This window comes from Pongo pygmaeus, chromosome 3 (genome assembly GCF_028885625.2).
Source record: "Pongo pygmaeus isolate AG05252 chromosome 3, NHGRI_mPonPyg2-v2.0_pri, whole genome shotgun sequence".
Taxonomy (NCBI): Eukaryota; Metazoa; Chordata; class Mammalia; order Primates; family Hominidae; genus Pongo; species Pongo pygmaeus.
In genome coordinates, this window is record NC_072376.2 from 167,748,245 (window position 1) to 167,892,423 (window position 144,179).

The window sequence follows — 144,179 nt, forward strand, 5'->3', positions numbered from 1 at the left end:
GAGTGTTGACCAGGAAAGTCTAGGCTCTTTCTAAATCTCGCCGCCAGACCTGGTGACCCATTCGCATGTATTTAAGGCGTTTGCACGCAGAACGTTATCACAGAATGTAGCCACCTTTCTTACGATCCGGGAAACCGGAGGTCTCTCCAGCTACTCAGGGTAGAGGAATTTCTCCTATCTCCATGTGACATCTTTTGATTTAGAAGAACTAATGTTAGATTTCTCTTGGGCCTTTCCACCTACAGCTATAGTCTTCCCTTTGTTTAGCTAAAATTGAGGCAGGTAGGAAAATATTATTGGGGGCATAAGCCTATTAGTGTGTAAACGTATTTTTATGAAGTGTGCCTCCAGGGAGCCATTAAAAACTGACCTCTCAACCACAGAAATAAATGAGATTTTGAGAACATTGAGAAGCTGCCTTTTGCAAAGTAAATTTGCAATGGTCCTTGACGAAGGGGGGTCGGGGGCGGGGAGAAGTCCAGCCGAGAGAGGAGCTCATTCCACGCTATATTTTTGCAGTTGAAAAGCTGCCTAATCATCGCTAACCGCTTCCCGCATAAGAGTTCTGGAAAGACTTCAGAAACAAGGCAAATGAAGACTTTTCACTGCCTCCTTCGGGCTGCCGCTTCCGGAAGCCGAAGTCCTAGCACGCAGAGCAGCAAGAGAGGGTTGCTTTCAGGCAATTCCACTGAGCAAAATAAATCATTTAATGGCATAACGTTCTGGCTTAAAAAATTGGAATTTAACAGAAGCAAAAATATCCTTCAAGAAACTATGGACACTCCGCGCCCTCATTCATTTCCATGGCAGCAGAGTATCTGCATCTTGAGCCACCTATACAGATTCATGCCTCGTATCGCTCTCACCTCCTTTCTTTTTGAAGTAAAGCCCTTTCCAAAGAAGGTGGCCAGAAAGTGGACCCCACCGGGGGAAAAATAAAAATGAAACGCAAATCACCTTGGCACTGCTTGCGTCATCCAAAACGCGGTGGGGACAAGGCTATTGAGTCTATAGCTAATTCTTTTATGTATATAAAATGTATACATATGTATACATTTTATATACATAAAAGAATTCATATATATGTATATAGCTATGTGGAGCCCTGAAGCAATTCTCCATGCTTTTGTCTCCCTCAAGTTCCCCAGGTGGAGGCAGTCATAAGCATTATAAGCCGCCTTAGTGACCAGCAGGGACGGAAACCGTTAATTATCACGTTTCCTTTCATCTCCAGGGGCCCTTTGGCCCGTGACACAAGAGGCTTCGGTATTGGCGCTTTCCCAGAACTGGCCCAGAGGAGCCATTTCAGAGTCTGACGTCGGGTCTGCATTGAACGTACACACCTAGGTCTATTAGACTCCCCCGATTTTAGCGAAGGGTGCTGACTGCTGTGCTGCTAGAGGCTAGCAAGCTCCCTGTGCGCAGCTGATTAGTTTCAGCAACTCTCCACCTGGGCACTTTTCTTTAAATTTTGGGAGTAAACTGGGAAAATAAAAAAATCTCCACGTCCACTGGCTCTCTCCCCTTCTCCAACTTCCTCTTTCGACTCGTTTGTGGGAGTTTTCTCCTCTTTGCTGGGACTATAATGTGATGCGCAATCGTTTGTGAATGAACAAAAGTCACCGGCAAGCAGGGAGACGGGGACAGATCGCTGACGGCAGATTGAGGGTGGCAGCAAAGGCCCGGCCTCCAAGGATAATGGGGAGCCGTTTTCCCTCATGCCTGGTCTCTATGGCCCCCTTCGTCTTCCAGGTAAGATGAATGTTCCTTCATCCATCATCCGCAGAGTACCCTCAGGCGTGCGTAGAATCTGCTGATGAAACCTATTAGCCCGGACTGGGCAGCTTTGTGGAGCCAACCGAGGCTCTCCATTGTGGCCTTTGTCTGCAGAATTTAAGCATTTACATAATGCATTAGCACGGAACTCAGCACCGGGTGGGGACATCGCGTGCCGAGCCTGGCGCGGCCAACGCTTCAGCGGCTCCCTCAGCCGGCAGCTCCCTAGGACCACCCTCGAAGATGCACTGGAGTCGGGCTGCAGGCGCACGGGCTAAGAACTTAGTTAGCATCTCATCCAAGTACTTCGCCTTCCTTGGCCGTCTCCGGGAGGTTATGCTTAAAAAAATAAAAATAAAAATAAAAATAAAGGGAGGCGGACAAAGTTTCGGTGGGTGAACTGAAGCCGCGTCCATGTGACCCTGAAGCCGTAGAAATAAACTTAACATGAATCTTGCTTTCCTGGCGGACGTTGGGACCTCGCCGTTTTTCATGCCAACCGTTGGAAGCTTCGTACTCAACGGCCACAGGTGCCTAGGAGCGCAGAGAGGCCTCGGGTTCAAATCACCGGCGCGCAGGGCCTGGAATCGCGGGTAGCGACCCCCCCCAACACCCCCCCCCCAAACACACACACACACCCGCGCGCCGGCTGAAAGCATGGGGGATTCAGGGCATTTGAAAAAGAGGGGCTGGGCGCGGTGGCTCACGCCTGTAATCCCAGCACTTTGGGAGGTCAAGACGGGCGGATCACTTGAGGTCAGGAGTTCGAGACCAGCCTGGCCAACACCAGCCTGGCCAATATGGTGAAACCCCGTGTCTACTAAAAATACAAAAATTAGCCAGGCGTGGTGCCTGTAATATCAGCTACTTGGGAGGCTGAGGCACGAGAATCGCTTGAACCTGGGAGGCGGAGGTTGCAGTGAGCCCAGATCGCGCCACCGCCCTCCTGCTCTGGGTGATAGAGCAAGGCATTGTCTCAAAACAAAACAAAACGAAGGATTCGGTCAGGAAAGAATCTGCAGGCATTCGAGGCGCTCGCACTTTGCAAAGTAAATGCAATCTGTTTATTAAGCCGAAGTCCCTTATATCTATCCTTTTAGAGGAAGGTGGTCCAGCTCAGAAATCTCGCCCAAGAGGGCTTTCCACTGAAGACGACCCCGAAGTGCCAGGAACTCGCCCCAGTCCCGACAGGTGCAGGACCTTTCATGCCGCCACACCTTGGGACTCTACCTCCCTAAATAGGCCACTTAAAAGCCAGTAGTGCAACCGGGATCCCGCGGCGGGAAAGAATCACTGTGCAGAACCCTGGAGCTGGGAGTCGGCCCGCCCCCCTCCCAAAGAAACCGGGATCCCGCGTACTTCCCGCCGCGAGCGCAGCGGGCCGGCGGCGCCCAATCAGTGAGCTTTCCGGGTCTGTGACGGCCTTCGGCTCCGCCCCCTCGACGGCCATAAAAAGTCGCAGCGAAACTTGCACCTCCGAGCAGCGCGCGCGGCCCTGCCCCCGGCGCGGCCTCCAGGTGTGCTCCTTCTGCGGCTGCTTGTAGCACTGGTCTCACTGTCCCCGCCGTCAGCCACCGGTTCCTTATCCGTCTCATTCCCCCTTGTGGCTTGGCTGAGCCCGTCGCCAGGCCTCGCTGTCCTCCTCCTTTGCCTTCCTCTCTCCTCAGCGGCCGTACTTTGCGCCGTACCTCACCTGGCCTGCAGGTGAGCAGCAGCGCAGCGCCCCTGTCCGGCGAGCTTAACTTGCCCAGCCCGACCCCTGCCGGAGTGGCACCGGCACATCTCCAAGACGCCCTCTTCCCTGCAGGATGAAGAACCCCATGCTGGAGGTTGTGTCTTTACTACTGGAGAAGGTGCTCCTCATCTCCAACTTCACGCTCTTTAGTTCGGGCGCCGCGGGCGAAGACAAAGGGAGGAACAGTTTTTATGAAACCAGCTCTTTCCACCGAGGCGACGTGCTGGAGGTGCCCCGGACCCACCTGACCCACTATGGCATCTACCTAGGAGACAACCGTGTTGCCCACATGATGCCCGACATCCTGTTGGCCCTGACAGACGACGTGGGGCGCACGCAGAAGGTGGTCTCCAACAAGCGTCTCATCCTGGGCGTCATTGTCAAAGTGGCCAGCATCCGCGTGGACACAGTGGAGGACTTCGCCTACGGAGCTAACATCCTGGTCAATCACCTGGACGAGTCCCTCCAGAAGAAGGCACTGCTCAACGAGGAGGTGGCGCGGAGGGCTGAGAAGCTGCTGGGCTTTACCCCCTACAGCCTGCTGTGGAACAACTGCGAGCACTTCGTGACCTACTGCAGATATGGCACCCCTATCAGTCCCCAGTCCGACAAGGTATGATGTGTGACTCCCAGGGGAAGTGGGTTCCGCGGAGATGCCCCCTCCCATCCCTGACCTTTTCTCTTCCTCGCGAGTAGGGATCTAATTCCTGGACACCTCCCCCACCACTTCCATACCATTTTTTTTTTTTTTTTTTTTTTTGAGACGGAGTCTCCCGCTGTCGCCCAGGCTGGAGTGCAGTGGCGCGATCTCCACTCACTGCAAGCTCCGCCTCCCGAGTTCACACCATTCTCCTGCCTCAGCCTCCTGAATAGCTGGGACTACAGGCACCCGCCACCACGCCCGGCTAATTTATTTTTGTATTTTTAGTAGAGATGGGGTTTCACCGTGTTAGCAAGGATGGTCTCGATCTCCTGACCTCGTGATCCTCCCGCCTCGGCATCCCAAAGTGCTGGGATTACAGGCGTGAGCCACCGTGCCCAGCCTTCCATAACATTCTTAAAGTTCTAGATTAAGTAAGGAAAGTTCTGGTGTTCCTAAGGTAGGCTAAGTAAATAAGCAAATGGCAACGTGCATTGCAGGATATCTCGAAATGCATAGAGAAAGGGTGTGGCAATGCAGGACCGCTTCCAGAGATTCCAGAGCTGCCCAGTATTGCTGCAGAAGTCATCAGGTGTCCACCCACAATGTAGTTCAAACGACAAAGGGCAAGTGACTGGGGGTGGGGGATACAAGGAATCAGTCACTGCTGCTTGCAACTTTAACCAAGAATTTCACTTGAAGGGAAGAGGTCCAGAGTTTATATTTAATCCATAACACTACGAAACAAAGTGTGTGCCTTTAAAATAAGGAACCATGCAGTTTTCTCCCTTTGAAAGCTGCATAGAGGGATTTTTCATTGCTTGCTATAAGCTATCAAAATTCCCAGTAAGAGGGCCCCCCTAGCAGGTCCCTTATTCTTGTGTTGGTGCTTCAGAGTTGTATTTTCCTTGGTATTCTGAATTCTTTCTGGGTTGGCTTTAATCCCCATCTAGAATTCCTCATTGTTAAGCATCCTTTACCCATTAGCCCTAAAGGTAGATTACATTGTTTATGGGTTCCTCAGAGATCAATGCAATTAGTTTTCAAGAAGAGATGTTAAACATTGGAAGGTAATTTTTATGAGTATTTTGAAAAATACTCATGATTATTAAATTAGCCACAAATCCAAAGGGAAAAATGGATTTTTATTTCCTTTTAAAACCTCTTAACTTTTAAAAATAGTTAAGATTTTAAGCCTGAAACTTCATTTACAATTGGAAACTTTCTCAGCCTTCATTGCACTTGTTAAAGAAGTCATTGTTAATGTTCAGTCTTTATAATGGAAACCTGGGCAATAACATAATGAGCTTTAGTGTTACTCTTCATGTTTAGATATTTTTGGGACCAGAAAAAGCTAAATCAGTTTTTTTCATGTAACCAGTTTTTAATTGCTCCACATCTTGGTTAATTTTTTTGACCCATTTGGGAACATCTTTCTCTATCCTCTGTGGGAGAGCATGGAAGTATTTTGCTTTTATAGATCGGTGTATGAAACTCCTTGTAGATTTTATAGAGCCACAAAAGACTCAATCTAGGAATTCTTTTCCAAGTAAAATAAAAATACAGTTAGAGCACTGTGCAGCGATTCAAGAATCACAGCTCTAGTCCAGGCCTGTTTAGAAATGAACTCCACCACATTTACAAACACTGGCTCCCAAAGTGTACAAAAGGAAACATGTCAGATTTACTTGGGAACCAAGCAAATCATTTCTCTAAGGAAAAACAGTATTTCTATCAGGTAATTACGAGTTACCCTTTCATGGAACACATATAGCGCTGCATTATATATTTCTACAGAAAAACAGTAACTAGTGCTTTTGTAAGGTAGTAAAATATTTAATCTGCATAAATAACTAGTTGGAGTAGTTTTTCATCTTTGGAAACTTTGTCAGGGTCTACAGAAGTAGAGAAGTGTTTTAATTGCTGTTGCTGCATAGCACCTCTTGTGAAACTGAGTTTTGTCTTCACTTTGAATGGTCTAACAAACAATTTGGCCACAGAGTAGATTTCCCGGGGGAAAAAAAAGTTTTCATCCCAAATTTCCTAATTCTACAAACTGTTTTTGAACATGCACTGAGAGAAGTAGGTCATTAATACTGAAGGAAGGACTGGTTTCTACTTTTTAGAAACATAAGAAATTATTTGATTCTGGGTCTGATTGTTGAGTTCTCCATGTATGCAACTAATATTAACATGAGAGTTTCAAAGTTGCCTCTTACTTAAATTTGAGTTAATAAAAACTCTCAAGAACACACTACCCCTAAGGAAAACACTGCAATTAGTTTGCAAATGAATGAACTGGAAAAGAACATTTACTCCTTTGTGGTAATACTCTTTTTTACAAGTTTAGAAGTCATAAAATTATGGGATTTTTATAATACTGTTGACAATCAGTATTTTGTAAACTAAAAATTCCTTTGGTTAATAACTATTACTATTCCTTATGCTTTTTCTACTATGATTTTTTTTACTTTGTTAATACTGCTCTTTCATTGCCAAAAATGATTGCAAATGCCCCTTTTAATTTGTGTGGATTGAGTTCTCACAAAAGTGTTCCTACGGACTTATTGACCCCTTCTAGAAATTTCCTGCTGTTGAGCACCACTAAAGATGCCTGCTGGTCTGCTGACCAAGTGAACAGGAACAGGGCACTAGACATGAGTTGCTTTTTGAGAAAAATCTGCTTTTGTGGGGAATACAGTCAAAAATGATTTTGATTGACTTAATTATAAATTATCAAGGAAAAAAATAAGGATAACTGTATTTACAACTTAGTCATTTACCAAAGTATATGTCTTCCATCAACCTCCTTTTCTCCCTTTCCTGAAAACTTCAATTTGATCTTTACCATCTTAAAATAGTATACTTCTCAATGCCTTGCTAGTTTATTAAAAAAGGACAAATAGTATGTCTGATAGAAAAATAGGCCAACATCTAGATAAGAGTTTCACACTTGTTTAGGTAATTGTGTAAAAGTATGGATAGAGATAACCATACTGTCAAAATGGTGTATTAAAACATATTGAACTTGTTCATTCTATCCCTTAAGAATTTGGAAACCTAGCTGCCCAGTACCATGCAAGCCACTGTAGAAAACCCTAAAAGAACATAAAATGCCATATCTAGAAACAGCTTAAAATTAATATGAATAGCAAAATCCATATAGAAATGACAATCACTGCATTCTGGCATCGACGGCAATATGGTAGAGATAATTGTCAACAAATAGAGTAGTAATAATAATCATTGTAATACCTTATGTTTATACAGCACGTAGAAGAATACAGAGGACTTGTGCATCAAACATCTCAGTTAATCCTCAGAGCAATTTGAGTGTTCCCATTTGACTACTTGAGGTGACACAGCCAATAAGAGCTGGAGCCAGGACTCAGACATAGGCCATCATTTCTAAGTAAAATTATTTTTCTAAGGAAAACATTACACATATTAGAAGGATGCATTCCTCAGGGGTAGGGACAATATTTGTCTTTTTTTCCAGCAGCCAGTTATGTGTCACATAATTGATCCTGAATTTAGCATATTTAGTCAGGAAATGGGATTTGACAATAAAATTAGACTTTCTATGCCTGTAGATTTTGAGACTTAAAAAAAGTTATCATTGGTATCATTAGATTTTAGAATGGAAGATTGGAAGAATTGAATCTACTTTTAATTGGCCAAATTCTATTATTTTTTCTCAAGATTAGAGACACCTCTTTGCTCATCTAATTTTAAAATATGCTATTGTTATTGATAAGCAGTTTGATGTTTTAAACCTTTAGTCCTGAATAACTATGTGATTATACTTTCTATAGTTTTCTATAAATCTGTATTTACATAGGCAACTGCCATCATTAACTGAGTTGCCTAATGGATCATTTCTGCTACTATACGGTACAGAATCAGAACTGGACTCTTAATATTGTAAATTCTTTTGTAAGTCATAAGAGAAAGTCTGGTTCTTCTGGTAGACAGAAAATAGCTGGGAAAACTGATTTACTGTTTGATATATGTGATTCTTCTTGGGTTTAGCCACCTTTCCTAATTTTCCAAAATTTTATTTTCCAGTTTTGTGAGACTGTGAAGATAATTATTCGTGATCAGAGAAGTGTTCTTGCTTCAGCAGTCTTGGGATTGGCGTCTATAGTCTGTACGGGCTTGATATCATACACTACCCTTCCTGCAATTTTTATTCCATTCTTCCTATGGATGGCTGGCTAACTTCATACCCCCATGTCAGTGTGTGTATTCTGTATGTAAATATGTTTATATTTATAGAGCATCAATCAGTATAAGCATTATTGAGAAAAATGTGACCTGTAACACTGTGTTCTGGATAAAAATGTGATTAGGAATCACGCAAAGTGCTTACTGTGTAAGCCCAAGAACAAAGGCTTTCTGAATCTTCTCAGGCAGTTCAGATTTAAAGCACCATCCAAACCTTGGAAATATGACAGGTTGTGGTAGAATTCAGCAATATGAGAAAACCAGCCCCTAAAATGATAGCCACAAGAGATTAATTGTGTTATTTTTTTTCTCCTGTAATCCTTGTACTGTTAGGCTGAATTTGAAGATTGGAAGACTTATATTGAGACCAGTAACTTTACTGTAAATTTACTTTGTTTCATTGAAAAAACAAATTGATAAACATATTAAACTGGAAGAATTTTGTTTATTCAAATGAAAACATGTTTGATGACTGGTCAAAAAATAAGCTCATAATCTATTTTTTTCATGTAGTATATAAGTCAAGAATGTTTAATTGTCATTACGTGAAACCAATATTGGCAAATAGTACTTTAATGATAAAGTAAATGACCAGAAATTATACAAATCTGTGTTTTCCTGTAAAAATAGCACTATAGTATCACTTGAACAATTCGATTTGGCTTTACTTACTAGGAAGCCCGGAATTCATTATTTTTTTCCTTTTATGTGCCACTGTAGCTACTTTAAATCACTCTGAGAGGTAAATGGATATAGGATTGAAGTTATGTGGGTATTTGGCATGTGTGTGTAAAATAAATATGTAGATAGTCACATACACACAGACTGAGAGACAAATTGTTCTTGATTGCTTTATTATCATCATACTAGTGTGTTCATTATAGAGTATCTGTAGAGGTGAATGTAAAAGTAAGTCCAATCTATTTTCTTATGTCATTGAATTTGTAGTGTTAACTTGCATATATGTTATTGGATGGGTTGTCTTTTAAAGCATTTACTAATGTACTCTGAAATTTTTAAAAGCCTTCAGATTTGTTTTCTAGTCACTTTTTTCCATATCATTTCTAATTATAGTTTATATCCTTAAAAGAAGGATGCCACAGTAGTATGTAAAACCCAAACAAGTAGAACCCAAGCAAATAAAATTATTTAAAATAATTTTAAAGAGGCTTAGTGCTGCCAGTCATGTAAACTGATTCTGCTAAGGGTCTTATAAGAATTGAGATATAACAATGGTAAAACAAGCATTCAAGTACTTTTACAAAATTACCAAATTCTTAAAATGAAGCCACAGCTAGACTTGCATTTCGGGTATTAAAATTGCTTTCTTAACTGTCAAGAATCACAAAATAACAAATCATATTATGAGTGAATATGGGGAGGGTGGGGCCAATCAGTCAATGATAATCTGAACAAATTTTAAGAGCAGATTTTAGATTAATAATGTTTTATCACCACTAATTTGCCCACAACAAACTTAGTATTTAATTTTTCAAATTAAATATTATTTAAGTATTTTAAATAATTAAAACATTAAATGGCAACACCATAGAATATAGGTGTTCTCTGGACCTATTCCAACCACTTAAAATTATCTTAAGTATGCATACATAAAAGCAACCACTATGAGAACTACCGTGTTAGTGGTTTTTCACTTACTGTATATTACCCTTGTAGGAATAGTTTAAGGTAATTCATTTCTTAAAAATATAGTGTCCTGAAATAATTAATTTTTTTGCAAACTTTAGTTATTACAGGCAGCAAAAACCACTGTCTGAAACTAAATCTGTGTTCAAAGATAAAGACCCCTCATTAAAAGCCAAGGACATTCTTAAGATTGGAACTGACATAATTAGTCTTGACTTACTTCATTAAAGCAAGATTCAATTCCTTGTTCATTTGAGTGTTCATTATATGCCAGGCATTGACCAGTTGCAATTTTATGGTCTGGAATTAATATTATTATTTGTAAACTAGCTATAATAGAGTATATACAGTGCTGTGAGAATACAGGGGAAGAAGCAATTAAATCTGCTAGAAGGGTAGGAGAAATCTATATGCAGGAGGCAATGCTAGCATTAAGCCAAGAAATAGTGTGAGGTGACCTTATCACACTGATGTGTTCAACTGTTTATGGGAAAAGGAAATTAGGATGGTTTTATTTGTGAAATGTTCTACAACGCTAGAACTGTTGAACTTCTTGGGAGAAAAGGAGAGTCTTTGTTTTGTTGTGCTGAGTTTGATTAGTTGCTTAACAAAGTAGAAAGAAAAGCACATCTTCCTGATCACAGTTATAAAAGAAACCCTGAGGCCAGGCACGGTGGCTCAAGCCTGTAATCCCAGCACTTTGGGAGGCCGAGGAGGGAGGATCACGAGGTCAGGAGGTCGAGACCGTCCTGGCTAACACAGTGAAACCCTGTCTCTACTAAAAATACAAAATTAGCAGGGTGTGGTGGCCAGCACCTGTAGTCCCAGCTACTCATGAGGTTGAGGCAGGAGAACGGCGTGAACCGAGGAGGCGGAGCTTGCAGTGAGTGGAGATTGCACCACTGCACTCCAGCCTGGGCAACAGTGAGACTCCATCTCAAAAAAAAAAAAAAAAAAAAAAAAAAAAAAGAAGAAACACCGAGCCATTAATGTGTCTCGTAACAGTTCACGAATTTCTCTGGGCTTCATCCATTAAGATTCATCCTTATGCTCCTGCAAGTCTCTTATATTTATGTATTTCTATTCTGATTTCTGAAATGATAACCTAGTAGTATCTGATGAAGTTTTTTCATGCTTATTGTATTTTTGTCATAGATGAAGGAAGAATAGAACTAACTAGGGCTAAGATGAATTAATGTAAGTGTCAGATACTAGGCAGGCATTAGGAATGAAATGATGAATGAGGCATGGACCTGTTCCTCAAGAGTTTATGGCCCAGTAGACATAATTGTATTAGGACTTTCTGCAGTTGACATTTGCATAAAGCTGACTGACTGAAGGAACAGAAAGTGAGACGGTTGATTTTAACAGATATGACCAAATTTATACAAACCATGTACCAACACTTAAAAGATGGGTGGATATATTCCAGGAAACAGATTTTGGGCAGGACATTCCATGCACTGGAAACAGCATGAGCAAATGCATGAAAATTGCCTACAACATGCCTGGCACATAGCTGTGAGGTACCCTATTAGTTGTTGACTTGAAAACATGGAACTACATAGGGCATTCAGGCAAGTGCAAGTGTTTCAGGGGCCAGGGCAGAGCAAGAGTGCTGAGTAAAGATGTCAGAAAAGGAAAGCAATGGTCTGGTACAAGTCTTGTGTAGAACAAGAAGTTAAGACTTGAACAGGCAATCGAGATTTGGGGTTCAGAAAGATAAATCTCAAAAGTATGGAGGACAAAGGGACTCATTTTAAAGGACTAGCTAAGATGCTCAATCTCTAAAAAAAAAGGTCTGTATTCGTGAGAGTAGAGAGAAAGGGTGTTAAGGAAGAGTCAACAGACTTTAGCAAAATCCTTTTATTTGATTCATGCATAACTCCTGATGGAGTGTCAAGGAAGACTCATTCACTTTTCTTTCCTGCCAGAAAGTTGGTTCTTGCAAAATAGATTAACTTGATGACTATGTGTATATTGGATACTCCTAATTTTAGCTCTGTTAGATATGTTTCTTTCTAAGGACAAGCAACTATGTATAGATTTGTTGTTTAAATTTTTTTTTCAGTATATATACGTTTCTTGTTTTTCTATTTTTCTACTTCATACTGTTAATGTCAAATATCAAAAATGTTTTCCAGCAATATCAAGTTATGGCAATGGCAAAAGTCCTTGTTGTAGATGAGAAGCATATAAGAAATGGTTGCCAATCTTTGTTTTGTATGATCTATTTAGAGTTTTAACCAACCTAGATCTGTCAGCTAAGCTAATTTTATATTTGGTATACATGCATGTCAAATAAAGTTAATTTTACATACTATTCTCTCTTGTCTTTGAATTTCAAATACATAAATGTAGATCACAAACTTTTTTTTTCAGCATGGTAGCCTGAAGAATTTTGCCTCTCCAAGCTTCCTTTACAGATTACCAAACATAGTTTTATGCATTTGAAGTTAAAACTTTACGTGGATCTGTCTTCAGACTGATAATATCTATGTTATCCATATCTTGAAGCCTACCTTGATTTTGTAGGAATACGTTCTGTGTAATGTTAAATAACATATCCCTTCTCCATTGCACAAAATTAAGTAACAATGACAACAAATAATTACTCATAACATGAACTCTATACAGTTGACCCTTGGGCAAAACAAGTTTTGTTTGTTTTTGTTTTTGAGACATGGTCTCTCTTTGTCTTACAGGCTGCAGTATAGGGACACAATCCTAGCTCACTGTAATCTCAAACTCCTGGTCTCAAGCGTTCCTCCTGCCTCAGCCTCCTAAGTAGCTGGGACTACAGATGCATGCCACAATGCCCAGCTAATTTTAAATTTTTTCACAGAGATGGAGTCTTGCTATGTTGCCTGGGCTGGTCTTGAACTCCTGGCTTTAATTGACCCTCCCACCTAAGCCTCCAAAAGCACTAGGATTATAGGTGTGAGCCACCAGGCCCAGTGACAACACGGGTTTTAACTGGGTGGGTCCATTTACGTGCAAAATTTTTCAACCAAATGTGGACAGAAAATAAAGTATTCCTAGGATCTGAAACCTGCTTATATAGGGAGGGCCAACTTCTGTATATGTGGGTTCCATTTCCTGCAGGGCTGACTGCCAGACTTGACTATGTGTGGATTTGGGTGTACATGGGGGTCCTGGGCCAATCCTCTGAAGATATCGAGGGAACACTGTAACCAGATTTATAGGTGAGGAGGGAATGGGATGTAAGTAGAAGCAAATTCCAGGGCCAGTCTTGAAATGCATTCATAGCAGTGCCAAAGACCATAGAGATTACTGAGCTTAATGCTTAGCCATCCAACGACATTTAAAGATGTGGAAAATCAGGCTCCTAGGGGTTGAGGTGCTTCAGAGAAAGACCCAGAACTTTGCTCCAGATTTCATTCCATTATACCTCCCTGAGGTATAATGGCTCCCTGAGATCTCCCAGGGATTAGAAAAACTTTTCTCCAATGAATGTATTTCTTGCACACCTTCTATGTACTTTAAGCAGGATCACACAAGAATAAACTGGTTAGAATCTTAGTCCTGGAATTGCTCAGACTAATGTAAAAGAATGGCAAGATTTCAAAATAATGGTAGGCTTGTACAAGTGTCAGAAGAGCAGACATGAAAACTTTACCTGTCTGATGGGGACCAATAAAGGAGAGGGGTGTCACGTCACAGAAGTCTTCATTAATACCTTAACTGACCTGTAAATAATATGAACACTTAAGGTGAAAAAGACCTCCTTTTTCCAGGCCTTTCAGGCACAGGGAGGAGCAACTATTACACAAAGGGGTGGAGTCAGGAGAACCCATATCACAGTTGGGTTACAACAGGGCGTTAAGAACAATCACTTGAGATTATATTGTTGCTGTGAGAGAAAGGTGCCAGTCCTGCCACAAAGAACTCACCATTCCTTTGGAGAAGAACAAGTCTGACTCAGATGATGCTGCAGACAGGAGGCAAGTTCCCGGAAGACTTTGCATTGTGAAAGTTTGGAGAGGAAAGAAAGCATTTCCCAAACTTTTCAACTGGCTCCGGTGAGTATTAGGAGCATGTGATTTTCTGAAACACATGAAGAAGAGGTGTGTAGTTAGTCTGTGAGGAAAAGAAACACTTTTTTTTTTTTGGATGGGGTTTCATTTAAGGTTACATGGAGAAGTGGAAAGTACAGAAATCACTTCAGCGCTCAGCAGATGAATAGTCACTGCTCCCTGCTCAGCTCACAACTGTTCCTGCATCCTCAAACAACTCTAGTGATATCTTCTTCTCAAGTCTGGATTCTGGTGCTGCTATTTGCTCCCATTTAGCTTATGATGGCTACTTGCGTGGTGGCCCACGTACTGCCACTAACTCACACTGCACCATTGTTTCTGCTGCCTTGTGGTTTTCATTACACTTCTACACTGTTACTTTTAGCTTCTGCTCCACTGTGCCTGGTTGCTGTCTTCATTTAAAATTGCAAAGGGATCTAACCAAGCTGACCATTTACTATGCAATATTTGTGGTCACAGTAAACAGTTCTCTAGCCAGGCTACTGCATGGACCATTGATTCCCCTGATGGCCTTTAGGTCTGGTACCTTCAGATCAGGTGACATCCTTAGGCTAATCACTTGTTGCCAAATTGCACGACCATGAGTTCCCAGGCATGGAGATCTACTCTCATTCTTAAGGAGCTACTCATAACTGATGTTGCTTGGAGGATGGCTGTCTGCTTTAGTTTAAATGGGAGAGCTATATCTAATGATCACTTTAAAGAGCTTATTCTGTAGCAATATAGAGAATGGATTGGACGAGGAGATGTAAATTAAAGAATATGAAGTCTATTACCAAGATGCAGAAGAGAACTGATGAAGACTAGATGAAGTCAGTGTCAGTGGAGATGGAGGGGACAGAATGGATTGATTTGAGGGGTGTGAAAAATGGAGAGTGTTTCATATAGGGTTCAACCAAGGAAACAAAAACCATTCTAGGAACTGTCTGGTGGTGTGCGTGCATAAGATATACCATGGCTTCTCCTTTCCTTTCCTCTCACCCTCCAATCTCCTGTAAGGACTTCACATTGGGCAGCTAATGCAGAAACCAGCTAACAGGAGAGCCTGGAAAACAGCCTGCTGAGCAAGCCAAAAAATGTATCTGAGGGACAACAGGCCGAGGCAGGACCAGATTAGTGTGACTGATTGTACTGTGGCATCATTGCTAATTTAGGGGAATTTTTAAAAAATGAGGCTTGGGAGAAGTATGAATCTGGATTTGGATCTATGAAGTCTGAGTAGCCCAGGGTCTCACAGTTCTCACAGGTAGGCAATAGGAACTCTGTCTCATAAGACAGAGTTCAGGGATAGGAATGTATTTGGGAGTTATTATAACAGTGGTGGTTCAGGCCAAGGATGTGAGTGAGCTAGACCATCCTGGGGAAGTTTATGAAGAACTTTTTTTTGTTTTTTAAGATAAGGATGGAAGACTAGGGTCACAAACAAGGGGAAGGAAGAACGATCCAGAATAGTTCCAGGAGGAGACTGCAAAATAATGGTACAAAAAGTTAGAGCAGACCTCATACAGGAGAGATTGTATGAGGAAGCCAAGGGGGAGTGAGCTTTTGAAGGTATGGGTGTGAACAGCATCAAGATACAGAAATGAGATAAGAACTGATTAGTGCCTACACTGGATTTGGCAAAAAGGAGACTGTGAGTGACCTTGACTGTGAGTGATAGGCATTCCACTAACTTCAAGTATGGGGGTGTTAGGGATGTTGTGGTTGCGGGGAGAAGGCAGATTGTGGGTTGAGATTTAAATGGAAAATGACTATGAGCTTCTCTTTGTAGCAGTTTGGTGGGAGAAGAAAGAAACAGATAAAGCCCAAAGACTCAGAAAGCAGTATAACGTGATATCTCTTACTACTGCCGCATGCTTTAGAACAAAATGTACCATGACCTGTCGCGTTAATATTTGTAATTATTTTCTGAGGGACAAACACTCTTTTTTGTGACATTATCACAATTGTACTTTTTTTCCAAGACTGATTACTATCAGAGGTTCAGTCTAATCAATGAGCATTCTCATTTCTACTGGCTTCTTTGAAAAGAACACATATTCAGATTCAGAGTCTAACAGGCTCAGAGGATTGGGAAAGGGTAGAAATTAAAACCGCACTGCATGGGACTCTCAATTCTTGGGCTCTCATTCAAACATTGAGGAAAGTCCATTACCATTCCTTCCCTTTCACAGAATGATAGAACAGAGAGATCAAGACACAGTGCAAGACTCAAACTTTCGGAAACTTTTTGACCAGCATGACCTCATAAATACTTCAGATTCTTTATAATTAAATTATTCATTGAAAAATAGAATTGAAGGTTAAATAAATCCAGGTGGCTAACAGAGCCAATGACAATCGGACAAAGTAATGGTTTCTTATCCCTTTGTCCTTGTTTATGATGAGCCAAACGATTCCAAATTCAAAAATTTATCAGATAAACAACACTTGTCTGCTAAGCCTGGCTCAGCAGCAGCTGCCCCCAAGAATCTGTTCAGGCAGAAGAATCAGCTTTTTAAGCTTTATGTTGGTCCAGACACCTGATCTGACCAGGTGTCTCACTGCTGGGTAGAAACCTAAAAGGTAGCAATTGCTACATGCTTGATGAACATCAAGATTTATTTCTTCTTCAATCCCCCCATGCCCCCAATTCTCTGCTTTACACATCACATCTCCACACACATCTTTCTCTACTTTACCTCTGACAAGTCACAGACAAATGACTGCCAGGGAATTTAACCACGGTAAATTATTTCACACTACATGCAATTTTTCTGGATTGGAAGTTGAGGTGACAATAAACTTTACATTTAAAAATATAAAGGCACTTAAGGAATAATTCAAGATGGGAGAAAATCTGAAAATGAGATTGAAGGAAGTGGATTTGCACCACCTCAGTATGTTTGCGGGACAACTCCTCTGTGAAGTGAAGCAGCAGGCAACCATCAGGGTTCATCTCACTGCTGCAGCAGCAGCTGGTGCATTGCCACAGCTCGGCCGGATTTCTTCACTTTGCTAGTGATCCTCCTGACCACCCTGCGAGCCAGTGCAATGGGGATTCTCCCTCATCAGATATTTTTGAGGCAACGTTCTTTTTGCATTTATTCTCGATACACCTCAGCTATAGGATTTCTGGTCTCAAAATATGGTTCTTTGCTTGGTTTTCAAACTCAAACTTATCCCCGCAAAAGGAAGTCCATTCTTCAATTTGTACTAGAAAGTGGGAATGAATGGCGTAGATTAGTTGCAGTCTTTTTCTTCTTCTAATAGGGCAGAAATACAAGTTTCAGTCACTATTTTGGGGTACTGTGTGGTTTAAATTTGCATCACTGAAATAATTGTCATCATGGCTTTACCTGAGAGTTTGGACGTTTACCCTCTTACAGTGTAATTAATTACATAAAATTTGTCATCTTGCCGGTTTCCCCTTTATGTTTTATTATTATTTTATTTTTATTTTCTTACTTAGAGAAAAATGAATCAACTTTCATTCTCAGAACTTGGTCTTTATTTTTTTCCAATGTAAAAGAAAACTTTGTGCTCATGTTCCTATCATGTCTAGGCTCAGGTGCCTTAGCTCTCAAGGACTTCACCTGCTCTTCTGGACTTTTCCATGCAAGGTGAACAGATGCAACGTGCAGAGTGAGCACTCTGCAAGAGACCAGAGCGTGAAAGCTTTATTAACAAACTGAAACTATGGAATGTCACCACAACCTTGCCAAGCTGATTTATGATCAAAGTGCAGTGAAATGGCAATGCTATCTTGTAGTTATGTGACCAACGCTGAATATCATTCATAATAGCACAGAATGGGATCACAAGTTTCTTGAGGAGCCATGGATGCCCAAGTGTAGGGGAGAATCTTTAGATCATGAGCACTCCTGAACTCCAGTAATTATCAGTCAGAAGTGGACAGTCATGGCAACTCTTGGTGTGATCATCTACTGAATCAGAGATGACAACACATTCAGAGCTCCTGGATGATAGAGAGGCTTAGGCCAGAGCCAATCTAATCCCTTATCTTTATATGCAAGTTAGAGACCTATAATAACATAGGAAACTCCAGGAATTTTTGTAATAGAACCAGAGCAAAAATCTGACTTTCCTGACACTTATTCCCTGTTCTGCTCTGGGGATTCTATATTGATGTATTGTTTGCAAGCTCGCCAGCAGATATGATTCTTATTCCACACTGGTATCATTGGTAGCTTATTTGGAGAGAAAAACTTCGATCCCAAAGTTATCGTCCCACCTAGACAGCAGGACAGACTCTTAGAAAAGTAGAAAAGATCAATTTTTATCCCTTCTGCCCTCTTTTTTGGATTGCTTGATTCTTTTCCTTGCCAGGCTCAAATAACTGGTACAAATTTTGCCTGGCATGGAAGATACCTGGTAGAATCAAGGAGTTCTTCCAAGAACCCAGAGGATCTGTAGGGTTCCACATTTGTAGCCTTAAAGCATTAACTTTTTCCTGGAAGGGCAAGGCAGCCAGCTTATTCCCATGACAGAGAATTCAGTTCCTTCACTCCTTTCATTCAGTTCACATGTATTCACTGTCCACAATATGCTAGGCATTGAACTTAGCAGTGGGGCTACAGAGGTAAAGGACAAAAGTTTCCATTCTCATGGAAAAGGTATGTTGTGACCACAGAGTTACAATTATCTGAGTTGAAAACAGCTTCAGAAAATATATAGCATTTTAGGATTTATTATTTCATAACATACTTTTACATGTTTGCTCATTTAATAACTGTCACCCCCCATAAGGCAAAGAAGAAACTGAGCCTATAAATATCAAATGACTTAGCTTATCATATAGCCATTTTAACCAACAAGGTAACTGTGATTCTCATTTTACAAACAAGAAGACTGAGGCTAAACACACTAAATGTTTTATTCAAGATCCTATAGTCAGTGATGTTATATTAAGACTCATACCTCAGTATTTTCACTCAAAATTCTGCAATGTATCACATGCCCTATTTGTAGGGAAACCAAGTAAATATAGTCATTACTTTCTTTCCAAGATCACAGTGCTACAGTTAGCCAGTGGCCACTTGACATGATGAGAAGGCAACACATTTATTTCTAATAAATAAATGTGCTTTTTGACTCACCTGTGCTTTTTGACTATAAAGTTCAATATGATATAACACTTCTAACTTCTTAAAATCCTCACCTAGGGAAGTAGTATGGAAAGATATGGCAATGCCTGCCCCTGGAGCCTGAAATTTAAGCTGAGACAATTAATGCCTAGTTTTAGTTTTGTTAATGTATCTGTTATGGGCTATTTGTGTATCCGCTAAATTCATATACTGAAATCCTAACCCCCAGTGTGATGGTATTTGGAGGTGGGACCTTTGGGAGGTGATTAGAGTTAGATGACATCATAGGGTGGTGTCCCATGATGGTATTAGTGTCCTTAGAAGGAGAGACCAGAGATCTCTCTCTCTGTCTCTCTCCCTGCCATGTGAGGACACAGTGAGAAGGTGGCCATCTGCAAGCCAGGAAAATGACCTCCACCAGGAATGGAATCTGCCAACACCTTGGTCTTGGACTTCTCAGACTCCAGAACAATGAGAAATAAATGTCTGTTAAGTCACCCAGTCTATGGTATTTTCTTATAGCAGCTTGAGCTAAGACAGTAGCCATGCAAGTTGCACCCAGTTACACCACATACTTTTCATGTTCAGCAATCCCCAACGAGGACAGTATGGGGTTTATGAGCTGACACCATTATAAACAGTCTATACGCCACAGTGAACTGTTGGCAAAGCAACTTCCTTTTGTGAAGCAATGTCACAACAGGTATTAAGATAAAACAAAAGCCTGTAATAGTAAGAGATGTGTCCCTGTGTCTTGTTCATTGGTATACATACAGATGCACACATAGGTTCCTAAACTGAGCATCTTGGTAATTGGGATTTACTCTCTAGGTGTATGAGGAAAAGTTATTTCTGGGCAACAAAATGTGCATTCCAAATTATAGTGCTGAAACTCACCTGGTCCAATGCTGAGAAGCTGGGATGCAGTGATGGCAAATGGACCACCCTGGCTCTCCACTAGTGGGGAATGGTGCAATCCTTCTCAAGGCCTCCAGGCCTATTGCAATGACAGACCTGGTTACAAATCAAAGGATATCATTTACATGTGTGATGTATGTAATGTTGATTCAGCAGAAATCTGTCTTGGCCATTTTCTAAGAGTGGACAGGCCTTAATCCTCCTATAGTTCTCCCTCAGAGTCTTTAGCACTTATAAACCAAGCCCTAGAATCTTTGCTGATGTTGTTGAGAAGCCAAGAGCGAGGCCACTGTCAGGTCAGAATGGTGAGGTCCTGAAGAAGAAATCAGCCTAGGAGATGGGAAATATGTTGGAAGGCAAAGTGGAAGACAGGCAGGGCAAGTGGTTCATGACAGTGCCTGTTGGAAGGCCATGTGGTCCAGTCTTATAAAGACAGTCCTTCCAGCTTCATATGGCCCCTCTAGGTACTTACTAAGTGCTAACCTGAACGTTTGCAGCGGTGTGGGAAAACAAAGACCACACCAAGTGCCCTCTGCAGATGGGGGCTCAATTGGTGGATGCAGGTCCAGCACCCTTCTTTTACCAGGGATTCTAAAATGGGAGATGGGAGGCTGAGCACAAAGGCTGGCTCTTGTAATCTCAGCTACTTGGCAGGCTGAGGCAGGAGGATGACTTGAGCCCAGGAGTTTGAAACCAGCCTGGGCAACATAGCAAGACATGGTCTCTAAAAAAATTAAAAAGTTAGCCAGGTGTGGTGGTGCACCCCTGTAATCCCAGTTACTCAGGAGGCTGAGGCGGGAGGATCACTTCAGCCTGGGAAGTCAAGGCTGCAGTAAGCTGTGATTGTGCCACTGCACTCCAGCCTGGATGACACAATGAAACCCCGTCTTATAGATGATAGATAAAATGGGCAGTGGAGGGAGGCAGAGCTCAAGAGGCTAAGCCACTCCAAAACACCTCTGTGCTGAAAGTTTGAAATTGATGAGTTTGCCTTGTTTACAGTTTGTCTTACTCCTTAACAAAATTATACACTTTCCAAAGGAGTTTTTTAGTGTCTGGTAGTCACAGTGTACATAGCACTCATAAATTATAAAGCATGAATACAATTTCATGGTCCCCCAGAGTTATTCTATTTTTTATAAAGTTCTATAGACAGGCAATCAAGGTAAGGAAGATCTTTCATTTCTAGCTGCTCAGGAGACTTACGTTCAAACATCTAACCAACGATTCTTTTTCTTTTTTCTTTCTACCTTCCTCCCTGCAACAAGTTTATACTGAGTACCTGAGCACAAAGCGGGTGCTGTGCCTGTTTCTGCTCTGGTTTGGAAGAAGAAACACCAAGTCTTCCTCACAATCAGAATGCAGAGGGTAGGTCTGTGTGGTCTCTCAATCTTATGCCTGACAGTATTAGTGGTGATATTATTCAGGCTGCAGCTTACATGCGTGCATAAACCTCGCACTTATCTCCATGCATTGTAAATTTCCTATTTAATCCTTTGCTTATCTTATCCCAGAGTTTGAAGTCCCTATTCTTAAGACTGGATCTGGGTTTAAGGTACAAAAGATTTTTCCTTTCTGTCTTCTTAAATTTCTTCTGTTGCCCAGATGACTATCATATAAAAAACCATTTTGACATGCACCGATATGAAGTGGATTTGACTGGCTCTGAGAGCACCACAGTTTTCTGGGGTGTTTGCCCCACTGTCCACCGTGGGAACCCCATCAATTCAGCATGTGAGCTTTTAGGTTGGCTACATTACCCATTTCCATCATTACTCTCGTCATTAAAAATATATATAAATAAAATAAAATAAACAAAAAAAACACTACTTCTCTATTGGATGTTCTTCTGTTTTAATGGGAGACTGTCAGAATAATTTTCTTATTTCTAGATTTAATGGGAATATAACTAGTCAAACTGGAAGTTTTGTTATTCAGTTCTCTAATTTTTCTGTGTTGTTTCACAAATGTGATCACATTTATTTGCAGTTCCTCACCACAATTTCATTTTTCTCTGATGAGTCTATTCAGTCTTCATGGAGAAATCTCTGTGATAAAACAAAAAGGCCTGACATTTTTGTCTTGCTCCATTAAAATGATCCCCATTGAAAGTTATTACATCCACTGAAAATTATCTGTTTTAATTTTCTCTAGTATAAATGGGGGTATTACTACTTACCTCTCAGGATTACTGTGAAGGTTAAAGTATGTTGAGCCCTTCAGTGGGCTTGGCACATAGATGTTCTTAATAAATGTTAACCAAGAGGCTGTAGGTAGTATCACCCCCTTCATATTCTGAACAGTATTTCTAGGCTTACAGTTCCTCCTAGTACCTACATATCAATTCTTTCTGCTAACGTTTATTAAAGAGATCCTTGTGTCTTCTAGCTTCTGCACCACAACTGAGCTCTCAGAATCAAAGCAGCTGCTTGGCCCTCCTGCTGCCAAACTTTGGGGAGCATGTTCAGGCCCTGTGGTTTTTGGGTGGCACCATGAGCCCTGGGGTGGCTGTCAGTCCCTCTAGCCACTCCATTAGACTGATCTGACCCAGCTGCTGAACTTTTGGAACTTTTGGAAATTCCAGTAATGGCCAGACTGGCTTGGCTTACAGCAAATGGATGTGATGGCTCTTTTAAAGCAATCAGTTTATGAAAAGAAAGGATATGGGCTGTAAAGTGCTTTTTTTTTTTTTTTTTGTCAAAGCTGCCGAACAAGAAAGTTTGTTTGTCAGGGAAAGGAGGAGGGAGGGAAAAGGGAAGTGTAGCCTAAATAATAGAAGCCAGGAATACAAACCAAAGCATGTTTTATAAACAAACACCTCTTTTTCTGAAATCAGAACTTAGAAAAGTAAAATAACTGTTCAGTTATAATTAGCAATCATACTGATAATTCTGAGGTTTTACATCATTCAAGATTCCACCTGAAAGATTCACTTGTCTTTCCACCTGAAAGATTCGCACAGATCAATCTGTGTGTGTGTACATGTGTGTGCTCAGTGTTTCTTCTAAATATTTGGAAATAATAACACACATATAATAAGGCAATACTTAGTTAAATTAAAATTTTTAATTAACATTGATACCCAATTTTCCAATAGTCATTATAAAGGAGAGTACATTTTCCTTGGGCTTACTGCCTCCATCAAATAGACTTTAAAAAACCGCCATAACATCAGCCAATTTCCCCCTTATTCTGATTTCGTATGATACTGTTACTTAACGTGCATTCCATGAGCCACTTGCATCAACATTTTTCAGGAAACTTGTTAAAATTTCAGGTTCCTGGGGCAACATTCTACATCTACTGGAGCTTACTAGTTGCCTACCCCAACATCATAGTGCCTTTCCTCTTTAATAAGATGATCTTGACTTAAGTAGAATTAGCCATATACTTGAGCTTCTTTTCCATGTGACAAAGTTTTGACCAATCAAATAAAAGGAGATATGCTATGCAGGATTTCCAGGAAGCCTCCTTCAATGGGAAAGAATACAAAGTTTTCTTCTCCCGTTTCTCTTGCTGCTAGCCTGGAAGTGGACAGCATGGCTAGAGACAAGAAGCCATTCCAGATCATGAGGTGACTCTGTGGATGTAAGCCAGGCACATACGGTGGTAAAACAGAAAGAACCTTGGGTCCCTATGGTGCCAGCAGATCGGGCTTGGACTGTCTTCCTCCAGAGGAAATAAGCTGCTAACTTATTCAAGCAGTTGAAGTTATTTTAGATTGTTCTCTTATATGCAGCTGACTTAATGCCACTTGCTAATTCTCCTGATTTAAAATATATGAGGGTTGTGAAATCTGCATTTTTGATAAACACCTAGGACAATTCTTGGACACAATCAAATTTTGAAAAAGCTGCCATGAGATACAAGATCTATAAATAATTTTATAATTATTTCTTAGAGATAGACCAGAGACAGGGACTGTATACATTATACCTTTACTTGTATTCTGCAGGATTTAGTACCATAACAAATAGTGAGGGATGGTCCATCAAAGTCTGCAGAATAAATAAATTGTTAAGAGAAGTCTTCTTTTCCACCCCTAATTTTCTTCTGTAAGCTACCAGAGAAAATGTTTCTTAATTGTGGACAGCCTGGAGGAACACCTGGCAGATCATTTTTCTATTACTTTGAAAGGTCTAGGTATATGACTGAACCACAAAACAATGAGCAGCAGCTTTGCAGTGACAATATGGTTTCTCAAATATGGTGGCTCTTTTGCCTCTGATGTCTCTTCCAGAGCTTGCTACCAGGATAGTGTGAGTCCAGTAGGCGTACTAAGTCCTTCAATACTACTAGTCTCATGGGGAGGAAAACAAAAACCAGTCCTACACACCAAGCAATTAAGTGCTCACTGTGTTGTTTTTATGGTATCTTATTTTATATATATATATATATACACATATATATACATATATACATATATATATACATATATATATACACACACATGTATATACCTATGGACAAACATATATGTATGTATGTATGTATGTATGTGTATACCTGCACACACAAGACATCACTTTATAAATAAACTTCCAACTTCTCAGATATGTTTTCCAACATTATGGCAATTCATTACCGTGATAATTATGCTAATCAAATACCAGTTACTTGAATGAGAAGTTGTTTGTGGTGTTCAGAAGTAAAGGATGATGCCTGTTGGTGATCTATGGGATTCTCACTATAAATTCTGGAAATAGTCACCTGCATCCTTCAGCACATTCATTATCCAACATTTCTAAAATAGGATTAGTCAATTTGGCTATTTGCCTGGGTTTCCAGATTCCTTATAGAGTCTGTCAACTTACCCAAGTTGACAGACTCTATAAGTCAATAAACTGATTGCTGAAACAAAACAAAACAAAGAAACCTAAACTCTCTAAGCTTTAGCTTCCTTCTAGGTAAAATAGAGATAATAATAGCACTTTTCATAGAATTGCAGTGAAGAATAAATGAGATAAGGTATTTAAAGTTCTGGTACAGTGTCTAACACAGTAAGTGCTCAATAAATGATAGTTATGATTTGTATTTTCTCCTTTTTGCTTTTTTAAGATGGAGTTTCACTCTTGTTGCCCAGGCTGGAGTACAATGGTGTGATCTTGGCTCACTGCCACCTCTACCTCCCAGGTTCAGGTGATTCTCCTGCCTCAGCCTTCCAAGTAGCTGGGATTACAGGCATGAACTACCACGTTTGGCTAATATTGTATTTTTTTTTTTTTTTTTTTTTTTTTTTTTTAGTAGAGACAGCGTTTCACCACATTGGTCAGTCTTGAACTCCTCACCTGAGGTGATCCACCTACCTTGGCCTCCCAAAGTGCTAGGATTACAGGTGTGAGCCACCGCACCTGGCCTGTATTTTCTCCTTTTATTAAATGTTTCATCTTCCTTGTGTGTTTCTGTCCAGAAGATAAGAGCTTCTGCACAGCAAAAGAAACTACCATCAGAGTGAACAGGCAACCTACAGAATGGGAGAAAATTTTCGCAACCTACTCATCTGACAAAGGGCTAATATCCAGAATCTACAATGAACTCAAACAAATTTGCAAGAAAAAAACAAACAACCCCATCAAAAAGTGGGCCAAGGACATGAACAGACACTTCTCAAAAGAAGACATTTATGCAGCCAAAAAACACATGAAAAAATGCTCACCATCACTGGCCATGAGAGAAATGAAAATCAAAACCACAATGAGATACCATCTCACACCAGTTAGAATGGCAATCTTTAAAAAGTCAGGAAACAACAGGTGCTGGAGAGGATGTGGAGAAATAGGAACACTTTTACACTGTTGGTGGGACTGTAAACTAGTTCAACCATTGTGGAAGTCAATGTGGCGATTCCTCACGGATCTAGAACTAGAAATACCATTCGACCCAGCCATCCCATTACTGGGTATATACCCAAAGGACTATAAATCATGCTGCTATAAAGACACAGGCACACGTATGTTTATTGTGGCACTATTCACAATAGCAAAGACTTGGAACCAACCCAAAGGTCCAACAATGACAGACTGGATTAAGAAAATGTGGCACATATACACCACGGAATACTATGCAGCCATAAAAAATGATGAGTTCATGTCCTTTGTAGGGACATGGATGAAACTGGAAATCATCATTCTCAGTAAACTATCGCAAGGACAAAAAACCAAACACCGCATGTTCTCACTCATATGTGGGAATTGAACAATGAGAACACATGGACACAGGAAGGGGAACATCACACTCTGGGGACTGTTGTGGGGTGGGGGGATGGGGGAGGGATAGCATTAGGAGATATGCCTAATGCTAAATGACGAGTTAATGGGTGCAGCACACCAGCATGGCACATGTATACATATGTAACTAACCTGCACATTGTGCACATGTACCCTAAAACTTAAAGTATAATAATAATAAAATAAAAAAAAGTGGATAAAAAAAATCTGTTAAACTTTATAAAATACATTATTTTAAACCTATTCTTTTAGGATTTTAATAAATGGGAAAATAGGATCACTTTTCTGAAAATTAGCCATTTTTCAATTACTTCTTCAAACATCATCAAAATTAACAACAGAATGAAAACCCAGTGCTGCCACATTTGTCCAATGTTCACCAGGTCAGTTTGTTGGGGCCAGGATTACAAGCCCAAATCCATAACCAGCTTTTCATACCCTGCACCCCACCATGCCCACTTTCTGGTATTCCAGGTCACCCTAATTGCATGATGGGAAAAGAGAAAGAAAGAATAGCAGAAGATGGTTACAGAAGCCAAGTTCCATTTATAGTCTATTTATACTTCCTCCATTAAACTTCCTCTAAGGAGATGGAGTGATGAAAAAAGAGGGAAGCCTTGGAGTCCGTCCGTACAGGTTTGTATGTACCATTAGCAAGAAATGACAAAATAAGCTTATCAATTGAGTACCGTTGAGGGATAATCTTCATTTACACTATGAATTGTTTATTTGTATTATATCAAAAACATTATCTTCCCACTTCTATATTTAGTTAACGACTGAGTTCAGGGTTTCTGGTTCCTCATTAGATGGCTACTTTGCATTGGCAGCAAGCAGTTACTCAGGACCAAACCCTGGAGATGTCACAATTTCAAGACAGACCTCAAAGGATCTAAAAACCTATCGTTAAAAATGTGAGAAACCCTGAGAAGACTAAAAATGTTTTGGCAAAAAACAGCAATCAAGATGTAGCAGGGTGGACATCATCATGGGAGAAATTTTGGGAAGAGCTTGTGTGATATAATTTCATTCCCTCAAATTCTACTGGGTGGAATACAACTTTGACAGAGAAGCAGGAAAATGTCAGCACTAGCTAGGGCACCTAGTGGGAGAGTTACATCAGGGTTGTGTTGGTTGTGGTGAAGAGTAGATAAAAATGGAGGCAGGTCCTGGAGTTGTCCCTTCTTCTCTATTCATTCCACGAGCACTGGGTACTATGACTAAAACATAGGAAGACCCTACTGGCTGATGGCTAGCTGCTGACTCCTTAAATAACCAAGAAGGGTACACTGTCCTTTGCTGCCAATTCACATTACTAATGAAGACTGCAGATGTGACTACAAACTCACAAAGAATATTAGATAACCAAATAGGGCAACACCTACACAATAAACAAGCTATAGTAGATTAAGTTAATATCTTCCAAATGAAAATAAACTAACATATATTCTCCAAGAAATAAAGGAGGCTAACAGTAACACGAAGCAAGAACTAGTAGTTATTAAAAAAAACAGGTGGAAACAGTTGTGTATTAAAAATATGATTTAAAATAAAATCTCAACAGGAAAGATAAATAGCAGAACAGATACAATCAATAAGTTAATTAGGAGCTGAAAGCTACAAAGTCAAAGAACTTTACCAATAGCATCACAGATAAATAAAAGGCCACATGGTGTAGTGGTTAAAAGTGTGCAACCCTGGATCCTGAAGCCTGGGTTCAAATCTCGACTCTGGCAAATATTAGCTGAAACACTCTGAGCAATTCACTTAACTAATATGTAATGACTTTTTTTCATCTATAAAATGGGTAGATAACAATAGTACCTACACTATATGATTGTAATGAGGATTAAATGAGTTAATATATGCACAGTACACATAAGAGTCTCTGGCAAATAACTAATCCCGCATAAATATCAGCTATTACTATTTTAAGGAGTAGGAAATACAAAAGAGCTATTTGTGGGAGATGTAGGAGAGACACAAACATGTCACGTAACTCACAGCAAACCTTGATGAGAAAAACAACTAGGTATAAAGAAGGAAATATTAAAAGACGGACAATATTCTAGAATCAAAGAAAGATAAAAATCTCTGATCCTTCAGATTTCAATCTTCTGATGGATTATCATAGAGAACTCAACAAAATAGATGAAAAAACCCTACACCTTGACACATTGTCATAAAATTTAAGATCAAAGAGACAGAAATAATAAGTGATTACATAAAGGAAGAACATAAAATCTTCAAAAGAACAAGATTAGGTTGACATCAGACTCATCCATAATAACAGTGGAGGCAAAAAGATAATGGAGTACTATTTCAAGGTACTGAGGTAAAAAGAATTTATACCCAGAAAAACTAATATCTGAAAATGATGGAGCAAGAAATATGATGTCAGACATTCAAGGCTCAGAAAGTTTGTATTCAAAGCCCAATTTTGAAAAGACTATTGGAAAAAATAACCTAAGAGAAATAAATCTAGGCAGTCATATAGGAATAAGGGTTGAGTAAATAACTAATTTAAATAATTTTTAAGAAAAAAATGTGTGTGTGTGTGTGTGTGTGTGTGTGTGTGTGATGATCCAAAACTAAAATTCCATGTAACAGCAACAAAGCAGGTGTGCGTAGTTTGGCTGGGGAAGTGGGGAAGAAAAGAGGGAGCTGAGAGAGTTCTGAAGTCCCTGTTTTAATCAGAAAGAAAACACAAATGTTGATAGGTATAGGTGGTAGTGGGTTAGTCAAATAGAATATATAATTTTCATATCAGCAGAAAAATAATAAATCTATCATAGGAGGTGGGAAAGGGAAAAAATAAAAGAACTCATTCAGTATCTTCTCCCATTGTGTTAAATTCCTACTTCCTTTATTCTTAAGTTCTTAATGCGTAAATTGGCAACCTCAGTATGAATTAACAATTGGTAACACATTCAATTTACTTATTCCCTTGTCACTACTAAGACCGGTAACATAGTGGCTTTAAATTATGTACTGATATACCTAAAGTCTCATTAATTCAGATCTCAACAATTTGTATTTTGTGACATTCCTTACAGGGATGGGCTAAGGTTTAATTCTGCAAGAGTTTAAAAAAATTAGTAGCATGGCCAAGGGTACAAGACAGAATACTTAAATTACTTTAGACAATCATTTAAGGATCCCAAACACTTCTGAAGAAGTCATTTATTTATACCCATTTACTTGCAAGTACACTAACTATAAATCACTCTTATGTATTCAATAAATCTGTTCTCAAAAGAAGTCATTTGGTCAGAATTTATTTTTCAAATTTCTGTATAAAACGGTAAATGCTTATTGTTAGTCTGGACATACAAAATATTTTAATTTTTTCTCAAGACAAAATCCCTTTTCCTCCTTTTAATCTGAATTAGTGAGGTAAGTTTCTACTGTAAAGAGAAATCTAGTGTTAAATCTTTACTGAGTGACTTCTTATTAACTTTACCCGACAGGGTCCACCCCATAGATGAGAAGCTGACCACCCCTGTGGTCATTCTAGTTCTCAGCCTAAACAGTATCTAGGTTTTGTGTTTTTGTTAACCTTGTGCATACATATCATAGGAGGTTGTGTTCAGACATGACAACAAATGGTACATAATCAACTCACACATGCTTTATTAAAACAAAATCCAACACATATATTTATTCGGCTAATTACAATGTTATCTTTTTTCTTATGGCAGATGAAGGCTTGTTTTACCGAGTGACTGATAGATATAATTAGCCCATTTTCACATTGCTATAAAGATACTACCTGAGACTGGGTAATTTAAAAAAAAAAAAAAAGATGTTTAATTGACTTGCAGTTCCCTATAGCTGGGGACGCCTCAGAAAACTTACAATTATGGCAGAAGATGAAGGGGAAGAAAGCACCTTCTTCGCAAGGCAGCAGGAGAAAGAGAGAGTCCAGGGAAAACTGCCACTTTTAAACCATCAGATCTTGTGAGAACTCCCTATCATGAGAACAGCATGGGAGAAACTGCCCCCATGACCCAGTCACCTGCCACCAGGACCCTCCCTGGACTCACAGGGATTACAACTTGAAATGAGATTTGGGTGGGGACACAGAGCCAAATCATATCAACCACTATGCTTACATAAGAGAGGGGGGCCTTCAAGTCTTCATCTCTTACTGCTTGGACAGATTCTTGGTTACCTCCTTCTTGGCCTGAAGTGGCTCCTTGGGGAACTCCTGTACTTCCTTGATCTTAACCTTGGGGGCCTATCTGGTTAGCCAGGGGCTTCTTGCAGGCCTTCTCTGCCTTCAGCTTGTGGATGTGTCCAGGAGAATCTGCTTGATTCTCATTCACCTAAAAGATAATGTAATTTTTAAGAGAAAAAAAGTCAGATATGTTATTTTTCTTTGAGTACCGTGGCCACAGCCATGCATCTTGCTCAGGCAACCGAAGAGGCATGCCTCCAGCATCCTCTGCCATGACAAAAAGGCCTCATAAGATCCCAGTGAAACCAACCAAACAGTCAATGCCAACTCTAGCCAGCAGATCTGGAAGTTGATCAAAGATGGGCTGATCCCACCAGACTATGACGGTCCATTCTCAGGTTCCATGCCAGAAAGGGGCAGGCACATGGGTACATGTAAGCCTGATGGCCCTGCAGATGCTGGAATGTCCCAGAAGGTAACCTGCATGAGGAAGAGGAGGACTCTGCACCAGCTTCTTAGAAGATACAGTGAATCTGAAATTGATCACCACCTCTATCACAGCCTGTATCTGAAAAAGACTTGCCATTTTAGAATGTAGCCCTGACTTGCCCATGCAGGATCCTGCAGAGTCTCCTTTCTCTCTGCCATGGCAAACTGCAATGTAACAACCAGTGAGCTCTATCAGTCTTGACTCCTGAGTAAAGAGCTGAAGGATGACTGCTTAGGATCAGAGCTAGAGACACCACAGCTCCAGAGAGAAATACACTTGGTTGTTTTAAGCTGGAATTTGTGGGACTGTTTATTATTGCGGCATAACCCACCCCATCATAACTGACACAGCATCTTACTTATTCCAGACAACAGTCAGACAAGGTAGACAATATTGCTAAAAAAAAAAAAGGTAACTTATGTAAAAGTGGAGACTTGGGAAACTAAATAATTCATGTCCGAAGTTATACTGCCAGCATTTGACCTGTCTCATTCCAAAGCCCACTCTATTTCCACCTTATCACTTTGACTTAAAAAATGTTTTGAAGTACAACTCATTCGACTTGCTATTATGACTAGAAATCAGAAAGTTCCAGACAAATATTTGTTGAGCAATGTTGAACATGCCCTTGAAACACTCTTCCAGTGATGAAGAGGATGAAGTCCTCTGTGCCAGCTAAGAATGCTTCCAGAGGCTAAAGAGAAGGCTGCTGGCTGAAAAATTTCCTTTAGGATCTGCAGGAATTTAAGCATCACCATAATTTCCATCAAGTGATAAATGAATAAGAGCCACATAGATTGTCTAAAACCTAATTTTAGAGTCACATGCCCATCAATTTCAACATACTTTAGCCAAGACTTCTCTAAACTCTAGACATTACAAATGTCATTCCACTCCTATTTTTTTAAAGGAACACTTTTATTTTTATTTATTTATTTACTTATTTATTTTTATACTTTAAGTTCTAGGGTGCATAAGCACAACGTGCAGGTTTGTTACATATGTATACATGTGCCACGTTGGTGTGCTGCACACATTAACTCGTCATTTGAATTAGGTATATCTCCTAATGCTATCCCTCCCTCCTCCCCCTACCCCATGACAGGCCCCGGTGTATGATGGTCCCCTTCCTATGTCCACGTGTTCTCATTGTTCAATTCCCACCTATGAGTGAGAACATGCGGTGTTTGGTTTTTCGTCCTTGCAATAGTTTGCTGAGAATGATGGTTTCCAGCTTCATCCATGTCCCTACAAAGGACATGAACTCACTCTTTTTATGGTTGCATAGTATTCCATGGTGTATATGTGCCACATTTTCTTAATCCAGTCTATCATTGATGGACATTTGGGTTGGTTCAAACTCTTTGCTACTGTGAATAGCGCCGCAGTAAACATATGTGTGCATGTGTCTTTATAGCAGCATGGTTTATAATCCTTTGGGTATAGACCCAGTAATGGGATGGCTGGGTCAAATGGTATTTCTAGTTCTAGATCCCTGAAGAATTGCCATACTGACTTCCACAATGGTTGAACTAGTTTACAGTCCCACCAACAGTGTAAAAGTGTTCCTATTTCTCTACATCCTCTCCAGCACCTGTTGTTTCCTGACTTTTTAATTCTAACTGGTGTGAGATGGTATCTCATTGTGGTTTTGATTTGCATTTCTCTGATGGCCAATGATGATTAGCATTTTTTCATGTGTCTGTTGGCTGCATAAATGTCTTCTTTTGAGAAGTGTCTGTTCATATCGTTTGCCCACTTGTTGACGGGGTCGTTTGTTTTTGTCTTGTAAGTTTGTTTGAGTTCTTTGTAGATTATGGATATTAGCCCTTTGTCAGATGAGTAGATTGCAAAAATTTTCTCCCATTCTGTAGGTTGCCTGTTCACTCTGATGGTAGTTTCTTTTGCTGTGCAGAAGCTCTTTAGTTTAATGAGATCTCATTTGTCAATTTTGGCTTTTGTTGCCATTGCTTTTGGTGTTTTAGACATGAAGTCCTTGCCCATGCCTACGTCCTGAATGGTACTTCCTAGGTCTAACATTTAAGTCTTTAATCCATCTTGAATTAATTTCATATAAGGTGTAAGGAAGGGATCCAGTTTCAGCTTTCTACATATGGCTAGCCAGTTTTCCCAGCACCATTTATTAAATAGGGAATCCTTTCCCCATTGCTTGTTTTTGTCAGGTTTGTCAAAGATCAGATGGTTGTAGATGTGTGGTATTATTTCTGAGGGCTCTGTTCTGTTCCATTGGTCTATATCTCTGTTTTGGTACCAGTACCATGCTGTTTTGGTTACTGTAGCCTTGTAGTATAGTTTGAAGTCAGGTAGCGTGATGCCTCCAGCTTTGTTCTTTTTGCTTAGGATTGTCTTGGCAATGCAGGCTCTTTTTTGGTTCCATATGAATTTTAAAGTAGATTTTTCTAATTCTGTGAAGAAAGTCATTGGTAGCTTGATGGGGATGGCATTGAATCTATAAATTACCTTTGGCAGTATGGACATTTTCATGATACTGATTCTTCCTATCCATGAGCATGGTATGTTCTTCCATTTGTTTGTGTCCTCTTTTATTTTGTTGAGCAGTGGTTTGTAGTTCTCCTTGAAGAGGCCCTTCACATCCCTTGTAAGTTGGATTCCTAGGTATTTTATTCTCTTTGAAGCAATTGTGTATGGGAGTTCACTCATGATTTGGCTGTTTGTCTGTTATTGGTGTATAAGAATGCTTGTGATTTTTGCACATTCATTTTATATCCTGAGACTTTGCTGAAGTTGCCTATCAGCTTAAGGAAATTTTGGGCTGCGATGATGGGGTTTTCTAAATATACAATTATGTCATCTGCAAACAGGGACAATTTGACTTCCTCTTTTCCTAATTGAATACCCTTTATTTCTTTCTCCTGCCTGATAGCCCTGGACAGAACTTCCAACACTATGTTGACTGGAGTGGTGAGAGAGGGCATCCCTGTCTTGTGCCAGCTTTCAAAGGGAATGCTTCCAGTTTTTGCCCACTCAGTATGATATTGGCCGTGGGTTTGTCATAAATAGCTCTTATTATTTTGAGATACGACCCATCAATACCTAATTTATTGAGAGTTTTTAACATGGAGGGCTGTTGAATTTTGTCAAAGGCCTTTTCTGCATCTATTGAGATAATCATGTGGTTTTTGTCTTTGGTTCTGTTTATAGGATGGATTGCATTTATTGATTTGCATATGTTGAACCAGCCTTGCATCCCAGGGTTGAAATCCACTTGATCATGGTGGATAAGCTTTTTGATGTGCTGCTGGATTCGGTTTGCAGTATTTTATTGAGGATTTTTGCATTAATGTTCATCAGGGATATTGGTCTAAAATTCTCTTTTTTTGTTGTGTCTCCACCCAGCTTTGGTATCAGGATGATGCTGGCCTCATAAAATGAGTTAGGGAGGATTCCCTCTTTTTCTATTGATTGGAATAGTTTCAGAAGGAATGGTACCAGCTCCTCCTTATACCTCTGGTAGAATTTGGCTGTGAATCTGTCTGGTCCCAGACTTTTTTTGGTTGGTAGGCTATTAATTATTGCCTCAATCTCAGAGCCTGTTATTGGTCTATTGAGAGATTCAACTTCTTCCTGGTTTAGTCTTGGGAGGGTGTATGTGTCCAGGAATTTATCCATTTCTTCTAGATTTTCTAGTTTATCCGTGTAGAGGTGTTTATAGTATTCTCTGATGGTAGTTTGTATTTCTGTGGGATCGATGGTGATATCCCTTTTATCATTTATTATTGCGTCTATGTGATTCTTCTATCTTTCCTTCTTTATTAGTCTTGCTAGTGGTCTATCAATTTTGTTGATCTTTTCAAAAAATGAGCTCCTGGATTCACTGATTTTTTGAAGATTTTTTTGTGTCTCTATCTCCTTCAATTCTGCTCTGATCTTAGTTATTTCTTGCCTTCCACTAGCTTTTGAATGTGTTTGCTCTTGCTTCTCTAGTTCTTTTAATTGTGATGTTAAGGTGTCAATTTTAGATCTTTCCTGCTTTCTCTTGTGGGCATTTAGTGCTATAAATTTCCCTCTACCCATGCTTTAAATGTGTCCCAGAGATTCTGGTATGTTGTGTCTTCATTTGCACTGGTTTCAAAGAACATCTTTATTTCTGCCTTCATTTCGTTATGTACCCAGTAGTCATTCAGGAGCAGGTTGTTCAGTTTCCACGTAATTGAGTGGTTTTGAGTGAGTTTCTTAATCCTGAGTTCTAGTTTGATTGCACTATGGTCTGAGAGACAGTTTGTTATAATTTCTGTTCTTTTACATTTGCTGAGGAGTGCTTTACTTCCAACGATGTGGTCAATTTTGGAATAAGTGCAATGTGGTGTTGAGAAGAATGTATATTCTATTAATTTGGGGTGGAGAGTTCTGTAGATGTCTATTAGGTCTGCTTGGTGCAAAGCTGAATTTAATTCCTGGATATCCTTTTTCACTTTCTGTCTCGTAGATCTGTCTAATGTTGACAGTGGGGTGTTAAAGTCTCCCATTATTGCTGTGTGGGAGTCTAAGTCTCTTTGTAGGTGTCTAAGGATTTGCTTTATGAATCTGGGTGCTCCTGTATTGGGTGCATATCTATTTAGGATAGTTAGCTCTTCTTGTTGAATGGATCCCTTTACCATTATGTAATGGTCTTGTCTCTTTTGATCTTTGTTGGTTTAAAGTCTGTTTAATCAGAGACTAGGATTGCAACCCCTGCCTTTTTTTGGTTTTCCATTTGCTTGGTAGATCTTCCTCCATCCCTTTATTGTGTGCTTATGTGTGTCTCTGCATGTGAGATGGGTCTCCTGAATACAGCACACTGATGGGTCTTGACTCTTTATCCAATTTGCCAGTCTGTGTCTTTTAATTGGAGCATTTAGCCCATTTACATTTAAGGTTAATATTGTTATGTGTGAATTTGACCCTGTCATTATGATGTTAACTGGTTATTTTTCTCGTTAGTTGATGCAGTTTCTTCCTAGCCTTGATGGTCTTTACAATTTGGCATGTTTTTGCAGTGGCTGGTACCGGTTGTTCCTTTCCATGTTTAGTGCTTCCTTCAGGAGCTCTTGTAGGCAGGCCTAGTGGTGACAAAATCTCTCAGCATTTGCTTATCTGTAAAGATTTTATTTCTCCTTCACTTATGAAGCTTAGTTTGGCTGGATGTGAAATTCTGGGTTGAAAATTCTTTTCTTTAAGAATGTTGAATATTGGCCCCCACTCTCTTCTGGCTGGTAGTTTCTGCCAAGAGATCTGCTGTTAGTCTAAAGGGCTTCCCTTTGTGGGTAACCCGACCTTTCTCTCTGGCTGCCCTTAACATTTTTTCCTTCATTTCAACTTTGGTGAATCTGACAATTATGTGTTTTGGAGTTGCTCTTCTCGAGAAGTATCTTTGTGGCGTTCTCTGTATTTCCTGAATTTGAATGTTGGCCTGCCTTGCTAGGTTGGGGAAGTTCTCCTGGATAATATCCTGCAGAGTGTTTTCCAACTTGGTTCCATTCTCCCCGTCTCTTTCAGGTACACCAATCAGACGTAGATTTGGTCTTTTCATACAATCCATATTTCTTAGAGGCTTTGTTTGTTTCTTTTTATGCTTTTTTCTCTAAACTTCTTGCTTCATTTCAATCATTTGATCTTCATTTGATCTTCTGAATCAATCTTCTGAACAATCATTCTGAATTTACATCTTAGTCATTCCAATGATCACTCCCCTTCTTACCCCTTGAACCTCCAACTAATTGACCTATAAACTACTCACCCAATCTTTACCCCACTAAACACATACTACAGAGTTATTCTATCTCATAGAATAACATTTATTAATAGAACTAAAGACCTCTATTTGGGTTACATAGAGCTACTGGACTGCACCAGAGAGGAAGTTCTAACTCAGTCTGGTTAGCCTGCCCCACATACATAGGGCCACAGGACTCAGTCTTAATGAAAACCAGAATTACAGATTGTAGGTGTTTCGAAAGTTTACATTTGAATTAATTATTCTGACAGCAGAACAAGACTGCTTTTTGGCCTTTTTTCTTTTTTTTCGTCAGAAGGGTTTGGTAATTCAGTGTTGTTAAGACACAGGTTGAGAGAAATGTATCTAATTTATTAAGAATCAGAATTGGAGTGGAATAAGTAAAAGGTGGTAAAACATAAAAAGCCCATGATTTCAGGGATGCCCTAGCGACTGTGCATACAAGGTGATCAATGCAAATTAAGAGAGATACAGTGACTCATTAGAAAGATCTGATGCTTAGTTTAGAACCCAGACTGCATTATGGGTCATAATGGCATTCCTCTTTCCCCTTCGAGTTCCATGGACTCTCCTTATTTCCTGCATTTGAGAAATGCAAGCAAAGTGCCCTCTTGGGCACCAAGCAGGAGTCTCTCTCTGCTTCCTCTGCAGTGACAAATGACAGAGTTGGACTGTCACAGCTGGAATCATCTACGGAAGATGCCATCCATGGAATGCTAAGAGAGAAATGTCATGCCTAAGAAAGTGCTTTGCCTCTCACATCCTTCATGGCCCGGTGTACTGAAGTGCCTGAACCAATGCTGGCCCTGTTGTCCTCAACCAAAATAATTTTCTTCATGGAATATATTTATGATGGCTTTAAAAAACTTAAAATGCAATTTAAAAGTTTCTGGGAGAACCAGAGCATCAGAATGAAAGTTAGAAGAGAGGAGTTGGAGATCCAGTATTGCTGCTAACGGGCTCTTTGATTTGGGGCAAGTTAATTTCAGCTTTCCCGGCCAAATGGTGCCTAAGGTGTCTTACAGCTCTGGTTTTCACTGTAACTTGTTACCCAGGGAAGCACACTACCAAACGTATGCAGTGAGACAAGACAGGAAATATTTAATCACATTCTCTCTCAACCAAAGTTAATCAGTCTTCACTATCAGAAACTTATTTTTTTATTACATATATTAGTTTCTTATGTTGTGAGTTAATCCTAGATCTCTCAGAGAAAAGTAAGCATATTTCCTCTGGCATCACCTATTTCTATTATTGTGGTTTATTTATGTATTTATTTTTAATAATTAGATAAGTGGATCCTGATGTTAACTAACAACTAATAACAATCTGAAAAGGGTTAGCTTTATGAGTACTTCCTTTAGTTTGCCTCTACGTCAACTGAGGCCTTGGTCATGGGTTTGGTCCATATGTAGGCCATTAGCTACATGTGAAGAAGATCTCAAGTTCTGATTTGCTGCCTTGAGAGGTGAGGTTGTTAATCATAGGAGGTACACTGACAGGATGTAAATATGGCTCATCATCATAACTGGAAAAAAGCAATGTTAACGCGCCTCTCCCGCCACATATAGTCATCTTGGTGCTGATGCTCACCTTCCAGTATAATGAAAAGTTCAAATTCATCTGTCAGGCAGAATGAATTAAACCAGGATAAGAAAGTAAGTGTCAGTGAATTAGAATAAACATACTTACTACACACATAAAATAAAACAAAACCCAAAATCCACATTTCCAAAACAGGTTTGAGATGACATTTCAATTGAAGATTCACCACATTAAAGAGCTCCTTGCTCCTGAGCGATGTGCTGTAGATCATTAATTCTATAAACATGCAAGTAGCTGCCAGATTTTTGGTGGATCTGTGTCATATTACTGCCACAGTAAAGGAAGCTGAAGAAGCTCCAACACATGGAAAATAAACCAGACCACTGCACAGGCTCATTTATACGGAACAGAGGACTAAGTTGGATTTTAAACATTTTAAAGATTTCCCATTGCTTCTCTTTCCTTTGTGGGAGGGTGTATTTTGCAGAATGTATATGAAAATAACTTCTAAGTGACATAAAAGCTTGCATTTTATATGAGGAAAATACATGTATTCAGACTATTTTTAACCACTTGAATTTTGCATCTCTTCCTTTTTTTTTTTTTTTTAAGACAGGGTTTCGCTCTATCATCCAGGCTGGAGTGCTGTGGCGCGGTCATAGCTCACTGCAGCCTCAAACTCCCAGGCTTAAGCAATCCTCTTGTCTCAGCCTAACTCAGAGTAGTTAGGACTACAAGTGTGTGCCACCACACCCGGCTCCTTCCAATTTTTTATTGATAACTTTTACTTCCCATGTCACACAGTCACTATTATTTCTCTTTCTGGTGTTTGCAGAGATCCCCTTCTATTTTCTCCCTTGTTTGCCAAGTATCTTTCAACACTTCTTTTTAGTCACAAACACCTTTACATTGCTTATCATCTTCCTTCTTACTCATTTGGGTCACCTTTTCCCATAAGCTCAAATAAATCTTAAAACAAATCCAATTTGGAATCTGTTACTGAAGAATTCTAGCTGATAAAAGTGTTTTGGATCTCTTTCTCTGGGAGCCTTGAGAAATAAAGTTAAAGGTAATTTCTTTAATTGTACATGCAGAAAATAGTCTTTATAGCATTTGAAAAGTATACCTATTAATAAACTTTTGGATAATAAAAACTTGGACAAAATCTAACCAAAATGACATACAATGTTAAGTATGGGAAAGGTCTTTAAATAACACTGTCTCATCTATGGCAAGGTTCTATGGTCTGACTGTAATGCCTGTTGAGAAGCCCTTGTCTATTTGGTTTTCTTTATACTTGGGGAGAAAAAAGACAAAAAGGGAAACAAGAAAACCAGCAATGTTCAACAACCTTTCAGGCTATTTCCAAGAACAATCTTTGTACCTCACAACATCTCCACCTAGTGACTCCTTAAGGATCTTACAGCAATTCCTAGAAATTACTTGTTTTAAATTTACACTAATATGCCTAACCTCATTTCAGATAGTTTAACCTTAAACACACGTATTTAGAATTAATTACTATGAATTAAGAAGGTACCGACATGAAAATGAAGAATGCGGAGAATCTTTTTCTGGAGAAATAAAAGAGCAGCAAAAAATAGTAATCAATATAATAATCACAGTTCCCGAGGTAGAGAATTGGTGACATGTCAAACAAAGCCAACTAGGTCTATCAGTCTAGGTTTTCTAGTTGCTTTATTTTGAATGCATACATCTTATATAAAATAACATTTGTATTCATTGACTAAAGGGCAGACGGCTTACAAAAAATATTTGTTGAGCTTCCAGTGTGCATCTAGTATTATGCCAAGTTTTCTACTTGTTTCTGGATGTATTTTGAGACAGTATAGTATAGCAATTATGTCTGTAGGTTTCAAACTGGAGCCACTTACTTGCTATATGACTTTGCCCAAACTACTTAAGGTTTCTGCATCTGTTTCCCCATCTGCAAAGTAGGGCTAGTAACTTTACCAAAGTTACTGTGAGAATTAAATGAAAATATGAAAAGTCCTTAGGATTGTTTCTGGCATCTAAAAGTGCTCAATATTTGTTAATATAATTTATTATTTTATTCTCACAATCCCCACTTTAAACAGGGTCTGTCTGGCTCCAAAGTCCCTGCTAATTCCTCACTGTTGTAGTATATTTAAAAATTAAAAATACACTTTAACAAAATTTAAATTGGTAGACATTCATTAGTTCCTTGAACATATGGAGAAAATACATTAGGAGTTAATGTGGAAGAAATCACCTTGAGGTTGGGAATAAGGAGATCTGTGTTACTCGGTGAATATACTGGGCATGAAGTTCCTTGTTAATTAGAGATCTACATGAGCTAGGTTCTTTATTGTCTAATATTCCATGAATCTAATATTATCTATAGATAAATAGTTGGTTCCTAAAGGTGGATTTTTCTTTCCTTGTCTGCATTTAATCTCGAGCCGTCTTCAAAGGAAGCAAAACTGAAGTTATGCATACAGAATGCCAAACAACCCTAGCTGTGAACGTTGGTTTTACAAGAGCATAGAACCCAGTTCGGCAGTTCGCCTCTGCCAAACGTCTCTGCAAGCTGATTAGTGGTAGCGTCAGGCCTATCGCTAGTTCTCCTCATTTAACCCATTTGCTTAGTCATTTAAACCACTTATACTTTATACTTCTAGTCCTATTTGCAAATCCATCTTTTAGCTTTATAACCCACCTTCCCCCAGCCCTTAATTTCAAAGGTCCACCAGGTATATGTGGTTGTTTTGCGCCAAACTAGCAGTGGTTGTTTTACGTCAAACTAGCAGTTTACGACAAGAAAACTACATCAAACAAGTAAAAGAACCACTACGATGCATCTATGTTTTCCCTTAAGTACGGAATTTCACTACAGCCCTTGTCTTCAAACACCTAAACAATGCACCTAGGACCTTCATTTATTATTCCGTGCCCACCCACACCCTAAAAATCGCTCTCTTCACCCCAATTGCTCGAAATGCCTGTCACTCCAAGCACTTTGACTAGCCCAAGAGCTTCATTTAAACTTTAGCCCCACTTTCTCCTCCTCGCCCCGCCCCGAAGCTAATCCCTGATTGGATGAGGCACCACTCCTCGTGGGGCTGCTTAGGCCACCGCGCGCGCTGAGCGCTGGGAAACCAGTGGAGACACGAGGACCAGCGCGAGCGTTCCCGGTGGGTTCCCCTCCCCCTGCGGCGACCCCCTACCCCCCCGCTCTGACCGACTGGTCCCCTAAACGGTGGCGGCGGTTTTTCGTCGTTGGGCCCCGGGATTTAGGACCAACATTTGGAGACCCGAAGGGGTGAGGAGGGGAAAGGGGAAACGGGGTCACTACCAGACCACTGCTAACGGCTGGATACAGTGTCCGGCTCACTCTCACGCCGAATACACAGTGGGGGCTGGCGGCGGTGGCTGCGGGGTTTACCCCTCGTCCTTCCCCAGTCCCGTCGAGCAGTGGGAGGGCAAGTGTCCGAGACGCTGCTTCCCGCCCCGGCAGCATCCGGCCAGAAGGCGCCCTCGCCGTCACCCAGGCGCTGCATGGTGAGGGCCCAGCGGCCAGTCCCTTTGGGGCGTCTGGCGGCTTCTTCCGCCCCGCGGCGCCCTGCGCTCTCCGCCTTATTTCCGCTCTCCCCCGCTGCCTTCCGGCCGCTTCCCACCTGTGCTGCCTTCCGTGTTATTTTCCTGACACCCTCACGCCGACGACCAACGACCGCTGCAGGCCCGGGCCGACGTCTGGCCGTTGTAAGGCCCGCGCGTCCCCTGGAGGCTTTGGGACGCCGTCTGGGGCGTCCCGACGGCTGGGTGAGATTCACCAGTCTGGTGTCAGAATTGAATTCAGGCTGGGTGAGCTTTAGCGGGCTCCTCGTCGTTTTCGTGGAGTTCTAGCCGGGGCTGAGCCTCGAACTTTACTCTGCCTTTGTCTCCCTGTTTCTTCCCCGAGTACCTTCTGTGTGCTGGGCTGTGGGCAGTGGGAGGCCGCGGGTGTACAGGGAAGATAGCTCGCCTCTCCCCCGACATACGGACGGCAGCACAAGTCGTGGCACCACCTTTGTTTCCTGACATCTGGTGTTTTTAAACCCCTAATTTAAAAATGTTTCTTTGGAAAAACCACAGAACCAGCGGGATTTAATCCTGGCGTTGATATTCTGAGATATTGCGAAGCTGCTTGATTTATTTGGGCACCAGTTTTCTCCTATGTAAATTTAGCTTAGGTAATATTTAAGTTCTTTAAGCTTTAACTGTCTTTACATTCTTGATAAATTCCCCGTAAACTTTATGTTATGTGGTAATCCTAATATAGGCAAATATCAAAGAGGAAATATCATAAGGAGTTTTTTTGTTTTGTTTTGTTTTGTTTGAGACGGAGTCTCGCTCTGTCGCCCAGGCGGGAGAGCAGTGGCAGGATCTCGGCTCACTGCCACCTCCGCCTACCGGGTTCAAGCGATTCTCTTGCCTCAAACTATCGGGAGTAGCTGGGACTACAGGCGCGCGCCACCACGCACAGCTAATTTTTGTATTCTTAGTAGAGACAGGGTTTCACCATGTTGGCCAGGATGGTCTCGATCTCTGGACCTCGTGATCCACCCGCCTCGGCCTCTCCAAGTGCTGGGATAACAGGCGTGAGCCATCGCCGCCGAGCTTTTTAAGTCTTGGCTTCTCTTAAAAATTGTCCTGATTTTGTGTTTGAGAATGGCGTTATAACCAGGAAGCAAGATATGTTGCGTGTATAAGGAGAATAACATATAAGGGACGTGTTCAAGGGTCGGTAGAATTTTGCTTATTTAAATAATGGGAAGATATTTTCGTTTCAAGAATCACCACGATGTATATACAGTTTGACAGACTTCCATTTGGATCTTTTCAGAATTGAATCTCCTTATAGGGGTCTAATAATAGACTTGTTTTCAGGGCACACATTTAAAACATTCTACTTTAAACTTTGTTTGCATCTGTCTGCATCTGTTTGCATTGTTAATAAAATTTGTTTGCATCTTTATAGACATAAAGATGACGGTGCTACAATCACTAAATATTAATGCTTTCTGCTTAAGGCACTGCTTTGATTGCTAATTTTCACTTAAGAGGTTGGAGTAATGGACTTGAATATTATTGCCAAATATAATACATATCAACACTTAAAATATAGGCATTACTGGATATATCATGAAACAAGAATTATTAATAACGAGAACAAACCCAGTTTATGGACTGAAATTAAGCCTCAGGTTTAATGGTGTTATTTTATTGTTAGGAGAAGGAAGACATGTCAGTTTAAGTAGAGTTTGTGAATACAAATCAAGTAATTGCTGTAAAAATTGTCCAGATTTGCATATTAATGCCGAATATTACTTCTCATTTTACTACCTGATGATTGATGAGGCAAGAAAATGTGATCTCTGTGTTCAAATTGGTAACAGATTTTAAATAACAGATTATGAAGGACCTTGTGTAGAGAATGGTGTACTTAATTTGGACAAGAATATGTAGATATCTTTATCCTGAATTCAAACAGCATATACACCTTTGTGTTCAAAGCAGTATTTTTTAAAAGTATTAGTTACAGTTTTTTAAAGTAGTTCAATTTTTAAGTCATTTTAAATTTAAACTTCATATTAAAACTTTTTATCCATTATATATTTAACTTCTAGCAATGAAATGTGCTCTCATTCTTTAATAAAAACAACTTAAAATGGAATTGAACTGATCCATCTGTACACTTATTTCGAAATAATTATAGACTTCCATATCCACACACTTTTGATTACCTCTTCTCGTTTTCCAACCATGTTGGCTGTAGTGCAGTCTGTCACTAAAATGAATTGCTGCTTAAAAACAAACCGAAAACCTCCATTGACCTGGCAACCATGGCTTCCATGTACTATACTCAATGACAACAGAACTAACAAATCAGGAGTTTAGTACCATGTAATTCAAGGAATGTCATAAAGATTTAATGTGCCCCTATAAAGGCACGTTTTGATGTTCTTAATTTTTTTCATTATTACATTGAGTTTTTAAAACCCACAGTAAGATTATATAATGTTCACTTTTCACAGCTTTCTAAATTTTTACAGTAACTTGGAAGATGAAGTTTCAGTTGAAGTAGTTTTAATACAGCTGACACAGTTCCTTTAAATAATTTTCATTGATGTTTTGCTTAAATTGTGCTTGTCTTTTTTATTACTATTAATATACTTTCTATTTTTGAAAGGCAGTATAAATTTGAAAATACGTATTTTTGATAATTATTAAGAAGGTTAAAATTAAAGGAGATGTAGTTAGCACTTAAAGGCTTGATTCAGATTGTTACTTGAATAGCTTGTGATTTGCTATCCTGTCTTGGCCTTTTGCTTCTTACCTTAGAGAGGTTTTTTCCTTTCTTGTTTTTTCTTTTGAAAGTGAGCTAGAGAGGAATCTTTGAAAGTCTACAGTTTAGGGAAAAAAATACATATCTGAAAGCTAGAGTTAAATATGGCACAACTTTTAATTTCTCATTCCCACTTTGTCTGCAAAACCATTTTTGTCATTCTCCTACTCAAGATCCCTCCTTCTCTTACTTGGATTACTTGGGTCAGCAGGGTAAGGAAACAAGTTTTCAGAATGCTTTGTAGTGTGACTCCACACCTGAAAGTGACAAAGGACAAATTAAGTCTGGAAGCCTCAATTGGTATGTCAGTTTTGCTCTAATGTATAGGACAGATTTGCTTTCTTGGATATTTAGGTAACAGGTTGATTCTGGAGTATTTTAGAATGAATGTATTGTATGCTTGTTTTCGATTTGATTATATTTCTCTGGCTATTCTTGAATTTTGCCTGTTTTAGAAATATACTTTTGTTAATATGTTAAAGTTAGGTAATTTTGAACTTTCTTGTGAATTATACATGTGCATATATTTTGTTTTGGAGGCTTTGAGATAACGCTTTTTTTTCTATAGAGAATATAGGATTGGTGACTCTTCAGTGTGTCTTTTACTTCTGTAATTTCAAGCTTTTATAATATTTTGATAGAGATTTTTTGAGATGTACAAAAGTCTAGCATATGTTTCTAGTCATTATCTAGTAAAAGGAGCCTTTAATGTGTATGGACTGGCCTGTTATTTCAACGTAAGAACCTAGATAATCTCTTTAAAAATAGAACTTTGAAGACATGAATTAACCCAAGAAATAGGTCTGTAAGGTAATTGTAGAGATGGGTTGGATTGCAGAAATCAGCCATTTGGAACTAGCTGTGAATTGTAGTAAAAAAAAAAAAAAAAAAAAAAGTCTTGTTTATTAAGTTAAATTCTACATTTTGGATAAAATGGGAGCATATTTATTACTTATATAACCAGTAAGTAGCATATGTAAGGTACCATATTAAGGTTGGTGCAAAAGTAATCACGGTTTTTGCCGTTACTTTTAATGGCAAAAACTTTTGCAACAGCCTTAACTAGATTCTTGTTTTTTCCTCACTGTTTTTCCTGTAGCATGTTTAAAAGATACAAATCTCACAATTCCTTATTCATATTTTATCAACATGATCTTTAGTGTAATGGGCCAGTATGATGTCCTGTGGGATGTCGAGGCCATTGAAGACTCTCTGGACTAAATTATGGAAGAGAGTTCAAAGTTATGAATTTCTGAGGCTCCATGGTTTGGGCCCTTGGTCTTTTTGATTACTAATTTTGTGACTTTAAGCAGGACTCTTCATCGTATTTGCTTTTGGTTTTCTTGTCTACAGTATTGGAGGTCATCTAAGGTCCACTTGCGATTCTAATATTTTCTTACTACAAAATATTCAGTGATGGTGTAATGGCAAAACCTAGAGTCAAACAGTGTTAAGTTGAGAAAGGTAGTTATATCACTTAAAATGCTCTTAATTTTAAAGGAATGATGATAGAAAAACATTGAATTTTTTAAAAGACAAAAGACTGAAAGTTGATTGCTCAGTCAATCCTTACCTTTTTTTTTTTTTTGAGATGGAGCCTCGTTCTCTCCCCCAGGCTGGAATGCAGTGGCACGATCTCAGTTCACTGCAACCTCCACCTCCTAGGTTCAAGCAATTCCCAAGCCTCAGCCTCCTGAGTAGCTGGGATTACAGGCACATGCCGTCATGCCTGGCTAATTTTTTTGTATTTTTAGTAGAGACGGTGTTTCACCATGTTGGCCAGACTGGTCTTGAACTCCTGACCTCAGGCAATCCGCCCGCCTCATTCTCCCAAAGTGCTGGGATTACAGGTGTGAGCCACCGTACCTGGCCAGTCTTTATGTTATTAATGGTTCTGATTACAAAAAATAACATTTCTTTCATCTGAATCTATTAATAGTACATTGTTTTATTTATTGCATTTGGTGTCACATAAATCTGTCCATGAAGTATAGTGTAAGATACACAGCTGATAATACAGACATAAGACTTTTCCCTTGATAAAAATTATTGTCTACTTTCTCGTCCTGCCGTTTAATAAATGTGTGAGGATATTCATCTTAAATCTTCAGTTAAAAAAAAAAAAACAAAAAAAAAACAGGCCAGGTGCGATGGCTCACGCCTTTAATCCCAGCACTTTGGGAGGCCGAGGCAGGTAGATCACGAGGTCAGGAGTTCAAGACAAGCCTGGCCAACATAGTGAAACCCCGTCTCTACTAAAAATACAAAAATTAGCCTGGCATGATGGCACATGCCTGTAGTCACAGCTACTTGGGAGGCTGAGGAAGGAGAATCACTTGAACCTGGGGGGTGGAGGTTGCAGTGAGCCAAGATTGCACCATTGCAATCCAGCCTGGGTGACAGAGCGAGACTCCTTCTTGGAAAACAAAAACAATAACCGTGTGAGGTTAGTAAATTATAAGAACCTAAAAACAATATAAAGATAAATGAGATAGTACTTATCATATTAAAATGAACAAGAAAGGAGAAATTGAGGGAAAGCCGAATAGCTTTGTTTCCTTCTCTGGAGATAGATCTTTATAATATAACTTTATTATTTTTTAATAAGTGAGTTTCTGTCCCTTCTCGGCCATTTGGCCAAGATCAAGTATAGTATGTGTTCTTACCAGTTTAATATCTGGTATGTCCTCTATCTGAGGACAAATTTTTTTTTTTTTTTTAATACTTTAAGTTCTAGGGTACAATGTGCAGGTTTGTTACATATGTATACATGTGCCATGCTGGTGTGCTGCACCTATTAACTCGTCATTTACATTAGGTATATCTCCTAATGCTATCCCTCCACCCTCCCCCGACACCATGACAGGCCCCGATGTGTGATGTTCCCCACCCTGTGTCCAAGTGTTCTTATTGTTCAATTCCCACCTATGAGTGAGAACATGCGGTGTTTGGTTTTTCGTCCTTGCAATAGTTTGCTGAGAATGATGGTTTCCAGCTTCATCCATGTCCCTACAAAGGACATGAACTCACCCTTTTTTATGGCTGCATAGTATTCCATGGTGTATATGTGCCACATTTTCTTAATCCAGTCTATCATTGATGGACATTTGGGTTGGTTCAAACTCTTTGCTATTGTGAATAGCGCCGCAGTAAACATATGTGTGCATGTGTCTTTATAGCAGCATGGTTTATAATCCTTTGGGTATAGACCCAGTAATGGGATGGCTGGGTCAAATGGTATTTCTAGTTCTAGATCCTTGAGGAATTGCCACACTGTCTTCCACAATGGTTGAACTAGTTTACAGTCCCATCAACAGTGTAAAAGTCTTCCTGCTTCTCCACATCGTCTCCAGCACCTGTTGTTTCCTGACTTTTTAATAGTCACCATTCTAACTAGTATGAGATAGTATCTCATTGTGGTTTTGATTTGCATTTCTCTGATGGCCAGTGATGATGAGCATTTTTTTATGTGTCTGTTGGCTGCATAAATGTCTTCTTTTGAGAAGTGTCTTTTCATATCCTTTGCCCACTTTTTGGTGGGGTTGTTTGATTTTTTTCTTGTAAATTTGTTTAAGTTCTTTGGAGATTCTGGATATTAGCCGTTTGTCAGATGGTTAGATTGCAAAAATTTTCTCCCATTCTGTAGGTTGCCTGTTCACTCTGATGGTAGTTTCTTTTGCTGTGCAGAAGCTCTTTAGTTTAATGAGATCCCATTTGTCAATTTTGGCTTTTGTTGCCATTGCTTTTGGTGTTTTAGTCATGAAGTCCTTGCCCATGCCTATGTCCTCAATGGTATTGCCTAGGTCTAACATTTAAGTCTTTAATCCATCTTGAATTAATTTTCGTATAAGATGTAAGGAAGGGATCCAGTTTCAGCTTTCTATCTATGGCTAGCTAGTTTTCCCAGCACCATTTATTAAATAGGGAATCCTTTCCCCATTTCTTGTTTTTGTCAGGTTTGTCAAAGATCAGATGGTTGTAGATGTGTGGTATTATTTCTGAGGGCTCTGTTCTGTTCCATTGGTGTATATCTCTGTTTTGGTACCAGCACCATGCTGTTTTGGTTACTGTGGCCTTATCATATAGTTTGAAGTCAGGTAGCGTGGTGCCTCCAGCTTTGTTCTTTTTGCTTAGGATTGTCTTGGCAATGTAGGCTCTTTTTTGGTTCCATATGAACTTTAAAGTAGTTTTTTCCAATTCTGTGAAGAAAGTCATTGGTAGCTTGACGCGGATGGCATTGGATCTGTAAATTACCTTGGGCAGTATGGTCATTTTCATGTATTGATTCTTCCTATCCATGAGCATGGAATGTTCTTCCATTTGTTTGTGTCCTCTTTTATTTCATTGAGTAGTGGTTTATAGTTCTCCTTGAAGAGGTCCTTCACATCCCTTGTAAGTTGGATTCCTAGGTATTTTATTCTCTTTGAAGCAATTGTGAATTGCTTCACATGATTTGGCTCTCTGTTTGTTATTGGTGTATAAGAATGCTTGTGATTTTTGCACATTGATTTTGTATCCTGAGACTTTGCTGAAGTTGCATATCAGCTTAAGGAGATTTTGGGCTGAGACGATGGGGTTTTCCAAATATATAATCATGTCATCTGCAAACGGACAATTTTACTTCCTCTTTTCCTAACTGAATACCCTTTATTTCTTTCTCCTGCCTGATTGCCCTGGCCAGAACTTCCAATACTATGTTGAGTAGGAGTGGTAAGAGAGGGCATCCCTGTCTTGTGCCAGTTTTCAAAGGGAATGCTTCCAGTTTTTGCCCATTCAGTATGATATTGGCTGTGGGTTTGTCATAAATAGCTCTTATTATTTTGAGATACGTCCCATCAATACCTAATTTATTGAGAGTTTTTAGCATGAAGAGTTGTTGAATTTTGTCAAAGGCCTTTTCTGCATCTATTGGGATAATCATGTGGTTTTTGTCTTTGGTTCTGTTTATATGATGGATTACATTTATTGATTTGCATATGTTGAACCAGTCTTGCATCCCAGGGATGAAGCCCACTTGATTGTGTTGGATAAGCTTTTTGATGTGCTGCTGGATTTGCTTTGCCAGTATTTTATTAAGGATTTTTGCATTGATGTTCATCAGGGATGTTGGTCTAAAATTCTCTTTTTTTGTTGTGTCTCTGCCAGGCTTTGGTATCAGCATGATTCTGGCCTCATAAAATGAGTTAGGGAGGATTCCCTCTTTTTCTATTGATTGGAATAGTTTCGGAAGGAATGGTACCAGCACCTCTTTGTACCTCTGGTAGAATTCAGCTTTGAATCCGTCTGGTCCTAGACTTTTTTTGGTTGGTAGGCTATTAATTATTGCCTGAATTTCAAAGCCTGTTATTGGTCTATTGAGGGATTCAACTTCTTCCTGATTTAGTCTTGGGAGGGCATATGTGTCCAGGAATTTATCCATTTCTTCTAGATTTTCTAGTTTATTTGCATAGAGGTGTTTATAGTATTCTCTGATGGTAGTTTGTATTTCTGTGGGATTGATGGTGATATCCCCTTTATCATTTTTTATTGCGTTTATTTGATTCTTCTCTCTTTTCTTCTTTATTAGTCTTGCTAGTGGTTTATCAATTTTGTTGATCTCTTCAAAAAACCAGCTCCTGGATTCATTGATTTTTTGAAGGGTTTTTTGTGTCTCTATCTCCTTCAGTTCTGCTCTGATCTTAATTATTTCTTGCCTTCTGCTAGCTTTTGAATGTGATTGCTCTTGCTTCTCTAGTTCTTTTAATTGTGATGTTAAGGTGTCAATTTTAGATCTTTCCTGCTTTCTCTTGTGGGCATTTAGTACTATAAAATTCCCTCTACACACTGCTTTAAATGTGTCCCAGAGATTCTGATATGTTGTGCTGAGGACAAATCTTAAATTGATTTTTGGAGCCAGCAGAGGCAATAGGAGCTTGCTCCATTTACTCCACTCATTGACTTGATATTGCAGTACCTCCAGGTATGGGTGCATTCCCCTGAGGGGAATAAATTTTTTAAAAAAGCAAAATGAGTTTCTTCAGAATATCACATATACCTGTTTTTCAAATGTTAATACATCTTAAAATGAATTATCAGGGCCCAGATTGTATTGATGGGTAGATATTCTATGATATTACAATTATGAAACAATGTTGACTATTTAAGACAATGCAGAATTCTATTACTCATGGTCCGACTAGGGAAGTTTGAAGATGTTTTCTATTTATATTTGGACAGATAGCTCTTAAGTTTGCTAATATGAAAAGTATTATCTTGGAAAAGGGGAAAAGTTAGCCATTTCTTGGATGGGACAAGTGAGTAAAAGATCAGACGGGAGGTAGGAAGAACTGGCAGGTTGAATCTAATAAGATGAGATTAAGTTGATTCTAAAATGTGGATACTTGATATAGGGCGGGGCAGATTTGAGGTTTTTGTTGAGAGCATGCTGAATTTCAACGGACAATAGCATGCAGCTTTGTAGAACACCATTGTGCTGTTTATCTGTATTGCTGGAGTTTTCAATTTTGGCCAACCACACTTTTGAAGGAAGAAGAGACAGGATAATGAGAGAACATAAACTATGTCATATAAGAAACAGTTAAGTAGCATTTTGCCATGGTTTTGTAGAAACTTAATAGATAGGCCAAGGACAATTAGGGTATCATGCTGAAACACTTGAGTGAAAGCTGGAAAGTTCTTTTTAACTGAAACTTTTCTTGGCCTTAAATATGCAGATGATCATTGTGATCCTTTTAAGAGGGATGTATAGTGATTTCTCAGATGTGTTTAGACTGGGAACACATTTTGGAGACCTGTTAATCACCTCTGGAACAATGTTTTAAGGGATGCCAGTTTAGGAAGTGTCTGGTTAAAATAACTGGTAATGAGGTAGGTGCCGTGACTCACGCCTGTAATTCCAGCACTTTGGGAGGCCAAGGCAGTGGATTACTTGAGCCCAAGAGTTCGAGACCAGCCTGGGTAACATGTTGAAACCCCATCTCTCTAAAAAATTAGCTGGATGTGGTGGTGCATGACTGTAGTCCCAGGTACTTGGAAGTGAATCATCTTTCAAATGCAGTTGTATGAAAGAGGCAGGTTCACTTTTGCCAGAAGGTTAAAATCAGGATAGATATGTGAAAGTTACCAGGAAAGAGATTATAATACATTATAAGAAATAACTTTCTTAAATAATTATTCAAAGTTTAGTTGCTCTAGAGGATCAGTTCTTTGTAAGAATCAAAAATAAGATGGATATCTTCTTTGTGGCAATATTATAAAGAGGACACACATATCAGGTGGGTGGTTGAATTAAATGATTTTTAAGATTTCTTATAAATCTGAAATTACTTTTATTAAGGGTTTTCCAAAAAGTTTTGTTGCCGGACTTTTCCATCTAAGTTAATACAATGTTTGAGTTGTTTTAAAAGCATGCAATAGTTTTTCAGAGAAGGTATGAATAATTGATTTGATGTTATAATCTAAAAAAAATTGTGAAAAACATCTGGATTCAGGTACTTGTGTTGCTATTTGTAAGTTATATGACCTCAAGTAAATCACATAGTTTTCAGAGATGTGAATTTTAAATATCTAAAATTAGGGTAGTACAAGTAGGGGTTAGTAGCCCAGCATTTGGGCAAACAGATTTCTAATTTGAATACCGTATTTACCTTATGAATTTAATAGCACTATTACTTTCTCTCTTAGTCTCGTTTTATGTATTTTTAAACTGGAAAAGAAAAATATTTACAGATTACTATAAAGAATAAATGAGATAATGTATATAAAGTGCGTGTCATTATATGTGGTATTTAATATGCCAAATCATTAAGTGTAGAAGTAAAATGGAATTTCTTAGATTAGGAAAGTAAAGGTCAGAGCTGTAAAGTGCTTGCCAAAGTCTCCTGACCAACAACTGGAATTCAGGTCTTCTCCCATACAGTTACATTATTTTTAGTTAAATCATGATGTCTCTCCTTCCGTGTCTCATTCATTGAATGAACATTTATCATATGCCAGGGAGTCTGCATGGTGCTTGGGATTCAGAAATGAAAGGCTAGACCCTTTTCAATGTCTGGTAGTGGGAGAGAGATGGAGGGAATTGACAGTCACAGCACTCTGAAATGGATTCTGTGATATAAGTACATATAAGGGAATACTTGATTTAGAGTTGAGAGGGAGGGTCAGGGAGGGTTTTCCTGGAGAATATTAGGAGTAGGAAAAGCCAAGAAAGTAGAGAAGGACTATAGGAACAATCTATGTAAAAGAACATATATGAGCACCTGGCATATTTGAGAATTTGCAGATGGGTCAGCATTGTTGTTGGCATATCATAAGAAATGAAGCTGGAGGGAGAGATGATGAAGAGATCCTTATGGCTTTCTAAAGAGTTCAGATTTTATTTTTAAGGAACTGGGAAACCCCTGAAAGGGGTTTATTTAATTGAGTAGCGCATGCTCTTGATAATCACAGAAAAGTGAGAAGTAAGGGTTACTTGACTCCTTATTCCTACTCACCAATGATAACTACCAGTAAAGTTCCTTGTAAATTGTTTCAACATTTTTATATTCCTACACAGCCATCTATGAATGTGTACATGTATATCTTTAAAACAACACATACACAGTTGATATGAAAGTAAATATATTTTCTACTTGCTCTTTCTCACATATTTCTTGAATATTTTTCCATATCAGTACACGCAAATCTATGATATTCTTTAATAGCTTCATAACATTCCTTGTGTAGTTGTATCCTGATTTTTTATGCAGTCCTCTACTGAAGAGGAGCTAGATATTTTCTAGACTGTTATTTCTATATACAGTGTTTCAGTGAACATTCTTATGCTTATATCTTTGTATACTCTTGCAGTTATATCTGTAGGTTAAATTTTTAGTAATTATGAAGTATATGTGTGTTTTAGATTTTGATAGCTATTATCAAATTTCCCTCTAAAAGGATAATTTCAGTAATGCATATGTGCTAGCAGTGTATGAGGTCTTAAGTTTTCCCTGAGTTTTCTGGTGGGCTTCCCAGCAGATAATTATTGAGCACCTTCTGTGTGCCAAAGACTATGGTGGGTACTTGAGAAAGTGTTCAAGGCCGAAGTGGTCTCTGCCTTCATGCAGCCCAGAGTTCGAACCATAGGAAGCCTGCAGGTGTTTTGTTTGGTCTATACACTTTCATAGCTGTTTGACAATTAAATTAATTTTCAGTTTTTAAATATTGAGAGATTTTGAAAAATTGGAAAATTTGGTATAACTAGGCAAGCTGGATTCTCTTATATTAGTTTGCTGCAGTTTAGTAGCCACTGCCTTTTTCAGACTGTGCATTGGACTTTCTAGGAGCACGGTCGATTCCATTTCTTATGGTCTCATTTCTTGACCTCTTAACATTTCTTGCCAGAGCCTTGTAAAAGCATTTGAGTGATCGTTTGATATTCAAATTTAAAATACCTAAAACTGAACTCTGATCTTACCCCTAAAACCAGTTCTACTTAGTCTTCATCTCTTTCCTTGTTGCTTAGACCAGAACTGTGGTATCATCCTTCACTTGCCTGTTTATCTCACAGTATGTCAGAAAATTCTATTGCATGTACTTCAAAATATATCTCAAGTCAGACCACTTATCCTTTCCACCTCAACCTCTCTGGCCCATGCCACCATCATCTCTTGCTGGATTTTAGTAGTAATCTTTTTTTTTTTTTTGAGACAGAGTCTCGCTCTTTCGCCCAGGCTGAACTGCAGTGGCGCTATCTCTGCTCACTGCAAGCTCCGCCTCCCAGGTTCACGCCATTCTCCTGCCTCAGCCTCCTGAGTAGCTGGGAATACAGGCGCTTGCCACCACACCCAGCTAATTTTTTCTATTTTTAGTAGAGACGGTGTTTCACTGTGTTAGCCAGGATGGTCTCGATCTCCTGACCTCATGATCCACCCGCCTCGGCCTCCCAAAGTGCTGGGATTACAGGTGTAAGTGGTCTCACTGCTTCCACCTTTGCCCTTCTACTGACTTCCCCATGTAACAGCCAGATGATCCTTTTAAAATGAGAGAACCTATTACTTATATGCTCAGAATCTATAGTAGCTCCTCATTTAACTCAGAATAAAAGCTAAAGTTTATAAGAAGTTACCTAACTTACAAGGTATACCTTGTACATGCCAAGTACACCTTTATATAAGGCCTTTGTCTTGGTTTCTCCATTTGTATGGGATGTTCTTCCCAGATAGCTGCATGGGCAAGCTCCTTAATTCTTTGCTGGAAGGTTACCTTTTTGGTGAAGTCTGCACTAGCTTTCTGTTTAAATTTGCATGTTCTCTTCCCTTGTCAACCTTCCACTGACCCATGTGCCCTATTCCTGTTCCTTTTTTCCGTAAGTATTCTTACCTCTTATTATTTGCTTATTTTTTTAATCATCTGTTATTTTTTCCCCATTAGAGTGTAAGCTATGCAAGGGAGAAATTCTGGCCTTTTATTTACTAATAATATCCCAGGTGTAAGGAATAGTGCATAGAATATAGTTGGTCCTTAATAAATATTTGTTGAACAAATGAATGCATTTTGAATTTGCAGGCTCTGCTGTGCAGTTTGTTTTTCTTACTGTTTTATTAGGTAATAATAATAGGAAATACATGTATAGTGCTTATATGCAAAGACCTATTTTAAACCCTTTATTTTGAATCCCCTGAATCCTTCTACCCTGAGGTAGAAACTGTTATTATCTACTTATTATAGACAGGTAAACATAGGCATTGAGAGGCTAAATAATTTGTCCAAAGTCAGAGCTTAGTAAAGGAAGAACCAGGATTCAGATTTTTTAGCCAGTCTTGAACCTGAGTCTGCACTTTATAACACCATGCTGTCCTTTTTATTTTAAGGAAATTAGCTCTTTATGATGTATTGCAGATCATTTTTCTGTGTAATTTTTTTGACTTAGTTTTTGTGGATTTTTTTGCCTTCTAAAGTATTTTTATTTAGTAAAAAAATCTATTAATGTATTTTTTTGAGGGATTTGTTTGTTTCAGACAGGATCTTGCCCTGTTGCCCAGGCCAGAGTGCAGTGGTTTGCAGTCACGGCTCACTGCAGCCTCAAACTCCCAGGTACCTTTGAAGCTTTTAAACTTACTTTTTAGAAGGATCTCCCTGATTTTAACATTAATCATTTAGTCATTTTCTTCCTTATTTGATTTGATTTGAAATAGAAGTTTAAATTAAGCAGATATATATTTTATATCACCTTGACAGCATTATGGAGATTTTGTTTGAGGGCAACAAAATTAAAAGTTGGAACAGCATTTAGGAACCTGGCACTAATTGAAGTAAAAAATAATCGTCTGAGAATAGGCTGTAAGGATGGACGGGAATAGACTGATTTCAAGAAATATTTAGGGCCAGGTGCAGTGGCTCACACCTATAATCCCAGCACTTTGGGAGGCCTAGGTGGGTGGATTGCTTGAGCTCAGGAGTTTGAGACCAGCCTGGGCAATGTGGTGAAACCCAGTCTCTACACACACACAAAATAAATACAAAAATTAGCTGGGTATGGTGGTGTGTGCCTGTAGTCCCAGCTACTTGGGGGACTGAGGTGGGAGAATCACTGGAGACCAGGAGGCCAACACTGCAGGAGTCACCTTCACACCACTGTATTCTAGCCTGGGTGACAAAGTGAGACTCTGTCTCAAAAAATGAAATAAATAAATATTTGATAAAATCTTCAAGTCTTAGTGACTTATGAGCTGTGCATCAAAGGACTCTGGGATAACACCCAGATTTCTGGTTGTGAGAGTTTGGAAGAGAGGAAATATGTTTGTTGGGGTGCCATTTATTGGTTGAATGTATGAATCATTGAAATGAGGTAAAACAGGAAGGAACAGGTTTGGAAGATAAAATGATAACTCAGTTTTTCATATGTTGAATTTGAGATGCCTTATGAATATCTCATTTTCAACACTTAGGTTCATTGGGCAATTTGATAAATGAGAGTCTTAGCTTAGGAAAGAAAATTGGGCTTAGAGATACTAGGTTTAGGGAAATACTAAACTGTGTGAGTGCATGAGCTACTTTTTTGCCTTGTTTTTTTTCCAGGATTATTACATTGGATATAATATAAAAATGGCTTGGGAACAGCTTTAAAGACTGTAAAAAGACTGTATGTTTGTGGTATGTATGATAAGACGTTTTTGTAGCTATTTTCATTATCACTCAGAAAAGAGTATTAGTGTCTCTACAGGGGAGTGTGTCACAAAGGTGAGAGTGGAAAGGATGTCACCAAGGATCACTACTCTAGAGCAAAAATTCAGATATTTTAAAACTAGGAAGGACTTAGAGGCTACCTGACTTAGCAATGACAATTTATAATTTCTGAATATTCCATTTGCATAAAAGCCAACTTGGGGGGCTTCCTGTTCTTTAGGAGACTCTCAGGTAAAGTTGCGACAGAAGATATGCCAAAGTTATTTTCTTAGAAGAAAGGGATATTTGTGATTAAGCAGACCTGGGTTTGAATTTTGTCTATGCCACTTTCTGCCTCTGTGATCTTTTAACACAGGGTAACAAGGGGATCTTTTAACAAGGGGTAGTATGATTTTTCTGTCTATCTAAGCCTCAGTTTCTTCCACTGCTTAAATGGAAATGGTAAGAAATGGTAATTTTCTTTTAGCAAGGATGATAAGTAGCTTCCACTAGCTTAGAGATTAGAGATAATGAGTGGAAGTGTCCCAACATTTCTAATAGACCTATTAAGTAAATAGAACCTCTTATGATCAATATTTTTTCAGCCTGTTTTTATCTTGTATCACAGCTTTATTTTGAAGCCAGTTACTCTAAAGTTGAACAACTGTATTCTAAGCTATAGTTATTTGCAGATGTTTAATGATTTGAAGGGATCCAATGTATGCATAAAAATTGGTATTTGTGAATATTTGTATTGTCTAAGCCAAAAAACGACTCCTAGAGGATTTCTTTTTTTTTTTTAATTATACTTTAAGTTTTAGGGTACATGTGCACAATATGCACAAGTTAACTTATTTGTTATTCATAAAAACTCTGTGAGATAGGCATTATCTGCATATTGCAGATAAGGAAATTGAGGTGTAGAGGAGCTAAGTAACTTATACAAAATTATATAGCTAGTAAGTGAAAAGAATTTGAATCCAGACAGTCTGGCTCCAGAGCCTCTGATATACCAAGTACTATTGAGGATAACTGCAGTGACAGTTTCACTTGCCTTAGAGCAGTGATTCTTTGTTGACATCTTTTCCACCTCCACCCTCATGGCAGAATTCACAGTAAAGATGCTGGTACTCCTCCCTAGATATGTATCTGCCATATCACATGAACCCCTCAACCTTTGAGAAAATGAAAGATGTTTCTGAAAAAAACAAATGATGCCTGTGTCAGCAGTGTGGGTGCACAAAGAATTAAGAAGCACTGCTTTCTAGTATTTGTCAGAACTAACCTTTATTTGATTCTTATGGAAATTCAACAAGCTTCTTACATACATAGTTTCCATAAATTTTAGCCGCAGCTTTCTGGTAACTTGTATTGATACTCCATTTTCAAATGAAGAGACTAAGACGTAAAGAAATTGAATAAATTGCCCAAGGTTGTACAACTCAGAAGTCTGAAATGAAAGTGCTGTGACTCAAAATTTCATACTTTAAAAATGTTATGCTGTGATGACTTGGTTTTTATTTATAATATGGAAGGTTCTGCTGAAAGCCAAAATAGCCTTCTCTGTGTACTCTCCATTCTGTGAATTTTAATGTTTGCATTTATTCATGTTAACACTAAATGAGAGAGATATAAAATTAACCAAGAGACAGAATAAATCAAAGCATTGTTTTTTTTAGGGGAAAAAACCTGAAGTATATGCTAATTAAGTTCAAATTAAAATACATTTTTATATATGTGGTCAACATAGATCTCAGCTCTTCTACCCTAGCTCCTGCTCATCTATTGACATAACTTTAAGTTGCTGCCAATTAGAATTCACAGTAGCTTCTGTTGCTGCTCAGATGATAAGTGGTTGTGCTCTGTTCTCTCTGGTAACAACTTCTAGTAGATAGGAACAGGGGTTGAGTTGATGCTCTGTTTGCTTATTCCAGCCATCTATTCAGTATTTGGTAACTGGTGACGCTCTTAAAGATTACTAACAATGAGCAGTTTAGCTTTAGGCTATGTGTATCTGACAAGTGTAAGCCACAGAAAAATCCAGTTGGCTTAGGTGATAAAATGATTTAAACTTTGGGCTATGTAGATTGGCAGGTTAATTCATTGATGGCTTACATTTTGTTGTTATTCTGTTTGCTTTCCTTTTTCTTCTCTTAATTTTGTTTTTCCATTCTTTGTTGCTTTCTCTTTTTCATTGTTTGTGTCCCTTTCTTATAGCTTAGGCCTTCTAAAGGTACTGCATAATTGGTCAGTGACATTGAAAGAAGTTTCCAAGTTTCCACTGTAGGGAAGAGCTTTGGGGCAGAACCTCAGAGGACAGTGAAGGCTAATCAAACATGCCAGCCACAACTGTCTTTGTTTTTCTGCAACCCAAAGAAATGCCTTATAGATTCTTGGTATTCTGTTGTAAACTTAACCAGTGTTATTAAACTTTGTTTTAGGAACTGCAACCATGAATGAAGAAAATATAGATGGAACAAATGGATGCAGTAAAGTTCGAAATGGTACTCAGAATGAAGCAGCATTACTTGCTTTGATGGAAAAGACTGGTTACAACATGGTTCAGGAAAATGGACAAAGGAAATTTGGTGGTCCTCCTCCAGGTGTGGATTTATTTACAGTCCTTTAAATTTAATCTTTAACCTCCTCATGTAGATTAGATGTGTATCCCCACAAGTATTCCAAACAATAGCTCTCTCCTTGTAACTGCTTTAAGACTTTTTTTTTTTACTGTTGAGGAGAGTTAGATTATAAATGTTATTCATGTCTTACCATTACGTTTTTTCAGCCCTGCTCTTCATCTAAGAAGCAGTTGAGAAAGAAGCTGGGCTAGGTTGAGAAAGAAGTCAGGATTAGGAAAGTAGAGAAAAGGGTGCTACTCTAGGTGTTAAAGAGGAGATCATCTGGGGAGGAATTTGAAACAGCAGTGAGTAGGTGAGTGGTTTTTAAACTAGAAAACCAAATGGAAACAGGTGAATAGAATGTTTGACTTTTCTACCAATAGTCAGTACAATTCCTTTGCCCGAAACCCTTCAGTTTATCACACTTAAAATAAAAATCTGGCTTCTGGTTACCTCAATGGCTACAGCACTTACCACTTTCCTCCTTTCTCAAGTACATGTTAGCTGTACAGGCTTCCATAATCTATGTTGCTCTGACATAAAAGCACTTGCTTTTTCTTCTTTCCAAATGCCCTTTTCCCAGATAATCCTCGTGGCTCACTCCCTCATTCTATTCAGGTCTCTGCTTAAATCTCATGTGCCCAGAGATTTGCCTGACCTCTCTCTTGATTTTCTTCGTGGCACTTAATCACTCACTTGTTACCTCCCTTCTCTATTGAATATTAGCTTCATAAGGGAAGGGGCTTTATTTTGTCCACTGTTGTATCACCAATACCTAGAATTGTGAGTGGCACACAGCACAGCAAATTTGTTGAATGAATATATGATTGAATAGTGAGTACAAATATCTGATTAGAATTTATGTGTCTGTTCATTTTTGTCGTGCAGGTTGGGAAGGTCCACCTCCACCTAGAGGCTGTGAAGTTTTTGTAGGAAAAATACCTCGTGATATGTATGAAGATGAGTTAGTTCCTGTATTTGAAAGAGCTGGGAAGATATATGAATTTCGACTTATGATGGAATTTAGTGGTGAAAATCGAGGTTATGCTTTTGTGATGTACACTACAAAAGAAGAAGCCCAATTAGCCATCAGAATTCTTAATAATTATGAAATTCGACCAGGGAAGTTTATTGGTGTGTGTGTAAGCTTGGATAATTGTAGATTATTTATTGGAGCTATTCCCAAGGAAAAGAAGAAAGAAGAAATTTTAGATGAAATGAAGAAAGTTACAGAAGGAGTTGTAGATGTCATTGTTTATCCAAGTGCAACTGATAAGACCAAAAATCGTGGTTTTGCATTTGTGGAATATGAATCTCACAGAGCTGCTGCTATGGCAAGGAGGAAACTAATTCCAGGTAAACTGATTCTTTTAAAGGTTGTTTTTCAATATTAACATTATTACAAATATGGAGAGATGATAGTACATCAGGGATCAATATTATCAAAATACATAATGCCACTTAAAGAGGAGTAAAGAATTGTTTGAGTAATGAAGTAAAATAAATCACATGATTCTAAAAGACAAGAAATTGTTCCAGTAAAATGAGTCCTATTTATGATATTTTTACTGGATATATACACTTTGAGCTGTTAATTGTTGTTTAATAAAAATCCAAGGGCAACACTTAATTCTTCTGATAAAGATCTATCTTTGAAGTGTATTTGTTTTATTGACTCTTAAATTACATAGTAAGTTTTAGTTATTTACTTTAGTAAAAATTTTTGTGTGAATAGGAAACAAATGCTTAACCAAATTTATTGTTGTGTAGTTGAGTTTCTGCTTCTCTGGGGCAACAGTTTTACTGAACCTCTTTAACTTTTATTTTTTATTTTAATTCTCTTCAATTTTTTTTTTTTTTACAGGAACATTCCAACTATGGGGCCACACCATTCAGGTAGATTGGGCTGACCCAGAGAAAGAGGTGGATGAGGAAACCATGCAGAGAGTTAAAGTTCTTTATGTAAGAAATTTAATGATCTCAACTACAGAGGAAACAATTAAAGCAGAATTCAATAAATTTAAGCCTGGTGCAGTTGAACGGGTAAAGAAACTTAGAGATTATGCTTTTGTTCACTTTTTCAACCGAGAAGATGCAGTGGCTGCCATGTCTGTTATGAATGGAAAATGCATTGATGGAGCAAGTATTGAGGTAACACTAGCTAAACCAGTAAATAAAGAAAACACTTGGAGGCAGCATCTTAACGGTCAGATTAGTCCAAATTCTGAAAATCTGATTGTGTTTGCTAACAAAGAAGAGAGCCACCCAAAAACTCTAGGCAAGCTGCCAACTCTTCCTGCTCGTCTCAATGGTCAGCATAGCCCAAGTCCGCCTGAAGTTGAAAGATGCACTTACCCTTTTTATCCTGGAACAAAGCTTACTCCAATTAGTATGTATTCTTTAAAATCCAATCATTTTAATTCTGCAGTAATGCATTTGGATTATTACTGCAACAAAAATAACTGGGCACCACCAGAATATTATTTATATTCAACAACAAGTCAAGATGGGAAAGTACTCTTGGTATATAAGATAGTAATTCCTGCTATTGCAAATGGATCCCAGAGTTACTTCATGCCAGACAAACTCTGTACTACATTGGAAGATGCAAAGGAACTGGCAGCCCAGTTTACATTACTTCATTTGGGTAAGTTTAAAAATACTTTAAACGATGTATAATATGAAATTAGGAAATACTGTAGATTATTTTTAAATTCATTTATTTTGAACTCTTAACATTAGTGGTAAGTATGTAACATAAATTTTATCTCAATTTTATAAAGTCATGATAACTTTCTTGAAACTTGTGCCCCGTAAAATCTTCCTACATTTAGCTCTTCTTTTTTTTTTTTTTTTTTTTGAGAGATGGAGTCTCGCTCTGTCGCCTGGGCTTATGTGCAGTGGCATAATCTTGGCTCAGTGCAGCCTCTGCCTCCTAGGTTCAAGCGATTCTCCTGCCTCAGCCTCCCGCGTAGCTGGGACTACAGGCATGTGCCACCATGCCTGGCTAATTTTTTGTATTTTTAGTAGAGACGGGATTTCACTGTGTTAGCTAGGATGGTCTCGATCTCCTGACCTCGTGATCTGCCCGCCTCGGCCTCCCAAAGTGCTGGGATTACGGGTGTGAGCCACCGCACCTAGCCTACATTTAGCTTTTTAAGCATTAACCTGTGGGAAAATTTGGTTTTAACTTACTGTAGTGTTCATGACCCTGTTTTATTAATTTATTGTTTTTTTAATGACTAATTCTCAGTTGAAATAAAAATTTTTTGTATAAGTTACAGGATATGTTAATTAAACCAATTTGTAAGAGAGTGTCCCTGCATCTTTGGTGAAGTCTACATAATGATCTTTTTGAGGGGCAGGGGGTAGGGAGTTAGTAAAATCAGCAGGATTTCAGATGGGTCGTGTGTAGACACAGCTTTATGCTCACCAATCTGGAAATTTGTCATTATCACTCATGAAAGACAAAAAGCATCATTAAGAGATGTTTGTGACCATTTTCTTTTTTAATTTCATGTTTTTCAAAAAGTAAATTTTCTTTAAAACGTTTGAAGGATAATTATGAAAGGCTTTGCAAAAGCATAGAAAGATATGCTAACTAAATATTTGACGTTGTGAAGGAAGAGACATAATATCACTATGGTGTTTTCTTTCTGTTTTTTACTGTTAGATTAGCCTCCCCCCTCCTCCATCCCCCGAAACCTGTTTATTTTTTAATGTGGCTATAGATTTTAGTTGATGATTACTTTGTGTCCCAAATAATATTTATTGGAAGAGTAGTGGTTTCCTGAGAATCAAATAAAAGAGAAAGCTCTTTTGAGGGTTATCATTGTTTCTTGATTATAATTGTGAAACTCTTCACTGAAAATTATTTTTTATATGGTTGCAGAACCATAGTACAGAAGCTTACATGTATTTAAAATTCATATTCGCAAGTTTAAGAGAAAATAGTCAAGAAAAACATTCTCAAAAGGGAGAATAATTTTTATATATTGTTTAGGCTTACTTATGTACCATAGCCATTGCCATACTATTACAATTTTTTTTTTTTTTTTGAGACGGAGTCTTGCTTTGTCACCCAGACTTGAGTGCAGTAGCATGATCTTGGCTCACTGCAACCTCTGTCTCCTGGATTCAAGCAATTCTCCTGCCTCAGCCTCCTGAGTAGCTGGGATTACAGGCGCCCACCACCACGCCTGGCTAATTTTTGTGTTTTTAGTAGAGACGGGGTTTCACCATGTTGGCCGGGCTGGTCTTGAACTACTGACCTCAGGCAGCCCGCCCTCCTCGGCCTCCCAAAGTATATTACAGATACTTTTAAGAGATTCTGATTTGGAGATATCAACAAAACTTGTGGGACTAAAGGTAAGGTTCCACTTAAAGACACATTTAAGCAGTGTCCTCAATTATTAGTTTCGAGATATTTGGGGATTTGGCATCATTGAAGCTAATAAATTCTTAGTTCTTATTTCTATTGATGCACAAAATAGAAGCCTTCAATTTTACTTTCAATAAAGACCATCTAAGTTAAAGAAAAAATTGTTAGGTAGATAGCAAATAATTCCAATTAAGTTTCTTAGAGAAAAATGGGTCTAAATATTATTTTGGAGTGGGATGTAATTAGTTGCTGAGCAAGTTTCTCCCAAGGATACTTGTGTCTGATCTACCATGCTAATACTGAAAGATTTTTAAAATTTCTATCCCCTCTCATTCATTTACACATAAACTTCTAAAATTCTTACAACATAGCCGTGTTAGTTTAATTTATGGCAAAATTGTATGTAGACATTGTTTGCCCATTTCATAAAGAAGATTCAGATTCTATATGGAAGCAGAGCTTTTAACTCCCTTATTACCATAGTTAACTATATAACATAGTTAAACAAACCTGTAGTTCCCTAAGAAAACACCTAATCAGGTACAATATTTTCAACTTAATTATGGTTAATTAGTGATCAAGGTAACGTCAATAAATGAAATCTTCAGTGGGCACATGCAGATTGTTTTAGTCATCTATTCCAGATTTTATCAACCTTGTATCAATGCTGATTTTAATAAAAAGTTGAACAATTTGTATTTTATGTATTTCGTCAATCTATATTCAGTCTCAGAACAGTTAATATAATGTAAGCAAAATTCACATATAAACAAAAAGATTAAACAAAACCCTAGGTCCTATTTCGGTGGAGTACGCAAAGCCTGAGGTCTTGTCTATGGACAGTAACACAGAAATCCTTATGGTGCTTGACTACTTATGTAAGTGAAGATTGTTGAGTTAGAGGCAGGAAAATGTATTTAGGCAGCTGAGAAGGAGAAAGAGAATTCAGGGAAGCAGAAGAGCCAGAGATCAGAGGTCTAGGCAACTTTGATCAGAAAACAAATGTCAGCCCTTCAGAGTCGTTAAAGTAGGGCCAGGAGCTGTAGACAGCGAGGAGGTTCCATGTTGCCACATGGCAGGTTAAGAGTAGATTTGAGTGTTGACGTAGCAGTGTTTTGGATCACTTTTTCCCTTCTGTTAATGTTGGAGCCTCTGGGTTTTAAAAGGTTAATGCCTTTCTAGTTATACCTTCTTTTAGTTAAAGGTAATAGGGTTTCATCGAATAGCTCAGAGTTGAGATCAATTGGTGGTAGTGGTGTGTTCTTGACATCCTAGTAAATACTTACGTAGTCCAAGGATTGAATTGTTTTGAAGTCTTGAGAGGTTGTTCTTAGTTCCTAGAGTTTTTCAAATGAAGTTCCTTACCTATTAAGTCATCTTTTGGCTCTATTAAAGAATTAGAGAAGTCAGATTTTCTAGAGAATCCATTTAACTACTGTTTTTAAGGTATTTTCTTTGGGGATAGTAATTTTTTTAAAGAATTTGCCTCAGTATCCTTATTTTAACCCTTTCAGTTTGATGCTATTTTGAGAATTACTATCCAATCTTAACCTTGATGATCTTTTACTATCATATGTGATATAAACAGTCATTTTTTAAATTAATATTTCAGATCTCTTTAAGAGTGTACTTTTAATATCCACACAGTTTTGGTGTTACCACTTCTGTTTCCCAAGTTTGAAAAATAAAAGAAAAAAATCAGGCTTTATTTGCTTAAATGGCCATCATTGCTGTTATGAGAAAAAAAATGTATGTCTTTTCAGGGAAACAGGCACCTACATGAGTACTAGAAGTCATGGCGTTTACTTCTGGTGAGCATTTAGTGATCTTACTAGCATCTCAAAAGTTCTTGGTTTACAGGTCCTTAAAATCAATTTTAAATATATTTAGGTGCTTTTTTTGGTCCTATCTAAAGCAAGCTCTATTTTAAGCAAAATACCCTTAATAAAAGAAAAGCTGGAAGTTGGGGTTAATGCCAAAATAGAACCTTCCTTATCCTTTTCACTTACTTCAAAATTAGAGACTATCTTCATCTTCATAATGGCAAGGAATGACCTCTCTTATCTCACTGGAAACTCATTACCTAACCAGCAGGATAAGAAATTATGGGCTGGGCACGGTGGCTCACGCCTGTAATCCCAGCACTTTGGGAGGCTAAGGCGGGCGGATCACTTGAGGTCAGGAGATGTAGACCATCCTGGCGAGCACGGTGAAACCCCGTCTCTACTAAAAATACAAAAAAATTAACCGGGCGTGGTGGCGGGCACCTGTAGTCCCAGCTACTCTGGAGGCTGAGGCAGGAGAATGGTGTGAACCTGGGGGGCGGAGCTTGCAGTGAGCTGACATCAGCCACTGCACTCCAGCCTGGGCAACAGAGCGAGACTACGTCTCAAAAAAAAAAAAAAAAGGAAATTATGTATTTACTGGGTTAATTTTAGGGATCTATAATCTGTAAGGTAGTCAGTGAGTGAGTTTAATGGGTAGAATCCTGATATAGTTTGGACATTTGTCCCTGCCAAATCTCATGTTGAAATGTAATCCCCAGTGTTGGAGGTGGGGTCTGGTGGGAGGTGATTGGATCATGGTGGTGGATTTCTCATGAATGGTTTAGCACCATTCCCTTTGTGCTGTCTTCACAATGGTGAATGATTCCTCACCACATCTGGTTGTTTAAAAGTGTGTAGCACTTTCTTGCTTTCTCTCTCTTGCTCCTGCTCTTGCCATGGGATGTGCCTGCCTCTGCTTGGCCCTCAGCCATGAGTAAAAGTTCCTTGAGGCCTTCCCAGTAGCCTAGCAGATTCTGGCACCATGCTTGTAAAGCTTAGAGAACTGTGAGCCAATTAAACCTCTTTTCTGTATAAATTACCCAGTCTCAGGTATTCCTTTATAACAGTGCAAGAATGATCTAAACCAAATATAGACTGGAGGGTTAGGATAGATAGGGTCTATATTAAATATTTGCTATATGGAGATATCTTGGGTCATTCAGTATCACTAATTTTTAAATAAGTCTTTTCAGTCTTCACAATCTCATTATCTGTTTAGTGATAAAGCAGACTATCAAGGCGAATAGTACTGCTCTTCCTAAAAGTCAGCTCTTTTGAATCTGGGTCTTTCAGTATTGCCACTGCTTTTCTTTGGAGGATTCTTTGCATTGTAGAAGTGGAATAAACAAAATCAAGGAGATCAAGGAACGTCCTGGAGAGTTAGAGTTTTGAAGAAGAAAGTCCTGGAGAATACTTAGTGGAAAGAAGAAGGTAGTCTTATCTGTATTGATAATTCACCTTGTTATATAATTTATTAGCAAATAATTTTAAGCAGGGCATCTCTTCTATGTTTGTGTAATACTGATACAAGTGGTATTTTTTTCTTACTTGTATGGCTATCGGAAACTTTTTAAAACAGGGATGAAGAACCTGTCACAGACTAACTTGTGCCACTGATTTAATTTCACCAGATTTGTGTACTGTTGTTCTGGCCAAAAATGATTAAGGTTATGTTTTTTTTTGTTTTGTTTTGTTTTTTTAAACAGGTCTTTTTTGAAAGCCTCTTACATGCTAAGTGTGCTTTCCTAAGCATTCTGGAGCTAAAGATAAACAAAACATTGTTTTTTTGTTTAAGGAGTCACAGTCTAGTGATGAAGGCAGATACACAAATTCTTTGCATAGGTTATTTTGGGAGTCGAAGAGGAAAAAGGTATGCTTCCCTGACCTCAGTTGTAAACTCTTTGCGGAGTTTGTGGTCAGAGAGGAGCACAACGTGAGCAAACTCATCTTAGAAAAATAGCATGGTGGTGGTTTAATGGCAAGTAGTTCTGTATATTGTTTGCTTTCATGATTTCAGTGAGACTTAGGAAGAATTAAAGGAGTTGAAAAGATGTAAACATTAGTTAATTAAAATTTCATTAGTCCTGTTTCTTAAAACTTTCCATTTTTTTTTTTTAGTGCAACTATGTTGGATATATCTGCTTTTCCTCTGAGCAAGTATTTTTTTCCTAGATGAATCCGTCTCGATTTGTGTGGACCATTTTGTGTGTGAATATTCATTCTTACAACATCTTTTGTACTTACTTATTTCAGTATTCATTTTGTAATGGACTTGTATATTGCTTCTTATATTTGACTTTGAAATGGCATACATCAGTAGAATCTTGCATTTTTTTCTAGTAATTGAATAGTATTTAGTAGATATATATTCTAAGCATGATAGTCGCTGTTAGCTTATCCTTTTATTCAAATGAAGCTTTTATTTCCGTTATCACTTGTAAATTTGTTGAAAGTTACACTTTTGTGAAAGTATACTACTGTGAGAAGTTTTAATTTGAAAAATATTTGGTGCTTTTTTTCTTATGAGCTATTATTATTTCCAGATTGATGGGCAGAAATGCAAAAATAAAAAATAATTTCAGATAAAAATATTCGAAACCATTGCTTTGAAATAAAGAGAAACTTTCTCCAGGTTTTTTTAACTTAAGAAATAATTCTAGGAGGCACTTAAGCCAAACATGAAATAATGATTCTATGATATTATAATGGAGTTATAAATTATAAATAGAAGAAAAATAATACTTTTTAGAAGACTATTTTTTTCCAGTTTTAACTACAGCTCTAACTTGGTTGATACTATTCAAACTCATATTTTAAAGAACAAAGGTAATTTGCAAAATTTCTTTTAAAATTTACCTACTTAAATGAGAAATAGGCATCAGGATCGACATTTTACACATTTGTTTTCATATGACCAAGTGGTGACCAAAATTCCATTAACTCAACTATGTGTCTTTGACCCTCTGAGAGGGCTTAGTCCTCATGAAAATGTATTTGTATTACTCTTGAAATTTACTTTTTTCTGAAAGACCATTTAAATGAACATCTAGCATTACTTATAATTCTCATCTTACTAACACTTGTATTAATGCACCATATATATTATGGAGTTAGTACAGTGAGAGAAGCAGCTTAATAGAATGATTACTAGAATAAAAGTATAAGAATTGAGAATCCTTTCTCAGCCATCGACAAACTGTGTGACCTTAGAATGGCAAATGAATTGTTTAGTCATTGGACTTCAATGTCCTCAGATGTAAAATATCAGGATTTTATTTAGTAAGTTTTAAGGAATCTTTTTTCTAAAAAGATTATGGTTTCATTTAAAATATGGTCAAAATCGTATGTAGAACCAAAAATAATACTTTAAAATATTTTGTGTCTGCCCAGAGATAAATATTTGAGTACAAATAGTTTAAAACCAAGAGCTGCTTTTGCAAAAAATAATCCATCAGTTTAATATCCCTTCCTTTATAGAATTCAAAGCTTATGCCCCCCCCCCCCCAGCTGGACAAAAAAAATAAAGATTCAGTCAGTCAGCTGTTTTATTTGCATGATGACAAGTAATTGTTTTTCAGTTATTTTCTTCTCTGAATTTGCTAATCAATTACTATAGTCAAAACCAAGGTTTTTATAAAACAAGTCAACTACTTAAAAGTTTGGAAACTAAATTTTCTTTTTGTAACAGAGGATCTAGGAAAATAATGATATGTATCAAAACATGCCATGTGGGGAGTATCTGTCCCATAGGTTTATTAACTGGTGAAGGTGATCCTTATTATTTTATTTACTTCATAAATCTATTTGATCATGCTTGATTCTTTACCCTATAACTTCTTAATGTCTTTGGTTAATACAGTCCTAAAATACTCCTTCTAATAAACTAGTTTTAATAGCAGCTACTGCTGTATTAATCTAATGTCTAATCTTATTTAATTCATATTTTAAAAAATGGTTTTAAAAATCTCCCTTTATATTAGATGCCATTAGCAATTGTGTATATATGTTCCATTCTTAAATGTTAGTAGCAGTTCATAATTTTGCCACATGATGTCCCTAAATACATATTTTTAATGTGGCTTTAAAAGGAAATTTAATGTTACGTTGATTTTTAGCTCCTCTTTGTCTTACCTTTTTTTTTTAGAATCAGAAAAATCTCTGTGAAATGCTCTACTTAGTCTTCTTCGGCCTATCATGCCCTTATCTCTGCTTCCTCTTTAATATTTAGTAGACAATAATTTTTTATGCTATAGCAGTGTAATTAAGTGAATGGACTTGTGAATAAGGAGACAGAAGATGTGGAATGATGGTTTCACTATGGCGAATTTATTTTGTGCTTTTAACTACTTTAAAATTCAGTGTTTCTTCCAGGCCTTTTAGGTAAAATCAAACATAGTATCTGCCCTTACTAGTTAATATCTGATATATCATCAATCCCAGAGCATTTCATCCTCTTTCCAAGACCTGGTAGTACATTACCTCCAAGAATGGTTCACTTTCCTGTGAAGCTTCAAAATAGAAGGACAATAATTAAAAACCTTAGTATCCCCCAAATAATTAGAAACTTTAAATCACCAGAAAATTAATAACTCCTTGGATTTTCATGCTCCTTAAAGTGATAGTATTTGGTCAGAAATGTATTAATGACATGCGGGTCGTTATTTGTCTCACATATAGCAAGTAACATTTGAGCTATAAGAATGTCCTGCATATGAAATTTTATGTACACAATAGTTCATATTTTAAGAAAATAATTTGGGTAACTAAATTTAGTTTGCCTATACGTTGCTTTGATTCAGTAAATATAATCTTTATACTACACTAATAGTGCTCTACTATAATTCTGTTTATAAACTTTGGATTAAAAAGTATATAGGAGTACAATCATCAGAAAACATCAATCTCTTAAAGTTGTATTGCCTGATAATTTGGTTTGTGTACTTTGTTACTATTCTTGTGTGTTTAAACAGTATACCTTGATTTCTGTGCACAAATTCAAGGGATTGGCACTTATTTAAATAAAAATGTGAACCATGATATAAAACTCCACCTTTTTATAGAGTAGATAAATCTTTGTTGACCTATGCTTTACTTTTTCTTTTGTGCAATTTGATTGTCCTTCCATTATGTGGTCTAAGGATGTTTTTATTAGAGTTACTTTTTTTCTTTGTACTTTTCTTTAATCCGGTTTTGTATGTGGATTTTTGTAAGACGGAAGCCCATTTACTTAATTTTTTTTCTTGTTAACTTTGTTTCATCAATACATAGTTCCAGTCTGCTTGTTTACTGGCCAGATTATGGGGTAAATGAATATCCACAAAATTTGCAGCATATGTGCCATATATGTGGACGGCTTTTTTTTTCCTGCTGCTGCCCAGTTAATTTTTGGTCCAAGGGTGACCAAATCTGTAGTTACAAATTTATGAAAGTATTGGATAATTTGGGGCACAGAATTTATAAGGTTACAGGTGAGCCATTATCAATCTTTGGAAAACAGGTTAAGATTCTATTCTGCACTATAAATAATTCAAGCAGTGAAATGCTTGTTAATTTAAAGGCATTTCACCTGTATATATGTGTGTACATGTGTTTCCTTGAGAGAATAAGAATCCCTTAAGGGATTCCTTGGTGTGAACTTAGGTGTGTGTATGAAGTATAGAAATAATGATTATACCAGAATATTGAAAGATTATTTCTTTTCACTTAAGAATTAAAGGGAAAGAGGCAATAGTAAACAAAAATATGATTGCTTTCACGTGAAGGCACTCACTTAGTTTCGGAGAGGGATTTACAAATAAGATAGTAATGATTTTTCTCTTTATTTCTTAATATTTTCCCTGTTTTACTTAGTAGATAGACTTAAGATTTTTAAGTTATTGTATTGAAATACATATATGTATGTGTGACTCTTCTATTTCTCACTAATATACTAGTGTTCTAAAACTCATTTTTATTGACTTTTTAAAATCTTTACATTTTATTTTCTTATTTATGTATTTTTTTATTGTGATTTATGCTCCAGGCAGGGTGTTGCTACATTAGCTAATGTGGCTTGGGAGAAGGATGGACAGGGTTTTCATCAATCCTCTGAGGCCTTAGCTTGATGATGTCAGATGCTCTCATTTAAATTGATATATTGGAGAATTATTTCATTGCCTTTAGATTTAATCAGAATTTTTCTGTAATGATTTTTAATTTTAGTTTTTTATTCTGAAATTATTTATAATGAGTTTTCTATGACAAAAACTTGTATAATCAACTCCCAAATATTTAGATACGTGGCATGAATAAATGGAAAGGAAATAATCTGAATATAGTTAGCTTATTTGTTTATCCTAGAGTGCTCTTTAAATATATAGTATATTGATTCTAGAAATTTACACAAATTCAATACAAAACTCAGCTTAGGAAAAGTTGGAAAGATGTTCAGTTTCTCCTCCACTCAATTTCTTATCCTGCAGAAATGACATTGTTTCATACTGATGCAGTGCACTTACCTAAGTATTACATTAGTCTGCCCTCTGTCTTTTCTTCGTGGTTTTTACTGGTAAGAGTAGGTTGTTCACTTTCATTCCTGCCTTATTCCACAAAAGATTTGAAGTGGCTCCTTAAAAATATGTAACATACAAAAGGATTCAGATTTTAAATTGAAGAAATTGAGACAATTGGAAATTATGATTAGGAAAATAAAGCCAAGCAAAACCAAACAATAGGTTGTTTAGAGATAGATGATTATGAGGTAAAACCATAAAAATGCCAGGGAATTACTAACATTTAAAAGTTACTACTTGGAGGGAGAAATTGGAAAGGATTCAAAGGGACTTCTGAGGTATTGGTAATTTCCTGTTTCTAAACCTGGGTGGTGAGTACATGTTTTCATTTTTTTAATTATGTAAGGCATACACATCTATATTGTATATATTTCTTTGTTTCTATATTTCATTATTAAACTGGGAAAAATGAAAGCCAGCCAAGGGTGAAAACTTGTGTTATTTTGTCAAAATTGGAATAAGAGTCTTTCTACTCTAGAGATTCTCAGTATAACTCAAGGTAAAATAGGAAAGTTACATAGTATCAAGACCAAATAATTTTATTCTACTCAGACTATATTTGGAATGTTTTGGTTGCTTATGGGCACCACAATTTAATTCAACCTTGACCACTAGGGTGAGCTTGGAAACTCCGTAATATGTAATAGGACAGTGAACAACTGAAATATTTGGAGCTGTTTAGTGTGTAAATACTAATACAGAGGAAATGTGATCGCAGTTTTCAAATGTTTGAAGTGCTCGCACATGGAAAAAAGACTTTAGTCCTTATCTTTGGAGCTCTAGGAAGTGGAATTAAGTCTAAAAGAGCAAAGTTTTAAGGAGGTAGATTATGGCTTAATATAAGTCAGAACTATCTAAGCCTTTCGGCTGCTAAAAATTCTCTCAGTACAAAACAACAAACAAAAATAATTTTTTTAACATTTATTTTAAATCTATGAAATATATGGGGGAAGGAAAGAGTCTTTACTAGACTATTGTAACTCAGAATTATTTTCCCTAATACCACTTGGAATATAATGGCCGTGCCATTTTCAAGCCCTCTGAGAAATTTACTTTTTGCAAACTGATTAAGAAAGTTTGATTTGGGAATTTTTATTCTCATAAGAATATCCCTTTTGCTTATTATTCATTCCTTTAGGCTTCTTTTCTCATGTTTAGTTTATTAACTGGCAGACGGCTGATTGTTAAATCTTGTTAAAATGTGTTCCTTCAACAAATACTTACCTAAGGCTGTTTTGTGTAAAGTTATGAGGATCACTGTAGTGAATTAGACACAGTTGCTGCTTTCATAGACCTTACATTCTATTGAGACCAATATTCAGTTAGAGTTCTGATAAATGCTCTGAAGTAGTACGGGGTGTTATGAGAACATACAATTGGATGACCTGACCTAAACTGGTATTGGGGTCAGGAAATGGTACATTGCACTTTAGAAAGAATTTCAGGAAAAAGAAAGTAAGTACTATGGCATAGCATATAGGCAACATAGGAAAAAAGAGTATGGCATTTGGAGCCAGATTTCCTGGGTCCACATTCTAGCTTCATTACTTACTTGGAAAAGTTACTTAACTTCTCTGTCCTTCAGTTTCATCATTTGTAAAATAGGAATGATAATAACAGTATCTCATAGGGTAATTGCATGTATTAAATGAGTTAAAATTGTAAAGGGCCCAGAACATTCCCTTTTATATATATTAAGTACCATATAAATAGTGAAGCATAATTATTCAGAAAACAAATCCAAGATACCAGTTTCCAATCATATGTAATATAAATATTAGAAATAATAATAGTTAAGATTCTTTGAACACTTACTACATGTTAGATTTTGTGCTAAATGCTTTTACATGATGTATTAGTCTCACAGTTCTTTGTGGTAGATAGGGTGTGTGTGTGTGTGTGTGTGTGCGCGTGTGAGACAGAGTTTCGCTGTGTCACCCAGGCTGGAGTGCAGTGGTGCGATCTTGGCTCATTGCAACCTCCGCCTCCTGGGTTTGAGCGATTCTCCTGCCTCAGCCTCCCAAGTAGCTGGGATTACAGGCATGTACCACGATGCCTGGCTAGTTTTCATATTTTTAGTAGAGAGGGGGTTTCCCTGTGTTGGCCAGGCTGGTCATGAATTCCTGACCTCAAGTGATCCGCCTGCCTCTTCCTCCCAAAGTGCTAGGATTACAGGCATGAGCGAACACGCCTGGCTTGTTGTAGATAGGATTTTAATGTTGACACTCCTTTACTTACTTTTTTTTTTTTTTAAACAGGCTTCAGTATGTTAAATAATTTGCCCAAGATCCTAGTTAGCATAAGAGGCTGTGCTCTTAACTGCCATCCTTTGTAAATTCACATGATTCCAATGAAAAACTGGTTTTTGTCTAATATTAAACATTTGGTAACAGACAGTGGACTTGTGAAATATTATTGGCAAATTATGTTTCTGTAAGTTAAAATACAATGAGATGGGCTTTTGGTCCTGCCTTACCTTTTTTCCAGAGGCTATTTTGGCTTTAGGAAACCTACAGGCCCATGTACCAGACCCCACTCCATTGTAATGTTGACCTGAGACATCTGGTTGAATTCTGTGTTATTCTGAGTTAGAAAAATCTTGTAAATGTATCTTGTTTACAAGGTAGCTTCATGATTTTTAAATTTACCCTAGGATCAGCATTGCCAGCCAAGGAATGACATGTGTCAAGGTGGCAGATGATACATGTCTTTCCCCCATCCAGATTCTAGACAGAACATCAAACAGGCAAAGTTTGTTTATATCTATTTCCTGGTCCCCTGTTACTTGGTACTCATTTTACTCTGATTATATTCAAAACATCCCAATACATAGTTTAGCCATATAATTTATCAGTCCAAATAGGTTTATGCTTTTTCATTGTTACTTCCTTAGTCAGGAACCTATCATGGCTTGCTATTGTAGTATAATCAAATACTCTGAACTTCACATTCTCCTGTTCAGAATGCTCTACTGTTTGGCCCCACTTAACCTAACCATAGCCATACATTTCCTGCTGTGATCATCTGAATTTGCCATGCTTATTGGTAGGTCTAGGCCTTTCCTATTGCTGTGCACTGTGCTTAGAGTATTCTGCTTATCCTCGTATACTTTTATATTAAGCTTTTATTCGACATAGTAACCCAAAATGACTTTTTCTTTATGATATTACTCAATAATTTTTATATTTTTTGTTTACTCAAAATTTTTCATCCATCAGTGTATATAAAGCCAGTGGACTTTGTACATGTATGATTTGTTGTTATTCCCTGCATTATATGGGTAAGTACTGGCTCCTTTAGTACTCAGCATATGGTGCTTTCCAAATAATTTAAAGCAATCTACATGCTATAAAGTTAAAAGATAAAGATTCCAAGGAAAGATACATTTCGGCTGTGCTTTGAGCAGAAGGAAGAAAGGATTGGGAAAGAAATATATGAGATAGGAAGTTGACAGGTATAAACACAGGCATGGTTAAATTATGAATGGTGGTTAATGGGCTGAAATATCTGCATATATGTCACCAAAGTAAAAATTATCAGTATATAATTTTTAACATGCTAATGTTGGAGGTTTCAAAATAGTAGAAATCCTTGAAATATAGACAGGGGCATATGGATGATTTTATATTGGATATGTGTATATTATATATATGTATATAAATTTGTATAGTGGAATAGGAAATTAAGGTTGTAATTGTTATTTTTAAACCCTCTGAGAAAACCTTTGTGTTTATATCAACCAAATGTAGTATAGAATATAATGATTTATGTTATGTGCAATTTTTAAGTTTCTTTTAAAATTCATTATATAATCACAGTTATATCTAGCATAATCTATAATGTTTGATCAAGGCTTCACAAATAGGAAATGTCAGTTGCTTATTGTATGTTATTCTAATCTTAGTTTATTGCTAGCATTATACTTTAATATTCTTCTACACAGGTGTAGACTGAGAAGATGGTGGTGTTCCTTTCAGTTTAGTTTCCTAAAGACAGGAAAAAAGCTTGAAAATTCGGGGTGCTAATATAGCAGCCTTATTTGGAATACACCGGAATCCCATGCACTCAGTTATTTTCTGTCTTCAAAAGAAGAAATAGTATGCCATATCTGAGAGTCTAAAAATAATTTTTGTCTTTCATATCATTTACTTTAAAATTTATATGGAATTTTCTGTCAAACTAAAGACCAGTAAAATCTTCTTCAAAGATAGAGAATATGCTTTTGTAATCAGTTTTCAGTGACTTTTTAAACTTCATCACATCTTTGTAGAACAAGTCATCTATCTACAATGTTATGTTTTCTTGAAAATAATGAAAATTAGGAGCCTACTTAGATTTTTACTTAGTTTTCCCTTATTTTGGCCCTTATTCCTACATAACTTCTAGAAAACTAAATATAAAACATTTAATGATTCCCATTTTGCAGAGAGGTGGTAAAGATCCTGACTCTGGTCTCTGAAGTTTAATTTATCCTATTCTTTTTCTCCACTTTTTGACATGCCTTTTCTTTCCCCTAGTCTCTTTCTTATTGTCTTGCCTACTAAATAATCACTTTTGAAATAATTTCTCAGAATATATTCATTAACAGTTGTTGCTTTTTAAAAAGGAATGACACAAATAAGATGGTAAATTAAATTGGGTGAAAGTACCAGTAAGTAGCAGCCTTGCATTTGACACGAAATTGAGACTCTGCTGATAAGCTTTTGCTTTTGTGGTGAGAATTATCACCATCTCTTCTATATGCTGACATAAATTTAATTCTTATACATTGGTAATTTAAATCCCAGCATTTTTCCTGTTAAATTTGATTTCATTCAAACCAAAGATTAACAAAGCTAATTCTAAAAACTCCAGGTGGTAGATAGTGAAGGCCATTATGAAGAAAAGAATTGCTCTGTATTTAATAATATTTCTATGTAGCATCTGTACTGAAAATCATTATAGTTTAAAATTAGTCTGAATCACATATGCTCTATTTTGGTAGTAACTATAAAGTGATTTTATATTTTATCATAATTATACATTATCAACTTCTCCTTTATGTATATCACTGGAAGGTTTTTATCCCCTCCCCCCCTCTTTTTTTTTTTAAACTCCTTAAGCTATAACATTACATACAAACAGAAAAGTGCACAAATAATGAGTGTAAATTCAGTAAATTACCATGAGGGACTATGTCTGTATAACTCACCACCAAGGTAAAGACATAAAATATCAACACTCCAAAAGACTCTTTTGTATTTTCTCCAGACATTACTTTCCTTCCTGCTCAAAGGAGGCCACTCCTCTGACTTATTCTATGTATTTTTGAAACTTATATAACATTTTATATCATCTTGTCTGGCTTCTTTTAACATTGTGGATTGATTCATACTGTTTCAGGTAGCAGTACTGTTCATTTGCTCTCATTGATACCTGTATTTCATCAGAGTGTTGTATAAAACTTGCTGTCTTTGTTGATGAAAATATAAAGAACTATCAGTTTGGGGCTGTTTGAATAATGACACTCTAAAGATTCTTGAACATAGTGTTTTTGGTGCTCATTTGCACACATTCCTGTTGAATATATAGGAGTGCAAGTGGTGGGTCATGTTTTTTTAACTGTAGTAAATAGGGCCAAATAGTTTTCCAAAGTAAGTATACTGATTTACACTTTACTAGCAGTAAATGGGAGTTCCAGTTGTTTCACATTCTTGCCAACACTTAGATATCAGTCTTTTACATTTTGGATATTCTGATTAGTGTATATTTCTTACTGAGATTGTAATTTTTATATGATGATAACTTACAATACTGATCATCTTAGGAGGATTATAGGGCATTACACTATTGTATTGGTGAAGTATCTGTCTTGTTCAAGTCTTGCTCCTTCATTTTATTGGTTTCATTTTATTACTTAATATACAAGTCCTTTATTGAATATATTTTTAAAATATCTTGTTCTACTCTGTGACTTACCTGTTTATTCAGGTATGTTTTGAAACATAGAAGTTCTTAATTTTAATATGATTCAGTTGATCAATCTTACTAGTGCCATTTGCATCCTGCTTAGAAAATCTTTACTCACCACAGGGTCATGAAATATTTTCTGTATTATCTTTTAGAAACTTCCCATCATCTAAATTTAGTGACAATGCGAAGTCTCAGAGTCGCCCCCGCTCATATGAATATTCACTTAACCAACACCATTTTTTGAAGACTTGCCATTTTCCCATGACTCTGCAGTGCCACCTTAATGTAAATCAAGTATGTGTATATACACTGCCTTCTAATACACACATACATATATGACTTATTCTGGATATTAACATTCTATTCCATTGATCTGTTTGTTTTTGCACCAATACCATATTGTCTTAATTTTGTAACTTCATATTTTATAAATAATATTTTCTCACTTATTTTTTCTTCTTCACAATTATCTTGACTTTTCTCAGCCCTTGAGTTTCCATATGAATTTTAGAATCAGTTTGTAACTTTATACCCAAGACCAAAATCCTAATGGGATTTTGATTGGAACGGAATTGAATCTGTAGATCAATTTGGGAACAATAACATTTTTATAGTATTGGGTCTTCTGATCCATGAACATGATACCTCTTTTCATTTACCTAGGCTTTTAAAAAATTTGCTCCTTCAGTAGTTTACTGTTTAAATATCTTCTACATCTTTCTCCAGACTTATACCTAGTGTTTGTTTTTCATAATGTCCTCATAAAAAAGAACTTATCTTAATTTTAGTTTCTAATTGTTCCTGCTTTATGTGAAAATGATTTATTTTTTAATATGTTGGGTAAAACTACTTATTTGTGTCAAATAGTTTGACTCTGCAGTAATTTTTCTGCATACACTTTTATCAACTAAATGTAAAGATCTGTTTCTTCCTTTCCATCCTTTATACACATTTTTTTTTCTCTTGCCTTACTGCACTGGCTAGAACTACTTTTTTAACGTTGAATACAAATTATGATAAAAACCATCCTTATAAACTTTCAGTATTTCTCCACTAAGATATGATATGTGTTGTAGCTTTTATTATAGAAGTCCTTTATCACTTAAGATACTCTCTTTTATTCCTGCTTTGTATGAGTTTTTATCATGAATGGGTCATGAATTTTGTGAAATACTTTTTTGCATCTAGTTAATTACATCATTTTTGTCTTTTATTATTTTAATGCAATAAGTTGCATTGATTGATATTTGAATGTTACATGAATCTTATTTCCAAAGTAAACTCAATTTGGTCATGGTACATTATACTTTTTATATATTGCTAAAATTTGTTATTTCCTTTAGGATTTTTACATCTGTGTTCATTAGTGAGATTGACTCATTCTTTTCCTCATAAAAATAGTTGGGAAATATTTTAAATTTCACTGTTCTCTGTAAGAATTTACATAAGATGGGTGTTATTACATTGTTTCTGAATATGTGGAATATTATTTAAGAGGCCATCTTAGAGTTTTTAGCCCCTCTTTTATTAAGGTTACAAATATCTCTCCTAAGTATGGTTAGAGCTGCATCCCATACATTTGGTTTTTCTTTTTCTTTTTCTTTTTTTTTTTTTTTTTTTTGATACTGAGTCTCACTCTGTCGCCCAGGCTGGAGTGCAGTGGCGTGATCTCGGCTCACTGCAACCTCCGCCTCCTGGGTTCAAGCAATTCTCCTGCGTCAGGCTCCCGAGTAGCTGGGATTACAGGTGCGCACACCACACCCGGCTGATTTTTGTATTTTTAGTAGAGATGGGGTTTCACCATGTTGGCCAGCCTGGTCTCGAACTCCTGACCTCAGGTGATGTGCCCGCCTTGGCCTCCCAAAGTGCTGGGATTACAGGTGTGATCCACCATGCCTGGCCTTGTGTTCCATACATTTTGATATATTTTATTTTTATTATCATTTGTTTAAAAATATTTTCTCTTTTATGTTTTGATTTCTTCTTGAACCTTCAGTATTAATTTCTAAATATACATTTAATGTCCTTGCCAATATGCTTGGGATTAAGTCTCTCATTTTGCCATTTGCATTCTGTTTTCTCTGCTTGTTCTATTTTTTCATTTCTTGCCTTTTTTTTTTTTTTACATAGTGTTTATTTTGACTTTCTTTTCTTTAGCTGTATTAGTTATACAATTATACAGTCTTTAATCTCTTAGTCCTTACTCTATAAATGCCAACATGCATTCCTAACTTACTGGTCTAATATTAATTAGTATTTTATCACATCCTAGACAATACAAGGAACTTAGTACACTTTGACTTCTTTCATTTCTTTTACAATTTATGTAGTGTCATTGGTACTTATATATATATTTAAACCTTATACATTTAAAACCCCACAATACCCAATATAATAAAAATATCTAGTTATAATCGTTTTTAGACTTAATATACATTGATACTGATTTACACATTTATCATTTCCTTTGCCCTCTCTTTCTTCCATCTCTAAGCTTCCACTAGAATTGTTTATTTATTCTACCTAAAGAATACTTATTCATATTTTCTTTTGTGTGGATATGCTTATGACAAATTATCTCAATTTTTGTTTGTCTGAATGTATTCTTAGTTTGCCTGCCATTTGAAAGGGTATTTTTGCTAGGCCAGCAGTTATTTTACTTCAGCCCTTTGCAGTTACGATTCTACTGTCCTTTAGCTTCTATTGTTTCTCTTGGGAAATCTGTTGTTGATCAGCTTGTTACTCCTTTGAACATACATTGTGCCATCATTCCCTGTACCCAGCTACTTTTACTATTTTCTTTTTATCTATGATTTTCAGAAGTTTTACTATTATGGATTTGACTTTTGTATAGTCTTCTTAGTTTTCATCTTACTTGGTACTTTCACCTCTTCTGAAGTCTAGATTAATGTATTAGTAAGTTCTACGTTATTGTGTTTTCAACTACTGCATTTGTTCATTTTCTCTCTTATTTCTTTATGGTAATCCAGCTACACATATGTTAAACCTTTTTACTGTAACCTGTGTATTGATTATATTTCTTCTGTATTGTCCATCCTTTTGTATGTCAGTCTGTATATTTTCTTACCTGTCTTCTGGTTTGTAATTTTTTTATCTGTAAAAAATTTAAAAGGTTTATCCTAAGAACCATTCATTTAGATTCATTTCTCAGTTCTAGAATTAAATTTGAGTCTCTTTTATGATTTCTACTTCCTTCCAAAAATTTTAGTCTTTTATTTTCTTGAGTGTATTAGGCATTGTTATTTCAATACTCAGTTCTGAAATTTAATGATCTAAATACCCTGTGGATCTGTTACTGTTGTCTGCTGTTTCTGTTGGTTTTAGGTGATACTAATTTTACCTCCTTGTATGACTAGTTATTTTTTATTCAATACCAGATATTGTGTATGAAAAATTGTAGAGATAATTTGAAGGCTAGCACGATGTTATATTTATTCATATAAGATTTATTTTGGCTTCAGAAAGGTGGCCAAAGGACTGACAAACCAAGATTGCTTTAATCTAGGCAGGGGTTGAAGTTAAATTTAGTCTCTGTTAAAGTTTGTCTGTTTCTGGTCCATTTTTACTCAGTTCCAGTCATTCCTTGTTAGTAGCTCTTTAGTTCTAGTTTTCGTCTTCCTAGCTTCATTTGTCTCTTGGCACCTTCTGTTAATTCCCAAGAGGGAGCTTTTGGGAATTGGCCAACCCTTCCAGGGGAAATGCACCTCCCAAAGAGGTGCACATACCTTTGGGTTTTCTTCTTCTCTGAGATCACAGCCCCATAATTCGTCACTGTCTTGGTTCTCAGTGATTTCAAGCAAATGTTTTTGTTTTTAATAATTTCTTACATTTTCTAGTTCTTACCAAGAGGGTTGATTATTGTTACCTAGTTCATCATGTAAAAACAGAAGATATTGTGACTATTTTTATACTGAATTATAATCTTTAGATGATTATTTTTATACCTAGTTTTCTATAGATTATCAGAAATTTTTCATTTGTTTATACTTTTATACACAATTTCTTAGCATAGATTTGGATATACATCCATAACAGAAAGGTTTAAGGCATATGAAGAGACAACCACTAAAATAGATGGATGCCCACAGTTGTACTATATTTGACTAAATTTGATTTCAAGTAGATAAAATTTAGCTGTTAGGAAAAAAGATTTAAGTTTAGTATTATTTTGGCCATCTATCTTTTTTAAGACAGCAAGGAAATGGTGTTTCATATGTAAAATAACTACACCTTATACAACATTTCTATTTCCCAAATTTGCTTAGATTCTTTGGCTTTCTGCTTATCAGAAATTGGGTGATCTCATTTATTTTTAAAGTCTCTTCTTTATCTTAGCAGGGTAGTAATATTTAGAAAGATAAATGATAATTTGTTTAGAAAGAGATAAATTTTTTTCTGATAATGTATTACTCATAATTTTCATTCAGATATCAAAATACTCTTCTCTTTGTTCATCTTTGTAGAACTCCAGAAATAACTATTTGTCCCTTCTTTTTCTCTAAATTTGTTTTTTTATTTACTGATCAAAAGGTTTTTTAACTAAAGTTACCAAGGATTCCATGCACTTCCAAGATAGGGATAACATCAATCTAAAGACTCAATTATTTTCTGTCTTCACTGCTTACAGACAGGGAACACAATCTGTTCAGCCTGGACCTGTGTAGAAGAATTTGGAGAAAATAAACAGGTAAGAGTTTATTAGGTAAGAGTCTCTTAGGAATATTAAGTAATATATTTAATTGTCAGAAAACCAGTTTTAAATTGTTCTTTATAATGAAAACAATGAAACTTTATGAAGTATTTTTTATAATAGCCTTGTTCATTATAGACTCATTAAGCAAATGTTTTAAAAAGTTAAAGTGGGTTTCTGTATTTCAGGTCTTCTCAAAACATTCAACATGCTGGTATACCTTGAACCACCAAGATGGTAAACAGTATTATAAATTCGATATATTTGGAGTTAGTGTGTTATTTATAGATTATCCAAGTATTTCTCAAAAGTATCTGAAAATAGGACTCTCTTGTTTTTCAACCTTAAACCCAAATCTTATTGAAACAGTTTGGGATAAAAGTTGTATTTACTAAGACTTAGTGTTTAGTTTATTCAACAAGGTACTTCTTGAGGAAGATAAGTTTTAGTAGGAAGTTGAAAGATAGCTTATTTGAGTCAAGATTATTACTTTACAAAGTCTTTTTTTACATGTAGAGGCAAAGGAATGTGATGTTTTCTAGGATGTAATTCATGTACTACATCTGTGTCCTTGAGTAAGTTAACTTGACCTTTTTGTGCTTCACTTCCTCATTGACAAAGGGGATAATAATAGTACTTAAGTCTGTTATGTGGATTCAGTTGTACTAATCTTGTGTGGTTATTTTTATCACTTAATAATATTGCCATTACAATTAATATAATCTGTTCTCAGACTCAGAGAGAAATGCTTGTTATACTTGAGACTTAAATTTTATTTTTACAGATCTTAATCTTAGCATAAAAATTCAAATAAGTGATGCCAGTCTTAGAGGTCCTTCCAACTTTTTATAGTTCAAAATTTGAGTTACAAGGACTGATTTTACTTACAGAAATAAAACTTGAAAAGAATTGCTGTATTTTCTAAGGCTTTTCTTTTTTGCCCACATGGTTTTAGTGAGCGACAACTTTTTTTTTAACCTATACTGAAGCCTACCTAGATTGCTGCAGCTCTGAATGTAATTTTTTCTCTCATAAGCTGCTGTTCTAGTACTCACTTTCCAAATGGCCTAAAAGGAGTTGGACATAATTATCTCTTAATACAAAGGTAGCAAACTAGAAGCTCTAGATGTACTTTTTTTTAATGGAAAGCAACTAGACTTATTTTCAGTACAAATAAGTATCTGTTGTTTTATTCTTGACCCTCTTTGTGTTCTTTTTGTTTGTGTGTTGCCTTGCCTCTGAAGGCATTTGAGCTTTTAATTGCTGTGTTTAATATATTTGAAGATTTTGTTCTGTTTTGTTTTTAATGTTTTCCCATTATGTATTAACTCCATTAAGATTTCTTCCTTGATATTCAAAATTCAGTGAAATAACTGCTTCTAAGGTCAAACAGGTTTGGGAAAAACTGTATACTAAATACTTCCTTTGGAAAATCATAGTGCATACTAGCATCCTAGGTAATTGAGGTAGCAACCTGTTTAATGTATAAGCCTATCTGTTCTAAATTTTTCTTGAGATTATTTGGCTATAGGATGCTTGTTTTAAGAAATTCTTGCACTTTAATTGTACGGGATGTGGTTTGGGAAATACTGAAGCTAACCCAAAGACACACTTGAGTTTAATTTGTTTTTATTTAATATGTTTCTGACTTTATTGAGGTATAAATAAAATACAACAAAATGCCCATACTTAAAGTGTACAATTCGGTTCATTTTAATTTATGTCTATATCTATGAAATGACACCACAGTTAAGAAAACAAACATTTCCTTCACCCTCAAAAGTTGCCCCATGCCCCATTGTAATCCATTCTTCCTTCCATTCTCATTCTCAGGCAACCACTCTAGATTAGTTTGCATTTTCTAGAATTTCAGCCCCTTGCTTTCGAAGGTTTAAATTGTAATCTTTAGATAATTTAAAATTTCATTTTAAAGAAATTTCATTTCTTTATTTCCTCTGCTTATTTAGCTCTTGATTTTCTGTACTAGAATAGAAAGTACAAAATAAATGATAGATATTATTTATACTAATATGATATTTTAATCTCTGTGTTTGAACCCAGCCATATTTTATGTTCTGGGAATGTATAGTAGTAGTATAGCTAAAAAAAAAAAAAAAAAAAAAAAAAAAAAGTTTTGTTTTGTTTTGTTTTGTTTTTTTCAGATAAAATTTAGTGTTTGAGAAAGTAAGTTATTGAGATAGTTATTTCAGTTATGGTTATTGAATGTTAGAAATTGAAATAATAATAAAATGGTACAATAAGCTTTTTTTAAAAAAATTTCAATACAGATCTCATAGGTATCTAAAGAAATGCTTAAAATATGTGTTAAAGGTCTGATAAACATACTTCGTAGATGAAAAGATCAGGTGTCTCATCCTTAACACTGGTGGGAATGTAAAATAGTATAGTCTTAACTACCTTGGAAAACAGTTGAGCAATTTCTCAAAAAGTTATACGGGGAATTACTGTATGACTCAGCAGTTTCATTCCTAGTTACTTACTAAAGAGAATTTAAAACATATGTTCACACAAACACTTGTACATATTATTCCTTAGCAGTATTATAAATAATAGCCAAAAGGTTGAAACAACCCAAATATTTATCAACTGATGAGTGGATAAACAATGTATAATCTAGCTATATGATGAAATATTATTCAGCCATTAAAAGGGATGAAGTTCTGATACATGCCACAACATGTGTGAGCCTTGAAAGCATTATGTTATAAAGTCAGTTCCAAAAGACCACATAAATTTGTACAAAAAGTCCAGAATAGGCAAGTCTATAGAAATACAAAGGCTAGTAGTTGCTGGGGCTGAGAGAAGAGAGAATGGGAGTGACTGCTAATAGATAACAGAGTTTCTTTTTAGGATGATGAAAATGTTCTAGAATTTTATAGTGGTGCTGTTGTACATGTGATAAAAATCACTAAGTTGCAGACTTAGAGATATATCAGAAAATGGATGGATGTGGTGGTAGAACTCACGTAGCTAACGGAAGAAACCAATTATGAGGAATATATTTTTTAAATGAAAAATTAGTCTGAAGAGTATCTAGTCAGAAACAAAAGAAAAAGGGAGTCAAAATTAATATGAGAAGACACTTTCATCTCACTTTAAAGTCTCTATTAAGGGTTTTCTTCATCTTTAAGACAGAAAAGCAGCTAAAAATTAGTGATGTTTGGTCAAGATGTGTAAGACGAATTAAAACAAGAAATACATTGAAGCAATGTATCTATCCACTGTTTACATTTTCACTGAGAAACGTACTGGTATTATTCACTACCAGACTGTCTTTGTGTTGGATACAAAAAGGTGGTAGACCAAATTATAGTAGCCACATAAACAGGCCTGACAAGTATGTGGTGTATGTACTACCAGTCTCTACTCTTGCTCCTTTGTCAGATGTGGCCTAAGTCATCCCTCGCTTTCCTGTTTATTCCAGACACACCACCAGAATCTTTCTGAATCTAGAATTCCTATTAGCCATTACTGCTTAATTAGAATTGCCACTTAAGGTTAAGCTTATTTGCTATTCTTTGTATATATCAAATTTGTTCTATGAAAATATTTGTATTCCATATATAAATAGGAAATTAAAGATAACATTTGATCAGGTTTTCTATAATAATCCGTTATGTCAGAGCAGTTGTTCTGTTTTTTTTTTTTTCTCCACAAAACAACCTTTACTTCAAGTGAAAGTTTAGCATATAAAACAAGGGAATGCAGAGCTGCATGAGTTGAATGAGAGGTTGGAATAGGTATGATTAAAATTGCTGGCAGTACCAAATGTTGGAATGTGGAGCAACTGGAAGTCTCATATTTTACTGGTGCGAATATAAAATGGTCATACTGGAGAACTCTTTAAGCAGTATGGGTCATCTATCCTATGACCTAGCAATCCCATTCCCAGATATTGACCCAAAAGAAATGAAAACATCTATCCACCAAAAGATTTGTATAAAAATGTTCATAGCAGCTTTATTCATAATAAAACTTAGAAACAACCCAGATGTTCATCATTAGGCAAATAGATAATGAAATTGAAGTATATTCACACAATGAAATAATAACCATAAAAATGAAGAAACTACTGAAAGGTACAACGTGAACGAATCTTAGAAATTATATTGAGAGATTGTCTGGATTATCTTTCTGGAATAATTTTACCAAAACAAGCTATTTGCGTTTAGACTTGGCAAGGCAAGATACGTCAGTGGATTCTCTTTGTGAATGGAAAAAAAACCATTCTTATTTTGTATAGAGGCCTCCTCTTTTTGTAACTTATTTTTTATTGGTAAAAATTAATTCAAATGTACTTAAAATTATGTTGAGAGAAAGAAGATAGACATAAAAATACTTAATGCATACTATATGAAGTCTAAGAACAGGCAAAACTGATTTATTGAAATAGAAATCAGAAGGTGGTTGCCTCCAAGTGAAGGTCTGTTGGCTGGAAAAGGGTACAGGAAATTTCTGGATTGGGGATATGTTTTATATCTTGTTTTGAGTATCAATTACATAGATTTATACAATTATCAAGACTCATTGAAATAAACATAGGATGTATGCGTTTTATTTTATATAAATTGTATATCAATGTTCAAAGTGTTAAGGCAGTTGAATAACACTTAGTGTAAAACTTACATTCTGAAATTGGCTCTGTATCATTCTTTAAGAAGGGATCTGAAGTACAGATCCCAGTCTGAGGCAGAAACAGTGGGATTGAAGAGCTAAGGATGTTAATTGGGAAGAAAAACTAGGGGTGGGCAAATAAGTATATGCTAGGAATTTAAACTAATTTATTAATGTGTTTTCTGAAAATTAGAATTTCTGCTTTTTATTTCCTATGATATGAAAATCATATGTTATAATAGATCTGAGGAAAACATGATTGTACTTCTAGGTTCATCCCACTAAGCATTTAAAGCTTACATTTCATTCATTGAAATTTGGTTTGTATTGTATTTTCTAACCAGCTAGATGTCTTCCTGAATATATTTAGATTCTTAGTGATTTTAGTAATAAAATTTATTTTTGAAATGCTTGTAAATCTTACAAACTTCTGAAACCTTTTGTTTCCTAATCTTTGTTATTTGTGAAGAGTTTTTTTTTCCTTTGGATTTATGCTACATGAATAAAGTCATAATCAACTTTTAATTTTGTATTTAATTTAGTCTCCTTGAAAATATGCAGTACAACAAATGATCATTGTGTATATTTAAGGGCTTAAGTTCAAGGTTTACAATGGGGACTATCAGGAATGAAGATAAGCTAGGCGTTATGCTAGTAGCCAACTGCTTGGCTATCCGCTTTCTGAAATCTTTCCCTGAAGATACCTTCTGTGTTCACAATTCATAAATAGGCTGCATTACCTGAAGATACCTTCAGTATCCACATTTCATAAATAGACTGCATTACTTCTTGAGTGGATGTAAACTCAAAACAAAAGTGATTTCTCTTTGAAAACTACATTTCCCTGTTTGCGGTAGCCTGCTCTTCTAAATTGTATTGTTGATGACCACATTGTTAAAATTTGAAGAGCTGGGTGTATTACAGATAAATGGCTAATAAGAAATTGACTGTATTTGCATAATAATTTTCAGAAGGAAAGAATCAGACTTTTTTTAATAAAGCAGTTATCTGGGAATACATGGAGCCAGTAATGGTCCCCTTTATACTCAATACCAAACCCTTCAGGTGAAGTGGATCCTTTAAAAGAAAAAAAAAAAAAAGCACGAGGCACGGTAGCTCACACCTGTAATCCCAGTACTTTGGGAGGCTGAGGTGGATCACCTGAGGTCAGTAGTTCAAGACCAGCCCGGCCAACATGGTGAAACCCCATCTCTGCTAAAAATACAAAAATTGACCGGGTATGGTGGTGGGTGCCTGTAATCCCAGCTACTTGGGAGGCGGAGGCAAGAGAATCACTTGAACCCAGGAGGTGGAGGTTGCAGTGAGCTGAGACCGCACCATTGCACCCCAGCCTGGGCAACAAGAGTGAAACTCTGTCTCAAATAAATAAATAAATAAATTGTATGGTACGTAGAGTCATCCTACTTTGAATGTTAGAAAAGTAAATGATATCAAAGTAATTTCTCATTCATTTTCAAAATACTGAAAATATTTGGAACTGGTTACTTTAAATGTATTTATGTCTTCCTGGAACAGATCACTTTGTTGATCTTATGGTACCATTCATAAAAAGGTTATAAAATTAGTTTAATTAGAGTTTTATAATGCTGGAAATTAAACCTATATTTAACTGATTTTCATTTTTCCTTTTTTTTTGTTTTTTCCTGAACTAGGTCCTTTCTGATGTTGCTTGAGCTTACTCTCCTGCAGTTGATCTCATTCCTGTTGGCTAAACATTAAGTCCCATGACAACATTAAGTTAATGCACCTATGGTATAGGCATCATTTATAGTACCAGGACAGTATTATAGAAAAAAACTTACTTGTACATTAGATGACCTAATTTTTTTTCTTCCATTCCTAGAAACACCATAATGTTTCTAAATAATGATTTTATAGTCATTGTCACACCCTTGGCTTATTTTACACTAAAGAACATAGTTGAGTTTTTGGAAGGTACAGGATTTAAAAATTTGGTCTGTAATATATACACACACATATAAATGTCGCAGTTAATGAAACAGGAAATTATTGATGCATAAGATGAATGTTTATTGTGAAACAGCAGTATTTCAAATATTTTTTAATAATTTGGTTTAATTGGATATTTTTCTGTACTATAAGTTGATAATGGTTTTTTGAAGTTTATTTAATAAAGGTAATTCATTTTAGTGTTTTATCATACCAGTAGGACTTTTAATGTTAAATCAGTATGTTGAGTTAGATAAATGTTTATATTAGTATTTAAATAATGAAATATTGGCCAGCTAGTTTATACCAAATGTTTTTGCAGTCCAGGGTGAATGTTTCTGCTGGTTTGATGCCTAATACAGCTTCAAAGAAAAAAAAAGCAAATATGAATTCACTGTTTTTTATCTTTTCTTCATGTACTACCCCTTAGAACCAAATTTAAAAGAAGCTCCTTTGTAGAGCAAGAGAAATGAGACATTCTTTTTTTCTATAATCAGAACTCCAAGAAATAGTAGATATCCAAGAATTCATTCTGGTAAGATCTCTGAAACATTGTGTGAGTAAAGGAAAGGTAATACTGACAAAACTCTCAGGATTTGCAGTGCAGTGAATGCTGAAATAATCTTTAACCAGCAATATAGTATCATCAAGATTTCCAATGTTAGAACATTATGTTAAAATGTGATTATTGTTTAATGCTTTGTCTCTTTAAATTAAATTTGTGTCCATAAAGATGTACAGCATAATTGTTCATGTATTTATTTACAGACTACAATTTCCGTCGCAGCTCAATAAATAGTCTTTCCCCTGTTAGTGCTACCCTCTCTTCTGGGACTCCCAGCGTGCTTCCTTATACTTCAAGGCCTTATTCTTATCCAGGCTATCCCTTGTCACCAACAATATCACTTCCTAGTGGCAGCCATGTTGGACAGCGACTATATATCTCCAATCAGGCCTCATTCTTCTGAAGAAAATACTAACATTAGTATGAAAATTTGTGTAAATTTGTAGTATGAAAACTTGCAAATTAAAATACTGTTTTATTTTAGAATCGGGTTTGCACATTTGGTTTTAAAAAGATATTTATTCCAAAGTACTAAACGTCAGCTATAATTCAGAATAACATGGAGTTGTAGAATTTATAAAAATGCAAAGTTTAAAAAGTTATTCAGTGGTTCTCTTGATAAAGGTACAGCAAACTACTATTCTTTTTAAACTTTTAGGATTTTCTTCTACTTCCTCAGTGGGCAATAGAACCTAGTCATTTATGTTAATTTTTTGCATAATTTTACTTAGTAGTATTTCACAAATATTAAAGCACTTGAAGACAATGGTTATAGTAGATTTGATTACCAAGGATCACTATCTGTACTGGAGATTAGAACAATTATATGACCAGAAGCATCTAACCATTATGTAGAAAGAAATGATGAGACAAAAAGATTAAGATACAAATTCTGTGCAGTACTAAAGAAAAAGCAGTCTACCATTGTGGTCCTTGAAAATAACTATAGATATTTTCGTTATTTGTTAGACACAAATTATAATTTTGCTGTTAATGTATTTAAGCATTTTATAGTTATGCTTCATTTGTGTTTTTGATATTCTTTGTATTGTTAATAACAAGTGTTATGGGTTTTTAATGTTGAAATCATGTGTTAATTTTTGTACTTGAATTCAAATTTTTTGACATTAAATATGTGATGCTTCTATTGTGTGTTTTCTTTTTATTAGAATGACAAAACCTTTAGTTCTCACAATCACTTTGAGCTTTTCTTGAGAACAATTTCACTTCCTAGTTACACCGTCATAGGCTCAGTGCTTTTATGAGACTCAAGTGAAGGATGTTGAAGAAAGAAAATTGTTTTTATATACCCAAAAGAATATAAATCATTCTATAAAGACACATGCGCACGTATGTTTATTGCCGTACTATTTACAATAGCAAATACATGAAACCAATCCAAATGTCCATTAATGATAGACTGGATAAAGAAAATGTGGTACATATACACCATGGAATACTGTGCAGCCATAAAAAGGAATGAGATCATGTCTTTTGAAGGGACATGGATGAGGCTGGAGGCCATCATCCTCAGCAGACTAACACAGGAACAGGAAACCACCACATGTGCTTACTCATAAGTGGGAGCTGAACATTGAGAACACATGGTCACAAAGAGGGAAACAACACACACCAGGGCCTTTTTGGGGCTGGGGGTGAGGGGAGGGAATTTAGCAGACAGGTCAATAGGTGCAGCAAACCACATATGTATATCTATGTAACCTGCATGTTCTGCACATGTATCCCATTTTTTTTGGAAGAAATATAAATTGTTTTGTAAAATAGTAACAAAAATTATTTTGAGGGACTAATAGAAATACTTTAATAGACCCACTGAAGTTTCTGCCTTTCAGTTATGAATAATTAATGAATTCAAGTCATTTTGACTTCAATATTTTAGTATACATTTATAATGATTGCTAGTGATAGTTTTATAATTGATGTCTGAGAAATCTTTCAGATAGCAAACATTACCTTTTTTTTATCAACTCATTGTGCAGCTGTATGGGACATAGCATTTGTAAACAATTTGAAATAGTTGCAAATTTTTTTTTCTCAAGTTTCAAGCAGAAGTTACATGGAAATTTATCTCAGTTTTTTCAACCTTTAAATAATGTGCATTCCATATAAATCATGTGCAATACTTACCTTCCAGTTTACTGCCTTAGATTTTCTAATTTAAATGAGCATAGATACAGTGCTTAACAAATACTATTTTTCTCCTTACTCAACTGTTGAATTGCATAGATTTTGCTCTTTAATTGCCAGGTGTATGTGGGGCTCACAGGTGCATATCACTCAGCAAGCATACAGTGAGTATTTCGTTGGTGATTGTGGTAATACCTTTGGAATACAGAGGTTACTGAGACTGAGCCAGAAGAAAAAGAGACACTTAGTTTTTCATAGAAATGTTTGAAATAGCCCATCATCATAATTGCAAGTTTCCACATAGCTTTTTCACTTTCAATAAAAATCAAACAATTGAGCTTACCAACCACACATTGTATTTGGAGATCCATGGTGATTGGATGAGAAGCATATAAGCTGTGTTAGTCAAATCCCACTCCATTAAGTAACAGCTCTTTGAACTTGGACACAGTTTTTAATCTTAGCCATACTTTTCACTTCTGTAAAGTCATAGTACACATAGGTAAAAAACCTAGCAAATGGAAGACACTCAGGTGGTGGGTGGTATTATATGGGTATAGTTATATGAAGTGCATAGTACTTTGTAGTTTTTCATCCCTACTCCCTTTAACTGGAAATATAGAAATTAGCACATTCATGTCAAACACTGTCCCTTTCTGTGATGTTCTGGATGAGCAGTTAATCTTGTTTATACTGAATAAAATTTTATTTGAGTTGTGAACATAGCTACTAATTATTTGCTGCTGTAATTCTTGCAGAATAAGCTGTATAAGGCATTTGCTTCAAATGAGGGTTTCCTTAGATGATCACAAACTATTGATAAGTCTTAGCCATGTGATGTATCTCATTGGTCAGGGAAACTTCTAAAGACAGACTTCAAATTTTGTGTGCAACATTACGCAAAGAACCATGGCTGAAATGTGGAAGTTTATGACCTATTATGATGGAGCTAGGACCTGTCCTGCTTAAAATCCCTTGTAAGCAGAAAGATCAGAAGGTATGCAGAAAGTTTAATTAACCCTATCTTTCTTCCCTAGTTTGTTTTGTAATGTTAGAGAGGGAAAGACTTTTTATGACTTAAAATGTAGAAACCATAATAGAAAAGGTTGCTAAGTTCATTTTAAAAAGAAGTCTGCATGGCAAGGAAGTAACATAGGTAGGTCAAAAGACAATAAATGACTCCATCTCAAAAAAAATGATAAATGATACTTGCATGTTGTTTTACAAAGGGCTAATCTCTAATATTTCTAGATATCAGAAAAAGTAACCACCCATGAAAAAAATGGATGAAATGTCTGAATAGGCAGATGACAAATGGCTCCCAAACCTATTAAAAAGATGGCTTATGTCATTATAGGAAAGGCAGATTAAAAGTTCAGATTGGCAGAAATTCATAGTTTGATAAACTTTTGGCAAGCCTGTAAATATTCTCATACATTGTCATTGGGATTAAAAATTGGTATTTATATAAGAAGTAACTTGGCAGCTATTGTCCAAAATTACATACAGACATTTTGATCCAGCAGTTCTACTTCTGGGGTATACTTGGATGTGTGTATGTGAAATGATATATGTGTAAAGGTATCCATCATTAGAGGACGGATTAAGAATACATTTATCAGTACATACTAAGAAGCTATACAAAAGAGAATGACTATTCTTGATACAGGAAGAGAGAACGTTAAGTGAAAAGAGCAAGGCTTATTTAGGAATGTATGTATAATACAGTGTTCTATGCTTTGGTAAAGAGGAAAAGAACATTTGTATGTGCTTATAGGTGCATACAGAACTCCAGAAGGATATGCAAAAAAAAGAATTATGAGAGAAGTGGATAGGATCACAGTGTGACATCTCTCACTTGCAGACACTGTAATGAATGATAAATAATTTTAAGTAAAAAGACACATAATTGTTCTCAGAAACAAAAGAGCTCTAGTGAACAGTAATCTGAACAAAAACACATTAGGAAAAGCTGCACTGGATCTCTTTACTGAGTGACCAGAAGTTGGTGGATTTTGAGTAGAAACCCAGGGCAAAAGCTCTGCAGATGATAAACAGCACTGCAAACAGCTGTGAACTTCACTGCTTTTGACTCAGTGGGTCCCAATATACTTGAAATGTCTTTCACTAATTATGATGTCTGTGGATATGAAGCACGTTCAGTCTGGTAGGAAAATCACAGTGAGGGCCTGTAGGATTTGATGCAAAGCTGTGTTCTCTTAGGCAAAGAACTAGTCTGCTTTTGAGAAATAACTCTTAGCCAGTTATTAAGCTGTAATAGATACTGACTATGGGATACCCATCATGAATTGGGTGTTATTTGATCACGAAATTCATGAAGTTGAGCATGTTCAACAGCACTGCTACAAAGTGGAATACGGTGACAGTCTAGAGGCTTCTTCCTGCCATACTACCATCACTTGGCCTGTTATATCATGGAATGTACCTAAGATCAGTTGGCTGAGGGAGAAAACTTTGGAACCTAGTATCCTAAGGATAATGGAAGTCACCAAAAACAAATATCTTTACACATCCTGTACAAACTATATAGAAAAATAATAAAAAGCAAATGAAACCACACATGTTCCACACCTTCAGCATAACCAGAGAACACAACTTTTCAAATTATCTGTTAATAAAAATAAATATATATGGACATCAAGTTCCAGCAATTATGTTTTTAGCTGTTGCCACAAGCCTTTGGAGAAGAAGGGGTGTTTTGAGGGGCTGGAAAACTACACAAGAGAGAACAAGAGTGCAGAGGGCCTAAAGGTGAGCTAACAATGTCCATCCCAGGTATGAAAATACTGTAAGAGTACCCTGGTATATAAAAGTACTGACTAATGGAGAATGACTTAAAATCACGTAGACGAGATGGCAGTTTTGGAAAGGCATTACTTCTGGGAGAAAAGAGTTAAAAAGAACTGGGAGGTACCCTTTTGTTGTGGATGATGAAAGGGAAAAAAGCAAAGGGGAAATTCAGAATCCTGCAAGACAAAGAGAACCAAAAGAGTGTGGGTGACATCAGCAAGATGGCAGAATAGGAATCCCTAGACCTTTCTTCCCTTACGGAAATGTGGATTTAGTAATATGTGGACCAAATTGAAGCCCAATAGGAAGATTTGTGGCACTATCACCAGAGCCCCTACCCCCAGCATGGCGAGGCTGAATTGGGAGGAAATTTACAACTCCTGTTTTCTTCCTGGAGAGGGAAAAGAGTAGAATGTAGGTCCAACATTTTCTGACTTTCAGATTTACCAGAGGGGCCAGTATTTATCATGCTTGAATCCAAACACTGAAAGGAATATGGCCTACCCTGTGGGCAGGGGTTGCGGGGGGTGCTCTCCAAAAACAAAATACACCAAAGTCTGTGATACCACAGAAACTAGGTGGAGCTTGAGCACTACGGCTTTTTATAGCACCAGAGTTGCCACAGTATGGCAGAAAGACATCAAGGTAGAACTGGCAAATCTCTTCAATTAGGAGATTACACACACGAGACCAGAGAGGGCACATTTTCAGAAAAGGCTTGAGATATCTTCAGAATTTCTAGCTGGACTGAGTGAAGAAAGTTCTTTTATGAAACTAGATCATAAAATTTGGGAGAGGTGGCTGATTCTTCAAGCGGCAAAATCCCAGTAAAAAATAACGAGACATACAAAGAAACATGACACATTTAAATGAATAAATATCCAGAAACCAACCCTCAATAAATGTAGAAATATTAATTACCAAAGAAGTAAAAATTACCATTATAAGGATGTTCAGTGAATTAAAAGCACAAATAGACAACTAAATGAAATCAGGAAAACTATAAAAAACAAAATGAAAATATCGACAAAGAGAAACTATGAAGAACCAAACAAATTTTTGGACTGAAAAATACAATAGCTGAATTGAAAAATTCACTAGAAGGAATCTACAGCAGACTTAACCAATCACAAGAAATCATCAGCAAATTCTCAAGACAGGACTTTTGAGATTACTAAAGCAAAGAATCAAAAAGAAAATGACAGGATAAAAGTGAAATGGTAGAAACATATATTTCATGTAATTAGGAATATAAAAAGAGTAGGGATGGCTATACTTAGAAAATGTAGACTTTAAGAAAAAACTGTCAGAGACAAAGATGGATTATATATATATGTATGACTAAAAGGGTCAATTCATCATAAAAATAACATATGCATCTGACATTAAAGCTGTCAAATATATGAGGAAAATACAGAACTGAAGAGAGAAATAGATAGCAACACAGTGGTTTTAGGATACTTCAATACTCCACTTTCAGTTGTAGACAAAACAGATAGAAAAGGAACAAGGAAACAGAAAACTTGAACACTGTAGACCAATTGGAACTAAAAGATACATACAGAACACTTTACCCAACAACAATAGAATGCATATTCTTAAATGCAGATGGAGCATTCTCCAACATAGACTACATGTTTGGCCATAAAACAAGTCAACAGATTTAAGAATATTGAAATCATAGAAAATATCCTCTCATACCACAACAGAAGGAAACTAGCAATCAATAGCAGAAGGAAAACATGAAAATTCACAAATATGTGGATATTAAACAATATACCCTTAGGCAACCAGTGGGCCATAGAAGAAATCACCAGATTTAGAAAGTATCTGGAGCCAAACAGAAACAAATCATACTAAAAGTTATGGGATGCAGCAAAATCAGTACTAAAAGGGAACTTTATAGTGGTAAATGCTTATAGTAAAAAAAGGATCTCATATCAACAACTTAACCTTACACCTCAGGAGCTAGAACAAGAAAAATAAATAAAACTTAAGGCTAGCAAAAGGAAGAAAATAAAGACTAAAGTAGAAATAGAGGATAGAAAAGAGAAAACAAATTAGTTAAACCAAGAGTTAGTTTTTGGAAAGATCAAGAAAATTGACAAACCCATAGCTAGACTAAGAAAAAAAGAGGACTCAATTATCTAAAATTAAAAATAAAAGAGGGAAAACTACAACAGATGTCACATAAATAAAAATAATTATGAAAGACTAACTACTATAAACAATTATACACTAACAAATTGGCCAAACTAGAAGAAATGGATAATTTATAGAAACAAAACCTACCAAGAGTGAGTCATGAATAAATTAAAAATCTGAACAGACCTATAACTAGTAAGGAGAATGAGACAGTAATCAAAAACCTCTCAAAAAGAAAAGCCCAGGACCAGATGGCTTTACTGAAGGATTCTATTAAACATTTAAAGAAAAAGTAGGGCTGGGCATGGTGGCTCATGTCTATAATCCAAGAACTTTGAGAGTCTGAGGTGGGAGAATCATTTGAGCAGAGGAATTTGAGAGCAGCCTGAGCTATATGGTGAGACCTCCATCTCTACAAAAAAATAATTTAAAATTAGCCAGGTGTGGTGGCACCTGTCCCTGTGATCCTGGCTACTTGGGAGGCTGAGATGGGAAGATAGCTTGAGCTTGATAAGTTGAGGCTACAGTGAGTTGTGATCATGCCACTGTACTCCAACCTGGGTGACAGAGTGATACTCTGCCTTAAAAAAGTTGTAAATAGGCCGGGCATGGTGGCTCACGCCTATAATCCAAGCACTTTGGGAGGCCAAGGTGGGTGGATCACAAGGTCAGGAGATTGAGACCATCCTGATTAACATGGTGAAACCCTGTCTCTTCTAAAAATACAAAAAATTGGCTGGGCATGGTGGTGGGCACCTGTAGTCCCAGCTACTTGGGAGGCTGAGGCAGGAGAATGGCATCAACCTGGAAGGCAGAGCTTGCAGTGAGCCAAGATCATGCCACTGCACTCCAGCCTGGGTGACAGAGCAAGACTGCGTCTCAAAAAAAAAAAAAGTTGTAAAGAAAAATTAACATCAATCCTCAGATTATTTGGAAAAATTAAAGAGGAGGGAATCCCAAACTAATTTTATGAGGCCAAGTTACCCTTGTACCAAAACCATCAAAAGACACCAAGAAAACTACAGTACAATATCCTTGATGGATACTGATGCAAAATTTGTAAACAAAATACTAGCAAACTGAATTCAACAGCACATTAAAAGGATCATACATCATGACTGCAGGGATCTGTCCTGCAGACCCCAGCTGCATGATGGATGAGACACGTACTCAGACACCAATATTCAGTGAAAGAGTGTGCCAGGGGGCTGCCAGCACTGGCGGCCAAAGAGAGTTTGCAGCCCCTCCAAGCTGGCAACCATTTATTTAGTACAGATTCAATTGACAAAGGCTTTGAGTCAACACACCTGTGGGTAATTAACCTGGCCGCCTCCCCCCCCCCCCCACCGCCACCCCGAGAGGGCCATTCTGCCTGTGAATGATCAAACGTTGATTTTAGGACCACATGATAAACAAGCTATTTAGATGAACTACTCTACATTCCTTTGTATCTGCACCCCCAGCTGTTAACTCTAGGTAAGGATTAGGCTGCTTTCAGCCATAAAACCCTATCCTGAGACTTTTGCAAAACCTTCCAGCCTTCCAAGAAGGTTTGTGTCTATATCCTATAACTTCATCTTAAAATTTTTCCCACCAGCTTGACCGAACTCCCACATCTCCCTCTTCTCTGTTTTTTTTTTTTGCGTCGGGTTCTGTTGATTGAAGCATGCAGATATGTGCAACAACAGGCCTGTCAGGTGAGGCAGTCATTGCTCTTATTCTGGCATTGCATCCTAGAATTAGCAAATAACATAAGACAGTCATGAGTATAATTAGCAACATTCTTTTCCAATCAAGGAACGACCTGCAGCATTGCTTGGCGCTTCAGTTTGATGTGTGCTGTTACTAAGGTACCTCACTGGGGGTAAGTTAACCCCTTCCAGCCAAGCAGTCTCATTGTTAGAAGCTGGGAAGGAAGTGTCTGCCCAGATAACAGGGCTGAAAAAAGGCAGATTTAGAAGATGAGCTTAATTGAGTGTAGCAGGTATAGGTAGCAGGCACAGGAAGAGAATAAAAAAGGAATATATTATCTGGAGTGAATGGTGTCTGTTCCCGGAGCAGGATTTGCTCAGTCTTCTGACTTGTCTTCTTCAGCATAATGTCTGGGGCCTGTGTTGTTTGAGGAAACCGCATCCTCTGGGGATGCAGGTTCTGTAGGGTCAGTTCCTTCATTTCTGGTACTGGCTTGGTTCCTAGCCATGCCATGGTGTGGTTTGATGCATCATGCTGGAATCCAAAGAGGACCTGAGGGGGTGTGGACACAAGCATACCCTCTTCCCCAAGTTAACAGTTCATTTGGACCACACCATACATTGCTGTTTACATCTTTCAATAAAACTGCAGGTTTTATGTCTTGAGAGGTTTCAGCAAAGTGCTTTTCTACAGCTGATTGAAATTTATCATCTAAATTTACAAAATTAAGGGTAAATAAGACTTGCGCCAATAGTGTTGCAGGGTCTTTACTCATACTCCCCCTTTTTTATTTTTTGAGCATATTTTTAAGGGTTGAATGGGTACGTTCTACTATGGCCTGTCCTTGGGGGTTATATGGGATGCCTGTGGAATGCTGGATGTTCCAAGTGTGACAAAATTGTTGAAATTGTGAGCAGGCATAAGCTGGACAATTATCAGTTTTAATTTTTGTGGGCTGTCCCGTAAGCGTAAAAGTTAAAAGAAGATGTTTAATGACGTATTGAGTGGACTCTCCAGGAAAGGCATGGGTACTAATTAGATGAGTGTTGGTATCAATGGATACATGTACATATCTTAGTTTTCCAAATTCAGGGATGTGTGTAACATCTATTTGCCATACTGATCAGGTTCTAATCCTCTAGGGTTAACACCTGTTGAAGGAGGGGACATGCCTATGAGCTGGCAATCCAGGCATTGTAGGATAATTAGTTTAGCCGGTCTCTGGGCAAGTTGAAATTGTTTAGATAAGTTTCTTCAATTTTGGTGGGAAAATTGATGTGATAGGGTGGCTTGGTCAAGCAGTGATGTCATAACCTGAAGGTCTGCTTGATCATTGCCATAAGCCAATGGGCCAGGAAGTGAGCTGTGGGCTTGAATGGGTATAATAAAAATAGGATGTGTACATTGATCTAGCAATTGCTGAAGTCAGAGAAAAAGAGCACACAAAGTGGGCTCCAGAGTGGACTTAATTAGGGCTGTCTCAAGGTTCTGCAATAAAAAGTAGGCAGAATCACTAACAATATTGAGGGGCTGAGCGGGAACAGTTTCCAAAGCCAATATCAAGGCCCAAATTTCAGCTTTTTGAGTGCTAGTAAACCTAGATCAAGTGAGTGAATTATGTGGTCTCCACCAGACTGCTGCCTTTCCATGTTTACCAGAACCATCAGTAAACAGTGTTAAAGCATTAGGTATGGGGGAGTGAACTATTTTTGTAGCAAGATCACAGGAGTATGAGATAAGAAATGGAGGAATTTATCAGCAGGAAGTACATGCTCTATTTGTCCTGCTAATCAGAGAGTGCTATTTGCAGATCCATCAATAACGGCAATAATGCTTCGAACTGCTTTTTGCTTAAAGGAATCCTGATGATATCAGGATCATAATCTAGCAACTGATTGCATCATTCTATATAGGGAGCTTTTAATTACTCCTCAACAAATTTATGGGCCCTTTGTAGTTTCTGTCCCTTTAGAGGTTATTATTTTATTTAAATTGGATTTGGAGAGAGTTATGTTAAGCGTAGAAGAGAAATAACAATAGTGGCCATTATTAGGTCTTTTAAATTCTTAAATTTTACTTAGATCTTAGCGGAGAATTATAATCTGGGATGTCACTTGTATACAAGGAACACATGAAATTTTGCCCTGGGCTGCCTGTGGAACTGGAGAGCTGAGGAGGCGGGTCCCAGGGTGTGGCCGTGTTGTTCCCACCTAGTCACTGCTTTTTGTTTGTGCTGTTTTTTTTTCTGTGCTGCTCCCTACCCCTGCCACTAGTAGGCTGCTGCTGGCTGGCAGACATTCCGGCGCATGCTTTCTACCCCTCCTTAGCAGGCCAGCTCCCGCATGCTGGGCCTGGCTTCCGGTGGCCGCCGCCACTGTGCAGGCTGAGCTCTTGGGAGTAATTGCCGGCTTCGGGTTTGTGAGCTTACCCACCGCTGAGCCTTTCCTTCTACCTACCGCTTGCTTGGCCATGCAGCTCCAGCCTCTAATGACTTTTCTTATCTTTTTATAAGTGTTAAAATAAATGGGTTTATATACCTGATTGCCTTGTCAATCTAGCATTACCAGGCAGGCTAAGAGCTCCACTTCCAACGCTGCTTGCTTAAGACAGTGTCTTATAGCTGTAGCATATCCCTTGCCTTTTTCCCAATTCATTGGAGGAGGGGGTTCAGGCAAGACCTCTGTTTCCTCTTTGTTATTTTGGTCCAGTGATGGGGGCCTGAGGGAAAAGGAGGTGGTAAGGCAGGTGACAGTTCCTCCTCCTTCCCCATTTTAGGCTCTTCTGTGTATAACGGAGGCAGGGCCGCCCTAACTAAAGCCCATAGCATTAAAGATGATACTGGGACCCGTTGCCCTTGCACATGATGTTGTTTAAGATTTCTCCCCACTTGTTCCCAGAGCTCTACATCTAGTGTGCTTTCTTTGGGGAACCACAGATTATGGGATTCAACAGTTTGCATTAGGTCTCTTAATTGAGCCTGCGAAATCGAGGCTCCCTCCACTAGCTTTAAGCAGATGTTTCAATACTTTTATATACTGTTTCTGTTGAACTGATAATTGTTGTCCCAGATGAAACCCAAGGCTGAACAATTCCCCCTGAGCCCCCTGCACACCTCAGCTGCACAACAGATGAGACACATACTCAGACACTGATATTCAGTGAAAGAGTGGGCCAGAGGGCTGCCAGAACTAGGGGCGGAAGAGAGTTTGCAGCCCCTCCAAGTTGGCAATGCTTGCATTTATTTAGTACAGATTTAATTGACAAAGGCTTTGAGTGAACACACCTGTGGTAATTAACCTGGTCACCCCCACCCCGGAGAGGGTCATTCTGCCTGTGAATGATCAAAGGTTGATTTTAGGACCACATGAGTAAACAAGCTATTTAGATGAACTACTCTACATTCCTTTGTATCTGCACCCCAGGCTATTAACTCAAGGTAAGGATTAGGCTGCTTTCAGCCATAACCCTATCCTGAGACTTTTGTAAAACCTTCCAGCCTTCCAAGAAGCTTTATGTCTATATCCTATAACTTCACTTAAAATTTTTCCCACCAGCCTGACTGAACTCCCACCCGTGACCAAGAAGGAATTATATCTGGAATGCAAGGATGGCTTATTTGACAAAATTCATCATCTTTTCATGAAAAAGAAAATAATCAACAAAGTAGGAAACTACCTCAACATAATAAAAACCATATATGAAAAGTCCACAACTAACATCACACTCAACAATGAAAATCTGAAAGCTTTTTCTCTAAGTTCAGGAACAAAGCAAGGATGTCCACTCTCACAGCAACTGTTTAACATGGTGCTGGAAGTTCCAGTCAGAACAATTAAGCAAGAAAAAAAATTAAAAGGCATCCAAGTTAGAAAGACAAAGTATAATTAACTCTTTTGGCAGATGACATGATTTTATATGTCAAAAACACTAAAGATTCCACACACACACACAAAAAACTGTGACAATAAACAACTATAGTAAAGTTGTGGAATACAAAATCAACACAAAATCCATAGGTTTTCATAAACTAACAACGACCAATATGAAAAAGAAATTAAGAAAATAATTTCATCTGCTAAAGCATCAAATAGAATACAATGCTTAGGAATAAACAATCAAGGAGGTGAAAGACTTGTGCACTGAAAACTACAAAACATTACTAAAAGAAATCAAAGAAAGTACAAATGGAAAAACATCCCATGCTTGTGGACTGAAAGGCTTAATATTGTTTGTTTTGTTGTTGTTGCTGCTGCTGTTGTTTTTGAGACGGAGTCTCGCTCTTTTGCCCAGGCTGGAGTGCAGTGGCTTGATTTTGGCTCACTGCAACCTCCGCCTTCTGGGTTCAAGTGATTCTCCTGCCTCAGCCTTCAGAGTAGCTGGGATTACAGGCATCCACCACCATGCCTCATAGTAGTGATGGGGGGTTTCACCATGTTGGTCAGGCTGGTCTCAAACTACTGACCTTGTAATCCGCCCACCTCAGCCTCCCAAAGTGCTGGGATTATAGGCGTAAGCCACCGTGCATGGCCATATTATTAAATATTGTTAATAATATGACTTAATATTGTTAAAATGGCCATAACACCCAAAGTGATCTATAGATTCATTGCAATCTCTATCAGAATCCCAATGATATTTTTTACATGAATAGAAAAAAAAAATTCCCAAAATTAATACAGAATCCAAAGAGACTCCAAATAGCCAAACAATCTTAAAAAAGAACAAATTGGAGGCTTCAAGTGGCCTGATTTCAAAACAGATTACAAACCAACAGCAATTAAGATGGTGTGGTAGTGGCATAACAATAGCTGTTTAGTCCAATAAAACAGAATATAGAACCCAGAAATAAACTCTCACGTGTATGGTCAAACTACTTTCCACAAAAAATGTGAAAATGGGAAAGAACAGCCTTTTCAACAAGAAAGAACACAATGGGAAAGAAGAGCCTTTTCAACAAATGGTGTTGAGAAAACTGGATATCCACATGCGAAAGAGTGATGAAGTTGAATCTTTACACCATATACAAAATTAAAATGGATGAAAGACCTAAATGTAAACCTTATAGCTATAAAACTCCTAGAAGAAAACATAGGAGAAAAGCTTCAGGACGTTGGATTTGGCAATAACTTCTTGGATATGATACCAAGAACACAGGCAACAAAATAAAAATAGACAAAAGAGGCTACATCAAATTGTAAAATGTTTGCATGTCAAAGGAAACAACAGAGTGAAAAGGCAACCCATGAAATGGGAGAACAACTGCAAATCAGATATGTTTTTTAAATATTTTGTGGGTACATAGTAGGTGTATATATTTATGGGATACATGAGATATTTTGATGCAAGCATGCAATGTGTAATAATCACATCATGAAGAATGGGGTATCCATTCCCTCAAGCATTTATCCATTGTGTTACAAACAGTCCATTTACACTTTTATTTTAAAATGTACAATTAAGTTATTATTGACTATAGTCACACTGTTGTGCTATCAAATAGTAAGTCTTACTTATTCTTTCTGGCTTGTTGTACCCATTAGCCATTGCAAGTCATATATCTGATAAATGGTTAATATCCAGGATATATAAGGAACTTCCACAACTCTACACACCACACAAAACACAATTATAAAATGGGCAAAGGACTTGAATATACGTCTCTCCAAAGATGATATGCAAATGGTCAATGAGCACATAAAAAGATGCTCAACACTAATAATTAGGGAAATGCAAATCAAAACCAAAATGAGATATCACACTGCAAAGCCATCAGGCTGGCTACTATCAAAATAACCAAAAATAACAAGTGTGTTGATGAGGATGCAGAAGTTGGAACCATGGTGCACTATGGGTGGGAATGTAAAATGGTGCAGCCATTGTGAAAAACAGTATGAAGTTTCCTCAAAGAAATAAAAATAGAGCCAGGCGCGGTGGCTCACACCTGTAATCCCAACACTTCGGGAGGCTGAGGGGGGCGGATCACGAGGTCAGGAGATCAAGAACATCCCGGCTAACACGATAAAACCCCGTCTCTACTAAAAATACAAAAAATTAGCCAGGCGTGGTGGCGGCCGCCTGTAGTCCCAGCTGCTCGGGAGGCTGAGGCAGGAAAATGGCGTGAACCCGGGAGGTGGAGCTTGGAGTGAGCCGAGATCGCGCCACTGCACTCCAGCCTGGGCGACAGAGCGAGATGGCGTCTCAAAAAAAAAAAAAAAGAAAGAAAGAAAGAAAAATAGAATTACTATATGATCCAGCAATTCCATTTCTGAGTATATATCCAAAAGAACTGAAACCAGCATGTTGAAGAGATATTTGCACACTTATGTTCATTGCAGGATTGTTCACAATTACCAAGAAGTGGAAGCAAGCAAAAATGTCTAGGGACAAATGAATGGATCAAGAAAATGTGGCATATACATACAGTGGAGTATGATGTAGCCTTCGAAAAGGAAGAAATTTTGTCACATGCTACAGCATGGATGTCCTTGAGGACATTATGCTAAGAAAAATAAGCCAGTCACAGGACAAAAAATGTGTGATTCCACTCATATAAAGTATCCAAAACAGTAAAAATCATAGAAACAGAAAGTAGAAAGATAGTTGCCAAGGGCAGGGAGGAGGGGGAACTAGTGTTAAGCAGGTGAAGAGTTTCAGTGTTACAAGAGGAAAAAGTTTTAGAAATCTGTTACACAACAATGTTAATATACTTGACACTACTGAATTGTAGATTTAAAAATGGTTAAGATGATAAATTTAATGTTATGTATTTTTACCACAATAAAAAAAGAGACATACAACCTCTTTCTGCTATTAAAAAAATCCATTGTTAAATCTGCCGTTTACTGCATTGAGAACAGAGGGCACTCTTGAACTTGGAATCTTATGAATAACACAAAACTGCCAATTCTATCTGTGGAATGAATATACAAAAGCAAACCTCTTTATAAAGCCATTATTACAAGAAAACAGAAATATGAAAATATTTCAGCTTTTGAAAATTTCCTCCAAAAGCCAAACATTAAATAGGAAAAAACATTTTTACAACAATCGAAACTAAAATACCTTCTCAAACAGGTATTTGGCAATGTGGAAGCAAAGAGACAAGCAAAACATCTTGTAAAAACTCAGAGACTATTATCCTTTGTGGCTTCCTAAGGAATCTGCTAGAGGATGAGCTCTAGGGAAACTTTAGCAAAAGCAATGATGCTGAGCATTTAATATATTTACTTGTAGATCCATGGCTTAGCCTAGGTGGGGCTGGTGGGAATATAATACATAAATGTTATATGTTGTCACAAAGTAAAAATAATGCAACTAAAAATAGGAGAAGAATAAGGAAAACAGGAAGGTGTAATTAGCTCTTTGCTTTTAGATAATAGTTAGCAGTCAGATGGTACCATTAAAAATTGACAAGCCAGATTGCCAAATGTCACATAACAGGAACTAAAAGCCTTATGAAAGGTATAAGTAAAAAAGTAACCACTAGATTAAAAGCACAAACCTAAAATATTAAAAGAAAACAAAAAGAACAAAGAAAACTCATCACATAGGGGAAAAACACAGTAAATATAACAATACATGTAGTGATTAGATCCTAAAATAATGAGACAGTTGTGAATGGGCTTACCTAAAACTGACTCACAAAACAAGGTCCAACTCCATGCTCTATATAAGAGACAGCTCTAAACCAAAGTGATTTATAAGGACAAAATATAAAGGAATTACAAATGTATACCAGTATACCAAAAATAAAAGTAGATATGTACAACTGTATTCACTGCAGCATAATTTGTCATTGCAAAACATGGCAAACAACCCAAATGTTCATACATGGAAAATTGGTTGAATAAACTAGCACATCCACATCATGGAATGCTCAGCAAGTGTAAAGTGAGGAAAAAAACTCAGTGAACTAATATGGAGTGGTTTCCAGAATACATTAAGTGCAAAAGCAAAGTGGAAGAGAAGATAATGTATGCTACTTTTTGTAGATAAAGCAGTAAATAGAAAATGTGTATGTAACATTTTTATTTTAAAAAGAGGTGAGTGGCATTGGGTTGGAAGGAATTAGTGAAAGGCTGGTGACAAATCTCTATTCTTTTTGTATGGTTTTGAATTATGGAACCATTTAAATTGAGGAAATAAAATTTTTAAATTTTCAATTTTTAAATTGAGAAATTCTATTTTCTTCCTAAAATAGAAATAAAAAAAGGAATCTGGTTGTATTTCAAAAGAACTTAGCCACTCCAAATGGGTGGGGAGGAAGAGTTATCCCAAGTAAATTTTGAATACAGTATTTTGTCCGTATTTGTTCAAACCCTGAGTGACAATGACTAACAAAAATAAAATTAAGCTATTAGGTTTATTTTACACAATGATGTGGATTAGTGATTTTGAGTCTGTTTCTGTGTTTTATAAGAATGAGCAAATAAATAAATATATTGAAGAAGTTGGGATGTGGGGAGGCAGGCTTTTCACTTCTGGAGAAAGGTGTTACTAATATGGAATGGGAGAAGGCTAGCATGAACCCTGTGGAGTTTGATTTCACTTAGAAGTATCAGTATGAACTTGTATTTTTAATAGAAATCTAGCTATGGTTGTGTAGATATGTTTGTTTTTTTTTAAAAAAAAAAAACCATGAGATTTCCCAGCTGTGTCTGCTGAAAGGACTCTGAGACAATGACACTCAAGTAGACGTAAGCTTACCTTGCACCCATATAGTGGCTTCTAAATGCCATTTCTCAATAAAATAGGCCAGGACTCCTGCATGATTCTCAGTCTAGGCTGGGGAAAAATACAAGATGAGCCTGGGGTATCTTTTATGCTAGAGAGTAAGACAGCATTCAAAAATGGAGATATGTTAAAAGTACACTAGAGCTAGCTTAAAGGGCTCCCTTTGGCCAATTCTGGGGCATGCTGAGCATAAAATATAGTAATAATAAAGTATAATTTCTTGCATAAAATAAGGATCTGTATATCCATATTGATGTAAATAAAAAATAATAAGCAAGGGAGAAAGAAAAACTCTTCCTTACAATAAAATGCCATACAATTTGAAAGAAATGGTGGATTTGGAAAAATCACCATTTTGCAAGATAAATAGCAAAATTGATCAAGACAAGAATCACCAGCATTAACCAAAACTAGTGAGTGAATTTTTGATGAGTAACAGGATATTTTCATATTGTCAAAGTATTTCACCACAAATTATTATTAATTACAAAGAGAAGATTGTATTTCCAGATTCTTTTTTTATGATGAAGTATCTATCGGGTTTCACCCTTTTCTTTCCTGAAATCTAGTCTCTGTTGGGACAAACTTGGTTTGTCTTACCTTTTTCTGTTTATCTTTTGTTTTTTTCTGAGACAGAGTCTCGCTCTGTCACCGAAGCTGGAGTGCAGTGATGCAATCTCGGCTCACTACAAACTCCACCTCCTGGGTTCAAGAAATTCTTATGCCTCAGCCACCTGAGTAGTTGGTATTACAGGCGTGTGCCATCACATCTGGCTAATTTTTGTATTTTTTGGTGGGGGGTGGTCCTCATCATGTTTCCCAAGCTGGTCTTGAACTCCCGACCTCAAGTGATCCACCTGCCTCAGCCTCCCAAAGTGCTGGGATTACAAATGTTTTCTACCGCGTCTGGCCTCGTCTACTTTTTGTGTATGACAGAACCTTGATGACGACAGTGTTCATAGGTTAACTTCATATGTGATTTCTCAGTTTCATTGTGAACCAGTGATTCGTATCCACTCCTGAATTTATGTTCCACAAGTATCTAGCCCCAGCTCCTGCTTAGCTAAGACACGGTGTTACATTAGGTTAGAGAGAATTATGCCAAGGACCAAGATTGCAAAGCTTGCTATTAGACCAAAAAAATAGTTCTAATAGATAAAACACACATGAAAGTCACAGTTGCTTCATTATTTCAACAACACAGAGGGCTTTTGATGATTGGAAAGAGTATCATGAGGGCTAATGACCCAAGATGAAAATTGTTTACATTCAATTCAACAAGCATTGATTGAACACATCCTATGTGCTGAGTTCTAGAAAGATGCATATTAATATGGTTCCCAACCTCGAAGAACTCATAGTACTGGAAAGCAGATAAACATATAAACAAATAAAATGTAACATTGTGATATAGTTTGGCTGTGTCCCCACCAAAATCTCATCTCGAATTCCCATTTGCTATGGGAGGAACCTAGTGGGAGGCAACTGAATCATGGGGACAGGTATTTCCCATGCTGTACCCATAATGAAAAAGTCTGTTGAGATCAGATGGCTTTAAAAATGGGAGTCTCCCTGCACAAGCTCTCTTCTCTTGCCTGTCACCATGTGAGATGTGCCTTTCACCTTCTGCCATAATTGTGAGGCCTCTCCAGTCACATGGAAGTGTAAGTCCAATAAAACTCTTTCTTGGTTATATCTTTATCAGCAGTGTGAAAATTGACTAATACAATAAATTGGTACTAGTAGAGTGGGGTGCTGCTGAAAAGATACCCAAAAATGTGGACATGACTTTGGAACTGGGTAGCAGGCAGAGACTGGAACAGTTTGGAGGGCTCAGAAGAAGACAGGAAAATGTGGGAAAGTATGGAACTTCCTAGAGATTGGTTGAATGGCTATGACCAAAATGCTGATAATGATATGGACAATGAAATCCAGGCTGAGGTGGTCTCTGATGGAGATGAAGAACTTGTTGGGGACTGGAGCAAAAGTGACTCTTGCTACATTTTAGCAAAGAGATTGGTGGCATTTTGCCCCTATCCTAGATATTTGTGGAACTTTGAACTTGAGAGAGATGATTTAGGGTATCTGCCAGAAGAAATTTCTAAGCAGCAAAGCATTTAAGAGGTGACTTGGGTGCTGTTAAAGGCATTCAGTTTTATAAGGGAAGCAAAGCATAAAAATGTGGAAAATTTGTAGCCAGACTATGTGATAGAAAAGAAAAACCCATTTTCTGAGGAGAAATTCAAGCTGGCTGCAGAAATTTGCATAAGTAATGAGGAGTTGAATGTTAATCCCCAAGACAATGAGGAAATGTTTCAGGGCATGTTAGAGGTCTTCACATCAGTCCCTCCCATCACAGGCCCAAGGCCTAGGAGGACAAAGTGGTTTTTTGGGCCTGGCCCAGGGTCCCCTTGCTGTATGCAGCCTAGGGACTTGGTGCCTGCATTCTAGCCACTCCAGTTGTGGCTGAAAGGGGCCAATATAGAGCTCAGGACATGGCTTCAGAGAGTGCAAGCCCCAAGCTTTGGCAGCTTCCATGTAGTATTGAGCCTGAGAGTGCACAGAAGTCAATAATTGGGGTTTGCATACCTCTGCCTAAATTTCAAATGTATGGAAATGTCTGGTTGCCCAGGCAGAAGTTTGCTGCAGTTTGGGGCTCTCATGGAGAACCTCTGCTAGGGCAGTGCAGAAGGGAAATGTGGAGTAGGAGCCCACAGAGTCCCTACTGGAGCACCACCTAGTGGAGCTGTGAGAAGAGGACCACCATCCTCTAGACCCCAGAATGGTAGATCCACTGACAGTTTCACCATGTGTAAGAATTAAAGAAAGTGGAAAGAAGCACAACAGGTGGCTCACCAGTCAAGACATTTTTATTTTAGAGAAAACAAACCTGAGAGGAGCTTCTGGCTGAGTTAGGTCAGAGGCACACTCTCTTACAGACTAAGAGTTTTTAAGGATTCAGGGTGGAATTGTTTATCAGAGGCTTGGACTGCTTCTGTGTCTCTTTGTTGTGCTTATCTGGGAGGGAGAATTGTGTGTCTGTTCCCATACATCTTTCTGCAGTTGCAGGCATACCCCTGAGTCTGCTTTTAGCTTCCTTATCTTAGTGCACCTGAAGGAAAAGGAATGTGTTTATTAAGGCCCACTGTTTTACTGGGACCCATTGTGTGAGAGTGAAGTTTGGCAGTTACCCAAGAGATTTCCCCCCACCTCCCTCTGTGCTCAAGCTGTCTTAATTGTGTTTTACTCTCTGCTTTTTCTGGCTGCTTGTAGTTAGAAGAGAAGTGATTTTCTTGAAATGCATGAGGCTAGAAAGGGAGCTGGAACTTAAAGTGGCAGTGTTTGTCCAAGATGACGGTGCTCCTGCTCTGTCACTGTGCACCTGGAAAAGCCACAGACACTCAACCCCAGCCCACGAAGGCAGCCAGGAGGGAGGTTGTACCCTGCAAAGTCACAGGGGTGGAGCTAAACAAGACCATGGAAACCCACCTCTTGCATCAGCATGCCTGGATATGAGACATGGAGTCAAAGGAGATCATTTTGAAGCTTTAAGATTTGACTGCCCCCTGTGGATTTTGGATTTGCATGGGGCAACTTTGTTTTGGCCAATTTCTCCCATATGGAACAGCTGTATTTACCCAATGTCTGTATCCCCATTGTATCTAGGAAGTAACTAACTTGCTTTTGATTTTACAGGCTCATAAACCAAAGGGACTTGTCTTTCCTCAAATAAGACTTTGGATTGTGGACTTTTGAGTTAAGGCTAAAATGAGTTAAGACTTTGGGGGACTGTTGGGAAGGCATGATTGGTTTTGAAATGTGAGCACATGAGATTTGGGAGGGGCTGGGGGTGGAATGATATGGTTTGGGCTGTGTCCCCACCCAAATCTCATCTCGAATTCCCACATGCTGTGGGAAGGACCCAGTGGGAGGTAATTGAATCATGGGGGCAATGCTGTTCTCATGATAGCGAATAAGACCGATGAGACTTATGAGATGTGATGGTTTTAAAAAGAGGAGTTTCCCTGCACAAGCTCTCTTCTCTTGTCTGCTGCCATGTGAGATGTACCTTTTCCCTTCTATCATGATTGTGATGCCTCCCCAGCCATGTGGAACAGGAAGCCCAGTAAACCTCTTTCTTTTGTAAATTGCCAAGTCTTGGGTATGTCTTTATCAACAGTGTGAAACAGACTAATACACATAGTGAGGCCAGAAAATTGTCAAAAGCATCTGGATAGAAATTACTGGAAGTAGAATTCCAGGGTCATGTAGAAGATTATTCTGTGTCCTGAATCATAGAAAATTTCATGATTCTTCTGTTGCCCAGTGTGCCATAATTGTAGGTGATAATATATTTTAGACTAACGTAAAAATTTTAAAAACTGTTTATATAAGCTAAGCCTCCTTTCACATTTAAACATTCCTCACTGTCCCCTATTATACTATGGTGGTAACATTCTAAAATAAGCAATAGGAGCAATTCTCAAGAAAGATAGGAGCAGCTGGCTGTAAGTTACCTCTTGCCCCTAATTTGAAAGGTTTCATCCTTGAATATCTCATATGTTCGATTTGTAAACCTCTTATATTCACATACTCAGCAGATATTTAATTTATGCCTACTACATGCACGTGGTAATCAGTGTTGATATACAATGAGGAGAGTGCACTGTCCCTCTTCTCATGGGGAGCAGCACTGACCAATCAATATGTAAAAGTCCCCTTGAGTCAAAGCTTCTGTATTTCTCAGTGACAGGGATATTCCTGAGAACAAGTGTCTGCATCAATATCCAGTCCTCAATAAACAAGGTGAACATCAGGGTTGCATGAAATCCTATAGAGCACAAATGTTCAGATAAATTACCTCTGCTCTGATTATGTAACTATGTACCTGTTCCAAAAGGGCTCTGTAGAATCTTTTCCAACAATAGGTAATGCTTAAAAACAATATTCAGAGAACACTTAAGAGAGGAATGCAAACCAAATTGTCATCCACCGAAGGATCTTTGACCCTTGAACTGGATGCTTAGTCTATCTTATGTCAATTCGACTTGTGTACCAGTTTCCTGGCCTTTTAAATTCCTCAACATGCCACTGAAATAGTACAAGTGATTAACTATCTGGGGTGTCAGTAAGCAATTATTGATAATATGCTGTGTGAAGTAGGAAAAGTAGTTTTCTAAGATGAGAAGGAGGCATGTTATTTGAGTTAGAAAAAATAATATATGCAAACATGGTATTGTGAGATGGCACAGCACTTATAGAAAATTAGAAGAAGTTTGGAATGAAGGAAGCCTAAATTGCAGAATTAGAAGGTGAGAATGAGATAATCAAACATAAGCCTGGAGAGGAAGGCAGAGATCAGGTCAGGAGGAAATTTGTGAGCTTGTGCTTTGTTCTGTAGTTCATGGGAAACTAGGTAACAGCCTTAAATAGAGAAAAGAAGTAATATTATTTGAATTTCTGAAAGTCACTTTAGTTGCCAAGACAAGTTCTGGAAGACTTGCAGAAGGCAAGTTGGTAATGAGTGAGGTCTTGAGGAAGAGATTCCAGTTAGGAAGCTTGTTTTAGTAATCCAGGTGATAGATGGATAGCCTGAACTAGGACATAGCAACTGAGGTAGAGGGGAAAGGATGGGTTTGAAAGGTTTGGGAAGGGATTGGCTATAGACATTGGGGATGAGAAAAGAAATCAGGGTATGCTATATTGCAGGGTATGCTATATTGGCAATGAGTTTTATTTATGGTCTTCTTTATTCCCTCCTGTATTGTAAGGGCAGAAAGGCTAAAAACTACATTTTCCAGATTCCTTTGCAGTGTTGGTTCTGGGTTTGATTCAGGTAGTGTGAATAAGATGCACTCACAGGACCCCTGGAATTTGAAGGTGAGACAGAGGCCCTCTTTCTATTGCTGTGCTGGCTGGTGACAACAGTTAAATATATATGTTTTCAGTAGCAGATGGCAATTCCTAGTGTCTAGTCATGAGCTTTGTGGGTGTGAGGCAGTTGTGGTGGCAGTAGTTGTGGTAGCAGCAACACCAGCAGTTACCTGATTAAATTGCAGCTGGGGGCAAAGGGGTGTGATCTTGAAATCCAAATTGTCCAGGGGTGGGCTCCTTACTTATTTTTCTGTCTAGCAATTTTTTAAGCATCCAATTTCTTGTGCTAAGTCCCCTTCTGTGTGAAATATCTAGAATGGTTTCTGTTTCTTGTGCTGAAGCTTGACTGGCATGGTTGGGAGTCAATATCTTGCTATATTTGGTATGTGGAAACCATCTCTACTAAGTTGCTGGTTATGTTCATCAGTCACTGAGTATCTGAAATTTTCATCTTTGCAGGGAATTAAGCTGAGACATTGAAACCTATGTAGGTCAATATAGGTGAAGTGTCAATTAGATCAGAAAAAATGCTTAAAAATTTAGAAAATACAATGAGATTCTTGCCTTGCAATGTGTTATACACTGCTAATAAAGATATACCTGAGACTAGATAATTTATAAAGGAAAAGATTTAATTTACTCACAGTTCCACATGGCTAGGGAGGCTGCACAATCATGGCGGAAGTCAAATGAGAAGCATCTTACATGGCAGCAGGCAAGAGAGTGTGTGCAGGGAAACTCCCCTTTATAAAACCATGAGATCTCATGAGACTTATTCACTATCATGAGAACAGCATGATAATGACCCACCACCATGATTCATTATGTCCCACCAGGTCCCTCCCATGACATGTGGAAGTTATGGGAACTACAATTCAAGATAAGATTTGGGTGGGGACACAGTCAAACCATATAATTCCACACCTGGTCTCTCCCAAATCTCATGTCCTCACATTTCAAAACCAATCATGACATCCCAACAGTTCCCCAAAGTCTTAACTCATTTCAGCCTTAACTCAAAAGTCCTTAGTCCAAAGTCTTATCTGAGTCAAGGAAGTCCCTTCCACCCATGAGCTTGTAAAATCAAAAGCAAGTTAGGTACTTCCTAGATACAATGGGGGTGCAGGCATTAGGTAAATAGAGCTGTTCGCAATGGGAGAAATTGGCCAAAACGAAGGGGCTACAGGTCCCATGCAAGTCCAAAATCCAGGGGGGCAGTCAAATCTTAAAGCTCTAAAATTATCTCCTTTGACTCCATGTCTCACATCTAGGTCACACTGATGCAAGAGGTAGATTCCCACGGTCTTGGACAGATCCACCCCTGTGGCTTTGCAGGTTACAGCCCCCTTCCTGGCTGCTTTCACGGGCTGGTTTTGAGTGTCTGCAGCTTTTCCAGTTACACAGTGCAAGCTTTTGGTGGATCTTGCATTCTGGGGTCTGGTAGATGGTGGCCCTCTTCTCATAGCTCCACTAGGCAGTGCCCTCATGGGGACTCTGTGAGGAGGCTGCAACTCCACATTTCCCTTATGCACTGACCTAGCAGAGGTTCTCCATGAGGGTTCCGCCCCTGCAGTCCACCTCTGCCTGGACATTCATGCATTGCCATACATCCTCTGAAGTCTAGGTGGAGGTTCCCAAACCTCAATTTTTGACTTCAGTGCACCCACAGGCCCAACACCATGTGTAAGCTTCCAAGTCTTGGGGCTTGCACCCTGTGAAGCAGTGACCTAAGGTATACATTGGCCCCTTTTAGCCATGGCTGGGACACAGAACACCAAGTCCCAAGACTGCATAAAGCAGCAAGGCCCTGGGCCTGGCCCAGGAAACCGGTTTTTCCTCCTAGGCCTCCTGATTTGGGATGGAAGGAGCTGCCATGAAGTCCTCTGACATGCCCTAGAGACATTTTCCTCATTGTCTTGGCAATTAACATTTGGCTCCTCATTACTCTTGCAAATTTCTGCAGCTGGCTTGAATTTCGCCTCAGAAAGTGGGTTTTTCTTTCCTGTTGCATAGTCAGGCTGTAAGTTTTCTGAACTTTTATGCTCTGCTTCCTTTTTAAACATAGTTCTAATTCCAAACCATATCTTTGTGAATACATAAAACTCAGTGCTTTTTAACAGTACCCAAGTCACCTCTTGAACACTTTGCTGCTTAGAAATTTCTTCCACTAGATACCCTAAATCATCTCTCTCAAGTTCAAAGTTCCCCAAATCTCTAGGGTAGGGGCAAAATGCCACCAGTCTCTTTGCTAAAACGTAGCAAGAGTCACCTTTGCTCCAGTTCCCAACAAGTTCCTCCTCTCCATCAGAGACCACCACAGCCTAGACTTTATTGTCCATTTCATTATCAGAATTTGGGTCAAAGCCATTCAGTAAGTCTCTAGGAAGTTCCAAACTTTCCCACATCTTCTTGTCTTCTGAGCCCTCCAAGTCATTAGGAAGTTCCAAACTTTCCCACATTTTCCTCTTTTCTTCTGAGCCCTCCAAACTGTTTCAACCTCTGCCCGTTACGCAGTTCCAAAGTTGTTTCCACATTTTGGGGTATCTTTACAGCAGTACCCCACTACCCAGTACCAATTTACTGTATTAGTCTGTTCTCATGCTGCTAATAAAGACATACCCGAGACTGGGTAATTTATAAAGGAAAGGAGTTTGATTGACTCACAGTTCCACGTGGCTGGGGAGGCCTCACAATCATGGTGGAAGATGAAGGAAGAGCAAAGACATGTCTTACATTGCAACAGGCAAGACAGTGTGTGCAGGGGATCTCCCCTTTACAAAACCATCAGATCTTGTGAGACTTATTCACTATCATGGTAAGAGTACAGGAAAAACCTGCCCCCATGATTCAATTACCTCCCACCAAGTTTCTCCCATGACACTTGGAAATTATGGGAGGTACAATTCAAGATGAGATTTGGGTGGTGACGCAGCCAAACCATATTATGTATGACCCGCCAAAACAAAAAACCCTGGTGGATGAACAAATAAAATGTTGAAAATTGAACACATAATCATGTGCACTCCACAATAAGAGAATAATCCCAGACATAAAATGAGCCTCAAGTTGTCACCCCATTTTAGGAAAGAGTCACAGGCCAGCCTACCTTCTCAACCACCTCCTTAGATATTCCTGCCCTGTAACTCTATATAAAGAACCCATAGCTATTCTAAGGGCCGACCAGAAGGAGGAAATTTCATGCATCATGCTTCTTTTTGTTTGAGGTTTATGGGGAGGAGAAAACAATGAGTATGTCCTCTTCACCTAGATTTGCCAAAATTTATGCAAAAGAATGCACCTCAGTGGCAACTTTTTCCAAGCTGCCTCTCTCAGAAGCCCTGAAAAGAGGTGGGACCAATGTTTTTTCCTTCCCCTGGCAAGAATAATGAGTGTTCCAGAAGCTGTTAAAGGTTATGAAGTTACCTGAGTTTTCCTGCAGGGGGAAACATCCTCCAGTTTATGACGAATAAAATATATATCAAACCCTACAGCATCAGCAATCTGGCTTAGTAAAGATTGTATGTGCTTTTTAAAAATAAAAGTTGTATGTGCTTGATTCCTATACTATTTTTATTTAGTGAAGGATAATTCTGTGCCTTTTTTTTAATAAAAAAGAGGAATTTTAAAAGGATATGTGTTATCTTAGATAACTCCTAGTTGACCCTTGTATAATATTTATTGCATGTATAGTTCTTGGATGGCCTGCATCATCTGTGAGCATAACTGTACTACTATAATTTGTTATTAAAATTGCAGAGCTAGAAAGAGTGACTAGAATCAGAGGTAAAGGCTAAAGGAATGAGTGAGATATTCAGAAAAGAATAGGGTAGGAATTGCTGTTCCTTCATGCATTCACTCAATCAAATGTATTAACTGCATCTCATGTGTGAGACACTGTACTATGTGCTAGGGATACCAAAGTGAATAATGTTTTTGACTTTGAATTCAAAGTGAAAAAAATTAACGTTTGTCAATAAGCATTGTAAACACTTCTTTTCAATTTGATTTTTACAATTTTATTTTTCAGAAAGGTAAATGGGTCATATTGTTGTCATCTGACTTTGCCTTTGAGCCTAGAAACGAGTGATCAGTTTTACTTTCTTTATGATATTTTACCTGGTCCTCAACCACTTAATGGCAATACCCAGAGCACTTTGCCAGATCTTCACTTTCCTTAACTTTTCTGCATCATTTAGTGCCATTTCTTAGAAGGCTTTACTTGCATGCAATTTGCAAAGTGGTTACACAAGTACTATTTTTTAATCCTCCTTTCAAGTTCTCTAATGTTAACAGTTCAGTGAAGCTGAGTTACAGTGAAATTATGTGAAATGACAAGTATCACTTCTCCCACACCTAAGCATGTTATCAAAGATATTATTGTTACTATATAGATCTTCTTCATGGGACCTCTAGTTATCTAGTGGGTATCTAAAACTCAATATATCTATAACTTGACTAAACATGACTCTTACCTCTTAAGTCAGTTATTCTTTTTCCAAATGTGTATAAGCACTAAAGTAAATGTGTATAAGCATTGTTCAGGTCTCTGAGGTTTAAAATCCTGATCCTCTTACTTTTATCAGTCACAAAATCTTCCCTTTTCACTTCCAAATGTATTTTGCTTTATTTCCGTCTTGTTTACCTGCTGCTGACACTCTCTAGAGCCTGAAACAATGGTTCAGGTTAGTTCTTGCCTGGACAATTGTAGTAGCTTTCAAATTGAGCTTGATATTGAAGTCTTTTTTTCTTTAATAAACAAAGCTTATAATTACATATTGTTGGTGAGTGTATTTTTTATTACCTATTTCCTTGAAGGCAAGGGAAGGACCCATGTATATACAGCACTTAGGATAATACATAAAAGTTTCTCAGTAACTGTTAGTTGAATGAAAGTTGGATTGATGAATGCTGCTATAATAAATCTTCCTGGATGGGCACAATGGCTCATGCCTGTAATTCCAACACTTTGGGAGGCTGAGGCAGGTGGATTGCTTATGCTCAGGAGTTACAGACCAGCCTGGGCAACATGGCAAAACTCCACCTCTACAAAAAAAAAATTAGCTGAGCATGGTGGCACGTGCCTGTGGTCTCAGCTACCTGGGAGGCTGAGGTGGTGGGGTCACCTGAGCCTGGGTGGTTGTGGCTGCAGTGAGCCGAAATCGCACCACTACACTCCAGCCTGGGTGACAGAGTGAGACCCTGTCTCAAAAAAATAAAAAATAAAAAAAGAATAAGTCTTCCCAAAGCCTAGTTCTGATTATATCAACCTTGCCTCAAAGCTTCCACAGCCCACCCAGGTCTAAACTCCATTGTCACTGTCTGCCCTACACCTATTTTTCCAGTTGTTTTTGACAAGGATCTTTGTTTATAAGACACTTAAATTAATGAAAACTAGTTTAAATAAAAACAGGCATCTATTTTGTAAAGTTGCAGATGTATGTATCTCACGGAATGTGATATGCAAAAGCACATAATGCAGGCTAGTCTCATGAGGGATTATAACCAACTGTAAAGAAACTCATCCAAAGTCAAGGTTCCATCTCTCCTTCACCTAGTCTCTTATCTGTGCTTTTCTTTTGGTGTCCGCTTCATTCTTCACCTTTTCTGTGGACTGGCTTTCATTCATTCACTAATTCAATAAATTCTTGTAGAGTAATACTATGTGCTGGGTACCGTTCTACACTGTTCTAGATATAGGTAAAAAGCACAAATCCCTGCCCTCATGGAGCTTATGATCTAGTTGGAGAGAAACCTAATTAATAACCATAGAAATATACTGTCAGGTAGGTGCTTTGAAGAAAACAGGGATAAGGAAAAGTGAGTGAAGAGTCATCTTATATAGGAGGAAAGGTGACATTTGAGAAGATAATTGAATAAGGAAGTACTGAGCTCCAGTGATGGATCAAGGTGGGAGTCTAAAGGTACAACCATTTTAGCCCAGTGAAAGATAATAATGAGGCACCATTCAGTGCCAGACCTTCCTGTGGTGTTGGCACAAGATGTCAGGCCTGCACAGACAACATCTCCCTCCATTCCTTTCCCCACTTCCCTTCCTTGCATAGGTATTGATCCCAAGGTCACTCCTTAATAAACATTCTAAACACTAACCTCTACTGCTGAGTCTGCTTCCTAGAGCCTACTACCTACTCTTGGTTGGTACCAAGAGTCTGCAGAGAAAGTAAGTGATAAGATTGAGTTTTGGAGTCAGACCACTCCCTGCTGAGCTGGCAACAAAGGCTCCATCTCTGGTAGGTAGAGTGTGAATAGCTCCTGGTACCAGCATATGCTGCAACTGTTAAAAACTAACAGTGTAGGTGAATTGGGATGATATGCTGGTAAAAAGGAATATGGTCACTGGTGCAATGTATCAACTATTTGAAAGTACGGAGGAAATGTAAACTTTAAGAACAATGGAATTTGATGACGGTAGGTGAATTTGATGGATGCTCTAAAAATTATGAGAAGCTGAAAGCATTTAATAGGCAATTGAAAATCAAATGTGAAAGCCAGAGGGCCTACGTATCTTACAAAAAGCCTCTCATCTTTTGAAGAGGGAGATCAGATAAAGCTGTGGACCCGCCCAGGACTTAATTGTCAGAGCAACTCAGCTCCAGAAAGGGTTAAACTACTAACCTAGGCAGGTGGGCTATGCAAAGTTAAGAGCCCCCTGGTTGAGACAGAATGGAACCCTGACATGTAGACTGGTGACATCTCAGGGGATTCCCTCCATCTCTAAATCATGAGCACCCAGATTCCCCTGAATTAACCCCTCTACATGCCTGGAGACAATGCAAAGGCCCCTTTCCTCAAAGTCAGTGTGCTCTCCACCCCCACTCCTCGACCCACCAAGGATCTTCCCCTATGTCTCCTCCTGGCCTTGAGGCCTAGGCAGACCTAGAGTTAAGTCTCAGCAGAATCCAGCTGGGAAGCTCTGGGCCTAATAAGGGAGGAAAGGGAATATACCTCAAAGGTGTTGCAAGACTGAGTCACCACGTATCAGCCAAAGACAAGATCCTATAAATGGGAAATGATTCTAAGGGTGCTTGGTCAGTCAAGGAGGCTAGCATATAAAATTGATGAATGCAGAATTTATTTATTTGTGAGCATTCTTCTGTAATACAAGATTTGATACACCGGGAAGGATCCCAGAAGATGGTGTGAACTCAATACCAGGATGGTTGCTGCCAGGATGGGTGCCAGGGTGCTCATGCACAAGCTGAAATGTGAAAAAGTGGTGGCAAGTAACCAAGCCAAAGGAGGTTGTGGGTGGCTGGCATTGGGACAGGGCAATGTTAGGAGGCTTCTCCTGAGTTTTTGGCCAGGCCTCACTGCTCTTGCTGCTGCTCAATCACTGCTGCAGACTGTCCTGTGCTCCTCAAAGAGTCTGCTCCTCAAACTCCTACTCCCCAAGGCACAGCATTTGAGCTTCTAAGAGCTTTCTACCTCCAGAAAATCTCATCCTTTCCTTATATGCATATGGTGGAAGTAAATATACATCTGCTTTAAGTTTGTTTCTAAATAAGAAACCTAAGAACACCCCAGTGGTTTTCTCTAAGCAGCAGATATCCTTGGAGGAATTCAGACCTGAGCATCCAGAGGTTATCTTAAAAATCGTTGTCTATTGCCTCCTTGTCCTCCATCAGCTCACCTTCCAATGAATATTCTAAAACTTAATCTCTTAACATCTCTCCTTAAATATATTATATGTGAGAGAACAGAAGAAGGTTTTAGGCTAGATATTCATTTGGTTGGAGATTTCAATGTGAAAGTATTAAATACTTTCAGTCTCTGAAAGTATTAAAAAAAGGGCCTAGAAATAAAAGATACAACTCGAAGAGCCTGTGGCTGGAGCATAGCGTGTGATGATTGCAATGGCAAGGTATGAATCAGAAGAGCTAAACAGAGGCAGATGATGCCAGGTTTTATAAACCAGGCTAAAAAGTCATAACCTAGGGTAGTAGTGAGCAAAAGGGGGACTTTATTCAGAGCTGCATCATCGTCAAGTTACACCTTTTTATAGTCTGGAGAATAACTTTGAAAGCGGGGATTTTATTGAGTACATTTTACTTGGTAACTTTAAATATTTATTGAAGTAAACATATATACAATATTTATAAAAGTAAGTAAAATGCTTATGAATTTCAAAATACATATTTAATACATCATAAATTGTATTTTATAACTGAAAATAAATAATATTTATTAAGTTCCTTTTAAATATAAAACGTATGTTAAGGCATTGAAGATGGGGATGTCAATAGCAGAGCAGGTCCGTGCCTTCCACATTAGGATACTTCCTGGCTCCAGTCAGGCCAGTGCTAAAGCTGAGCATACCGCCTACATTTTTAGCTAACAAAACAAAAGCAGTAACAGGTGTAATGACCTAGAGGTTGCACAGGAGGTTGAAGGATTCAACTCCTCCATATTGGTTAAATTTGCTAACATGTCATTCTTGTTTTGTTTTTCTTAGAGCTATGGATGGGAAAGAAGTTCATGAATGGGAGAGAATGAGCAGTGAAGGAATTAAACTACACTGATTTCCATAATAAGTAAAACCAAAGTCAGTATAAGCAAAAGGGATAGATATTTAAGGAGGTTCAAGTTTGCATTTAAATTTAGTGATATTAGTGGGCTCCAGCAGACAGTAAGCAAAAAATTTCACTGATTTGATATTTGATTTTTATGAGTTTCTTTTTACATCTTCATGAGTAGAGTATTTTCATCAAGAAAGGAGAAATCCTGAAAGTTGGGCTAAATTGCAAACCAACAGCCATTTTTCATAGATGTGAGTGAATATTTAATTATCTAATGGTAATTAATAATTATGTCACTACAAGCAGATGCTCTGCCTCAGTGAAAATAGTGCTCTTATTCACCCATGTCTGTGCATACATAATTTCAAAAATAAATTTTATGTTTTTTAAAATAAAATCCGTGTTGGTGAAGTTCTCACTGAAAAATTTAATGTGTAAAAATGTAGCTGCATTGGCTTTCTCTTCACTGAAGGCAGTAAAAAGTGTATAAGAAGATCTCCAAACCACAATGTATACAAAAATAAGACTATAAAGTCATGAATGAATAGTATAAATAAATATTTCAAAAGCTGTATTCAGATCTAGTATATGGGCCATATAAAAAAATTAATCTCATTATCTTAGTATCTTCTTAAGGCCTCAAACATGATTATTAAAGTTTATTCAACTCATTCACCCTATTACTTCCAAATGACTTTTGGATTTTTGAAAAATCTATCTATTCTTAATGAATGAGTGCTATCACTAAGACTACCTTGAATGCAGGATCTGTTTTTGAATCATTTTATCACATAACATATTGTCTGGCTCACAGTAGATGCTCAACAGGTGAATACCTGTGCAACTGAGGAAATTCCTCAGGAATTCCTAAACCTTTTCAGTGCAGAGAACATATCTCCTACTTCAATTCCTGAGATGTTACATTACTCAGCAGTCATGACCCACAACTTTGAGATGGAAATGGAAACTTATTCATGGAAGTCTTTGTACCATGTGTGGAAGTTTTAGGTAAAAATGAGTCATAGTAAAAGTAATATAATACCAACACTTTTCAGTCCTGTATTTCTTTTTACTTTTTCAAGTTATTTAAAATGCATTTTAAAATTTTACCCTCATAAGAATCACATAATATGAGTATAAAGTACAGGCTAAGGAGGTTTTATGGTGGAGGCTAAAGTTTAAATAACTTTGGAGGTGCTCTATAAGAAAAATAATATAAAATTAAGTAAGAAAGTATACTTATTTAGAATGAGAAAAGAAATCACAACAAATTTAAATTTTGAAATGATGATAATACCATAATCATTACAAAATCCAGAAAAATAACATTTTATATATGTATACATTATACAAATATACATAAATATTTATAAATACGTGTATATTTTTAGAGACAGGGTCTTGCTCAGCTGCCTGGGATGGAGTTCAGTGGTGCTATCACAGTTCACATCAGCCTTGAAATCCTAGGCTCAAGCAGTCTTCCCACCTTAGCATCCCGAGTGGGACTACAGGTGCACACCACCACACCCAGCTAATTTTTAAATTTTCTGTAGAGATGGGGTCTTGCTATGCCAAGCTGGTCTCAAACCCTGGGCTTCCAGTGTTCCTTCTGCCTCAGCTTCCCAAAATACTGGGATTACAAGCGTGAGCCATCTGACACATATTTATAGTATATTTTCCCTATATCTTTGGCAACATAATTTTTTATTGCCTATTCATATGACAATAATTAATATAATTTTTATGGCAAAGTCAGAAAGATAAATTTCGTCTTTCTTTTAGCTTGTTTTTTATTGTTTTTATTATTGGTAGTTGAGATGCATAAGATATGTGACTTCATACATAGTTGCATTTGTGGTTTATGGGCTGCTACAAATTTGTACCCTTTTGGCAAATTCTATGTTGCATGATTCTTAACATAAAAGAAATATTTATGGCTCATTGGTAATTGTGTATATTAGATTACAAAGTAAATTCCTAACAGGAGAAAATTTCCATTTGGACTTGATCAGTGTCTTCCAAAAAGTTAAGAATTATTACTATATTTTTATAGTAATTAAAACCATTTAAATAAAACTACTCTGAAAAATATGCATAAATTAAACATTAAAGACTTTACATCATATAAAGAGATATAAAATTTAAGTGATTGACTTTTTTACATTTTGCTTATTTCTAAAAAAGTTTAAGATAGACCTATTGATATATACAATGCAGTTCCGTGACATACATTTTAAGCAGATGACAAAATGAGGCAGAGGAAAAATAAGGCCATAGGGAAGCAATATGAGAGCCAGACAGTGACTTCATACAAAGATATTATACTAATAAACTAAGCCTAGTATACTTGAATATTATATTAGTTGAGCAAACTACTTAACTATTTAGAGCCTGTTTTCTTATCTGTAAAATATGAATATTAGTAATGTGTTAGGCTGTTCTTGCATTGCTATAAAGAAATGCCTGAAACTGGGTAATTTATAAAGAAAAGAGATTTAATTGGCTCATGGTTCTGCAGACTGTACAAGTGTGGCACCAACATCTGCTTAGCTTCTGGTGGGGGCCTTAGGAACCTTACAACCATGGAGAAGGGGAAGACAGTGTATCACATGTCAAGAGCAATAACAAGTGGGTGGGGAGGTGCCACACACATTTTTATTTGAGACAAGGTCTCTCTCTGTTGCACACAGTTTTAGACAACCAGATCTCAAGAGAAATCATTCAGTATCATGAGGACAGCACCAAGGGGATGGTGCTAAACCATTAATGAGAAATCCACCCTCATAATCCAATCACCTCCTACCAGGCCCCACCTCCAACACTAAGGGTTATATTTCAGTGTGAAATCTGGGGGGACAAATATCCAAATTATATCATTCCTCCTTGGTTCCTCAGAGCTCATGTTCTTCTCACATTGAAAAATACAATCATGCCTTCCCAACTTCCCAACAGTCCCCCAAACGCTTAACTAATTCTAGCATTAAATCAAAAGTATCAAGTCCAAAGTCTCATCTGGAGATGAGTTCCTCCCACCTATTACCCTGTAAAATAAAAAACAAGTTATTTACCTTTAAGATACAATGGAGTATAGACATTGGGCAGACATTCTCATTCCAAAAGGAAGGAATTGGCCAAAAGAATTGGGTACAGACCCCACACAACTTTGAAATCCAGCAGGGTAGTTATTAAATTTTAAAGTTCCAAAATAATCTTTTCTGACTCCCACATTCAAGACACATTGATGCAAGGGATGGGCTCCCAACACCTTGGGGAGTTCCACCCCTGTGGCTTTGCAGGGTTCAGCCTTTGTGGCTGCTCTCACAGGTTGGAGTTCAGCGCCTGTGGCTTTTCCATGTGAAGGGTGCAAGCTGCCAGTGGATCTACCACCATTCTGGGGTTCTGGAGGACAGTGACCTCCTTCCACAGCTTCATAGACAGTGCACACTCTGTGTGGGGCCTCCAAACCCACGTTTCCCTTCCACTGCCCTAATAGAGTCTCTCTGTGAGGGCTCAACTCCTTCAGCAGACTTCTGCTTGTATACCAGCCTTTTTCATACATCCTGTGAAATCTAGGCGACACTGCCAAGTCTCCTTTACTCTTGCACTCTGCACACCTACAGGCTTAACAGCATGTGGAAGTTTCCAACGCTTACAGCTTGCACCCTCTGAAGCAGCAGTCCAAGCTGTACCAGTGGCCCTTTGAGCCACAGCTGGAGCTGGAGCAGTGGGGATGCTGGGAACAGCCTCCCAAGGTGGTGCAGGGCTCTGGCACTCTGGACCTGGCCCATGAAACCATTCTTACCTCCTAGGCCTCTGGGCCTGTGATGTGCGGGGCTGCCTCACTCTCTGAAATGCCTTGAAGTCCCCTTTTCCCATTGTCTTGGCTATTAGCACTTGGCTCTCTTACAGTCATGCAATTCTATCTAGCAATGGTTGCTCTGCAGCCTGCTTGGATTTCTCTCCCAAAAGAGCCTTTTCTTTCTTTGCCACATGGCTAGGGTGCAAAGTTTTCAAACTTTTACACTCTTCTTCCCTTTTAAATATAACTTACAACTTTAAGTCATGTTTTTGCTCCTGCACTTGAACATAGCTTGCTAGAAGCAGCCAGGCCACATCTTGGTCACTTTACTGCTTATAAATTTCTTCCACCAGATACCTTAAGTCATCACTCTTAAGTTCAGACTTTCACAGTTTGAATTTAAGTTCCCTAGGGCATTAATAGAATGCAGCCAAGCTCTTTGCTAAGGCATCACATGAGTGACATTTGCTCCTGTTCCCAATATGTTCCTCATTTACATCTGAGGCCTTGTCAGCCTGGACTTCACTGTCCATATCACTATCAGCATTTTGATCCCAACCATTTAACCAGTCTCTCAGAGACTGGTTCCAAACTTTCTCTCATCTTTCTATATTCCTATGAGCCCTTCCCTTCCAACCTCTGCCCGTTACCCAGTTTCAAAGTCATTTCCACATTCTCAGGTATTTTCAAAGCAATGTCCCACTTCTTGGTACCAATTTTCTGTGTTAGGACATTCTTGCATTAAGAAATACCTGAGACTTGGTAATTTAAAAAGAGAAGATGTTTAATTGGTTCATGTTTCTGCAGGCTGTATGAACATGGCACCAGCCTCTGCTCGGCTTCTAGTAGGGGCCTAGGAAACTGAGAATCATGGCAGAAGGTGAAGGGGAAGGAGGTGCATCACATGGTGAGACCAAGTGGTTAGTGGGGCAAGGGGGAATGGCAGGCTGCCACAGGATTTTAAACAACTAGACATCAAAATAAATCATTCACTATCACGAGGACAACACCAAGAGAATGGTGCTAAACCATTCATGAGAAATCCACCCCCAGGATCTAACCACCTCTCACCAGACCCTATCTCTAACACTGAGGGTTACATTTCAATGTGAGATTTTGGAGGACAAATATCCAAACCATATCAAATAATATCTGCCTCATAGAGATTTCACGTGAGGATTAAATGACTAAACACATGGAAGGGACTTAGCACATAATTAACACTACATAAATATTAGGTAATATATTACTTAGCTTGTGAACTTCAAATATTATTATGGTTTTTTTATTAGTTATCCCTTTAAGTAATGACCAGCAGATAATGAATTTTTTACAGGTTAGATTGTACCCTGCTCTAATATTTGAATTCCTTCAAAATGGTCTAACCAGGGAAACCAAAAACAGTGATAATTTTTCTTTGTGCTGCAACAATAAATACTTGAGGTCTGTTTGAAATGAGTTTGAAGATTTGATTTAGTTTGAAGGTGGGATCTGTCCAATAGCCACCAAACAATTTCAAATACACTCTTTGGAGGTTACCTGCTATATTAGTCAGGGTTCTCTAGAGGGACAGAACAAATAGGATAGATACACATATAAAGGGGAGTTTATTAAGGAGTATTAAACTCACATAGTCACAGGGACCCACAACAGGCCATCTGCAAGCTGAGGAGCAAGGAAGCCAATCTGAGTCCCAAAGCTGAAGAACTTGAAGTCCAATGTTTGAGGGCAGGAAGCATCCAGCACAGGGGAAAGATGTAGGCTGGGAGGCTAAGCCAGTCTCATTTTTTCACGTTCTTCTGCCTGCTTTATATCCTAGCTGTGATAGCAGGTGGTTAGGTTATGCCCACCCAGATTAAGGGTGAGTTTGCCTTTCCCAGCCCACTGAATTAATGTTAATAATGTTAATCTCCTGTGGCAACACCCTCACAGACACACCCAGGATCAATACTTTGCATCTTTCAATCCAATCAAGTTGACACTCAGTGTTAACCATCACACCTGCATTCATAAGCCAAATTTCAGAGACCAGGGAAAAAGTAAAGAGAGATACAGAGAAAGAACAATGGGCATGCGCATGGAATCAGTGTCTGTCTTATTCCTGATTATTTCCCACAATCTCATCAATGTCTACTACAAAATATAGGCACTTGAAAACTGCTGTTAGGATTGAATTTAGTGGCAAGTAAAACTAGAAAATGCTTGAACTATTGGTTTGATTTACTAAAACCTACTTCCAGTATTCTTTTCCTAGAGAATTGAATATGTTATTAGCTTTTAATGGAAATATTGCAATAAGAAATTTTACAATTAATTCCTTAACTCTTATTTTACTGACTGATGTTAAAACATCTTTCCTAAAATGTGACTATGCTAATGGAATGGAGGAGGCAAATTAAAAATAAGTAAAGTAGTCTGGGTGTGGTGGCTTATGCCTGTAATACCAGCACTTTGGCAGGCCAAGGTGGGAGGATCGCTTGAGCCCAAGAATTTGAGGCTGCAGTGAACTATGATTGCACCTGGGTGACAGAGTGAGGCCCTATCTCTTAAAAAAAATAGAAAAATGTCTGACAGCTGCTCTGCCACCTCCTAGGTCGTGATCTTCACCTGCATGTTCACAACTGGCTTGTTGGCAGGTCTGTCTTTCAGTTTTCATGAAAGATAAAAGAGTCAGACTCCTGGAAAGGAAGCTTGTCTATGAAAAGGAGATGATCTGGAAGTTGTGACCTTTCCTTTCTTTCACTTCCCGTCTTCTCAAACTAAGTCACATGGCCACAGGCAGCTGCAAGGAAGGGCTTGGAATTGTACCCACTAACTGGGCAGCCATGTGCATGGGAAGAGGGAAGGACAGACTTGGCGGGTTCAGTTCGCAATCTGCCACATTTGATATGATCATTTTGAACAGCATCCATGATTTTTGTATTGAAATACATCAGAAGAGTAGTACACATTTTCCTTTCTTTAGGTAGTAAAGTATATTCAAAAGAATCTCAAGTGGATGACAACACGAAATAAAGCACTGCTGACAGGACAGTCAGACTGCTGTGTGGGAAACAAAGCATTTCATTTAAACTGCTGGTGAGATATGCTGGTGGGCCAGACTTCTTCAAACCACTGCACTCTAGCATGGGCAACACAGCGAGACTTGTATCAAAAAAAAAAAAAAAAAAAAGAAGAAGAAGAAGAAAGACACAAAATGCTGTGTGGTGAGAATTTTTTTATTAGAACAGTTTAAACTTTACCCTAACAAATTCAGAAATAGGTACCTGGGAATGGTGTTCCATCAAAACAACACATTGTGATATGTTACATATTAGTGATCAAAAGGTAGGTGACACACACACACACACACACAAAACAAACAGCCACTGCAGTCTAGGATGCTGTTGTCCATTTATCACCACATAATAAAACATTTGGAAAACATTATACTGATAAAATCTTTTAGCAAACTAGAAATAAAAGAAAAGAGAACTTCCTTATTCTCCAAAACAACTATAGCGAACATCACAATTAATGGTGAAATGTTGAATTCCATCCTCTTTGAGATTAGGAACTGGACAAATATGTCTTCCATCACTATGTCCATTCAACACTTTACTCAAGGTTCTAGTGAGACCAATAAAGCTAGAAAAATAAATAAAAGATACAAAGATTAGGAGGAGGGAACACTCCTGTCTTTATTCACAGAGAGTTATACGAGAGTTTGCAAAAATGATACACAAACATAAATTGAATTGTATAAAGACACCATTCACAAAAGCTTAAAAAATATGAAGCATTTTTGAATGAATCCAGCAAAATATGGGCCAGACTTCTTTAAATTATATTAAAAGACTATGGAAAAATATTATAAAATGGATATCTATGTTAATGAATAAAAGACCAAATACTATATATGTTGGTTTTCCCCAGTTTCATTTAGAGTCAACACAATCTTAACCAAAATCCCCACAGTGCTTTGTGTTTACCTTGGTAAGCTAATTCTAAATTTATATAGAAATACAAAAGGTCAGGATTGCCGTGAAGAAGAGCAAGTTGGGAAGATTTTCTTACTAGCTATCAAACTTTTTTTGACAATATAGTAACTAAGGCAGCATGGTATTGGTATGGGGATAGACAAACAAGTAGAATGGGCTAGAGAGTCCAGAATCAGACCACACACTAAAGATACTGGATATATGAAGAGCTGGACCGCAGGTCAGTGGAGAAGGGATACCGTTTTTAATCAACAGTGCCAAAACAATTAGGTATCCGTGTTGGGAAAAAAATAAAAGTCGACTCTACTTCATACCATATACAAGCATGTTTGAAACAGTCACATATCTCTGAAATCAGGATGTTTTTAGAATGTACAACATGTCATAGTTTACTTAGCAAACATTTTTTCTTTTCTTATTTCAAATAAAATAATGGTGGGTGTTACATTTGAGATGACTTGAGATGAAATATGGTGCCACAGTTTGAGTTTGGTCAGGAAAATAAAAGTCCATCTATCCATCTATATAGGCTCCCACAATCAATGCAAGGACAAAGGGAGTGAAGAGCAAGGGAGTTGTCACTGCTGATCTTACCAAGAAGTGCTTGAGAGCTCACCTGTAAGCTGCTAGAAGACTTAGAAACCTTCAGGAAGCTACTGACAACTCTGTCAGTCTGCAGCATCAGAGACAGAGTGATTCTCAGAAAGCCTCTCCCAATGACCTCGGCTAGACCTAGGTACCTAGAGGTTAAAAAGCTAATCTGAAATGTGCATTCCTGTGCCCCTCTGATGCTATTAGCAAGCTATTATAAGAGAGACATTATCAGGTTAGAATTAGTGGCTTTCATCCAGAGGAAGAGATTAAAAATTCAGAAATTTGGGGCTTTACAGGTTAGAAAAGCTAATGTCTTCTGTACCCCAAATAGCAGGCATAAGACTTCACAATAAGCCTTTCCCTGGGACCACCCATTAAGACTTCTCAGCCAAACAAAGGAACAGAGCCCTGTGATCAAAGGTCAGAATAAGTGCATTTCCTTCTCACACAAGTTTGTTTCAGGTGTCTCAATGTGGCTTCCATTAAATAAGGGAAAAAAACTATGAACTTAGCAGTATAGCAGTACACAAAGCACACTGAAAATCTATGTCCAGCAAAAGACTGTGAGTGAAGTTTCCTGGTACATAAAACCGGCTGGAGGCAAATCAGATGAGAAGGCTATCAAGTTTTTGAGGGAATTATAAAGACATAGAAGCTACAAGCTTAATCTGTGATTATTCAAAGCTATTCACAATTAGGAGTATTTTTATGTGTCAACTTAACTGAATCTCAGGTACTAAGATAGTAGACATTATTCTGGGGTGTCTGTGAGGCTGTTTCTGGATGGGATTAACATTTGAACCTGGTGGACAGAGGGAAGCAGATTTCCCTCCCCACCGTGGGTGGGCCTCCTCAGCTAATCCACTGAAGCCCTGAATAGAACAAAAGGCTGAGTAAAGGAGAATTTGCTCTCTTTGCCTGGCTGTCTTTGTGCTAGGACATCAGTATTCTGTTTTTGACTCAGACTGGTACCAGAACTTGCACCATCAGCTCTCCTGATTCTCAGGCCTTCAGATTCCATCTGCAGCTATATCATCAGTTTTGATACCAGTATAAGAGCCTTATATTATTTTATAATTAACTCTTCCCAACTATATGAATGAGGTGTTTTAATTATCTCCATTTTGTGAACTAAGATACTGAGGCATATGGATAATTTGCCCAAGTCCACACAGCTAGTAACTGGTAGAGTTAGTGTTCACACCCAGTGGCCCTCCTCTAGAGCTGAGCTCCTGCAGGCTGCCCTGTGATGAGAACGCTGCTCCATTCCCTGCTAGGCAGCTCCCTGATGCCTGTTCATCTCCTTCCCTGCAGTGAGCTCTTTCCATAATCTAGTAGAGCTTTCCCCTCCTCATATCTGCCAACATTCACCCTGCTTCAGACTGGTTCACTAGAGCATTCATCGCTGCTTCCCACCTGTTTTGTCAGTGGTGATTGAATTTTTAAAATCCTTCATCAAAAATGGTGTGATGTAGGGGTGTATTCATCAGTTTTAATCCACTTAGGCAGTGTTTAGTGGCCTGAAGGGGGAATACACAGTTTGGGGGTGGTGATGTGGTGTCTAATCAAAGCTCTCTCAGAGGAGAGAGCTCCTATGAGCTCTTCAACTCTCATTAGCTGTAATCAACACTAGATGCTTTGTCAATTAGAAAAAGGAATGTTAGAAATTAAATTTTCATTAGTGAAATGAATTGTGTTTAATATGTGGATTGGCCAGAAATCTGGACATCATGTAAGAATCTAGCAGGCCCAAGAGTCTGTACCGTTTGGAATGGTGCCCCTGGCTTGATTCCAGAATGTTGCCTATGGACCACCTCATGTTCAGAAATATCTTTTTGCCTAATGCTGAACACAAGGTCAGTTGACCCTGCCTCTGGAATATGATCACTTTTATCTCTATTGACCCTCTCTTGCCAGTTATGGTCAGGACAACTGAAAATTTAGACAAAGAGCTGGGACTTGACCTCATGAAACAGGTTTCTATTTATTTATTTGTCTGCTTGCTAATAAATGTTTATAGGTGTAAAAACTTTCAGTTTAAGAGGTATTTTTATTGGAAATTGGCAGTGAGATGGTAGGGAGGCTCTGTAAAGCTGTTATACCTGATAGCTATTACCTATGGGTGGCTACTGACATCTATTCTAAACTTCCAATAATTACAAATGACCATGCTGGCTTAATCAGTTTGCTACCACACCCATTCCAAGTTCATTTGTCTTCTTTAAACTCTCTCATAGGTATTGTTTTCTGATGAGATACTGTTCATTTCATCTATATACATCTCACATATCATTTCATCGCCCAGCTTAAAATTCCACACCTCATAAAATCTTTGCTGACTCTTCCAGTATTTTTAGATTATTGTTATGAACTCTTAAGGTACTTATGTATGGCACGCATTGAAAAAGCTTTTGGTGGCATGGTGGTTCACAGCTGTGATCCCAGCACTTTGGGAGGCTGAGGTGGACAGATTGCTTGAGGCCAGCAGTTCAAGACCAGCCTGGCCAACATGGTGAAACCATGTCTCTACTAAAAATACAAAAATTAGCTGGGCATGGTGGCACACCCCGTATTCTCAGCTACTTGGGAGGCTGAGGCACAAGAATCAGTTAAACCCAGGAGGCAGAGGTTGCAGTGAGCTGAGATTGCGCCACTGCACTCCAGCCTGGGCAACAGAGCAAGACTCCATCTCAAAAACAAAAACAAAAACAAAAGAAAAAGCTTTTGGTTATGCATGCATTTCCTTGACAGTTTTCATTATGTGATTTAGACAGAGCTTAACAAGATTTGCATTAACTGGATCCCAGTTGGTTATAATGCTGGTCACAACTGGGAACTATTCCTTTATAATTGGGAGAGCAGTGTTGCTTTTTGCCTCTAGCATTTCTGATTTTTCATTGTGCGGTGCTTTGTTTATCATTGCATTCCTTTGTTCTCTTGTTTACCTTTTGAACTTTGCTAGAAGCAAAATTCATTTTGCAAAATTGCAAAAATAAAGGTCATAGGTGACAGAGAAAGAAAAAACAGTTATTGAATATGTGGATTAGAGATCAAAGGAGGAAGACTTTACAGCTGCTTTTATGTTTTAATCCACCAACTTATTGTTTTTAACTTGCAATAACAATATGTACTTACAGGATATTTTGCTTTAAAAATGATGTTTTTTAGTGAAATTCCTGCAGGGTTAATGGTTTTGCATAATGAGTCTAAAGTTGTTTAGCTGACCTGTGTCTCTTTAAATTAATAGTGTTTACACATTTTTTTGATATCTTAAGGTTTCTTAGGACCTTATGTGTGTAATTATAACAGCGTATGCCACTCACCACTGTGATAAAGTATGTAATTGTTTAGTGGTTGAAGTATTATTTACTGAATGAGATTTAAAAGTCCTCAAAGGATGGTAACCTGTTGAACACTTATTTGGATTTTCCTAATGCTTAACGCAAACCTAAGCACACAACAGGAGGAGGCAGGAGGAAAGAGGAGGGGAAGAGATCCAGTATCAAGTGTTGATTGATTAAAGTCCAGCTTTAATGGGCTTTAGTTAAAAAGCTCTGAGATTCTTTTCTCAGCTTGGTCTATTCTGCTATTAATACTTATGATGGCATTATAAAATTATTGTGTGTTTTTCAGCTCTATCAGGTCGGTTATGTTCTTTTCTATCCTGGCTATTTTGTCTGTCAGCTTCTGTATTGTTTTATTATGATTCTTAGCTTCCTTGGATTAGCATTTTAAGTAAATTCACTGGCAGAGGAAATCAACTTTGTAATTGTTTTTCTAAACATTTTGTAGACCCAAGAATTCATAGTAACAGACCTCACAGCAACTCACGTGGACATGCAGAACTTGATAATGCATAGAAAATTTCCTGTAAGACAGACCCGGGTCAAACAAGAGAGTCAGGTAATAGAATTTCTAAAAAACACAAATGGAGGGAAGGCTTTCCTAGATGTCATAGTCACTCTGGGCTCAACCACTTTATCAGAAAAAGCTAATTTGATTTTTTTTACCTGATTTTATAAGTAATCATATTGTTCTTACTTGTAGCTTGATGTAATGGGAAAAGAAAGCATAGCTCTAATACTTATGTCAACAAAAAGAGTCAAATTCTGTAAAATATTTGAAGAGATTTATTCTGAGCCAAATATGAGTGACCATGGCCCAGGACGCAGCCCTCAGAAGATCCTGAGAACATGTGCCCAAGGTGGTTGGGATGCAGCTCATTTTTTTTTTTTTTTTACATTATAGGGAGACATGAGATATCAATCAAATACATTTAAGATATACATTGGTTTGGTCAAGAAAAATGGGACAATTTGAAGCAAGCGGGCTTTCAGGTTATAAGTAGATTTAAAAATTTTCTCATGGCAATTGGTTGAAAGAGTTATTGTTTATAGAAAGGAATGTCTGGGTTTTAAGAGGTTGTGAAGACCAAGTTTTTGTGAGGCAGATGAAGCTGCCAGGTGGCAGGCTTCAGAGAGAATAGATTGTAAATGTTTCTTATCAGACTTAAGGTCTGTGTTGATGTTAAATGCTGGTCAGATTTTCCTGAATTCCAAAAGAGAGGAGGGCATAATGAAATATGTCCAACACTATCCCTTCCAGTAATGGACTGAACCAACATTTCAGGTTAACTTTGGAGTGCCCTGGCCCAGAAGAGGAAGTCTATTCAAATGGTTGGGGGAAGAGGGAGCTTCAAATTTTATTTCTGGTTTGTATTTACCAGCAGGGTGATGTAAGCTAAATTACTTAATATCTCTGATTTAACTTTCCACATTGGTAAAATGGGAAAACTAGTATTCCATAAGTTAATGCATGTGAAAGCACTCAGCACTGGCATATAACTAGTAATCAACAACACTAGATTGCTGGGTAGCAAGCTGAAATTATTAATTCAGAGAGCTTTCCATAAGTTGTATCAGATAACCAATTACTGAATGCTATTTAGAGGCAGTATTATAAGATGAAGAGAGCAAATTCAATCACTTGCACTTCGTAGCACCTGTGACTGCTACTTAAACTTCATGTACCTCATTTTCATGGCTTGAAAACTGAAGATGAAAAGTCCTCCCTTGCAGTGAGATTAAATCATTTGTTATATGAGAAGCATTTACAACAGTTCTTGTCAATGGCAAACACTCAATAAATCTCAGTGAGTATTAAATTACATATAAAGGTTATGCTAGGAGTTGTAAAGAATAATAACTCTCAAAGATGATGTGATTCAATTCTTTTTTCAAAGACTTTATAATATATTGCATATGGTGGAAGTCCTCATTCTATGTTAATGAATTAGCATTACATGCAAAACCACCCTTACCTGATTCCAAAATACCTTCCCATTCTCTTCTACTCCTACATTTTCCATTGCCTCCTACATTCCTTGAAAATAATAACAGAATCACACCTGTCTTTCAGAATTGTCCTCCACAACTCCTAGTAATTTGCAATAAAAAAACTTTTAAAAGTTCTCTGTGAGCAGGAAAATAACACAGTCCATTTTGTGCTTAAGAGCAAAGCAAATCTCTGTGCACAGAGGATATGAGAGGTTGGAGGAAAGAAGAGCAGTTAGAACCCATCCTAGTTGTCTCAGTGGGCAGACATTGTTAGTTGCCTGCCCACACTTTGTTTTTGCTAATAGAACTTTGATTTTGTTCAGATAGTTGGTAGTCTGAGGTGAATCAGGAAATGTTGGCTTGTGATTGGTTTAGGGAATAGTACTACAACCTACTTATGGCCAAAGAGGCATAGGAGAGGTTTTCTCAGTAGGACTCCTGGAAATTGTTTCCTAGCCCAGACAAAAAGATTCATTTGAGGAAGTGCCTCTTTTATGTTTTGAGGTTGCTATCCATATGTGGTTCCTGGAACTGTCCTGTGATCATGAGGGGAGTCAGCGAGGATAACAAGCTGAGGTGCTGATTGATGTATCTGTGTATGAATATTACTTATTCCCAGAATGAGACAGAGCTCATCAACAATTCTATTTATACTATTCACTCTTGCAGATTTTATTGGGGGAACCAGCCCCCAATATTTCAACATAGGTTCTTTTCTATTTTCCCTGTCAGCCAGTCTGAAAAATAAAGGGAAAGAGTACAAAAGAGAGAAAATTTTAAAGCTGGGTGTCCAGGGGTGACATCACATGTCCGCAGGTTCCGTGATGCCCCCTGAGCTGCAAAACCAGCAAGTTTTTATTATGGATTTCAAAAGGGGAGGAGTGTACGAATAGGGTGTGCGTCACAGAGATCACATGCTTCAAGGTCAATAAAATATCACAAGGCAAATGGGGGCACAGCAAGATCACAGGACCAGGGCGAAATTAGAATTGCTGATGAAGTTTCATGTCCCAGTGGGCATGCATTGTCATTGATAACATCTTATCAGGAGACAGGGCTTGAGAGCAGACAACCGGTCTGACTAAAATTTACTAGGCAGGAATTTCCTAATCCTGATAAGCCTGGGGGCGCTACAGGAAACCGGGGCTTATTTCATCCCTTATCTAGAACCGTATAAGACTGACACTCCCAGAGTGGCCATTTTAGAGACCTCCCCCTGGGAATGCATTCTCTTTCTCAGGGCTGTTTCTTGCTGAGAAAAAGAATTCAGCGATATTTCTCCTATTCACTTTTGTAAGAAGAGAAATATGACTCTGTTCTGTCTGGCCTTGCAGGGAGTCAGGCCCAATAGTTATATCTTTGCTCCCTGAAAATCACAGCCATCCTGTTCCTTTTGGATGCCCAGATACACATGCTCTACAAACAATTTGTGCAGATAATGCAATCATCATGGGATCCTGAGGTGACACATATCCTCAGCTTACAAAGATGACAGGATTAAGAGATTAAAGTAAAGACAGTCATAGGAAATTATAAGAGTATTGATTGGGGAAGTGATAAATGTCCATGCAATCTTCACAATTTATGTTCAGAGATTGCAGTAAAGACAGGTATAAGAAATTATAAAAGTATTAATTTGGGGAACTAATAAACGTCCATGAAATCTTCACAATTTATGTTCTTCTGTCATGGCTTCAGCCGGTCCCTCTGTTCGGGATCCCTGACTTCCCACAACAAGATTTAGATGCTGAGAAACTTTTTTACCTAAATAAGTAAAAGGGAATGAAAGAAGTTTTGTTTTAATAGTGTCTCATTTTTTTGAATTCCTTTTGGATTATTGCTGTAATATCAAAAATGTATTTTTATTATGTGTCAGCCGACATTCAGTCCTCCTTTAATTCTATTGAAAGTGAAAAATATAGTTATCTAAATACTATAACAACAAAAAAGATTTAAAGATTTGTAATGCAGTCAGTAGAGCCATTCACTTTCTCAACTGAGAACTGATATTTCTAACTGTCCCTTTGTTTGGTATGCAAAGGTTTTTAACACCCCAAGGCTGGGTACCATTACAAATTCTGATGAGTAGAGAAATATGTGTGTGTGTGTGTGTGTGTGTGTGTGTTTCCCCTTCTTTTGGGGGTGGAAGAGAGATTCTGAAGAAAGGAATGATGATGGGAAAGAAAAACCAGAATTAGATCTGAAATTCAGGCACGTCTTAAGGCAGGTATGTTTTAGGAAAAAAACTACATAAAGAAATAAAACATCTTGACACTGATCTCATGGTATTAAGCCTGTTCCAGTACTCCTTGAAATGTCTCACATACTCCAGGATTATAAAGATGATGAGGCCAACAACTTCTAGAATGAAAATTGTAAAAGATAATACTGAAAGAGTCTGTTGAGACTCAGCCCTGTGGCAAAGATGAGATTAGGAGCAGTGAGCTTCATGTTAGCCTACATTAAATTGAAAAAGAGAGAGTCTTGTTGGCGAGAGAAAGCAAGAAAATACAACACACTCTGAGAATTCTGTCTAGGAAAGAGCATTGAGTGTGGTTATTGGCACATGGATATGACTGGAAATAAGTAGTCCAGAAGGCATTGGAGGAAATGATATTGCAAATGTCAGGAGCCTTTTAACAACTCTCAGCCTCCCAAACTTAAATGAGTAGGAAGCAGTCACAAAAGCCATGTGACCCCAAAGAAGACATACTTCTCGACACCTGCTTCAGATGTGGCCATTGAGGACAATGTACAGAGAAGAATCATCCAAAATGTTATGAAAGAAAAATAAAATCTTAGGACCCCAATTCATGCTGCTAAAAGGAAAAAATTAAACTGAAAGCTGGCTTATGCAAGAAACTGCCTTTCCTTTCATTCCTAAGCAGATAGCTACAGATAAAAGGTTAAAAAATCTCTACAGGTAGTACATATGTTCACATTATCATATGTAAAGTGCTGATTTACTGAGTGCAAGATGAATACATAATTGGACTATTGTTCTACCTGCTCCTCTTCTCTTGCAACATGTGAATTCAGTAATGTGAGCATACATTCCCTCTTTCCTCTTCAGCCTGCTTTTCCCCTTTAAATATTATAGCTCTCAAAATAATCTTTGGAAAAAGACATGGACCACACAAATTTTTCCTGTGGTTTTGTGTTCCTTTTTTCTAGGCATGTTGTTAACCTTGGCTAAATAAACCTCTCAATTGATTGAGACCTGTCTCAGATACTTTTTGGTTTACAAGGTCAAGCCAGGGACATAGAGAACAATGAGCAAGGAACTTCCTCCAGAGAGAAGAATCAGTACCTGATTAAGGAAATCCCCCAGTTTCCAGGATAGAGCTTCCTCAAAATTCCTGTCTAGAAGAATTACAACATTGTTATGGACCAGTGACTATTTATCATTTTTTAAATGGAAATCTATATTGCAGTTACTGTGTTTTGAGAGGTACAGACGATAACTTATATTTTTAGGTTAGAAGTCACTGGACCATAAGAAGACACACCTATACATGATGGAGGGGAACATGCATCACCCAAAGACCCTGGTATTGGAGCTAGATGCAGTACCTGGATGGGACTTTGGCTTCTATCCCTCTAGGAGGGGTTAACTGTGTTTCTTGTGTGGAAAGAAGAGTGGGATGGATATTTAATGAGCAGAAGTTTGGGCTGTGCCAGAGCCTGAGTAGCCATTTACTAAGCCTATTTCCTCTTTTTCTCCTAGACTACAGATAGATTATATTTCCTGGCTTTCTGCTATGGATGAATTATATTCCCTCCAAATTCCTCTGTTGAAGTTGAAACCCCCAATGTGACTGCATCCGGAGATAGGTTCTTCAAGAGACAATTAAGGTTAAATGAGGGTATAAGGTGGGGCCCTAATCTGATAGGGCTGTGGTCTTGCAAGAAGAGGGAGAGAGAGAGATCTTGTTCCTTTTTTTCTCTTCCCTGTGAGGACAAAGTAAAAAGGAGGTCATCTTCAAGCCAAGACAAGAGCCCTCACCTGGAACCAAATTGACTGGCATCTTGATCTTGGACTTTCTAGCACCAGAACTCTGATAAACTTCTGTTGTTTTAGCCACCCAGACTATAGCATTTTGTTATAGAAGCCCAAGCAGAGTAAGAAACTGTAAGGTACAAGGATGTGCTTTGGTGAAGAATTAGGCTGAGGCAGACATCCAGGCCTGCATGACTCAGTGGGATTGGAGTGCAGGCATATACCTCCACTTGCTATATAATCTGTTTGTGTGAGCTTATACTTGGCTCTATGCCACTATTGTCTGTAAAACATATAATTGCCTTGCTGACACTGTACAGGTGCTGCTGGTGCCCAGAGAGAGAGTGTGAAGCTGCTGACCCCTTTGAGGCAGAGCTGTTCATCTCGCAGATGGACATGGAGGGCAGGAGCCAGAAACCAGCAAGTGCACCCAGAGGGAAAGAGTTAAGCTGCTGAGTGGGGCTGTGTGTAGAGACAGTAAAGCCACGGAACCTGTAGGGAGAGCTGGCTGTGCAGCTGTGCATGGGAGCAGCAGGGGCTGCAGAACCAGCTGCTGAGAGGAGCCACAGAGTCGGAGCAGACAGTTGAGATAAAGGTGGATAGTGTGAGAGAGCTGCTGATGAGAAAGCTGCTGAATAAAAACATATTTCACCTGCCTACGGCCCCCCAAGTGTTCTTTCAGCTATTTACCACTCATCCACCCACTCCTCTCAGGCCTCAGCTGGGGCTGGAACCTAACATGCACCTTCCTTAGATGTGGTCATATGAATGACTTCTAGTTAATAGTCTATGAACAGAAGTGCTGTATATCATTTTCAGCATTGACCAAAGAATCAAAAATAAATCAAAATTAAAAGTTTGTCTTATTTTCTATACTCTTTTTTCTTCTAATGGCTCCATGAAGCATTCTCAATTACCTTAAAAGCCAAGTGTTAAAGATGACAAAGTCATAATACAACAGGTGCTTGAGTCACTGAGTCACTACTGGCAGAGAGCAGTCCATTGATTAGGACCACTATTTTGGACTGTACATGTGCAAGCAATAACTTTCGTGTGTCAAGCCACTAAGATTTTCAGAGGTCATTTATTACAGCTGTTGGATAATCCTGATAAAATAGGAATGTCACCAGATAATGCAGGGGTAAATGGGACAAATTTTTTGGGGGGGAGAAATATATTGGTTCAATGTTTTTGATGTCCCAACAGGCAGCTGGGAATTCAGATCAGGATCTCCAGAGAGAAAAAAATGAGAAGGACACAAACTTAAAGAATGTCTACTTTTAAGGAGTTAGAAAATCAGGGAGACCCAACCAGCGAGATTGAGGAGAAACAGAGAGATGAGAAAAAAGCCCAACCAATTAAAGCACTTTAGGAGACGAGGAGGGAAAGAGATTCAGGTGAGAGGTGAATAATATGTCAGTTCTCAGGGGGATGAGGATGAATTTGCAGAGAAATGAATCTGTGGGTGAAGCCCTTGCTCTGAGAAGCTTGGCAAGGGAAGAAATGATGCATAGGGAGCAGCATCTTGAGGAAAAAGCACTGCCAAAGATTTGTTTGTTTATTCTTGTTTGTTATGGCAGAGAATACTTGGGGATATTTATTTATCAAGAAGAAGGAATTATTGGTGGGGACAGGGGATTGAAATTTTGAGGGAGAAAAGGATTCACAGAGAAAAACAGATTCTTGAGGAGACAGAATTGCCTGCACAATTTCTAGTGAATACTTCCTAAATGAATTTGGAGCCTCTCAGCTTTCACATTTGCAGAAAGGTAAATTTCATCCTATTTATCATCCTTTAATTTTTTTCTAACTCATTCAAATAGGAACAGATGGATCTTCCCTTGCTTCTTTTTCTAAGCAAGTAACGGGTTGCTATGAGTCAAAAAATATTTTGTAGGTGTATTTCTTACTAACTACCATTATTTCTTGTTTTATCTTATTTGAGGCTTATAAATTACTTTGACTAACTCTGGATTTAGAAGACTGTATTTAAATCTGGAGCTTCACTTTATATCTTTCAAAATACGAGTAGTATAACTTGTTCCTCTATGTCCAGATTTTTGGAACTTTATCTGCTTTTTCATTGTTCACAGGTCAGAGAAAGAATGACTGTAACACCTACTGTCTGTTGGAAACAGAAGGAGAGCAGTAGAGAGTGATGGCAGAAAGAGGAGCGAGGGAGAGAGAGAGCTATAGAACTTCCGGAGATTTCAACTTTATTATTTCAAGTGTAACATCGACTGATGAATAGAAAATTAGCATGCAGTGGCTTGGGGTCAATCAGGCCTATCTTGAATTATTTGTTTCTGTAAAAATGGGGGGAAAATGAGATATAAGTCTCTGTGAGGATTAGGAGTGAAAATTATGTAAGATAACATAAACATTGTATGTTAAACTTCTTAATAGCAGAGCACATTGTAGGGGGATCAATAGGCATTAATTTGTAGATATTAATAGACTATTTTCATAATTTAAACTCTATTTTTCTAAGTCCATGATTAAAAATATTTTCCAGTGTTTTGCATATTAACTACTGCCTTTCATTCCTAATGTCCTTTGAAAAATGATTGGTCATTGAAATAAATGTACTAGTATCTCTAACTTCTGGTCTGAAGATATGCTTAAAATAAATCCCACATTGTATGAAGAGTCTTAATACTTCAGCAAATCAGCACCTTTAGAAGTCATGATAGGAGAACAATGAACTATCAGTAATTTACTTAACATTTAATTGTCTGTTTTTTTAAAAAAAAATAATAGCCTAACTTTGATAGCTATCTGATAGCTATTTATTATGATAATCAAATTTAATCAATTTAGTTTCACAATGCTAGAATTCAGTCTTACAAAATGATAGAATGCCTGTTTATGGGATCAATAGGTTTTTATATGATTGAGTCTTAGTGTAAAGATTAGATATAAATTTTCAAAATGCCTTTTAATCTTTGCAGTTAGATACATATCTGTCTCCATCTCCATCTTCATCTCTATCTTTACATGTAGGTCTTCCTATTATACATCTCACATATATCTGTGGCATTAATATAGGAGATATGACCTAGCAACTTTCAGAAAATGGAAATGTTAGCAGAGACTTGTATTTTAAAACAAAAACAAGCTAACATTAACCTTTTCAGAATGATATGTATTTTTTTGGTGAGAAATAAGAGAAATGATCACATCACTAAAATTTAATTTCATCAAAGACATACGGGCAAAGACCAAGGTCATGATCAACTCAGTTGTTTTCTTTGCGTTAGGAATATGCCCACTTGAAAAGGAGATTTAAATGGACTACTTTAGTTTAAAACAAAAGAAATATCTGGCACAAATCTATTTTTCAACATTTCCATGTGAAAATTTTCTGCTAAGTTGCACTCTAATAAATATTCAAAGGATTTAGGATTCATTTAGCATTAGGAAGGTCACTGTTTTTTTATTTTTTTAATATCTTGAAGCATTTCTGTTTCAGTTTTGAAAGCAACAGCTGTGTATTTTCTCCCTAGATACTCACTTTAATGATTCCCTGGACACCTACCCTAATGAAGATACTAAGTCTCTCTAGGATTCTTATTTCTTCACTTTGACCTCCTTCTGATGTTTAATGACTCATAAGACATAGTTTGGTGATATACCTAAATAAGCATATTATCAAGGGGTGATATTTGGATGGCTTTTGAAAGGACACTAAAACCAAGATATATTTATAGTGAAGGCACCCTTGGGAAGCCCAGGCATTTAAATCTCTGTGAACCTTGTTAAGCTTCCTTTTTTCATTTCAAGTTGTAGTTGTAGAACCAGGTGAAGTCATTCAACCCAATACTTTGATGGAACTAGCCTTCCTGGGAAAGAGTTTAGGACAGATGATCACAATTCCTTTGAAGTCTTATAGATAAGCCGTGCAAATTTTCCTAGATTTCCTTACGTCCTGCATTTGGTTCTGAATCTTGACACCATGAACAGGGTAAGAGAGAAATGACAACTTGGGTGAAGTTATTTGCAAAGTCTAAAATGAGTGATGGAATGATATTTAAAAGTATTTGTATTTACAAGAAATACTTCCAAATTACTGAGAAGGAGAGAAAAAAAGAATGTTAATGGGCAATTAAGAGAAGATGAAACTGAAAAGAGAAATTCTTACACAGATCCACAAAGGAACATGTTGACAGATGTTCACTATAGCACCATTTATGATAGCAGGGAGCTGAAGGTAATCTAGTATCCATTCGGGGGATGGAGTGGATAGATGGGTAATCAAAAACTGGGAGCTTCCCACTAGGAACTATTATGCTACAGTTTGAAGCTGGATTTTCATATAGCAACATGAATTGATGGTAATAACAGAATTCTTTGAAAAAATATATAAGAATCAGGATACAATTGTACCTTAAGACCATTTATGAAAACTTAAAATATATATTCATGGAACAACACTACATGTTTTGCAAGAGGTGGAACAGGAAGAATGTAAATAGTTAATAATTATATAGAGCATCTCTGAAGCTTTCCTAAAATAGGGTA

General features: G+C 37.7%; 2 protein-coding genes, 1 long non-coding RNA gene and 1 pseudogene across 23 annotated transcripts; 3 read left to right on the forward strand and 1 right to left on the reverse strand.

Moving 5' to 3' along the window:
- The first annotated feature begins 3,249 nt into the window (after nt 1–3,249).
- On the forward strand, nt 3,250–12,348 carry LRAT (lecithin retinol acyltransferase). The gene is made up of 3 exons (XM_063664227.1): nt 3,250–3,480; nt 3,584–4,124; nt 8,220–12,348. The coding sequence occupies exons 2-3, from the start codon at nt 3,585–3,587 to the stop codon at nt 8,370–8,372; spliced, it is 693 nt and encodes a 230-aa protein (XP_063520297.1). The 5' UTR covers nt 3,250–3,480; nt 3,584; the 3' UTR covers nt 8,373–12,348.
- LOC134739477 (uncharacterized) lies at nt 8,524–42,104 on the reverse strand. Its single transcript, XR_010126158.1, has 6 exons — nt 41,945–42,104; nt 30,431–30,643; nt 20,068–20,184; nt 13,940–14,093; nt 13,666–13,735; nt 8,524–8,645 (listed from the first exon to the last, which is right to left on the reverse strand). It is a non-coding gene; the product is annotated as an uncharacterized LOC134739477 (long non-coding RNA).
- On the forward strand, nt 41,362–91,157 carry RBM46 (RNA binding motif protein 46). Of its 21 annotated transcripts, none has more exons than XM_054485327.1 (7): nt 41,485–41,589; nt 56,713–56,787; nt 59,241–59,402; nt 60,309–60,776; nt 61,285–62,067; nt 82,779–82,838; nt 83,030–88,862. In XM_054485327.1, exons 3-6 carry the CDS (start codon nt 59,252–59,254, stop codon nt 82,832–82,834), a joined length of 1,458 nt encoding a protein of 485 aa, XP_054341302.1. In that variant the 5' UTR covers nt 41,485–41,589; nt 56,713–56,787; nt 59,241–59,251; the 3' UTR covers nt 82,835–82,838; nt 83,030–88,862. The 21 variants fall into 21 exon arrangements, with proteins under 21 accessions (XP_054341307.1, XP_054341296.1, XP_054341294.1 ...); XM_054485316.1 differs by lacking the exons at nt 82,779–82,838; nt 83,030–88,862 and adding exons at nt 55,636–55,728; nt 90,216–91,157 and having other exon boundaries at nt 41,506–41,589; XM_054485321.1 differs by lacking the exons at nt 41,485–41,589; nt 56,713–56,787 and adding an exon at nt 41,410–41,461.
- LOC129036012 (U2 spliceosomal RNA) lies at nt 47,273–47,439 on the forward strand (annotated as a pseudogene).
- Nucleotides 91,158–144,179: the final 53,022 nt, after the last annotated feature.

Bases quoted from the DNA above. Each gene is read 5' to 3' on its own strand.
- LRAT (XM_063664227.1), top strand. From the start codon at position 3,585: ATGAAGAACCCCATGCTGGAGGTTGTGTCTTTACTACTGGAGAAGGTG. The intron at 4,125-8,219 runs GTATGATGTGTG...TTTATTTTCCAG, and splicing joins TCAGTCCCCAGTCCGACAAG to TTTTGTGAGACTGTGAAGAT.
- RBM46 (XM_054485313.1), top strand. From the start codon at position 59,252: ATGAATGAAGAAAATATAGATGGAACAAATGGATGCAGTAAAGTTCGA. The intron at 60,777-61,284 runs GTAAACTGATTC...TTTTTTTTACAG, and splicing joins AAGGAGGAAACTAATTCCAG to GAACATTCCAACTATGGGGC. The intron at 62,068-90,215 runs GTAAGTTTAAAA...ATTTATTTACAG, and splicing joins GTTTACATTACTTCATTTGG to ACTACAATTTCCGTCGCAGC.